The 144,179-nt window shown below is 43.9% G+C and overlaps 1 protein-coding gene across 2 annotated transcripts; it reads left to right on the forward strand.

The window, feature by feature from the left end:
* Positions 1-53,251: 53,251 nt before the first annotated feature.
* Rtkn2 (rhotekin 2) lies at positions 53,252-111,974 on the forward strand. 2 transcript variants are annotated; one of them, XM_038343198.1, is made up of 12 exons: positions 53,252-53,290; positions 58,579-58,787; positions 67,911-67,969; positions 71,955-72,008; positions 73,366-73,483; positions 76,566-76,760; positions 89,741-89,835; positions 95,139-95,245; positions 96,137-96,268; positions 105,681-105,843; positions 108,972-109,079; positions 110,358-111,974. In XM_038343198.1, the coding sequence occupies exons 1-12, from the start codon at positions 53,252-53,254 to the stop codon at positions 110,888-110,890; spliced, it is 1,812 nt and encodes a 603-aa protein (XP_038199126.1). In that variant the 3' UTR covers positions 110,891-111,974. The 2 variants fall into 2 exon arrangements, with proteins under 2 accessions (XP_038199126.1, XP_038199128.1); XM_038343200.1 differs by having other exon boundaries at positions 58,579-58,775.
* Positions 111,975-144,179: the final 32,205 nt, after the last annotated feature.

Genomic DNA, 144,179 nt, shown 5'->3' on the forward strand with positions numbered 1-144,179 from the left:
AGTTAAACAGAAGTGAAGCTAGGAAAAGTGCAGAAGTTAACAAACACTTATATTCAGCACTCTGAGGTCTGCATTCTAAGGGCAAACCTCAACTCCAGTCTCTCTGTGGAAGGGAGATTTAGCCTTCTGGGAAGTGTCATTTCTTAATTGAAGTCTCAGAGAGTGTGTGTGTGTGTGTGTGTGTGTGTGTGTGTGTGTGTGTGTGTGTGTGTGTGTAGGGGCTTTGAGGGACTGGAGAGATGGCTCAGCAGTTCAGAGCACATACTGGTCTTGCAGAGAACCTACACTGATGAAATCAGCTACTGTTGTCAATATTATTTCATTGATATTTACTAATAATTTCACAAGAGGAGCCTTTGTGCCTGGAAAATTCAGAAAAGCAGAACCAGGGAGTCACTCCCAAGAAATGGGTGTTAGCAGCTGAGCTGGGGCCTGTTCTCCTGGAAAATATTATTCTTCACTGAGGTTATTTATTGAGTATATTTATTGCAATGGTTTATTAAGCTAAAAAAAGAAAAAAGAAAAAAAAAAAAAACGAGTTCCAGTCTGAGGGTGCACCCAAGAGAGAGTGCATGGGTTACTTTAAGCAAGCAGGAAGCTCACCCAGGCTGCCTTTGGGGCGGGATGTGAAGTGTGATCTGGAGAGAGAGGGGACACAAAGGTCTAGGGCTCAATCCTTTCCATCATTGAGGCAACTTGTTCACATCTCCTGGTCCCGAAGTATCTCCACTTCAAGTGAAACCATTGAGATTTTCTGGGACCTTTTCTCCAATAATGTCATAAATAGTATCAAATTCTTCATTAAACCATAATTTACATATAACAATACGATTTCCATATTAAATAAATAACCCCATGGTTGAATGATTTGATATAGTTTTAAATAGGGAAAATCTTTACAATAAAAAAAATCCCCAGAACAATTTTTTTTAAAAAATCACCTCTAAGCCGGGCAATGGTGGCGCACGCCTTTAATCCCAGCACTCGGGAGGCAGAGGCAGGTGGATCTCTGTGAGTTCGAGGCTAGCCTGGTCTACAAGAGCTAGTTCCAGGACAGGCTTTTAAAAAGCTACAGAGAAACCCTGTCTCAAAAAACCAAAAAAAGAAAAAAGAAAAAAGAAAAAAAAATCACCTCTAAGTATGTCAATATGACAGGCATCAGTGACAGGCCATGGCTACTTCATGTTGTATTAAGGATCGGTGACATTAAAATAAAGCCAACTTCCATAACCCCCTGCCTCAAGATCCCCCTGCCGGATCTTTTGGAATGCATATACCATGCTTGCTACTTCAATACACAGAAAGTTGAATTTACAAATCCACAGTGGGGGGGGGGGGGAAACTATGACAGAGATAAAAACTTCAAAAACCATAAACAAAACAACTTCCTATCCGCTCTCATGACCTATGTCCTAATCGCCCAGTATTGCCCTCTCTTGGGCCCCTTCCTGAAAATTAGAGTAGACACCCCCCACTTATAATTGTACGTGTGTGTACATTATGGGCTGGGACTTGCTTATGAGGAAGAATACCTGGTTTATTTCTGAGTGTGGACCACTTTGCTTAAGATACTTTCCAGGTCCATCCATTTTCCTGCAAATGTCATGATCTTGTTTTCTTTACAGCTGAACAATAGCCCATACCATCTCTATGCTTCGCTGGTTAATAGACATCCGGGCTGGTTCCGTGTCCTTGCTGTCATGACAGGACGTGCAAATGTCTCTCTGGTGGGATGCAGAATGCTTTGGTGTATGCCTACATGTCGTATAGTTGGGCCATATGGTAGTTCTATTTGGCTGTACTAGTCTGCACTTTGGACTTTGATCAGCAGTGACCCAAGGCTCCTCTTTTTCCACATCCTCTCCGACATCTGTCAGGTATCTGGATGGTAGCCATTCTGACTGGGGCTGGCGTGGTGTCTCAAGGCAGTTTTAGTTTGCTTTTTCCTGAAGACTAGAGACGCTGAACGCTTCTTGCAATACTTAAAAATGAACACAGAGAGGTTGTGCACAGGCTTGAATTGAACATTACGGGAGACTTTGGTTCATAGGCAGAAAGGGCCTTACAGTTTAACCCAGTGGTTTCTGAAGTGTCCGTTGGAGCGCAGTGCTTTTCCCCTAGCAATTGGAGAATCTGACCTTTGTTAGAAACGTGTGTTGTTGGTGATGTGTCGTACACATAGAAAGCTGTGTTGCTAGTGGTGCAGGGATATGAAACTGTGAGTATGGGTCCCCAGCCATCTGCAAAGGTTTGACAAGCCTTCCTCGTAATTCCGATGATAAGTCATTTCCCATACAGCAAGACTTTAGTTAGGAAAATCCACTACTGTCATTTCTCAAGGAAGGAGCAAGGGAAGGTGGTCCACATGGCCTTAAACATTCATGTTAGTGGCTCAGATCTCGGCTGGTCTAGCTTCCACCTCAACGACGGGCCTGTATGTTTTCCTTCCACGGTGTCACAGTATGCCTACTGTGTGCCAGCACAACTGACTGATATTCTTTAAGCTTCAAAGTCATAACTGTAATCTGGCTTTAAAGCCTCCACCAGCGTAATCCTCTAGAAAACTCTATTTCCGTTACATTCTGTTGCCATGGCAACCACCAAGCAACACCCTGGAAAGTGTCTCAAATGTAGCAGCAGTCTGTTAACCTGGGTGAATTTTCAGGGAGTAGGCCATCCATAAAGGCTAGAAATAGACCTCTTTTAGCAAGCTGAACCTCCTCCCCCAAGTACCTAGGATGGGTATTATGAGGTACTTGTGCTTTTTGGTGGGGTCAAACACGAGCCGGACAAGAAGATGGGGTAATGCTTCATGTTGTAGGCCTCCATAGAACAGGGCTTGGGCTAAACAGATCTAATACCTGCTGTGCCCCTAGTTAGTGGTGGGAGTTTTGCTTTAATCTGGGCAACCTCCCTGGGCTTCCGTGTTCTCATTGGCAAAAGGCAAGAATTAGATGGACTGAAGTCTTTCCAGTGCCCTTCTCCTCGTAGATGGCTCTCGTTACTCATTTTTATCCCAGTGACAGCCAGGATGGGTGGCCAAGGCAGAGAACAAAGCCGGCGATAGTGTTAGTGTGGTGCTCTTTTGATAGACAAGTTGGCCAAACTCACCAAGACATTGCTTCTTAGGGCCATCGTTCCATGTGTTGAATCCTTCCCACATGCCAAAAACGACTCTCCGTGGTTTTCGCTTTCTGTACTGCTTGGCTCTCCTAACAAGGCTGGAAGAAAGGGATGGACCGCTATCCTTTGTTCAAAATGAGCCAATTTACTCAGAGACAAGGAAATAACACACTTTTACAAAGCTGCTTCCTTAGATAGCGAGGATTTGAATCCGGGTTCCTTAAATTAAGCATCTAATGTGGGACTGGAGAGATGGCTCATTGGCTAAGAGCACTCTTGCAAAGGTCAGAGTTCGGTTCCCAGCACCCTACTCTTGTTGGGCAGCTCACACCACCTGTAACTCCAGCTCCAGGGGATGCTACCCCCTCTTTCTAGCACCTGCAGGCACCTGCACACCCATCTTCCCCCACATTCACGCTCCCCACCCACACACCTAGCCATACTAGCACCCTCACACACTCTGCCCCCCCCACATATACATACACAGAGAGGGAGAGGGGGAGAGCCCACAGATTGTTCCATCAATTTTCCTACGCCTAGGTCCTCCTGCCCCAGCTTCCCAAGGACATTAGAAAAGCAACCACGGGGCATACAATATGTGGTTGATGCCCTAGAGAAGTCCCCGTGCTTTCAAAGATTTTAAAGCCCCTTCCTTTCTTGGCAGTTTGTAATCTGAAGACAAAACCTTTGAGACATACTCTCTAAGCAAAAGGGTTGTGGGAAAAGCTAGAGAGCTTGTTGCTATGGCATGAAGTATAGCAAAGAGGATACTGTTCAAACGTGGGGATTGTTAAATACTGAGCTTCAATTATGCAACGATGTGGAGCATGCATTATGGAACTGATGCCCTGTCAAAATAAAATCCGCTTTCTAGGACCTAAAACACATAGGCAATTTTATTTCTATGTTAAGTAAAAATTACCTGTGTTCTTAGACGCAGAGGATTTTGCCATAGGTAAGAGAGAATTGAATTTGAAAATAAATATATATAGACTTTGCCCTAACATGGAAATGAAGCAAGTGGAACATATTAAAATGTGATTAACTCATACCCCAGGAGTATTGTCTGAGATGAATTACTTTAACCTTAGATATATAACATGTATACATATATATTAACTTTTATTGTTATATTTATTCTCACTAAAGAGGCAAAAGAATCTCCTCTGGTACCCTCATCAGTGCCAACCTGGTTTCCTAGGTTGTACAAAGCAATGCATTTTACCAGGCATAATACACTGAAAATTAATTTAAGATATAATTTCTTTAAAATGTTGTTATTATGGTGTTCTTCAGTCTCTATTTTATAGTACAATTCTACCCTAAAATTAATTTTTCCACTACTTTAACCTTTATTGAAAACAAACATCTTGTGTCCTAATTGTAAGAACTAATGAGCTTTCACATCTAGACAGAGCCATGTAAGCAGCAAACAGATTCCAAAATACAGCCATTGTCTGGAGGTGCACACCACAGTGCCAGCTCTCAGGAGATTAAATTCATCATGAATTTGAGGACTGTCTGGGCTACATAGCAACTTACATGTCAGCCTTGCCTACAAAGCAAAACCAAGTCTGAGACACCACACAGATTTTGTGTTGCTGGGTATCAAACGCAGGGCATGATAGACAAGCAATCAACCAACTGCGCTACATCCCCAGCCCTTCAGAGCCATGTTTAAGACATCTTCTACATAGGTGTGTGTGTGTATGTGTGTATGTGTGCACAATCTCATGGCAACACATGTGAGGTCATGACACACCATTTGTGTGAAGGACAGAGGATAATTTTGGGGAGTCGATGGTCTCTGGATCACTAAGTCATCTAGCTGGCTCCTAAGACATCCTAGTCTGGGATCATCAGGTTAGTTTATGTGTCCTTTAGAAACTTGCTTCATTTTTAGATCTGCAATCCATCTGTTATTAAATAATGAGCAATAATGTTTGGAAATGGTATTTTTAAATTTTTATGGTCATTTTTTGTTATAATTAACTTATGCAGCATTTTTTATTGACAATACTTCTTTCCTCCAATACATCATAGGCTTTCTCAGAAGCCAGTGACTGTTTCTGTGTAGGCTTTCTGATTCATTGCTTAGTTCACCTAACTTTATGCTGATCCTGATGCTCTCTTTAGAATGGGTTATGTTCTCATCATGAATCTGCCAGCCTTGATTTTCCCCTCTAATTGCTTTGGATATTCTTGGCCCTTCGCGTTTCTATATGAATTTTAGAATCAGATGTTACTTATTGCCCTCCCCATTCCTTATGGAATTTTATTGGATTAATATTAAACTTATAGGTTAATTACTTAGCTAATTTGTAATTAATTAAAAATAATAGGTAATTTATAGTTAATTAAAAGTATTAACATCTTCATCCACCAGAACTGGATGGTGAGACTCTGCTGCTAAACATTCCAGACACCACACACTTTGGATGCAGGATACAGACAAACCAGACAGGAAGCTTCCTCCCTGCTCACTAACAAGCATAAAGCCAGAAGGGGCTTCACTGGTTATTTTGGGGAAGAAAGGCATCAACATCCTTGTTATAGTAGCTTGAATGAGAAATGCCCCTGTAGTCTCAGACATCTGAACATAATCCCCAGTTGATGGCGCTGTTTGAGGAGGTTTAGGTGGTAGAGGAAGAAGGTATGTCACTGAGGATGGATTTGGAGAATAAAATATCTAGCTTACTGCAAGATGTGCTCACTGGTGTTCTGATTTGTTCGGGAGCTAACCAACCCATTTCTGATTGGATTTGAGACCTTCACCCCTGGAAGGTAAACATTCTTGGTACTATAAACTAGCTCGAATGCCTCTGGTTGGAAAGATCAGTAGCAGAGTCGAATGTACTTCTGATGGTACTCTAAATGGACATGTATCCAAACTGCCCTCTGCCTTCTACATATTTATGCTTATACCCCTTGACTAATGCTCCTTTTAGCTTTGGCTAGAAAAGCTTTCTTTTGTAGTAGGAGGCAGTACATGCAGAGATTTGAAACTTCAAAGTTCTGAGAATATGTGACTATCAAATGCTCAGCTCTAACTGGAACATCTCTATCTTCCCCTCCAGGCCTTCAGAAACATCACAGAAGTAGGGATGGAGAGATCGTAAGAGCCAGATGATGGATGGGAGGGATGCTATAAAAAGCTGCCTTCTAGCTATAAACACACTGCAGATGTGGCTACCTCATAAGACCCCATATACTCAAAACCCTTGAAAGTTGAGGAGATACAAGTCGGGAAGAAGGGATCAGCAGGAGTGGAAGGGGCCAACAGAGGGGAATCTTGGGAGACTGCAATCACAATGTGTCATACACATACATGAAATTGTACAAAAATTAAACAAAAATATCTAAATCTTAATAATTTTTTAACTTTCCAAGAATTAAAATTGTATCTTCCATGTATGACATGATTGTGAATATTGTTAATTTGGGAATCAGAGGTAGGCAGATCTCTGAGACTGGGGCCAGCTTGGTCTATCTACGTAGTGAGTTTTAGGCCAGACAAGGCTACGTAGTGAGATCCGATCTCAAACAACAGGCAAACAAAAAATTTGCATTTCTTATTGCCAACATTGCAGTGAAGCCAGGTTTTGTAGAATTAACAAAATATAATTTTTACTTTGATATTGTAAGTTGTATTGTTCAAAAATCTAACTCTCAAGACTGGGACTGTACCCCAGTGGTAGAGTGCATGTAGTATGTGTGAGGACCTAATTTGGGTAGAAATCCCCAGTATGGGTAGAAAAATAAGTGGATAAAATAAAATGTTCTGTTTGCATCTGGATGGTATAGAAAGATGTAAATTAAGAGCTGGAGACATAACTTCCTAGTTAATTTCAGCTGTCAACTTGTCCCAGCTTAGAGTCATCTGAGGGAATGTCAGTTGAGGACATGTCCAAATCAGATTGGCCAGTGGACCTGTGAGCATGATTGACAGCCCTGTCCAGTGTGGCGGGTCCTGAACTGTGTAGGAAAGATAGCTGAACATGAACCCGTAAGCGAGCCAGTAGCTTTCAATTTCAGTCCATGTAGAAAGATCTTCAAAATTTCATTATTGGATGTGATATACCACCGGATTTTTGTAATATTATTTTTAAATGTTGAGGAATGGAGATGTAGCTCAGTAGAGTGTTTACCTAGCACGCACACATCCTTGGATTCCATCCCCAGCACCCACTGAACTCAGTGTGATAGCACATACTCAGAGTTCCAGCACAAAGAGGTGGCAGAAGTAGGACCCGAAGTTCATGGTCATCCTTGGCTCTACAGCCAGTTTGGGGCCAGCCCAGGATACATGAGAGAAAAATACTGTTATCTTTTATTTCTAGTTTCCAAAGAATTGAGGAAAGGGGGAGTGCAGGGAAGGGCAAATTTTGTCTATTTCCACCTACACTAAGATTTTCATACACAACCTGTCTCTCGGTCATGGTAGTAAGGTTGTCTTTGTTTTTAAATGTTAACCCAATCGTACATTCCTAGAATGCCCTCAGCTTATCTATCATTGTATCATTAGGTTCACTTGTCTAAGTGATGTCTAAGATGTCATTAAAGATTCTTACATCTGTGTTTAGGAGAGGTGATAAAGCTCTCTGTTTACTGAAGTTGCATTTGTCTCATAAAAGGCATAGGAGAAAAACAAATTTCTCTGTATTTTTTTCCTAACAAATGATCTTGCAGAAGTCTTAGGTTACTCCTTACATTTTTTTTTTTAAAGAACTTACAAGTAAACCCATCTGATCTTGGACTTTCTATACTGGCTGGTTTTGTGTGACAACTTGACACAAGCTGGAGTCATCAGAGAGGAAGGAGCCTCAGCTGAGGAAACACCTCCATGAGATCCAGCTGTAAGGTATTTTCTCAACTACTTATCAATGGGGGAGAGAATCCAGTCCATGGTGGGCAGTACCATCCCTTGGCTGGTGGTCCTGGGTTCTATAAGAAAGCAAACTGAACAAGTCAGGGGAACAAGTCAATAAACAGCTCCCCTCCATGGCCTCTGCATCAGCTCCTGCCTACAGGATCCTGCCCTGTTTGAGTTCCTGTCCTGACCTCCTTCAGAGAGTTCCCAGTGAAAGGCAAGTGCTTTTAATGCATAGAAAAGTATTCTTTTTCTATTTTTCATCCTTTGTTAACATGCATTTTTTTTTTTCAGTCAGGCGGTGGAGGTGCACACCTTTAATCCCAGCCCTCAGGAGGCAGAGGTAAATCTCTGTGAGTTCGAGGCTAGCCCGGTCTACAAGAGCTAGTTCCATGACAGGTTTCAAAGCTACAGAGAAACCCTGTCTCAAAAAAAAAAAAAAAAAAAAAAACAACTAACGAAAAACAAAACAACAAACTTTGCATTTTTTTCTAGGTATTTTTCCATTTCACCCTACCAGGCAAATTAATTCATGCTAAATGTTTCATATCTTTCTATCATCCTTAGGTTTCTTTGATTTATTATTTGTGTGTGTGTATGTGTGTGTATGTATGATGTGTGTGGGAGTGTACATCAAAGCAATGGCATAGTGACCACTCTACTGAGCATTTGGGAAACCTGAAGAGAAGTTAAGGAGGAGGTTATTGGTGAATGTAAGCGCTTTTGGGGACCATTAGTGGGGCCTGGGTTGTGGCAGCTGATGATATGGGGTAAAAAAAATTACAGTGGAGAAAATGTTATTGGGAGTTGAGGAAAGAAAAAGAAGACATCTGTTGCAGAGTGGTGGGAAGCCTAATGTATTGTTGTCCCGGGTAACATAGAAAAAATGTAAAACACAGCCATTAAATGGAGTAAGATTTCTAAGAGAAGTTTAAGCCAGGGAGTAAGATTTCTAAGAGAAGTTTAAGCCAGGGAGTGAAATGTGTTGCTTGGCTTCTAATTGCTGCTCATGGCGAAACAGACAAGTACAGAGAGAAACTAGAAGAACTGGAACGGATTCAAATCCAGGGTGTGCTAGCTTTGAAATCAAAATCAGTTCTGAGTCCAAGAGTTTACAGATGGCAAACAATGTTGAGATTAAGAAATAACTTTCAAGCACATATCAATCTAGGGCACTCAGGGAAAACATGATCTAACGATGAAGCAGATGGTGGAACTGTGAGACTCTTTGTCCATTGGGGAAAATGGGAAGCAATGCCTCGGGGAATTGTTCAGTGGGAGAAAAATAAAGTTGTGCAAGAATTCGAAAGTTATACCACCTCACCAAACTCAGAAGACAGCTCGGACTGAGACGATCTTCCAAGAAAGACACTGAGGAGTATAGCTTCAGTTCATAAAGGATAGGGAGGCTCAGGCAAAAATGTTAACAGAATTACACTTGCTGAAATTGTACTTGGGCAGGAAGGGATCCAGACAACAGGAAATGCAGAAGGTCTTTGATTTCAGAGAGTGATCCAAGACAGCATGGATCCAAGGATCTAGAGAGTGGACCAAAGACAGAACAATACCAATATGACATGGAGAAGACCAAAGAGCACGGAACCAGGAATCCAGAGGATGGTTCAAAGATGGCATAGAAACTTAAATCCAGAGAGTGGACCAAAGATGGTGTGGAATCAAGAGTCCAGAGAGTGGAGAAGAGCCAAAGAGAGCCATTTGCCGGGAGTGCTGGAGCTGAATCTTCACACATGACCTGGCAACGTGTTGTACTGTGGATTTCAGAATTCCCATGCACCTGTGGTCTCTGCCTTCCTCTCCTCTTTTTCCCTGGAAGGGTTTACAGCCGTTTGGATGTGCCTGCCTTGCTATTGCAGGTTGGGTGTTTAGGAAGTCTAAAGCCACCCCATTGTCCTATAGGCATTCTGATCAACAGAAATGGTTCTAAAAGCTGTATGAGAGGAATCAGGACCTCACAGCCAGGAACTCCATCTGCCCCTGCATCCTGTGATGTTTAAAAAGTCTGAGATGGGCTGGGTTTAAAATTAAAATTTCAGTTACAGACATACAATAGTATTACAGAACGACTCCTTAGTCATAGAAGACAATAACAGGGAATTAAGCTGCCTCCTACCAATCCTCACTAAGAAAATGCACTACAGCCTTGCCTACACAACAAGGTCATGAAGGTCTTTCCTCAGTTAACACCCCTGTCTCCCAGATGCTGCTTGCTTGTGTCAGGTTGACATGAAATTAGCCAGCACATTGGTGTTTACAGATGTTTACGGCGGGGTTGTACTGTGAGAAGGAGAGATGAAGAGGCTGATGATGTAATCCTTAACTGGTCTCCAGCTTCCAGTCTGGAGGCTCTTTCCAGAAAAAGAGAACCCTAAGTTAACTTTAACATTGGGTTAAGGAGATAGGATGTTGGGATTGGAGCAGGCTGAGGCCACTGTAATGCAAAGAACAAAGGTCCAGAAAGAAGCTGACAGAACACAAAGAGTTAACAATTATGCTGAGTGGCATGTGAGACTAGGTGGCCAAATTGTACAAAAAAAAAAAATGGAAAAATCTGGTTGTTAAAAATTTCAGAATCCTCAGAACTCATTTAAGACTAGATGATATTTTTCGCTTAAGACTTCCAGAATGGAGTTTTTAAAAATCCATTTAAATACTCAGGGACTTCATTACTAACATCAAAATTATCAAGTCTCAGGAGTGAGGTTAAGGCAACCTCAGAATACAGATTACTGCAAGCTACTCTATTAAAGTGTAGAGCTCAAACTAGCCAAGCTGACTAGCAAACAATTTAAACATGTGGTTGAACAAATTGAAACAAGTTTTAAACACAAGAAAGTGTATTAATTATTATTTGTTCATATGATAAAATGGCATAACCAAGGCAATTTAGGGAAAAGTTGATTTTGGTTTACAGTTCCAGAGGGAGAGTCTGTAACAGCAAAGGAGGAATGCCCACAGGCCGCTGAAGCCAGAGGCTGAGAGAGTACAGCTTCAACCACAGGAAGGAAGCAGTGGGAACAAACTGGAGGCAAGGTTTTAAAGCCTGCCCCCAGGAATGTACTTCCTCATTCAAGGCCACATCTTTTAAAGGTTCCATAACCTCCCTAAACATCACCACCTAGTAGGGCCACGTGTTCAAATACCTGAGCCAATGGGGGATGTTTTATTCAAACCGCTACCAAAAAAAAAAAAAAAAAAAACACCCAGATGCTTAAGAAATTAACCCCCATGGTATTCAGCATTCATTGAAAAACTTACTAGACATAAGAAGTGTGAGAAACATGTGATAACCAAGAGAAATAGCAGAATCAGATTTGGAAACATAAGAGAAGCTAGGGTTGGCGATTTAAAGACTACGAAGCCTTAAGACTAAACACTCAAGGACTTAATGCAGCTATAATGGGGGAAAATACAGACATTATAAAAATAAGCCAAATATAACCCTTATTCCTGAAATGTTCAATACATGAAATATAAACTCGCCGAATAAAGCTATTCTACAGTTAAACACTACAATAAAAAGAGATCAGTGAACATAAAGGCCCAGTTATGTAAAATACACAGATATAAAGCAGGAGCAAGAATGAAGAACTCTCCATGACTTCGGAGACCTGTGAGATGGATAGCACCAGTTATTGCATTGTTGGAGTCCCAGAAGAAAGTGGAAACAAAGAAAGAAGAAATATTAAGTCATGACTAAGCTTTTCAAATTCAGCAAAATCTTACAAACGCACATGTCTAGGTTACTTTTAATTTCTAGAGTGAAGTCTGAATCAGATCGCATAAAGACAAACCCATGTAGGATAAGCACAGCCCTGTACCATAAATGCATATTATTTCACAGCCAAATTCACCCTTCAATGTGCTCATGAGCCTTGGTAGAGTTCTTTATAAGCCTGTTCCACATGCAATAAACACAGTGTGAAGCTTCATCCACTGTGTGTGCTGGATAAAAATCCAGATGAAGTGGGTGGTTTGTCTGCTATTTTGGTGCTTTGGGCTGCAGCGTCTCTGTGTTTCAGGGAAGCACATGCAAAAGCATCCTGAGCTCTATGTCGCCTGCAAGTAGCAGCGCATGGTCCCTTAGGGACCTTGCAGTCCAGCTCCTGAGCAGGCTGGAATCCGCCTCTCTGACAGAGCTCCCTTAGCAAGTCTGTCTTTTATTGAGTGTGTCCACCCCCAGCCTTCCATGTTATTTCAAGTTCGCCTCATGAGATGACTCACCATCTCCTCGCTGCTTTTAAAACTCTCTGTGTCTTTTGACTGATTAACATTGACGGATTGGGTGTGGGATCTTTAAATGGATCCTCCTTGGGATTTGTTGAGCGTCACACTTTGCTGCTTAATGTTTTTTTGTCAACTTTGAGACATTTCTGTTCTTAGTTTCTTGACGACATGCGTTCTCCCCCACTCCTCAGCCCTGGGAATCCCACCACGTGCCCTTGATGGTAACTCACAGGTTTCTGAGACTACTCGCTTCTCTGTGTTATTTTTATCTTTGGGTCTGCCCAAACAGATAGACTTTGTTGGTTTCACGGTTCGCCAAGTCTTTATCTTCTTTTTTTAAAAATAAAGATTAATTTGCTTTTTAATTGTGTCTGTCCGGGGTGCCCCCAGAGGCCAGAAGAGGGCATCAGATCCTGTGGAGCTGGCGTTACAGGGAATTGTGGACGGCCCTATTTAGATGCTGAGAACTAAACGTGAATCCTCTGCAAGAGCAAGTACTCTTAGCTACTGAGCCGTCCCTCCAGCCCCTAACCAATGCCCTGCAAACTGCTATAATTTCAGAGTATCCGATCTTTGCTCTCCGATGCACTGAAAACATTGGCTTGACAAAAATCTCACCTGTGAAACATTCTTAATTAGTTTTTTCCTACTGTTCTCATCAAGTAAGTGATGGCATCGCTTCCACCGTGCGCTCAGTTTCCCCATCGTTGTCTCCTTTGGCTATATTAAATTTCATCTGTTTGTGCTACCCAGGGCTATCCAGAATAAGGGCTGCATTTTCAGCATCCTCCCAGCTGAGTGTGGCTATTTTGGTTCCCATCCAAATGGAGATGGAAAGTATATGAACACATCCTTGTTTCCTCTCTGAATGGAAGGGATGTGCGATCCTCTCCTTTCGCCTCTTCTTGCTGGTCAGAGTATACACACAGGTGTGAGCCATCCTCAGCCAGGTGCAGCCTGGATGAAGACAGGTAACTCCTTCAAGGAGGAGGAATACAGACTGGGAAATCAAAACAGGAACCAATCGCTACGTTTAAACATAGTTTGGCACACGAATAGCCTTTACCTACTGGTTTGTAACTTGTTGCTATGGGAACAAATCAAGCCCTTTTGCTCCCATGTTGTCTGTCTCTGCTGTAGCAAAGCTAAGCCCTCGCTAGTGAGTTCTCCTGGCTTCCTGTGAAGTCTCCTGTGGCTACCACAACAGATTGGCACAGACTGGGTGGCTGAAGTCACAGAAATGAATTTTTTCCTTACAGTTCTGGAAGCCAAAGTTAAGGTAGCCACAGGGCTCCAGGGCATCCTATGCCCTCTTTTGGCCCCCACAGACACCCACACACACATGGCCACACACACGTGCACTTCACTTAAATCTTGAAAACATCTTTGTACACGGAGCAAGGTAACGATTCACCCTCATTAACTAGTCCAGATGAAAGGGCTGCGGAGCGCCGTTCCTTACTATCATAGCATGGTGTGCTGACGACGACTCTCACACCGTGTCAGCCAACCATCATTTATTTCTTGTTTGTCTTCCTTCAAGAAACACTAATCAGTATTCAAATTACTCCTTCACGGTGAATAAGAGCAACACAGAGCTTCTCCGCATACTTCCTGGGTGGTGGAGGTCCAGGTTATCTGTGGAGCAGATTGGACAGAGAGGAAGTGACTAACGTGGGTAAGTGGCATGCTCATATAAGCAAGGCTAGCAGAAGTCACTGAGTGGGAAACTTTTAAGACAGCAAAAATACTTTCCCTCCGTTTCAGCGGTTCTCAACTTGTGGGTCGCGAACTCTCTGGGGGGTCAGATGACCCTTTCACAGGGAGACCTATCAGATATCCTGCCTATCAGATATTTACGTTATGGTTCATAACAGTAGCGAATTAAAGTTATGAAGTAGCAACAAAATAATTGTATGGTGGGGAGTCACTACAACATGAGGAACTATATTAAAGGGTCATGGCATTAGGAAAGTGAGAACCATCGGTCTATTTGAAAAGCACACTCAGATATCAAATAACTCTTTTATTACATTATCTATCTATCTATCTATCTATCTATCTATTTATATTGTGTGCATGTGGGGGTGCACCTGTCACAGGACTCGTGTGGAGGTTAAAAGACAACTTGCAGAGATTGGACCATTTTCTGTCAGTGGGCCCCAGGGACTGAATTTAGGTTGTCAGGGTTAGCGACAAATATCTTTACAGAATGAGACATCTCATTGACCTGATTTTCTAGTTTTCTATTTATATACTTTTTATTTTCCCTCTTGTTTACTCAAATTGATAGTCTATACCAGACTGGTCTCAAAACAAGAAAAACAAACACAAATTGTCAAGAGATGGAAATTCAGTATAAATGGATGGGGGAGACCCTAGACTAACAGGAAACTATACACCTCTCTCTCTCTCTCTCTCTCTCTCTCTCTCTGTCTTTCTCTCTCTCTCTCTCTCTCTCTCTGTCTTTCTCTCTCTCTGTCTTTCTCTCTCTCTGTCTTTCTCTCTCTCTGTCTTTCTCTCTCTCTTTTCATTGTTGAGAATCAAATTGAGAATCTCACCTCTGCTAGGCTATGCTAGGTAAATACTCTACCTCTGAGCTACAACCCCCAACTGAATATATCAACTTTCACCCTGAGAAGAGCAAAGACTAATAGTCCAGACTCCTAGTTCTGGAGTGTTCAGAAATGATGGAAACAGAGGGTACATAAATAGAACAGTTAATAGATGCCGTGGCAACCGGGCATTGGGAACATCACTATTTGGTCTATGGAGCTGGATTTTTACTTTTATTAGATTTCAATTGTTTACATGTAAATAAAGTTGACATTCAAATCTCACGTGGCTTATGGTTACAATGTTGGGTAATGCAGTCACTACATCACATTGGACTTTACCCTGATAAAGAGAACTCTCTGGAAATCTACCCTCATACTGTATCTTTCCCATGTGTATCTCCCTCAGAGTCCTGAAGACTTTGCCTACATGCTCAGAATTGTCATATATGCTGGGGAAGATTCCATGTGCAGACCCAAAAGAAGAAGAGCATCCTTACCCCACCCTACCCCACCTTACCCCACCCTACTCCATTGCGCCCCACCCTATCTCACCCTGCCTCACCCTAACCTTGCCTCACTGTACCCCACCCTACCCACCCCCATTGACCCTGTGTAAATGCAGGTGGTCTAGAAATCACAATTAGAATGTAATACCTTGATTGGACTGCAAATTCTCCAGGAGACCTTTGGGTGAGGGCATTCTCAGGGAGGTTTAGCTGAGGAGTAAAGACCCTGAACGTGGGCAGCGCCATACCATAGACTGGGATCTTGGACTAAATAAAAACAGAGAAAAAGAAGAAAGCAAGTTGAGTGCCCACGTTCATCTCTCTCGGTTTCTCAACTGTGTGTGCTTTAGTGACCGGCCACCTCCTGCTGCCATGACTTCCTGTCATGATGGGTTGCATCCCCTCTGCTTATGTCCTTCCTCCCAGAAGTATGTTCCAAAGTATGTCCTTCCTTCCAGAAGTTTCTTCTGTCCAGCATTTTGTCACAGCAACGAGAAAGATTAACTAATATACAAACAAACAATAACAAAAACCCTCTGCCTTGTCTTCCAAGTTTGCAAGTGAACTTGAGGTGAAACCTGTTACAACAGGAAATCCTAAGAGCTCGAATCTGGGTCGTATTTGAAGTTCAAACCCAAGCTTATCGGTGTGCATACTTTGTTCCCCAAGCACTTTTATATTACAGAAATGATTTATCCATGTGACTTTTTTTTAACCTCTTGGACCACATTTTGGGAATGCTGTTTTTAAAAAACAGCTGAAGGAATTTTTAATAAACTGGGGTAAATGTCACAGTAAAATATCAACTACTTCAACCATGAATACCGTGTGATAACTTTCCCAAATCAACTCCATTTCCTTAATTACAAAATTAATCATTTGATATTATTAAACAAATATGAGGCAAGATTAAAATGATGATGCTCATTTCCATATACATTCAGTTAAAAATATGTATTGAAAACAGCGCAATGCTGTTCTTGGGGAATGCAAAGTTGGAACTGAGCGCTGATTCAATTAGACAGCAACTAGCCTGCAAACCTTTCAAACACCTTCCTTGTCTTTGTTGTTGTTGCTGTTGTGAGCTTATCCTTTAACAGCAGGGCATCTCTCCAGCCCTAAAACATTAAAAAAAAATCATCTTTACCTCTTAGAAGACAGTATTGACATTTATGTGAGTTATATTTATGTGAACAAAGCCGTCAGTTCCTACTACTCTGGTGATGCGTCATGAGTTTTCCAGTGATCCTAGGACAAATGACTCTTTCAAGGACTCTTTGACTCGTGAGAAATTTTTGCTTTTCTAGGAGAAAGACGTTTGTTCTGTTTCACTGTCTAAGTTAACACCATTGCAAATGAAATTGTTTGTTATCGCCGCTCCCCAGGAAGCCCCGCCGGATTACCTCCAGAATCCATTTCAACTGGGTCAGCTGGTGGTTGTAAAGAGACTTTAAGATATCCAACCACTTAACAATCTGGCTCAAATGTGAGATGACATTCTTTCTCAACTTCCTGTTTGCAGAATTTGATTGCGAATGGTGGTCTCCTGGCGGATGTAAAATGGATTGGTGGGGTGGTAGAGAGGTAGCCTTTTTAAAACGTAGTGTCCTGGGTCCCCAGTCCAGAGGGTTTGCATCAGGGAAGAGGGGCAGAAAGTGAATGCAGAGATTGTGCGAAAGCTAGGGAAGCTCAGAATGACTGAGCCACCACTGAGGGGAGCCCTGTCCCTCGCCACACACAGGTGGGACGTGGAGACTAGCTGGCTAAGGAGGTGGTGGCCATTTCCATTGCTTCGAGGACCTTCAAGACGTGAATTTGAACACAGTGTTGTTTACAAGGTTTGTGTGAGGCTTGTAAAAGGGATGTCTCAGGGGCTACCTCAGACAAATGGAGGGGTACAGTGGAGGAGGGAGAGACTATCCTCTCTCCAGGATACCACTCCTTTCCGTCTGTATTGAAGTCCTTCTGGTTTGTTTGGAAGTAGGTTTGCTCAAGTATGCCAACACTGAGAGATTGGTCATCTAAAAGTGGGACCATAGTGTAAGCAATGTCCATATTTGAAATGTTTTTCACAGGACTTTCGGAGCCAGACATCACTTCTGTTGGTGAGATGTAAAAACACTTGAGAGATGAGTGTTTAATCTTTTTCTTCCAGTTCACAGGTGTTTGTTCTCCAGTCATGGAATTTTCAGGTGTTTTCATAAACTTGAAAGACAAACTGTGCTCAAGAACCTGCACCCCTGAGATACGGATGGGCAGATAAGAGTCTCCGCTCTCCCGTGTCCTATTGGTGCTGAGCTTATTACAGCTTAAGCCAGTAGGGCATGGCAGAAGGGATGCTCAACATAGCATCCCAGACTTGGCCACTGAAGGTCGCACATCCTCTTCCTAGTTTCCTGGACCATTTTCTTCTTGGAGCCCTGATTCACCATGTGAGACTCTGACCGCCTTTGAGTTTGCCTTGCTGTAAAAGCCTAGGAAGGCCCTCGGATTACCAATCACTGTGGATGCAAGGTTCTCAGTCAGCCATCCCAGCCAACCACACAGATAGAGTGAAGCCGACTGCAGTCTTCCAGACTAGCTTATTTTCCAGTAAATACCACCAGGCAAACAGAGAGAAGTGAGTAAAATAAATCCAGAGAAACCATGCTGAACTGTTAGCCCTCAAGCTGATGAAAGGCTCCAACACACAGCAAGTTAGAGAGCCATTACTCCACACGGCGTGAAGATACAAGAGAGCGGTATCAGACAGTTAAAAAGATGGAAGCAAAAGTCACAATGATTTGCTCTTTCATGACAGCAACATCTTTTCCTTTTGGTTGTGAAAATTCCAAACTAGGACCTGAAAAGAAAGAAAGGAGGGAGAGAAGAGGGAGGGAGGGAGAGAGAGAAGGAAAGAAGGGAGGGAGAAAGGGAGGGAGGGAGGAAAAGAGTCCTGGGCTGGTAGGATAACTCGTCAGAAAAAGACACTTTTCACAGACTAGCATGACCTGAGCTCAATCTCCCTGAGTTCAAGGCCAGGCCAGTCAGGGCTACACAGTGAGACCCTGACACAACCAGAGAAAGAAAAGCAGCATACTAGAATAACCCAGAAGCCGAGTCACCCCTCCCCCTCAGACATCCTGGGCCATGCACAGAAGAGCCCAGAACAACATGGGGTGTGTCAAGTTGCCAAGACACGTTTAACGAAGTACATGAACTTTGTCTTTCCTCAGCTTTGTCTAGGGGGAGCTCCAGAGACGCCCCAAAGTGTCATACATTCCGGGTAGCATCAAATCTAACTTTCCATCAGGATCTCAAACTGGACCCCAGTGGGACTGAGAGAGGAGTTTCCAAACAGCAATAGGCCTTTGAGGAGATTTGTGAAGATGGGTAACAACAAGCCAAGCCACCTCACCCCAAATCCAACCTCCCGGGCATGTCAGCGGCAGAGCCTGCACAAAGCCAAATTGCTGCCAATCACCCGCCGACACAGTGGAGTCTTCATTTTTGAAGGTGCAAAAGGTATATTTTAAACTTTCTATTTTCATGTTCGCTTAAATAGAGGAAGCGTCTGCTGCAAGTTTTGAGAATCCAAGCTGCAAGAACAATCTTTTCAGCTCACTCTCTTCTCTTAAACGACTCCAATTTTGGTAAATTCATCTGCAATTCATCCACGAGCATCACATTTCATGGCTCCTAATTTAAACTAAAAACGTGTTTTGTCTCCATTCAGTGGAGACAGCTCATTGTTAACATGGAGTCCGATAGCGAGCCGGAATTCTCGTGAGGATTCGTTTTTATTCTCTATGAATGGCTAGCTGTCCTATCCATGAGACGTAAACAAGAATATTTCGCAAAACATCTTCTGACGAGTTTAATCATGGTGGCTCCAGTGACACGGGCGGTGCTGTCACCGCACTTGCTCCCATTATCTCCAGAATGGAAATAAATGATGACGAGTATTGGATTACGCCTCTGCTATGCACTGAAAAAAAAAAAAAAAAAAAAAAAAAACCATAAAAGGCCCTTAAAATCAATCTGCTTTGTGAGTTTTTTTTCTTTCTAGTTTCTTTCCCCATAGAGCCTCCTTTAAAATGTTAGTATGAGGCCCATGAATGGCCCAGCCAATAAAGGCATTTGCTGCCAAACCTTACGATCTAATTTTAATCTCTGGAACTCACAAGATCGAAGCTCTGAGCTCTAGCCATACACCATGGTGTACACGCATATACACACATACACACACACACACGTACTCTGGACTTTGTTTGTGTGCGTGCAATTTTTTTTTAATTAATATGAAACTTAACATATACTTATGGATCTCCCCAAAAGAAAGATGACTTGCTTGTGGCTCTGGCTAGAAGCATTATATCATTGTGAGTCCTTGTGTGCATGTGTGCGTGTGTATCTAAGAGTGCTAGTCTGGGGCTAGAGAGATGGCTCAGTGGTTAAGAGCACTGACTGTTCTTCCAGAGGACCTGAATTCAGTTCCCAGCAACCACATGGTGGCTCACAGTCTGTAATGAAATCTGGTGCCTGATTCTGGCATGAAGGTATACATGCCAGCAGAAGACTGTATTCATAATAAATTAATTAAAAAACAAAAAAGATTTTTTTAAAAAGCGTGCTAGTCTGTGCATGTCAGTCCATGTCAACCTATGGAGGTAAACATGTCTACCTATTGCCTCCACAGGTAGACATGGAGCCAGTCCTGGACCTGGCTCTGTAGACTAGGCTGGTCTCGACCTCGCAGAGATCTGTCTGCCTTTGCCTCCCTAGTGCTGGGATTAAAAGTGTGAGCCACATCTTACCAAAAGCAATCTACAGATTCAATGCAATGCCCATAAAAATCCCAGCAAAATTCTTCACAGACCTCGAAAGAATGGTACTCAACTTCATATAGAAAAGCAAAAAACCCAGGATAGCCAAAACAATCCTGTACAATAAAAGAACTTCTGGAGGCATCACAATCCCTGACTTCAAACTCTACTACAGAGCTGCAGTATTGAAAACAGCCTGGTATTGGCATAAAAACAGACAGGAGGAACAACGGAACCAAATCGAAGACCTAGATATTAATCCACACATCTTTGAACACCTGATTTTTGACAAAGAAGCAAAAAATATCAAATGGAAAAAAGAAAGCATATTTAACATATGGTGCTGGCATAACTGGATATCAATATGTAGAAGAATGCAAATAGACCCATATCTATCACCATGCACAAAACTCAAGTCCAAATGGATCAAAGTCCTCAACGTAAAGCCAACCACACTGAACCTCAAAGAAGAGAAAGTAGGAAGTACACTTGAACATATTGGCACAGGAGACCATTTCCTAAATATAACCCCAGTAGCACAGACACTGAGAGAAACAGTTAATAAATGGGACTTCCTGAAACTGAAAAGCTTCTGTAAAGCAAAGGACATGGTCAACAAGACAAAATGATAGCCTACAGAATGGGAAAAGATCTTCACCAACCCCACATCAGACAGAGGACTGATCTCTAAAATATACAAAGAATTCAAGAAATTGGTCATCAAGAGAACAAATAATCCAATAAAAAAGTAGAGTACAGACCTAAACAGAGAACACTCAACAGAGAGGAATCTAAAGTGGCTGAAAGACACTTAAGGAAATGTTCAACATTCTTAACCATCAGAGAAATGCAAATCAAAACAACTCTGAGATTCCATCTTACACCTGTAAGAATGGCCAAGATCAAAAGCACTGATGACAACTTATGCTGGAGAGGTTGTGTGTTAAAGGGAACACTTCTGCATTGCTGATGGGAGTGCAAACTGGTACAGTCCCTTTGGCTATCAGTATGGCTATTTCTCAGAAAATTAGGAAACAACCTACCTCAAGACCCAGTAATATCCTTTGGTTATATATCCAAAGGATACTCAAGGGTACCACAAGGACATGTGTTCAACTATGTTTATACCAGCATTGTTTGTCATAGCCAGAACCTGGAAACAACCTAAATGCCCCTTGATCAAAGAATGGATAAAGAAAATGTACATTTACATAATGGAGTACTACACAGCAGAAAAAAAATAATGACATCTTGAAATTTTCAGGCAAATGGATGGATCTAGAAAACATCATATTGAGTGAGGTAACCCAGATCCAGAAAGACACATATTATATGTACTCACTCCTAAGTGGCTTTTAGACACAAAGCAAAGAAAAATCAGCCTACAATTCACAATCCCAGAGAACCTAGACAACAATGAGGGCCCTAAGAGAGACATACGTAGATCTAATCTACATGGGAAGTAGTAAATGACAAGATCTCCTTAGTAAATTGGGAGCATGGGGCCCATGGGAGAGGGTTGAAGGGGAGGGGAGAGGAAGGGAGAGGAGCAGAGAAAAATGTAGAGCTTACTAAAAAAAAGTGTGTGCCACCACCACCCATCTGCTTTATTTCTGAGATACAGCCACTGACTAAGCTAGAACTCCTTCTCTCATTTGGACTGGCTGGCCAGCCAGCTTTTTGGGGTCCCCCCCCCATCTCTTCCTCACACCTCTGAGATGCTGAGGGCACCACCACACCTGCCTTTTAGGTAGATACTGAGGATCAAAACTCAGGATCCCAGATTATAAATAGCAAGCTCTGTACCGACTGAGCCATGGCCCCAGCCTGCTTGCCTCTTGAAACAGTATTTGGACAATCTCCTGCACCAGAGACTAGGGGCGAGAAGCTGCTGATTTGGGTAAGCTTGGTTTGGTTTTGTTTTCCTGAGCACGCGGCTGGTGGGGGGAGGTCAGTTAGAAACTGAGGCGGAGGAAGTTTGTCCGTTTTACAGCCTCAGTATTGTGGGGGGAACTAGGACTCAACCCATTTACACAAGACTTTCGGGTTTTGTGCCTACTATATTGTGGGCAAAATAAATGGGCAGTGTAAGAGTGAAAGTCCGTCCGTCTGTCCGTCCGTCTGTCCGTCCGTCTGTCCGTCCGTCTGTCCGTCCATCCATCCATCCATCCACCCATCCCCTGGCATTGGATATCAAAATACCTATTATGATTGGTATTTCCATACATTTATTTCCATACATTACCTGTCTATTGTCTGTCTCTCCAACCTGGCTGCAGGTCCACAGCGCAGGGAGCAGATAAGTTGAATACAAGTATATTCAGTTCCCACTGAGTTCATCCTAGCACCTTCTGCAGATGGAAATTCAATGCATTATTTGCTGAGTATGGCAAACACTACAGAAATTCTTTGCCGATTCTGTCTCCTACCCTTAAGCTCCAGTAGTATCCAAAAGCCTGTTTACCCTCAGAAGGGGCTGGCATTGGGCAAATGGCACAGCCACTGCTGAAGTCAGGGAGCTGGGATCTGTCTCTAAAGACCTGATCCCTCTCAGGACCACCTAACTGACATTTGTTCTCAAATATTAGCTGTTTGTCTCATTCAGAAGCTGCTCCCAAGAGACTCTGACGTCTTCTACAGTTGACTTTTCACAGAGGAAAAATAACATTTAGAATTCTTTGTTTGCTAGATACTTTGTTCTAAACATGTTCTAATCCTTGTGTGTGTGTGTGTGTGTGTGTGTGTGTGTGTGTGTGTGTGTTGGGGGGTCCCCCCTATGTAATCCTGACTGACCTAAAACTTGTGTAGACTAGGCTGGTTTAAACTCACAGAGATCTACCTATCTGACTCTGCCTCTAAAGTGCTGAGATTAAAGGCATAAGGTACCACAACCAGTCCATGTATTTCTTTTAATTTAAAAAAACTAGCATATACTTGACACAAAATTCAAACAAATATAACTCTTCCACAAGTCTGGTTCTCTTTCTTTCTTTCTTCCTTCCTTCCTTCCTTCCTTCCTTCCTTCCTTCCTTCCTTTCTTTCTTTCTTTGTTTTGTTTAGTTTTTTCAAGATAAGGTTCATCTGTATAGCCCTGGATGCCATGTAGACTAGGCATCCAGCTGTTTGTCTCATTCAGAAGCTGCTCCCAATAGACTCTGACGTCTTCTACAGTTGACTTTTCACAGCTCCTCTCACAAACAAAAGAAAATTTTTCAAGGTTTTAAGATTAAAAAACCCTGGATTATTACTCGATGCCTTGTTTTGATTATCTCATGATTTCTTTAACCTTCATTTGGTTCTTTCCATCTCTCTTAAAAAATTAATTATTAGAGAATTTCATGCAATATATTTTGATCTTATTCACCTCCCTCCCCCAGCTATACCCCCTTTCCCCACCCACAAAACTTTGTGTCCTCATTTTTAATACAGTCAGTTTGTGCTGCTCATGTGCTATTGGATATGTGGCCGTCCACGGGAGCACGACCAACCTAGTGGGAGCCACACCCTTAAAGAAAACTGATTCTCCCTCTCCCAGCAGCTCTCAATCGCCAAACAAACAGAACAAAACAAAACAAAAAAAAAACAAACAAAAAATCCTTCATGCCTACCTTCCCTTGAAACGATGCAATTTTGTTTAAGTTGTGCGTGTTTAAGTCTTGTGCGTGCTGCTAGCGTAGCTATGAGTTCCTAAGTGCAGCTGTGGGAGGCAGCTAGGGCACCACTAATGTCCTGTTGTGTTCTGGTAACTCTATTTCCTCACCTTCATCTGGCTCTTTCAGTTGCTTTGCCTCCTCTTCCTCAACGATCCCTGAGCCTTGAGAGGATGGATGTCAGGAGAGTAACCAACCACTTTCTGATTAGAGTTAAGGCCACAAGGTGAGACCCATTGCTGGGGCCAAGAGCCTGTGACTAGAGAGGTCAGAGGCCCTGAGGGACAACCCAGCATTCCTCCTCTGCTCAACCAACACAGTCTCAAACCGACTCCTAATGACTTACCATTAAGCCGTAGATTCGGCGCCTCTCAGCCCTTTTTATCAAGCAGATGATAACTGACACAGAGATCTATAAATGACCAAAAGTATGGAGAAAGAGAGACTGCTTGACCCTAAGTGGTACATCGTATCACCTTCCCCCACCAATCTCCCAAACAAAACATTCTGCAAACCACTAAACCAGCATAAACATCCTGGAAGGTGTTAGAAAGAACAGTGAATGTCTAGATCCAGGAACTGATCTCAAACTGGGATTGGTTTTTTGAGACAGGGTTTCTCTATGTATCCCTGGCTATCCTGGAACTCACTCTGTAGACCAGGTTGGCCTCGAACTCACAGAGATCCACCTGCCTCTGCCTCCTGAGTGCTGGCATTAAAGGTGTGCGCCACCACGCCTGGTTGAGAAAGTTTAGATACTGAAGGCAATTGTAAGTGGTAGAAGACAAACTGCAAGCACATTTTTGGCTTGGAAGATGGTTCAGTTGGTAAAGTGCTTGCCTTGAAAGCATGGGTATCTGAGTTCAATCCCTAGAATCCATATTTGAAAATAGCCAGGTAGGGTAGCATACACTTTTAACCTCAGCAACCCGGGAAGCATGTAGATTGCTGGGCCTCACTGGTCAGCCGGCTTTTCTAATCAATCAATGAGATAGTGAGAGACTCTGTCTCGAAAAACAAGGTAGGTAGCACCCAAAAAACAACACAACGCCCAAGGTTGACTCTGACCTCCACAAACACGCACACAAGTATAGATATACCCAAATATATATATGTGCTCACACACATATACACACAAAAATAATAAATCAAATAAAAAGAACACATTTGCGAGTCTGATCTGTTTCCAATAATGAGTGCTGATCAAGGTCAGAACAGTTTTTCTAGGCAGACGATGGCAGAGTGACAGCTCACCTTCTAAGGGTTCTACTATAATAATTTTGAAATTATTCCACTCTTACATTTTTCTTGTTAGTGTCTTATTCTAACACAGTTGATATCAAGGCCCAGTGTGGTCATGAAGGGTTATTAGTGGGATGCCTCTTAGGAGTCTATTTTTTTTATTAATTAATTAATTAATTAATTAATTTGTTTTTTTTTTTAAGAACTATCCTCATTTTACATACCAATCCCAGTTCCCACTCCATCTTCTCCTCCCATTCTCTCCGCTTCCTTCCCCATTCACTCCTCGGAGAAGGTAAGGCTTCCCATGGGGAGTCAACAAAGTCAAGCACATTGCTTTGACGCAGGACCAAGGTCCTCCCCACTATATCTAGGCTGAGTAAGGTATCCCTCCAAAGAGAATGGGTTCCAAAAAGCCAGTAAAAGCAGTAGGGATAAACCCTGGTCTCACTGCCAGGGGCCCCATAGTCTGTCCTAGCCATACAACTGTCACCCACATGCAGAGGACCTAGTTTGGTCCTATGCTGGTTCCCCTGCTGTCAGGTCAGAGTTGGTGAGCTCCCATTAGCTCAGGTAAGCTGTTTCATTGGGTGTCCCCATCATGGTCTTGACCTCTTTGCTTGTATTCTCACTCCTCCCACTCTTCAACTGGACTTTGGGTGCTCAGCCCAGTGCTCCACTGAGGCTTTCTGCCTCTGCTTCCATCAGTTGCTGAATGAAGGTTCTATGGTGACATTTAAGATAGTCATCAATCTGACTATAGGTTTAAGACCAGTTCAGGCACTCTCTCCACTATTGCTTAGGGTCTTAGCTTGGGTCAGTCTTATAGATTCCTGGGAATTTCTCTAGTGCTAGGTTGCTTGCTGGCCCCATAATGGCTCCCTCAGTCAAGATATCTCTTTTTTTGCTCTCAGTCTCTGGTGTTACCACATCATGATCATCCTGTTCCTTCAAGTTCTCCACACCCTCTCCTTATTCCCTCCTTCTCCCATTCCACCCTCCCTTCTGCCCCACTCCCATGCTCTCAATGTTCTCAGAAGATCTTGTCTATTTCCCCTTCATATATAGATCCAAGTATATCTATATATGTTTCTCGTAGGGTTCTTTAGGAGTCTATTTTTAACACATATAGAATAGTCTTTTATTTCTCTGGGCCCCTTTTCCATAGCAGGGAGAGTAAGGTAGATAAGGAACTGCCCACAGCGTTGCCCTGGAAGGGAAAGGCTCTTGGGGAGTCAGTCAGAGAAAGTACACGGGGAGGCCTGTGGTAAGACATGCAGTCAGTCTATGGGCAACCAGAAGGAGAGGAGAATGGAAGAAGAGGAGGGGAGAAAGAGGAAGAGGAGGAGGAGGAAGAAGCAACCCACTTTAACAGTTCACTCCTCCAGTCTTACTGAAGCCTTGGGCTGGCCAACCCAAAAAGGAAGCAGAAGACAGCGTGTTCATTCTGTGTGTGTGTGTGTGTGTGTGTGTGTACATACATGTACACATGTGCCATGTGTGTGCAAGTCTGAGGAGGCCAGAGTGGTGGTAGACCCCTGAATTTCCAGGCAGTTGTGAGCGACCCAGTGTGGATGCTGAAAATTGAACTAGGGTCTTCTGCAGGAACAGCAAGCTCTCTTCACTACTCAGCCCTCACTCAGCCCAATATTTTAAAACCAAATGAGCATAAGACTTCCAACTCTGTTGTGAAATTCAGTGTTGGATGGTAGGAAGAAGGTATTTTGTCTCATACAAAATTCCTAACGACCTACTTTCCAAGACAAAAAAAAATTCTTTTCAGAGCATGCTATTCTTTTTTGAACCTTAACGACTCAATTACAGCTTAGAATTTGTTTTGCCGTGCTGCGGTGGGTCTGATTTTCCATTTAATGGAAGGAAACAGATGTTCCACACGAGCAGGGGGTGGGGCTCTGTCCTCCCATTGCTGTCTTTCACCCACAGCCCCATTTGTTTCTCCTAGATTGTAGAGAAGCAGTCAGGGTGTACTGGACTATGTGTGAGTATGTTTGTGGGTGTACTTGTGTACTAAAGCACACAAGCACACACATGTGCACATGTATACATTCATGGGTACACATATGCATGTGTATTCACAGAATTTTAGGTAAGTAATGACTTGTATCCCAAACACTAGTTCTTAACAGTCAAGGGGCAGGAGTAGGTAGAGGCTGAAAGAGAAAGCATCTGTGTGTGTGTATTGTATATATAGATATATGTGTCTGTATGTATATATATATATATATATATAGAGAGAGAGAGAGGTATGTTCCATAATTTAAACATTCAACAATAATCAAACATTTTGATTAGTTCTGATTTTCTTGCCATTATATAAGTAACCATGATAAAGATTGCCATTTGGATTCATATTTGTTTAAAAACATCTTCTCTTGTGGTGGTTTGAATAACAATATGGCCTCCATAGACTCATATATATGAGTGCTTGACTGTAAGAGAGTGGCACTACTTGAGAAGGATTAGGAGGTGTGGCCTTTTAGAGTAGGTGTGGCCTTGTTGGAGGAAGCGTGACACTGAGGGTAAACTTTGAGGTTCCAAAAGCCCACGCCAGGCCCAGAGGCTCTCTCCTCCTGCTGCCTGTGGATACAGATGTAGAACTCCCAGCTCCTTCTCCAGCACCACATCTGCTGCGTACTGCCATGCTTCCCACCATGCTGATACTGGACCTCTGAAACTGTAAGTAACCCCAGTTCAATGCTTTTCTTTATAAGAGTTGCCATGGCCATGATGTCCCTTCACAGCAACAAAACCCCACCTAAGACACTCCCCCACTGAGGTTTTGAACATGTTTGCATGGTGAAGTTTCTGAAAGCTTTGCTGAGAGCAAGTTTGAAGGTTTTTCATTCCTATGGACACCCCAGCTGCCCCTGTCCCATTTAGTGACATAGCCATCTTTCCTCCATTGCTTTCCCAAGCCGTCTCCCACCTGAGCTCAGTCTCCACGTGTGCAGACCTAGTCCCATGCTTTGATCTGTTCTGGGGGCCTCATTTATCCACCTCTTAGAACCAGACCAAATCATTCCAGAGCTACAGCCTTATAATAAGTCTTGAGCCTAGGAGAGGAAGCCAGGATATGCACAATTCTTGAGCGCCAATGCTTGCACACACTGTCCCTCTGTGGGAGCATCTTCAGGCACGCATCAAGACACCTCTACTGCTAGTGCCTCTTCCTTTGTGGCAAAGTCATCATAAATGGAAGTGCATAACATGCAGCCTTTTGAAATGCATTTCTTTTGCTTGGCACCATGCTTCTGACAGTCATCCAAGAGGTTGTGCGAATCAAGTACTTGCTCTTTTTATACATGCACTACACTCTGTTGGATGGTGGTAGTAGTTCTGTTCACACGTTCCCCACTTGGGTTGTTTCGAGTTTTTTTTTTTTTTTTTTTTTTTTTGCTATTACAGAGAACGGTTATGAACATTAGTGTGTGTTTTGCGGGTGTGGGAGGGTGAACATATCATTTCATTTTATTGGGATGCATGGGCTGAATATTAAGTAAATGTTTAATTTTTGGAAGACTCTTGTACAGTTTTCCAGAGCAGTTGTGTTGTGTAGTATACCACTCCAAACTTCGTTAGCAAAGTTGGAGGTGCTTTTGATTTTGGCAAAGCCCTTGATTTTGGCATTATGAACCTGACCATTGGTTTTCATGTGGTATCGAACAGTAGTTTGGGTTGGCGCCTCCATTGATATTGAAGCTTTTAGCATGAGCACATTTTACAAAGTATTTGTACAATCAGTCCTCTTTGGTGAAGTGAACATTCAAGTCTTTAACCTGCTTTTTTTTAGTTAGGGAACTTATTGTCTCATTATTGAGAATTTAAAATTTTAGTGTGTGCAAGCATGCCTCTGAGTGAGTGTGTATGTGTGTTTGTGTGAGGGGGGACTGGGGGGAATCAGTTTTCTCTCTGCTATATGGGGTTCAGGGATTGAAGCCTAGGCTGTTAGTCTTGATTGTGATTGTCTTTACCCACTGAATTATTGCACCAACTATTTCCATTGAGTTTTAAGAGTGCTTTCTGTACATAAAATATGAATATTTTCATAGGACAGGTAATTTCAAAATATGCTGCCCGATTACATAACTCCTCATTTTGTTAAGTTTTTTTTTCATAGAATAATTTTTAAAATCTGATTAAGTATAAATTATAGGACTTTTCTTGATGGATTAAGCCTTTGGCATGAAGTTTATACATCTTACCTAAACAGAGATTATTAAGACTTTCACCTACATTTTAGTCTGAAAGCTTTATAGTGTTGCTTTTATATTTAAGAGAAAATTAAGGAATGCATCTTAACTTAATTTTAAATTAGATATTTCCATTCAGCATCTTGGTTTGTGTGTTACCTATTGTTTTGGTTGGTCTTGCCCTTGTCTGTGGATGACCATTGCCAGTGTTTGAAAGACAACCTTTTACCAATGACTGTCCTTTGCCCCTTTGTCACAAGTTTGATCAGCCTTAATACTCATAAATAAGAGCTAAGCTAATTATGGCAGTACTGAGGGGTCAGTGAAAGAGTATGGGTAATAAGGGGGTACAGATAGGAGGAGGTGAGACAGGAAATATATAATACTAAATATTAAAATAGTTATGAAATATAAGTGGGAAGGATACATTTGTTTTGGCTTTTTTGTGTCTCTCTGTAACCCTGGGCTGTCCTGGAACTTGCACTGTAGACCCAGCTGGCCTGGAACTCCCAGAGATCTGCCCACCTCTGCCTTGTGGATGCTGGGATGTTCTGGGAGAATTGTTTGTACAATCAATCCACAGTGCCAATACAGCCACCTTAAATCAAAGGACAGAGTCAGTGGTTAGATGTCCAGGATTATCCAGAGAGTTTCTGAAAGATTTCGGGGGTTTGCTAGAGGGACAGGAAGAGGGGAGAGATGATTTCTGGGATTGCGGGATCCTGAAAAATGTAAGGAGAGGGTAGGTTAATCAACTCTCCGCTTTCCTTGTAGTTAACAAATCTTTATCTCAATTTATGACTCCTGAGTTTTTATTATACTGGAACAATTCAGGTAATTGCTATGCTGGGATTAAAGGTATGTGCCACCACTGTCCAGCAGGGAACAGTACATTTAGCAGCATAACTTTTGGTGCCTTCAGATCCACATCCATGCATTGTCTACTGAGGGATGTGGATATTTTTGACATGATCAGAGCCATGCTTCTCTGACAATTAGGGAAGCTTGTTCATGGTGCTTCTCCCTTCTTTAGCTTCCTTTCCATCAATAGCAGATAGCAACAGCAAGTGTATGACAATCACATTAGATCCTGTGTGTGTGTGTCCCCATACGTTCACAGGCACACAGGCACTCTGTGCACACGCATATGGGGGCCAGAAGTCGAACTCAAGTGTTGCTCCATATTCAACAAATGGTGCTGGCATAACTGGATATCAACACGTAGAAGAATGCAAATAGACCCATATCTATCACCATGCACAAAACTCAAGTCCAAATGGATCAAATTCCTTAACATAAAGCCAACCACACTGAACCTCATAGAAAAGAAAATAGGAAGTACACTTGAACACATTGGCACAGGAGACCACTTCCTAAATATAGCCCCAGTAGCACAGACACTGAGAGAAACAATTAATAAATGGGACCTCTTGAAACTGAAAAGCTTCTGTAAAGGACATGGTCAACAAGACAAAATGATAGCCTACAGAATGGGAAAAGATCTTCACCAACCCCACATCAGACAGAGGTCTTATCTCCAAAATATACAAAGAACTCAAGAAATTGGTCATCAAAAGAACACATAATCTAATAAAAAATTGGAGTTCAGACCTAAACAGAGAACACTCAACAGAGGAATCTAAAGTGGCTGAAAGACACTTAAGGGAATGCTCAACATCCTTAACCATCAGAGAAATGCAAATCAAAACAACTCTGAGATTCCATGTTACACCTGTAAGAATGGCCAAGATCAAAAACACTGATGACAACTTATGCTGGAGAGGTTGTGGGGTAAAGGGAACACTCCTGCATTGCTGGTGGGAGTGCAAGCTGGTACAGCTTCTTTGGATGTCAGTGTGGTGATTTCTCAGAAAATTAGGAAACAACCTACCTCAAGACCCAGCAATGCCATTTTTGGGTATATCCCAAATGATGCTCAATTGTGCCACAAGGACATGTGTTCAACTCTGTTCATAGCAGCATTGTTTGTCATAGCCAGAACCTGAAAACAACCTAAATGCCCCTCAGCTGAAGAATGGATAAGGAAAACGTGGTACATTTACACAACGGAGTACTACACAGCAGAAAAAATAATGACATCTTGAAATTTTCAGGCAAATGGATGGATCTAGAAAACATCATATTGAGTGAGGTAACCCAGACCCAGAAAGACAAATATATATACTCACTCACAAGTATATATATAAAACGAGAAATACCAAGTGCATAGAGTCCACTTCTCCCTCTCATTTTGCCTGGTGTATACTAACTACTGTCACCACTTCCTACCACTCGGTTGTCATCCTTCCTATTCTCAGAAGGTTTTGTACGAACTTTCTGTTACCCTAGATTGACTTTGATGCATCTATTACCATCTCCACAGTGAAAGTCAAGCTATTCAAGCAAGGGGGAAGTATCAGTAGATGGAGGAAGACCATTAACGGTTGGATCATTGGATTCTTATTTCATCATTATTTAATTTTCTTGGAGTTAAGTTTCTGGCCCTTGCATCCAATCATATGTAGTACGATACTTTATTTTTAAATGTATATTTTCATTACAAATTTAAAACTATTTGAAAAGCAATCTTTTACAAATTAGACACTGTCATCATATAAATACATAGTTGTACAAGTTCATTTTCACAGTCAGGGATGATTTTACATTCATATAGGTGGACCAAAGCATTAACGTGGGCTGAGTAGAGCCATTAACACATGTAGTGAGAAAATATTTGAGCTGCTTAACTCACAGCCAGAGCTTTGGTGTAATTTCAAAGTAGAATAATTTCATATTTCATAGGGTTCTTCACCTTATTCTGTTTCCAGTCTTGGAGTTTAAAATATGTTGAGTTTAAGAGCAGCATGTTCTTTTACCCACTACACATTCTCTAAGTGTATGCCATTCCATTGGCCACTTTTTCTCTCTGAAAACATAATTCTAAAGGCCAGAGAGATAGCTGAGTGGGTAAAGTGCTTACTACCAAGCCTGACGACCTGAGTTTGATCCCCAGGGTCAACACAGTAAAAGAAGAGAACTGACTCCCCTGAGTTGTCTTCTGACTTCCACATGCACACCATGTCATGTGTACACACACACACACACACACACACACACACGCACACACACATGCATACACACACATACACATACACTTGAATATATAACCACACATGCATATACACACATGCACATACACACCACACACATGCACACCATACACACATACATGCACACACATACATGCATATATACACCAACACATGCATACACATACCCATACACAGACACACTACACACACATACATGTGGCACACACACACATGAGAAAACTAGATGGTTTACAAAGAAAGCATTGAACTGAAAGCTGTTCTCTGAAGGCTGGAATACTAGGAATTAAGCATTTATTTTAAAAAAGTAATCTTGGCTGATCCTAGGAAAAAATGTATTTCTTTAGTGTATGTTAAGTGACTTGCTTTTAATGGCTTGAATCATTTTGAAATTAGATAACCTTTTCATTTTTCCTAAATAATGCTGTTTTGTTTTTCAAAAGACAGGACAGATGGCTGCTATTTTCCATTTTAATTATAGCTGTGTATGTGAGAGGCACATTTACTGCCTTTCACACCAATCTTATAAAAAAAATTGCAGATAATTTTATAAGTACCACATTTTCTCAATTTTCATAATGGTTTTACCAGGATATGTTTATGGGCTAGCTGAACTAATCTGGAATAAGCAGTATATAAAATGAGACTTACATTACCACAATATATATACCCCAATCTTAATTTCATTGAGAATATCAGCTTCTGACTATTTTAGTTTAGTCAAAACATAATTTGGTGGAAGAGGTAAGGTTAGTTCTAATTGCACTATGGGGCATAGTTTTTCCAACTCCTATGCTGAAATATAATTAAAAACTAGGGGCTGAAGGGATGAGTTGGCAGTTAATAACACACACTGACCTCATAAAAGATCTGAATTCAGTTCCCAGCACCCATAGTTAATAACTCACAACCACCTGTGACTCCAGTTTCAAGGCACCAAACCTTCTTCTGAACTCCATGAGGACCTGCAAGGCTTGCACATAACTCTCCACAGCACTACACACACACACACACACACACACACACACACACACAAATAAAAACAAAAGTGAAGTGTTTGTGAAATTATTAAAATTGATGTTAGTCAATTAGTGAAGAATAGCAAAATATGTCAACAAACTGAAAAGGTGGGGGCAGGGGAGGCTGGAGTGAGTCAAAGCTCAGGTTGACCATGCCTCAAGAGTTCTTTGACCTCAGGTCCACTGACACTTCAGTAAGGATGATTCCTAGTGGGACTTCGTCTAATGGTTTTTTGTGCAAGGTGTAAGGCTGATCCTTTGGGCTGGGAAATTCCTTAGGCCCTACGGCATTTCCTTAAGGCCTAACTCTTCGGGAGTTGTCTAGAGCACTGTGGGACCTTCGACAGCTAATTTGGTTTCCTCTCTACATGTCAATAACACCTCTCCCTTCTGTGACCACCAAAAACGCCTCGAGACACTGTCCTGAGGGACAAAAATGATTCCAATGGAAGACTATCACTTGCAATTTTAATACCAATATTTAAGAAATTCAGAGTATAGGTGGTTTGGAGACTTTCAAAGTTAGGGTTTCTATTGTTACAATGAAACACCATGACCAAAAAGCCAGCAGGGGAGTGTTGCGGAATATCTGTTTAACTATGCAAAGATGTGTTGCATTTGCTTAACTATATAAAGATGCTTTGCATTTGTTTATGTTGCAGAATATTTGTTTAACTATGTAAAGATGTGTTGCTGTTTACTTTGCCTGCCTAAGACACCTGATGGGTCTACCAAAAAGCTGAATGGCCAATAGCAAGAGAGGAAGTATAGGCAGGACTTCCAGGTAGGGAGAGTAAGTAGGAGGAAGAATTTGGGCTTGGAGGGAAAAAAGAAAAAGAGACACCAGGGGCATGCCAGGGGCCAGTCAGACAGACATGGAGGAAGCAGGAAAGTAGGACATGCAGAATGAAAGGTATAAAGTCCCTAGACAAGATGTAGTTTAATAGAAACAGGTTATTATAGTTAAAAAAGTTAGTGGAAAGAGCCTAAGCTAAAGCCAAGCATTCATAATTAATAAGAAGGCTCCATGTCATTATTCGAGAGATGGTTGGTGGACCAAAGAAAAGGCCATCTACAGGAGAGAAGAGGGCTTGTTTGGCTTACACTTCCAGATCATAGTCTATCATTGGAGGAAGTCAGAACAGGAACTCAAGCAGGGCTGGAACCTAGAGGCAAGAGCTGATGCAGAGGCCATGGAGAGGAGCTGTTTACTAGCTTGCTCATGCTGCTTTCTTCTAGAACCCAGGACCACCAGGCCAGGGACAGCACCACCCACAATGGCCTGGGCCCTCCCCATTGATCACTAGTTGAGAAAATGTCTTACAGCTGGATCTCATGGAAGCATTTCCTCAACTGAAGCTCCTTCTTCTGTCTCTACATTGTGTTGTGTCAAGCTGACACACAAACCAGCCAGTACAACAGACCTCTTGTCAACTTGACGCGAACACAGCACTATTAGGTCACAACCCCTCCTTTCTTCTTCATCCCCGAGACCCCACATTACAGATCACGATTTTAAAAGTCCCACGGGCTTTACAAATTCAAACACATTAAAATATCAGTCCTCAAAATAGCCAATCTCTTTTAAAAGAAGTTCAAGTCTTTCATCTGTGGGCTCCTTCAACAATAAAGATGAATTTCTTTTTCAAGAGGGAAGAACCACTGTCACAATCTGAACCAAGCAAAACCAAATTGCAACAGTATAAATAACTCAATGTTCTATTATCTGGGGCTCTCCCATGATTTTCTGGGTTCCTCCAAGGATCTTGGGTCACTTCTCCAGTTCTACCCTTTGTAGCACACACAGCTTTTCTTCTCTGCTCTGACTTGCTCCACTACACTGCTGCTGATCTTGGTGATCGTCCCATGGTACTGGCATCTCCAAAAATCTGGAGTCTTCTGTTGCAACTGGGCTGTACTTTCACCAATAGTCTCTCCGAGGCTCTCTTCATGGTACCAAGCCTCAATTTCTTTATATGACTCCTTCAGTCCTGGGCCTTCAACTGCAACCAAGGCTGCACCTTCACCAATGACCTCTCCTGGTCTCTCACAGTGCCAAGTCTCAGCTGCTCTCCACGACCCCTTCATGTCCTTAAAACCAGTACCACCTGGATGATGCTTACACATTACCAAGTCCGGCTGCCAGCATGAGGCATGACCTCGACCACCTCTGGAGCACAGCTTTTCTGTGCTCTCCGGAAACACTTCCCAGAAGATTTCACCTCAGCGATGATGGTCTCTCCTTAATCATCACTAATTTCTTAGCTCCAGTTGACCAGCAACAATTGTCTCAATAACTCAAAAGATTTCACTTCAGTAGTTCTGGTATCTTGTTCATCACAGCTGGTTCTTCAGCCCCAGCCCACCAGAACCACAGAATCTTAAACCAAACCAGCAAAAGGCCCTGACAGAGTCTTTAAACCTCCCTCTTAAACTTCACAAGCCAGGCCTCCATCCTCTGTCCCGCTCTCAATATTCCTATCTTCCAAGTTCCCACAGAACATCCCACAGAGAGCTCTTAGCACTCAATGGCTCCTCTAGCCCAACGTTCCAAAGTCCTTCCAAAAGCGTGGTCAGTTCTGTCACAAACAATACCCTACTACACTGGCACCAATTTTTCTTAATTAGGGTTTCTGTTGCTATGACAACACACTATAACCAAAAAAGCAAGTTGGGGAGGAAAGGATTTATTTGGTTTACACTTCTACATTGCTGTTCATCCCTGAAGAAGTCAGGCCGAAACTCAAACAAGGTAGGATCCTGGAGGCAGGAGCAGATGCAGAGGCTGTGGAGGGGAGCTGCTTACTGACTTCCTTCCCCTGACTGCCCAGTTTGCTTTCTTTTTTAAAAAAAATATTTATTTTTATTATGTATACAATATTCTGTCTGTGTGTATGCCTGCAGGCCAGAAGAGGGCATCATACCCCATTACAGATGGTTGTGAGCCACCATGTGGTTGCTGGGAATTGAACTCAGGACCTTTGGAAGAGCAGGCAATGCTCTTAACCTCAGAGCCATCTCTCCAGCCCCCCAGTTTGCTTTCTTACAGAACCCAGGACCAGTAGCCCAGGAATGCCACCACCCGCAACGAGCTAGGCCGGCCCCCTTGATCACTAATTGAGAAAACACCTTACAGCTGAATCTCGTGGAGGCAGTTCCTCAACTGGGGCCCTTTCTTCTATGAAGACTCTGGTGTGTGTCAAGCCGACACACAGAACCAGCCAGTACAGAGACACAATCAAAAAAACGTCTCGAACCAGAGCTGTACTACAGATCCGATTACCCGTTTGGTTTTATTTTCCTAGAAAGACGTTATCCCACTGAAATGTGTGAGTTGTACTTTCACCCTGAAACCCACGAAGGATAAAAAGACATTGCATGAGAAGTGTGCACTCCCTCACCAGGTAGCTGGTGGTAGGGTATTCTTGGGATTATGGGATTGAGGTCATGTCTTTTATAAAAACAACTGTCTATCTGAGAGCCCACTGAAGCACGTCAGCGGGAGGGATATGCTGTTCGGGATACACTGCGAGGGCTCGGGGAGGGAGGGAAAGAAGATTGGATGTGGGTGGATAGTGTTGAAATCGCAGGACAGGTGTGAGAATCCATTAAATTATTCTCTTTAGATCATTGTAGCTGTCACAATAGCACACGACAAAATACTTCTCCATGCCTTTCCAGCATGTTTAGGCTTTATCCCTTTTTAACAGCTTAGCTCTTAAAGAAAGAACGATTTAAGTTACTAATTACTGTTTTAAGTATACAGAGACAACCACAATGTGTTTTCCTATCCATTGAATGGATCTATTGATCAACTTACAACACTATTACCAAGCCCCTCTCTTCTTCTATTAAGGTGGCAGAGTGAGAGCTATTCCATCAACTCTAAATATTTCACTTAAATTTCACCTTTTAGATATTTTCCAAGTGATTTTAAAATTGTCATTTAAAAACCCAGTTTGGAGCCAAACATGGTTGTCTATCACTGTAATCCCACCTCTCAGAAGATAAAGACAGAAGGATTATAAATTCAAACAAACCAACCCAGGTTGGAGAATTATCTGCCTATTACTATATATATATATATATATATATATATATATATATATATATATATACTTTAAAGTCCCAAGATTAAGGAGTCAAGTTACCCCTACAATCATTATTGAATGAAATAAAGAACATTCTGGCATTGCAAGGTGTTTAGTTGAAAAAAAAAAACCAGTAGTTTCCTTTTCTAATTTGAATAAGTCTAAATTTTACTAACAATTTCTAATGTTGATTCAGAAAAGTGTACGTCTCAACTACTCTACAATTACTTTTACAACCATAACATATAAATATCTATTTAGTGTCCTTTATTTTTAATCAACGTAATCTCTGTAGTCTGAATGTTGATGGCCACCTTCCCCGCTCATGTCTAATAGTCAATGAGTTGAGTTGATTGTATTAAAGTGAGACCTTTGGGGAAGTGAGTGATGGCTCCATCGCTGTGGACAGAGTTAACATCCTTATAAAATAAATGAAAAGGAGATGCTGTCTGTTGTCAGCATCTGAGAACAGAGAGAAAGCACAGCTCGTAGGAAAGATCCTCAATAGACACCAAGTCTGCTTACAACTTGGCCATGGACCTCCAGGCTTCCAGCTCCAAAAGATTAACTCTGTGTAACTTTTAAATTCCTTAAGTTTTTCTTTATTGCAGACATACAGACTAATGTTGAAGCTGGTGTCAAGAGTGGCATGTTTCTATATTACCTTAAAAAAAATGTGACAGCCACTTTGCCACTGGGAAGAGGCAGGATGAATTTGCCTGTGTATGCTGACATGAATCCGTGTCACAGGAGAGGGGAGTTACAGAGGACATGTCCCCGCTCTTAGAGATTACCCACTCAAGAGACTGTGGTCAGAACGTGAATTTGACAGAGAAGTACAAATGAGGGCTGCCATTCTGGTGAGTTCTCAGACACGAAAGAAAGGCCATGTTTGTTGCAGAGTGGCAATGACCTTGCCTGAATACAGTGTGCTGGTACTCTGGGGAAGCCAGAGCTTGGGTGGCGAGACAGGCTCGTTGACAAATAGAGATCTGCTCCATGCCACCCCATTCAATTCTATTTGAAAATGCGACACAGCTGGCAATAGAATCAGATAGATCTGCTTGCAGCTCCAGGCAGGATATGTGAGTTCTAACTGGGTTATTTGGGCAAGTTTCCTTCTATTTCCCTGCTTTGTATTGCAAGGATTACATTAAATAAAACATACGAAGCACTAGCTGTTGTCCTCTGTTCCAAGTATATACTTCTTCTTTCATAGCATACCGCTATGGAAAAGATTATTATATTTGAAAACTATACTATTATAAAAGCAAAAATATTTCTTTTCTTAAATTTTTGGGTATGTGCATACGTGTGTATTTGAGTATATGTCTGTGTTCCACATGTGTGTGGTATCCAATGGAAGCCAGAAGAGGATGTTAGATCCCTTGGAAGTGGAGTTACAAATGGTTGTGAGCTGCTATGCGGGTGCTGGGAACTGAACTTGGGTCCTCTGAAAGAACAGTCAGTGTTCTTAAGCATTGAACAATATCTCCAGATGCCCCTGTCCAGAGACTTCAATTTTACTATTTTTGTTTTGTTTTGTTTGCGATGAGGTCTCATGTAGTCCAGGCTAGCTTCAGCTTCACCATGTAGCAAAGAATAACCGTAGTTACAGGACCTCTCACCGGTCTCCACCTCCCGAGGGCTGGGATTACAAACATGCAGGACCATCCCAGCACTGAGTTCCAATTTTCAATGCAGAGACTACTGAAAAAGTAAAGAAGACAATCAAAGAGAATGAGCCGCTTCTAGCTTGTTTGTGCTATTGTCAGAAAAAATAACTAAACTATGAGAGGTGTGAAAACTACCACGCTGAAACCATTGGGGAGAAATAAGACTGACTTTTTAGTAGCAGAAGTGAAGGAAGAATAAACCCCAATCAAGTTCAATAATAATCTGTACATTAAGAAAGTAACTGGATGGTGGAATTTTTAGAAACAAATTGTGTCTCTGGGATAATGATACTGCTTATCTTGGTTCTGCAGTTATTTTTGCCTTTTTTCTCCCACATTTTAACATCCACTTATAACTTAGCAATTGCTAAATGAAGTGGTAAATTACACGGATGCATGAACATGGCTTTCACAGGAGAGGTCTAGCCCTTTGTCACAGGCCCAGTAGCCCTTCAATATGCTGAGGTTTCAAAGGTCTTTCTCTTGTTCCAATACATCCCCCGCTGTAATGCACTAGATCACGAGACTCACTTGGATCCTGTGCTAAGGAAAAACACCAAAGAATTAGATTCTTAATCTCCCAGATTCTAGCTTAAATTAATGGGAGCTTTGTGTGCCAAATGTTGAGTCAAAACAAACAAGCAAACAAAGGGCCAAGATGATTAAGCAATCAAAGATTAATGTCCTCCATGTTATGCTTTTAATTAAACATTTTGAAAATTAGTTTCCCATAACCAGTAGTGCAACGAGGGGATGTTTGTACTATAAAGTCAAATACGATTAATTTTAGAATAAATCCATTTAAAAATATGTTAGAACTAATAAAATTACCCCAGAACTATCGGGTTAGTGTGCAGTAATTAAAGAGAAAATGAGTATGCAAAATCTATGGGATAAAAACATGATTTATAACATCCAAGAGGGTTAACAACTTGCAAGAGAATAACTAATTTCTTTAAAGAGTTTCAGTTTATTAGAAAATGGAAGTGTGAAATGACTTGGATTCATTTCATATTGATCTATTTTAGGGAAAAAAAGCAGACTGGTTATTAGGAAGTCAAATGAGAGAGAGCCAAGAGAAAGAATCTATCTAATTGATCATTAATTAATGTCTACTGTTTTTCTTGCTAGATATTTGTAATAAATTATTAATATTGAAATGGTTTTAATAATTTTCCCAAGTGTTTGACATAGGTTATCTTAATGATCCATGAACGACATCTTGCTACCATTCTGGAATGAATAACTTTATTCTTATAAGCATAAATATCTTGGCCATAACAACAGACTCAGACATGTCACCTCATTTTTTAAACAAATTACTCTGGTATCAGACATTGCTCCTAGAGCCTAGAGCAACGCAATCTTTTGATAGTCATCTCGTTAGCTTGAAGTCTACAGTGTAGCCATGGGAAGAAACGGTGGCTCTCAATATCATTTAGTTCAACATGTAGGAGTTCACACAGTTTATTGGAGAATGGAGTTGGGGGTAGGGGGACTGAAAGGCTTTTTTATTATACTTTACATCTGAAACATTAAAGTCTTGCAATTGAGCAGACGAAAGCCTGTCTGGTTATTCTTCGAACAATGCCCTTTTTCTACTCAAAGCTGAGGATGAATTCCGCAGTGCTGAGCCTGGCTGGCTTTGGAGAAACAGATGCGACTATTGTTCAAGATCCGTCTTAAAAGTGAATGCTTTGCTTGGGTCCCTAACGTTGTTGTCACTGTCAGGAAGGAATTAAAAAAAACAAAAAAACAAAAAAACAAAAAACATACTGTGTCAGAGGACAAGAGAATATATTTGTTCTCTGATGGGCGATGCTTTACCGTAGTAGTCACAGATGACGTCACCTGTGACCCCTGGGTGCTAGAAAATGTCAATATAAACTGAGAGGTATGTCAGGCCCAAGCACAAGTGACAGAGCAGTTTCCACACACGGGGCATCTTCTTTTTTACTCTTTCCTTCTCATTCAACCGCCTGACTTCCAAGAGGGAAAAGAAGACACAGCAAAAGCCTTCCAGCCTTCCAGCAGAGAGGAGAATGCAAGGCAACAGTCCCAGGGAGGTAATGCTCCTGGGGGGAGCAAATACCAATCCAGGCCCACCAGGCGACGCTGGCACCCAGGGGCCACTTCAGCACATGTCCTGCGCTGTTCTCTTATGAGATACAGTGATGGCACTAGAAGATGCCATAGGCCTCATCAGTACTCCTAATAGACAACAGAGCTACCAATGTATAGTATTTGTGAAGACCATTAGGAGACAGCCATGTGCCCCAGTAGCGTACTGAGCGCCTAATAACACTTTCAGACAGAAACTGGGGGGATGGTTACTACATACATACAATATTTTAAATTATGTGGGACATGCTTCTTATGTGTAGTTCTGCTTATTTTGAAATATTTTGTGTAGAGAAGCATGCATTACTGGCCAGAGACTCCGTAGGTAAGGCACTGGTCTCCAAGCCTTAGGATGTGCAGTGGATCCCTGAAACCCACAGAATGGAAATGCAGAACTGACTCCCAACTTATACAAGTTATTTCCTCCACATGCACATTGTAGGCTTCACACCACACACACACACGCACACACACAAAGTATGAAAAAAAATACTTTGAAAATTACCTTGAACTAAGATTACTGTACTTTGGGAAGGAAGTCTTTTAGCAGGGAAATCTCTTGACCTTTTTCATATACTATTTCTTTGATGTTTATCTGAGGGTATGGTAATGTTGTGAAAGCTTTGGCTCAACACTTTCAAATGTCCATCAAGGGTATGGTTACCATGGAATTTCCACATTAGGAAGGACCCCTTAAGCTTGCTGGGGGTGAGGGAGCTCTGCCAGTCTGCATGACAGCAAATGGAACTCTAATGCTGAGATATTGTCAGGACACGAAGCAATAAAGGGCACTATCTGATAACTACGTTCTTCAGTTTGCAGAGACATCATTTCCAAAGGTCAGAACCGGGGCCACAAGGGATGAAAATTCCATGTTGCTATTAGATGCTATTTTAGTCTTGGATTACTTCGCTCAACTGGAAATTTGAATGTGTCTGTTAGTAACGAATGGTCACCTTTCTCTATGTAACCAAGAAAGTCTTTGAAAAAAATGAAATCATCACGTTCATGGCAGAGTAAATTGGCAGAAAGGAATTAGAGCAGGGATCAGCTAAACGGCAGGTTTTCATTTGCATTAAAACATCACTTAAACAGCTAACCAGGGCCTAACTGCAGAGGGAAGTTTTAAGAGTTCAGGGTGTGTTTGCTACTTTCAGTTGTATGTCATCCCCCAATTCCTACCTCACCCCCAAATCCCCATCCCCCAACCCTCTTCCACACCACACACCACACACCCCTGCCTGTGGTAGATGAGTGGATTCAACTCTCTAGGTTTTGAAGTAGCAAGAACTATTCTGCAATTCAAAAGAATATGATTCCTTTGAGGCAGTGATTTTGAAAGCTGGACTTGCCTTTTGATTCCATTGGCCATTAAGACAATAGAAATTAGGCATGACGAGCCACTGAGTATGTCTGCTACAGTGACCCCAATGACACTAAAAAGAAAGAGAGATTTCTTTTGGTGGGAAGGTCTTTATAACCTGAAAATTTCTCGTTTTTATCTTTCTGTTAAAAACTGTATTAATTATTCTACAGTGTTATTTAATATATAAGTTGTACTGTTCTGAAAAAAATAAAGCACAACTTTCAGGATTTAAAAATAAATATAGATCATAAGTTTAAGAGAAATTACTTAACAGTGTATTTGAACATAACTGGCCAGTGAAGTTGATAGACAGCTTAAAACCACAATTTGAATCTTTTAGACTTCTGAATGCAAAACTAGAAAGGACAGAGATGGGTAATCCATTCCAGGTGTTTAATAAGAGGAGGCACATGTCTTCTGGTATGTAATTATCCATTATTCATGCTTATCCTTACTGTGGTGCCCATCAGCACACCACTTCCGAGTGCTACCATGGGGCCCTGCCTGACCTGTTTGGACATTCATATCACAGCAAATGGAGAGCCAAAAACAACAGAGCCACAAGGCCCAGTGTTTCCTCTTGCTGACAGTTGAAGTGATGGACTTATAGTTCTTGCCACCAAGGCAGAGCCTGCTAACCAGCCTCCCAAATTATTATAAAAAAAAATCATGGTATATTTGCCCATTCTTACGTTGGTCACAAAATAACCAAAAAGGCATGTTCCAAGACTCTGTTTTGCTTTTTCTAAATAGGTGGTCTCACTGAGAGACAAGGAGCAACCTTCCAGGGGCTCGGAAAGGAAAGGCAAGTGGAGCTTGAAGTGGTTTAGCAAGCTTGCCTGGAGAAATTGAGGTAGGTAAGCCAGATCCATGTTCACTTTGCCGTCATGAAGCGTAAGAAGCTAATATTTTCTACATTGAAATAAACTCTTATTTTCTAAAAAATAGTCTCTGGTTTATTTTTTATTGGTCAAATTGTTAACTTCTGTTAGGATTTTGAAGGCTTCGTGGCGTCTTTGGAGCAGTCGGGCTGTAAGAGCAGGCATGTATGGTCCTTGAGATGGTTTGGAGGGCGGCAGCTCCACTCGGTGCTGAAGATTTCAAGCCCGTCATTCCACACTTATCTCACAGATCATGAGGTTTGTAGCTTCTCTGGTGTTTTCTTTGTGAGGCTGGCATTAAACATATGAAGCCCACAATTCCAAGTGGCAGGAGACACTCTAGGCAAGTATTTGCCCATGCTCTACGCTTCTCAAACACTTCACCCAGACGGCACACCCAAAACAAGCCAGGAGAGCAGACAGGAGGGCTTTTAGTTCTACATTGTAGGTTAATAAACTGGTCTTTAGAGATGCGAAATGGTCCATCAAATGGCTGTTAGGCAGCTGAGCTAACACTACACTCAAATCCTTCTTCTCCCCCTTTGGGTTATCTGACTGTTAACTTTCAATTGTTAACGCAAGCAAAGATGTTGCTCTGGAAACCCGATGACTTGAGCCACATCCCCAGAAACCATTTCTTAAAGTGTATGTGTGTATGGGTGCCCATCTGTAATCACAGCATTCCCACAGTGAGAGAGAAGGCAGACCTGAGAATTACCCAGAAAGCACTCTGGTCAGCTAGCCTGGAGAGCCCAGCAGAGCAGAGACAGGAGAGACCCTGCATCAAAAGTAGTTGTCCTGTCTTTTTCACATGGACACTGTAATACTCACTTACCCGAGCACACACACATACACACGTGTGCGCATACAGAGAGCAATAATAATATAATAAAAACTAAAAAGACATTTTCACTGTCCTAAGCATCTAATTTCCCTCTAAATTTGTACAATGCTAACATAAGTTTGAATGAGTTTCTTTTTTTTATTACTTTTATGTATTGTGTGTGGTGAAGGCATGCATGCTTCAGCAGAGATCAGAGAACATCCTGTGGGTGTGAGTTCTCTGCGTCTATCACGTGGGTCCCTGGGGTTAAACTCAAGCCATTGTGTTTAAGGGCAAGTCCCCAAACCCCCTGAGCCATGTCACTGACTCTCCAATCGGTGTCTATTTTGCTCCTTCCAACCTGAGGAGCTGAGTCAAAGTCTTACATAAAAGAACACAGGGCCCAGAAGAGCTAAGACATTCCAGGGGAGTAAAGATGATGTGTATCTACAAAGAGACTATTTCTAGAAGCAGATGAGGAAGAGAGAGGATTTATCCTTTGCCTACTTCATAATAGCCATGCAGCTTAAGAACATGTTACCCAAACAAGGTGGTAAGGACGTCCTGGAAAGCTGGGGGGAGATTGCTGTGGGGAGCAGAATGGGAGAAGAATTTGAGGCAGCAGGTTTGGTTCTACAGCAGGGGGCCTCCTGCTACCCACAGATGTATCCAGCTGTAGTGGGAGGTTGTGATGCCTTGAAATCAGCAGTTTCTAAAACATTATGCAAATATTAATAAAAGAGGGGAAAAAAAACACTTTACCCTTACTAACTTTTAGGTATTGGCCATGTATTAAATATATGCCTTAGCGTTGACAAAGGATACCATTCCTGGAGCAGTGAAAATAAGTCCTATTAAAATTGTCAGCATTATTTTAATAAATGTAGTTAATGAAAGGTGGTACTATCATTCCTTCAGAAAACAAAAGCTTTATCTCTGTGCCCAATATTTTACATTCTCCTTTTCCTCCTAAAATATGTGCTTCACCCAACTCCCCCAAAATGTATGCTAATATAAAACACATTAAGAACAAGAGAATTTTATTGCTCACCTTGCTGTATTTTCCTGCAATGTATCTGTGTAAACTGAAACCTTACACACCTTCCCACTTTTATGGAATTGACAAATCCCTTCTCTTTTGATTATTTATGTCTCACTGAGTCTATATTACTTATGCTAGAATGCAGCGGGGTTCCACTTCAGTTCCACATCTGGGTTTCATTCTTATAAACATTAGCATTAAGCTCCTGGTTCATTGCTATAGCAACATCAGCACCAATGACCTTAATCATTCTTTCAGCTCCAGATGTCTTTTTATAGCCTGGAGCGATGCGATGAGATCTTCCTTTGGTTGGATGGGAAAAGGTGATTTTGAAAGTCCAAGATTAACAGAAGGTCCAGGGAGTACAGAGCTACTTTCAGGACAATGACTATGAGCTGACGAACTCGATAATAAGTCCCTTAACACTGTTAGGTCATCACATAAAGGAGGGAAGAGCACTGATTCAAAGGATACTCCTGTCTGTCTTGAGAGCTCCATGAAGAACACACTAGTTGTAATGTTCCTTGATGTCTCAGGAGGGTGTGTAAGGTGAGTCACGTCAGCAGTAATAACTTCAGGATGTTGTAGCTGCTTTTGTTTGTTTGTTTGTTTGTTTTACTCTTTGCTCTTTGGGGGCCTGCCACCGAGCTCCCAAATAAATACATGGAGACTTAGTTTTACTTATGAAAAGTAAGCCCGGCCTTAGTTTGGCTTGTTTCCAGTCAGCTTTTCTTATATTTTTGATGGCAAGCCTAGCCTTTAATGGCTAAGCAATCTCTCCAGCCCCTGTCAGCTTTTCTTAAATTTATTCCATACCTCTGGGTTCTGGGTTTTTATCTTTCTATATTCCTTTCTTTCCTTCTTACTCTAGGACTAATGTGGCCAGGCGACTGGCCCCTGGATTCCTCTCTCCTCCTCTTTTGCTCCTCCCTTTCTCCTTCTCCCTATTTATTCTCCTACCTGTTTCTCTATCCTGCCTAGCTAGTGCCTGTTCAGCTCTTTATTAAACCAATCAGGTGTTTTAGACAGGCAAAGGCAACACAGCTTCACAGAGTTAAACAAATACAACATAAAGGAATGCAGCAAATCTTTGCATTGTTAAATAAATATTCCACAGCATAAAAGAATGTAGCGTACCTTTAACTAATATTCTACAACAATATGTCTTAACTTTGCCCCCGGTTGGGGAGAACTCATCCTCTTGGGACTTCCTCTGAACAGTCACTTCCCCAGTGTACCAAAGCTGTGGCATATATAGCCAGCTGTTTTGCACCAAGTATTACTGCCCAGGCTTTCAGATTAAAAAGAAAGTATTGGAAACAGATCAAATGTCAGGACAAACTTTGGTAGTCCCCAAACTGCCTCATGATTTTGCCAAGTGAATACTTTGGCCAATTCCACTTGTTATCACTAAATTTCACACGGATACTTCATGAGGTAGGACAGAAGGGTAGGGAAATTTATGGGGATGAAAGAAAAAAGAACTCCCATCCTAGGGTCTGTGAAGCCTACCACAAGCAGAGGCAGGAATTCTGCACAATCAACATATTCCATGATGATTGCTAATATAGACATAATATTCCTTTCACATATAAACATGTGATATTAAAGTAACAGTGGGCCAGGCTTATGGCTTAAACATGTACAACCTTGGATAGCAATTCATTCATTTCTTTTCCGATGTGGCCTTCCAATCTCAGACAAAACTCTTTACTTACTGTTCAGACATCCTACCCTCCTGCACCCTGTGGGTAAGACTTCCATATTATCAACTGTGCTTCTACCACAGTGATTCATAACCTGTGGCTCCCGACTCCTTTGGGGGTTAAACAACCCTTTCACAGGGGTCACATAAGATCATCGGAAAACACAGATATTTATTTTATGATTCATAACAGTAACAAATTATAGTTGTGAAGCAGCAATGAGAATAATTCTATGGTTGGTGGTTACCACAACATGAGGAACTGTATTAAAGGGTCACAGCACTGGGAAGGTTGAGAACCACTAGGTGTCCCTTGAAAACTGTTCAGTAAGCACACTTAGGTTCTTAGCAAACCCTTAAAGATGGTAACTTTCAGGGCCTGGTGAGATCTTTCAACAGGTAAAGATTTTTCCCTTGCAAATCTGGGGCCTGAGTTTGGTCCCTGGAAACCACCCAAGGGTAGAAAGAAAGAACCAACTCCACACAGTAACCAACCATTATGTGATTGGAATTAAAACTCATTCATTAAAGCTGGGCGGTAGTGGCACACACTTTTAATCCCAGCACTCAGGAGGAAGAGGCAGGCAGATCTCTGTGAGTTCAAGGCCAGCCTGGTCTACAAGAGCTAGCTTAAGGACAGGCTTCAAAGCTACAAAGAAATCCTGTCCCAAAGATAAACAGCAACAACAACAACAAAGGACTCATTCATTAGATGGAACCCATGTCTGACACTGCTCAGGTGGTCAAGAATCTGAGACTCCAGACAATGGACCTAGGAGAAACCAAATACTACTATTCTACTAAAGGAACCTAGCAATACAATGACTTCTAATGACACTCTGCTGTACTTAAAGATCAGTGTCTCACTCAGCTTTCATCAGAGAAACGTCATCTTTCGGTAGACGTGAATACATACAGAGACCCACAGTTGGGACAATGTCACACAGTGAGAGAACTTGGAGCACTCAGTCCAAAATGGGATTTCTCCATTAAATCTCCCCCCACAGGGCTCAGGGAACTTTGCAAAAGAGAAGAGAGAAATATTGTAAGAGCCAGAGAGGATGGAGGACACCGAGGAAACAAGGCCTTCTAGACAGAACGGGGCCGATGCACACATGAACTCGCAGAGACTGTGACATGAGTAACTAGCTACCTGAGTTCCTGCCATGACTTATCCAAAAATGATGGACTATAATCGGGAGCTATAATCTGAATAAACTCCTTTCTCCCCAATGTTGCTCTTTTTTTTTTTTTGTTAGGGTATGTAGTTTCATTTGTGTCACCTCGTTCCATTTCTAGTTCACTCTCTCTGCTTCCTCTTTGCAGCTGAAGATGTCAACTCTCAGCTTCCCGCTCCAGCCATCTGCTGCCACGCATACCCCACCATTCTAGGCTTACCCTCTAGAACCATAGCCAACACACATTCCTCTGGAAGTCCTTTGGGTCACGGTGTTCTATCACAGCAGCAGGAGTAACTGAACGCACCAAGGTTATGCTCCAATTACCTATGTCCTCCAGCGAGGCCCCATCTCCTAATGATTTCACTGCCTTACGGTGAGACCTCAAATTAATCAATGGACTGGTACCTTAATGAGGAGAGAGCACCCCCAGTCTAATCCGAACACTGCTGCCAACCCCAGCCTTCAGCATTTGCGCCTTTGAGAGACGCTTCAGACACATACCCTCCAAAGCATCCTCTTCCGCGTGAAATGTAGACTTTTATCACGTGGGTTTCAACGAACAATACAGCTTCAGTTCTCTTGTGGCTGCAATGCAAAAATATTATGTCCAGTGCAATCTTCTGAAATTAGCTTCCTTCATTCTGAGAAAGACCAGCTTACCCAGATAGCACACGGCTATGGTACATTCCTTCCTAAAGATGTATGTCATCTGGGTAGAGTGCTGTAATTTATTCACACCCCTAAAATAAACACTTGTGTTATTTTGGTATCTTTCTATGACAAGCCTAATGTTGCCAGTACAGATTTGCAAGTACATTTTGAAAGGAAAGGATAGATACCTACGGGTGAAGAATTTATATATGGACACACATATGTGTGTACACACATACATTTTTGACTTTCTATTTTTACTCTCCCCCTCAAGTGATTAGGCACATTTACATAGTCTCTGACAATGTATCACATTGACAGATACCACCTTCCAAACCTTAGCATTATTGAATTAATATCGATCAACTTACTAAGCGTAAAATCTTATCCCCCTCAATCTTTCATCTGCAGTTGATAGACTAATAATAGACCTAAGTAATACTTATATTTTATTTTCTGTATGGATTCAATGCTATACAGTATGTCTGACACGCAATTTGGGTATTTTCCAGCTGTACTTTTGTGACTGTATTGATTTCCAGTACTGGGGATAGAACCAAGGGTCTTGTGTTTCTTAGGTTCTTTCTCACTGAGCTAATATCCCCATCCTCTTTCTTTTTATTTTGACCAGTTGACTAAATTATCCAAGTGGCCTGAGACTTTTAATCCTTCCTCAGCTTTCAGAACAGCTGACATGATAGGCAGGCACCAGCCTTCCCCATCCCCACCTCCTTCACACATAGTCTCAATATTGTCAGTGGTAGGTGATATATGTTGAATATTTCTAAATACATATTTTTTTTCCTAATCCACTCTTAGAGTTCTTTGGGTCTAAAATGGTTGACTTGAGGTACTGGTATGTCCTTCCTTTATGAGTCATGGCCTGTGTCTGTGGAATGAGAAAGTTACAGGGTACTTTCGAAACCTTATCTCAACTGGCTGTCACCATCTCAACTTTAAAGACAAGATAGCTATTAGCAGTTCTGTTTTACAGGTAAGGAAACTGAGCAGCCTTCCCAGAACTGCAGGGCTAAGTCCTCAGACTCAGCATCCTATATCCTTTGTAAGATTAGATGACGCTTCTGCTGTTTGTAGATTATGGTTTTTTCATTAAAAAAAATACTCTCTGTTTAGCATCACTATCTCTCTCTCCCATCATTTCTTCTCCTCTCTTCCTTCTTCTCTATCCTTCCTCCATTCCTTCTCTTTTGTACATAATACAAACACGCATCTCTCCTCTTTACATTTTATTTTAATTTTATTATTTGAATTATAGACAATTTTCTCCAAATCTAAAAAAAGTATTTTTTTATTTATTAGTTAGTTAGCTTGTTTATTGTGAAGATAAGGTGGACTTTTGCAAGCAGCAACCTGTGTGTGGTCAGAGGACAACTTATGGGAGTCAGATCTGTCCTCGTGTGGTGTAGGTCTTAGGGACAGGACTCAGGTTTTCAGGCGTGGCAACCAGCTCCTTTACTGTCAGGCTGTCTCACTGACTCTCCAAGATAATTTTCAAATTGGAATTTTTTAAAGGTCTTGAATGAAATAAAAATTACCGAGAGTTGCCTGTTCTGTAATAAACTCTCTCTCTCTCTCTCTCTCTCTCTCTCTATATATATATATATATATATATATATATATATATATGTATATATATATATATATATATATATATATATATATTTAAAGCAATGAGTCTGGGGGCAGGGGACGTGTTTGGATCCCAGCACTCTAGAGGCATAGGCAGAGTTGTGTCAGTGAGTTCCAGAGCAGTGAAAGTTAAGAAGACTAATACAAGAACATATACTTTTAACACCACTTATTGTAATATTTGGTCACTTTGTTTCTATTGCTTTCCATTTAATTATGAATTAACCTCCACTTGTTGTAGTTCATATAAATAACGTCCATATCATAATTAGTATTGAAATGATCCCATTATTCAACCTCCAGCTGAAGCAAACCTGGGAAGGTGGGTGGGTATCTAACATCTCTGGGAGAGCCAGAAGAAAGAGAGTTGAAGGATGCCTCAGTTTAGCTGTAAAATAGTAAAAAGGAGTACTTTTTTTCTTCTAGTTGTAAAATGAATACATTGCTAGATAAATAAATTCTCGAGTTAATACAACTACTTCTTGTGTACTCTTTATTTTATTTTTGACAGCATCTCTTGTAACCCACACTGGCTTCAACTTACTTTGTAGCCAATGATAACCTGAGACTTTTGATTGTCTTGCCCCTACCTCTGGAGTACAAGGATTACCCGCATGTATCACCATGCCCAGTTTACGGTGTGCTGGGGAATGAATTCAGGACCTTGTCCAGGCTAGGCAAGCATCTTGCCAACTAGGGCACATCCTCAGCCACCACTCTTTAACCTTCTGGTGTTTCGAAGGCTGGTTCTATTTTTGTACGCATTGCTGACATCAAAGCGAACTATGTTTGATGAAGCTAGCAGTAACAAGAAAGGACCTGAGGATAAATAAGGAAACAGAAATCCTATTCTAAGCTACTCTAATCACCAGCTAGAGGGTACGCCCTTAAACACTTCCGGGACACATCCCTTGATGACTAAGAAGGGGATAGGCCCACATCATCTCTTCTACAAAGAGAAAGGTCTTCAACAGCCACTATCCATAGTCTACAGTGAGTACTAAACATGGCCTTTTCTAGACTTCTCCCTAGGATTATCACACCTACAGTACCCATCCACTAACATTTGCACATCAGTGTTCAGTTTGAAACTGATCATCTTTTTGTTTTTCTCAAGGTGCTGCCCTTGGCACGTATTTTGATCCTTGTCTGAGAGTTGTATTGTTACACAGCAAACGCTGGCGTGTGCCTGAAGATGTTCTTTGTGTATGCTTCTTTTGTGAGTCAGGTATTATGCCTGGCTCTTGCAGCTCACGGTTGTTGGGGATAATTACACCCCAAAGTGGTGCCACCAGGGAGCTGTGCGCTAGGGCAAGGGGCACCTAATGACAGTGGAATTCAGGCCTGCGTTTGGAGGGAACTGGGTGAGTTGGGTGTTGGTAATTTTGAGTTTCACATACTTTACAACTGTGGGTCATTGCAGGCTGCAATATGAGAGCCACGCCTTCCTAACTGGGCAGCTTCTGGAATCACCTAGTCCTGAGGACCTCAACCAGGCAATTATCCACTTGAAAGGAAGGGGTGTGTGTGTGTGTGTGTGTGTGTGTGTGTGTGTGTGTGTGTATACCTTCCACTATATGAATCCTGGGGTTTCGAACTTAGGTCATGAGGTTTGGCATCAGGCATCTTTACTTGCTGAGCATCTCACTGGTCCACGCTTTATTTCTAAGCCGTGCATCTTTCAATTATTTGCTTTAACAAAGAGGCTTGTGAGTAAGATGACCATATAATTTAAAGTCCACAAAAGGTTAACATATGTGGAACACTAGGACAACAAACCCCATAGGGGAAGTTCTAGGTAAATATACAGGGTCAGGCTGTACACAGAGGTAAGAGTGCCCAAGGCCATTTATGAGGTGAGGTAGGAGGGTTGATTTGACAGAGTCTTCTCTCAGGAGAAAAATGCCCAAAGCCCTAAACATTTCCTGCACAAGATAAGCTAAGGGATGATTTTAAACCCTTTACAAGGGTGTATACATCCTTCAATTAAAAGTAGTGTTTGAGCTGGACAGTTCAGTAGTAGACCAGTTGCCTGCAATGCTTGGGGCCCCTAGTTCAATCCTTCAGCATCTCCCCGTCCTCTGTCTTAAGGAAAGACTGTGCCAACAACCAGGTTTCTGGATACAGCTGTTGGCTGCCACTTTCGAAGCAAAAAACCCCAAGGGCAGAGGTCACAAAATGTCTGTCTGCTGCACTGTCTGTCTCCACAGCCTTACCAAGAGCATATCTCTGCGTGAAGACATGTTTGAGAGGCAGACCATCGGACCTTATGTCCCTGTATGGTCTGTGGGGTTCAATCAGCCCATTTATTTAAAGATGCTGGAGAAAACTTACCTCAAACCTTCAGGGAAAGCGCCCGCAAGAACCCTCCACCCCGCCCACCAGTTGAACCCCGCCCCGCCCCCCTGCGCGCCTGTCCAGCCCACCCAGGCAGGTTCTCTTCCTTCAAGCCCCGCCCACCGAGGCCGGCACGCCGTTCAGGCCCCGCCCACCACCTTCCTAGGCCCCGCCCGCGCTTAAAGCCGGCTGTTGCCGAGGGTCTGTTCATAGTCCTCGGGTCTCCGTCGTCTTCTGGCGGCCCTGGCCTCAGCGCCGCTAGTGCGCTTGCGCGGCGTCGCGGGCTGGGTTTCCCCCGCAGCCTGGACTTGGTACGGCCGGGCGGTTGGTGCGGTCTGCAGCTGCAGCCCGCGGCGCGCTTTTCAAATCGTCCCCGACTCGCAGGGAGATGGAGGGGCGGCTGCTGAGGAGCCTCCCTGCGCAGCAGGTGAGCGAGGTCGGGGGACTGGCATACTGCAGCCTGGAGAGAGCTCAGGAGCCGAGCGCGCACCGTGGGTTTGCACGGCTGTAGGCTGTACCCAAGGAGGAGACAGGCCGGGGCTGGAGAAGGACACCGGGGCCTTTCTCACCTGCCGGTCCTCCCCATGCTTGCAAAGCCGAGGTGATAGCCCGAGAACGGGTGCCCGGGTTGCTATCAGCGCCCCCGCGTCCCGCACAACTGTGCATCTAATGCCAGCAAGGCTCTGCTCTCACAGGTGTGGGCGTGCATCAAATTGTGGAGGGCGGAGGGATGGACGCTCAAATGGCACGCTCTTAGCTTTACAGGAAGATAGAAATTTAAACGTGGATTCTTGCACTAATACTAGGGAAAAAGGAAGACACTGAGTTGCAAACAAATTCAGAGGGTTTTTTTGCCGTATAAAATGTGTTCAAATCTTTCTTAGTGTAGCCGAGAATATTTTTTTTATTTTTATTGAACTATATGTTTTTCTCCGTTCCCTTCCCTTCCTACCCCCTTACTTTGTACCCTCTCCCATGATCCCCATGCTCTCAATTTACTCAGGAGATCTTGTCTTTTTCTACTTCCCATGTAGATTAGATCCATGTATGTTTCTCTTAGGATCCTCTTTGTTTAGGTTCACAGGGATTGTAAACTGTAGGCTGGTTTTTCTTTGCTTTATGTCTAAAAGCCACTTATAAGTGAATACATATTTGTTTTTCTGGGTCTGGGTTACCTCACTCAATATGTTTTCTAGATCCACCCATTTGCCCTCAAATTTCAAGATGTCATTATTCTTTTCTGCTGTGTAGTACTTTATTGTGTACCACATTTTCTTTATCCATTCTTCAGTCAAGGGACATTTAGGTTGTTTCCAGGGTCTGGCTATGACAAACAATGCTGCTATGAACATAGTTGGGCACATGTCCTTGTGGCACAATTGAGCATCCTTTGGGTATATACCCAAAAGTGGTATTGTTGGGTCTTGAGGTAGGTGGTTTCCTAATTTTCTGAGAAATCACCATACTGATATCCAAAGAGGCGGTACCAACTTGCACTCCCACCAGCAATGTAGGAGTGTTCCCTTTACCCCACATCCTCTCCGGCATAATTTTCTTTACCTTCCCCTTGGTCTCTTTGCCAGCATGGCATAGTTACAAGGTAGTAGGTAGGCAGTGATTTCAGTCAGAATTACTTATGGATTGTTTCTCTCCTTTTACCAAGTGCCCCATCCCTGCTTTCAATAGTAAGGCCGTTCTCTGTCTCTGTGCTGTTCTGGCTCTTAAAGCCTTTCAGATGTCTCTCTTCTGTGATCTAGATCACCTGCTTTATAATTTTTCTGTGGTGTAGAGATCAAGCTCAGGGCCCTGTGCCTTCTGGAGAGGCAGCACACGGCTGCTCTAGCTCTGATTTCTGTGTGCACACGTGTGTCAAGTTAATGCTTGTCTGGGCACATACATGTGGAGGCCAGAGCCAGGATTGGTGCATTCCTTTATGGCTCTTCACTGTTTTATTTTTGTTGTTGTTTGTTTTTGAGACAAGTTTTCACCATGTAGGCCCTGATTGGCCTGAAATTCAGTATGTAGAGGAGGCTCGCCTGAAATCACAGATCTGCTTGCATCTGCCTCATTTGGACGGAGAGGAAAGGTGTGTGCTACTATGTCTGGTGCTCTCTCTCTCTCTCTCTCTCTCTCTCTCTCTCTCTCTCTCTCTCTCTCTCTCTCTCTCTCTCTCTCTCTTTCTCTCTCCCTTTCTCCCTTTTTCTCTCTCCCCTCTACCTCCCCCTTTCTCTCTCCCTTTCTCCCTCTCTCTCTTTCTCTCTCCATTTCTCCCTTTTTCTCTCTCCCCTCTATCTCCCCCTTTCTCTCTTCTCTTTGTTCCTCTCTCCCGCTCTCTCCTTTCCTCCCTCTCTCTCTCTCTCTCTCTCTCTCTCTCTCTCTCTCTCTCTCTCTCTCTCTCTCTCTCTCTCTCTCTCTCTCTGTGTGTGTGTGTAAGAGAGGGGGGGGAATCTTATTGAACCTAGAACTTTCCATTTTCTGCTAGACTGACTGCCAGTAAGCCTGGGATCTATGTCTTCCCCTCCCATCCCTGGGCTTGCAGGGACACAGCTTTCTGTGGGTGAACTCAGGCCCCCAATGCTTGCACAGTGAGTCAGCTCCCCATTTCTACTTTTATGCATCTTAAAGATTTATTTTTTTTGAGTGTGTGTGTGTGTGTATGCACATGTGTGAGGGGTTACCTGGGAGGCCAGGAGAAGGTTCTGGATTCCCCTGGAGCTGGAGTCATAGGTGGTTGTGAACGGCACGTTGTGGACTCTGGGAATTCGAGCTCATACCCTCTGAAGAACGGCAAGCATCCTAACGGCTCAGCCATCTTTCCAGACCTTATCTTCTACTTTTAAAGGGTCCAACTATCCCATGTTTTTGCTTTGCTCTGTCCATTCCGTCTTAGCGGCTAACTTTAACTACTTATCGTATCAGGACAGTGATGTGAGTGTCTGTCTGACCTGATTCCATGCAGGCCCTTATTCAGAAAGTAGAACCCTGAGGAAGAGGATGACTGACTCATTCTTCTTGGACCTGCTTCCCCACACTCCAGCAGGATGCACACAGAGCATCCTTTCTCATTGGCTACAGTCATCCTTTACTCTGCCTGGCTGTTCCCATTGGGCCCAGACAGTGATAGGTGATGGTTTTAGTTCTTCGGTCCTCTGGAGGACAGTCAGCATCTCTGTTTGCTCAGTGGATGGCCCTCCTTCCACAGTCTGTCTTCCCACTGGGTCGCCCCAGACATCAGTGTCTCTCCAGCGGTACCACGTGCACCTACTCAGTAAAGGCTGATCCCTTGGTGCTGTAAACCATGACTTGCCTACAGCGGTTAAGGGGTGTTGCTCAGAGGTTTCCTTGTAGACTGTGTGTGTGCTAACAAGTTGTGTGGGAAACACGAACTTGCTGCCGTCGTGGACACTGTTAACTGAGAGTATTCAAAGCCGACGTGGGCATACACTGAGCAGTGAGTTCACCCTGCGTGTCACCCCCTCTTCCGTCTGCTGGAGAAGCCCTGGTAAAGAAGGCGGGGTCTCTTCCGTCTGCTGGAGAAGCCCTGGTAAAGAAGGCGGGGTCCTCGTCTATAGGGTATCTCCACTGGAGTGGATCAAAGGCCACGTGGTAAATATTGCTCATTTTGCTGACTACACACTACGTTTCTCATCTCGGCCACTGTGGTTGGGAAGTAGCCACAGCCAGGTTGAGCTCGTATGATTCAGTACTTTATTCACAAAAACAGGCACCAACCATAGTTTGATAACTCCTGCTGTAAAAGATGAAATTCCAGTCATATCTGCCCCAGATGCCTCATATCCTTAGTGAACATTAGCTTAATCCCATGTATAAGCTGTTGTTTGGACTTTACAGCTCTTAATCTCTTTTTCTCAAGCCTCTAATTATTTGAGTCTTTTTCAACTGTTGACTACAGGACAGGAGGAAGGCTCTCCTCATACATCAGGCAGAGTCCAGGCTAGTAAGTAGTGTGGCTGTGGCCCCCTGCTGGTTCTTTCGGGTTGTTGCAATTTTTACGATGGCTGAATTTCAGGGTCCCATGATAGTTGTCCATCTGAGCCACCAAAGCACTAGGTCAGCGGTTCTCAACCTTCCTGATGCTGCAACCCTTTCCTCATGTGGTGACCCCCAGCCATAAAATTAAAATTATGTCATTGCTACTTCATAACTGATTTTGCTACTGTTAAGAATCTGAATGTAAATCTAATGCAGGATATCTGATATGTGACTTCCTCCCCCCAAAGGGGTCATGGCTCACAGGTTGAGAACCATGGGGTCAGGCGCTTTAATAGGCTCTTCCTCTGTGCCTCAGTTGATCCTCAGATGTAGCCAGCTTTCAGGACCTCTGTCAGCTCCGTCAGCTCTCTTGTTGCTGTGTTTAACAGGCAAACCTGAGTTTTGAGGCACCAACTGGCGTTTATTTACATTTGCACTGTGGCATAAAGCGGCTCATCCCAGCTTTAGGTGCTCCCAGCATGCACTTGCGAGCGCTAACCAGCCTGCCGCCCGTTGGTTACTGTAGACATAAAAGGTCACGGAGATGCTTCTTACAATTAACTGCTGAAGGCGTGGAAAGAGAGTAGTCATTGTGTCTGTCACCGTAGGGCCTTCCTTCTCTCTGTGTGTCTTCAGAAGACCAGCCCCGTGTGTGTGTCTTCTTGTCATGTCTCTGTATGTCTGTGATGTGCCCTCTCATGGGATGTGTTACTCCTTTGGCTTTTTGAGGAACTCATCACCCAGCTCCCAAATAAATCACACACGGAGGCTTATTACTTATGAATGCCCAGCCTTTGGTTGGCTTCTTTCTTGCCAGCTTTTTAACTTAAAGTATCCTGACTAGCTTTTACCTCTGAGCTTTTATCTTTCTCCGTCTTACTCCGTAACTGGCTGGGTGGCTGGCCCCTGACGTCTTCCTTCTATTTATACTCTGCCTGCCAGCCCTGCCCATCCTCGCTCCTGCCTCGCATTTGGCTGTTCATCTCTTTATTAGGACCATCAGGTGTTTTAGACAGGCACAGTAACACAGCTTCACAGAGTTAAACAAATGCAGCGTAAACAAAAGTCACACACCTGAAAATAATATTCCCCAAACAGCCTCTGTTTCTGTGTCTTTACATGGCTTTGGGGTGTGTGTGTGTGCATGTCTTTACGTGGCCTCTGTATCTGTATGTGGCTTCTCTGTCTGTATGTGGCTTCTGTGTGTCTGTATGTGGCTTCTGTGTGTCTGTATGTGGCTTCTGTGTCTGTCTTTATGTGGCTTTTTTGTGTCTGTGTCTTCCTAGCCTTCTTTCTAAATCTGTATCTTTACATGGCCTTATTAAGATTTGAGACCCATTCTAATCCACTGTGACCCTATTTTAATTAATAACATGTGCAAAATTTTGTGTCCAAATAAGAGCATATTCTAGGGTTCTGGGTAGACAAGAATGTTGAGAACTCTATTATGCTAATGGTGTTAATAGTAGCTTTGTTTTTCTCAGCGTTGTTTCTGTTTTGTTTAGCCAGTATGTTGGAAAGAATTCCTTATAATGAAAGAAATTTAAGAATCTGGCAAATAACTTCTTAAAGTCGCTGAATTTTTATAGTGTGACAAGTCAAAAATCTTGTTTCATTCTCGGAATGGTACGAAAATAAATGATGTCTAGAACATTCCCCATTGCCTATCTTAAATGCAGCTCTAGACGATCGCTACCTCATACAAACGATTCTCTATTTTAGGACTGCAGCATCCGAGAGAAAATAGACCTAGAAATCCGCATGCGAGAAGGAATATGGAAGCTGCTCTCCCTGAGTACAAAAAAAGACCAGGTTTTACGTGCAGTTAAGAACCTCATGGTGTGCCATGCTCGGATAGAGGCGTACACAGCGGAGCTCCAGAAGTCAGAAGAGCAGATTGCAAGCCAGACTGGAAAACGGTTAGTGCTGAAGCATACCTACACTTTACTGTAGTCTGGTATTTGAACAGCAGACACGGACGGTGTCATTTAAGTGGACGTAAAAAAAAAATGTCAGATCACCAAACCTTCTAAAGGCAAGCGTGGAAGTGCCAGCCGGCATAAGGTTTGTGTGAACGGGAGAAGCGCTCACTGAAAAGCCACTTCCGTGGAGCGGTTCCTGGTTCAGTGTGGGAAAGTGGCTTAGGGGCAAAGACTGGAGAAAGGGCAGAGATGGAGAGAGTGAAATCCATAGAAAATTGTCTTTAAGAGACTAATTGCTGGTGCTAGAGAGGTGGCTTTAGTGGTTAAGAGCACTGGCTGCCCACAGCCATCGGTCACTTGAGTGCTAGAGGATGCTGTGCCCTCTTCTGGCTTCCTTCGGGCTCCTGGCATGCCTGTAGTCCACATACATCTGCGCATACAAAACACCCATGCCTGAAAATAAAAATAACTCTTCTTTTCAAAAATTAATTGCTTAGAAACACTCAAAGAATAGCAGCAACTTAGGTACATTGAATAGACCCACAGATTACAAATACGCAAGTGGAAGGAACTCCAAACAGTCGAGCACAGCCCTTCCTATGGTGAGCAAGCTCCAGAGAAGGGAGGGGCGTCCCCCGAAGTGTTGCCAGCTAGTTCCCAGCAGGGCTTGCTGGTTAGTTTCTGGTCCTGAGGTCTCTGTCACTCCACATGGCCCCCGTGGAGCAGTTGGAGCATTTGTGTATCATATAGTCTCCAATCCCACAGACAGTGTCAGGTTTCCTGGACCTTGGGTGAACTCCCTGTTCGTAGAGGCTTGATTTCAGGGTCTCTCCGTAAGAATCTGTCGCAAACGTGTTCCCTTTAGATACCACATCTCTTCCTTAGTTTAGTCTCTGAGGGAGAGAAAATAGCTTTTAAAAATGTCTATACATACACCATTTTAATGAGAAGGACGCTGGTCCGACTCTTCTAAAATCCTACAATAAACTGTCAAAAATTATTACTTGGTTCCCAGCTTTCCCAATGCTGTGACCCTTTAATACAGTTCCTCATGTTGTGCTGACCCCTGACCATAGAATTATTTTCATTGCTGCTTCATAACTGTCATTTTGCTACTGTTACAAATTGTAAAGTTAAATATCTGCATTTTCTGCTGGTTTGGGGACTGTGACCCGCAGGTCGAGAACCACTGTTCTAGATTTTTTCAAAGCAGAATCGAATCAGAGGGCCGTGGTGCGTCTGAGGAACATCTGATGTGAACTGGATATTGTGGACTGAAGGAAAAACAGTCCCACCAGATGAGGAGGGAGGAACAAAGCCGCTCCCCCAAAAGAAATAGCAAATGCATGCTTAGAGCGAAGGACGAGCTTCAGAGGTCACAGAAGGGATGCACTTGGTTGATCTGTGGCCCTGGGCTGCCCATCTTCACTAAGAATCTGGAAACCAGGACTGTTAGCCTGTCCAGGGTGCATAGTGCTTCCAGAGCTAGACCAGGGACCGGAAGACTTCAAAGGCTCCATAGCCCCTGCACCCCATCCCCCACCTTCACCCTACTTCCACCTGAAACCAGCCTTGCTTCTTCCTACCTCTCAAAGCTGTCAAGTAATTGCAAGATTTAATGTGTATTTTTTTAAAAAAAGTTCCTCTTACTGTTTTAAGCAAAAAGAATCTGCCATGTTATAGTGTTTAGGGAGATTGCGTGGAACCAGAGGATTGAGTTAAATAACGAAAATTACCACATTTTAAGACAAATAGTTAAGACAGGGAGGCACAGAAACAGCGGTGATCTAGTATCTAATAATGAAATAGCTTCTGTGTGTGTTTTCTAAAGTCGGGAGCTTAGTGTGTAGATGACCTGCTGTGTAGACCAGACTAGCCCCGAGCATCCCGTCTGCCTCTGCCTCCCTAGTGCAGAGGGAGGTATGTGCCACCATGCCTGGCAGGAAATGACTTTTTTTAAGGTTTACTTTAATTTTGTGTATGTGTGTATATACATGAGTACACAGGTGCCCTTGATGCCTAGAAAACAGTACCAGGTCATCCTCTGGAGCTGGAATTACAGGCTGTTGTGAGGCACCCACCCATGGGTGCTGGAAACCAGATTCAGAGCCTCTGCAAGAACCACACCTGCTCTGAACTGAGCAGTGCCCCCAGCCCCTGAGATGACTGGAGCGAATGAGTTCCTCTGGAGCTTACCACTGGGTCTTCACTTCCCATGGTCTGGATCGTAAACCGCCACTGTTTACTGTGAGCTGGTGCAAACGACCAAGTTGCCGCACTTTGTTAAAGCTTTGACACTTGCACTGTCAAGTCTACCTGAGTGGTGTTTGGAAGAACTGAGAGCAGAGAGTCGTGGCTCTGCAGTTTGTGAGGAGGAAACCACTTGTCCGGTTCCCCTTCTGAGTTTACAGTGAAAATTAGGGTTCACAGGGACAGCAGTTAGCTGCGTGTGGCTTCCCCTTGTTTCCTTTCGTGTTCCAAGGCTCTCACTGCCTCCTGCTGCTCACAGGGTCCTGGTTTGCCTGCTTCTGCCTTTTGAAAAACCACTTCTTCATCTCGAACTCTTTTGCAGATAAACGCCTGCAAGTGTTCACTGAGTCGGCCGTTGATTCCGTGGCACGCACGTTTGCTCCTCCGCTGCCTTCTCTCCGTGTGCGTGTGAGCACAGTGTTCTGTTGAAGCATTTGGAAAGGAGTTTGCAAGTGGGGCATGCGCACCTCAACAGTCTGGCATGCGTCTGTCTTTAAGAACCTTCTTCCGCATAGTCAGAATATGATTGTATGCACATTGTTAATAATTTTTTATATTCACGTTTATCCAGTGGCTCAAGATCTTCTCATAGTCGGGGTTTTTCTTTGTTTTTTCTTTTTCCCACTAAAATTTAATTTAGTTTCATGCAGTGCACTTGGTTACATCCCTTTGGTTTCTATTAATTCCCCTTTTCTAAAATTTCCCCTTCATTAATGCTTTGAAGAGTCTAGACACTAACACTTATAAATACCCTACATTCTGCACTTGTCTGGTAGTTTCCTTAAGTGGTCCTGGAGCCTTCTCCATCTCTTCTTTACTATAGCTGGAAGTTGACTGTGGGATCCTCTGGGATTGAACCTATGGCCTTGCACTTGGTAGGCAAGCTCCCTACTACTAAGCCTCCTACTTAGCTCTTATTCTCTTTATTTTTATTTTGCGGTAGGGTCTCACTGAGTTGCCCAGGTGGACCTTGAACAGGGGATCCTGCCTCAGCCTTCCCAGCAGCTAGATTATAGGCCTGTGCCTGAAGGCCTCACGCAACCTCTTTCAAATGGAGCTGACGTCAGCTTCTTGTCTCCTTTCTCTCTCTTTGCCTTTTGTGAGTGACGTCTGAGTGCTGGGACTGAGTGAGTATATTATCCCCGCAAGCTTCGACGTCAGTGGCTTAATCATCCATCTCTACTCCTCGCTTAAATCGCTTATTGCAGAGAGGTTTGCAAACAGGGATTGTTTGATTCTTTCCCTTCAGTCCCCATTGGCTAAAATTCTTCTGTCAAGGACCTTCTGGGTTTGCCCGTTTTTACTAACCACCTGAGTCCCTTTTTTGCTGTCCTTGCCAACATGGGTGTGGTCATCTACAGTTGATCCACATGGCCACACCCTGAAAAAAAAAAACTGATTCTTTTCCCCTCAGAAGCATCATTTGCCAGCAGCTCCTCAGCTCGGGGCAGGTCTCACGAGCTCGCCCACTCTGCGCTGGACTGTTGACTGGCTTCATCTTATGCAAGCATTGTGCAGGCAACCACGACACCCAGCTACCGTGAGATCACGAGTGCAGGGCCCTGTCTTGTCCAGAGGACACTGTTTGGCTTTGGTCCTCCCTGACCCTAGTGGTCTTTCCTCCTTCCGTTTCTGGATGGTCCCTGAGCCTCGAGAGAGGGGTTGTGATATATGTGTCCTATGGTTGAGCACAATGCAGACACTTAATCTCTACACTTTAACTTGTGATTACTACATTCACCACCACCATCCACTGCAAAAAGAAACTTCTCTCAGATAGTATGTCCATTTAGTAAAGTAGAAGTTAGTAGGTTCACAACCGGGGCCCCGAGTCCCTGAACGATGCATTCTTGACCAGATTTACAGTCCCAGGCATGACTCTCTTCTTGCAAAGCAGACGTTAAATCCAGGAGAAAGCAATCGGTTACCCCCATAGCATTCGTCCCCATAACAGCCATGCCCCTGTGGCTCCCATGGGTGTAGCTTCTGACACTAGTCATAACTGTAGCTCACAAGTTCACAGCTGGTTAAGACTGCTAACAGCCCCGCCCCTCAGCAGCTTGTAGAGCTAGCCGGTGGTTAGGAAGCGTCTTGGTCAGGAACAAATTGACTCGTCCATGCCTGATGTCTCCAGAAATAGGATCTTACTGTCAGGTTCTGGTGGGCGAGCAAGAGCAGTGGCCATACCCTGTATCGTTGGGGGTTCTCAGGCTTTCTTTTTTCTGCTTTAAACAATTCTTTTTATTTATTATTTGTATCAAGATACTAAGTTGATCCTGTTTTCCCTTTGCGCTCTCTGTTATTTTTGTGTGTTTCCATGCGTGCCTGTGAGTGTGCAGCTGGAAGCCAGAGGTCAATCCCAGGTGTTGTTTCTTGGGCATCCTCCACCTTGGTTTTTTGAGACAGGGTCTCTCTCTCATTGGCCTTTCCCGATAGGCCAGAATGGGCTAGGCAGTGAGCCCCAGGGACCTACTCATGTTCACCTCCCCAGTGCCGGGGTTACAAGCTCAGGTCCTCAACGCTTGTTCGAGTGCTCTACCAACTTCTCTCAGCCCTCTTCACTGCATTTTGAATGGGTGTTATTTCTACTTTGGTAGAGTGGATAATAGTTGTATATCAAGACGGTCCTCTCTGCCTGAGCTCTAGACTTCAGTCGTCTCGTCTGTTACACAGTATAACATGCATTGCTTTTCATTGTGCTGGCCAATGACCTCGAACATTGTGCTGTCCAGTGCTGTCACGAGCTAGCAAATGCCACACATGAGTGGCTTTTCTTTCTCTTCTTCACATTCTTGCATAAATCAAGTGTTTTCCCTTAGAGTTGCTACTTATAAACGGGCAGCTTCCCTGATCACAAGCTTTCGGGCTGTAATTTCTTCCCTTGAGTCTTGAAAATCTTCCAAGTCTTGGTATTTTTTTTTTGACTAATATTTAATTGTTTTTCCTTTGTAAACAGCTTGGCCTTTTTTGCCTGGAGACTGAAAGTAGAGTTTATTTGGTTTTGTTTTGTTTTGTTTTTAATGTTGAAGCTGAATGTGTGTAAGGTGGACTCTTGGGCTCAGGTAGGGACACACACACACACACAATTCTTTACTGAAAAAATTTCATTTCAGGAAATAAACTGTTAATTTTATCTTACTTTTTTTCTTTAGAACTCTTGCCACTTACACACATGTTGGACCCTGGCCCTGTCTTTTGTGCCCATCCTTGCGATCTCGTAGCACTCAATTATTTTTTTTTTCCTTTTTTTTTTTTTTTTGGTTCTTTCTCTTGCCAGCTGCATCCCGAATTTGCTTTCCAACGCTGATCCCAGAACCGGCCTTACTCCTTCCGGTTCCGTTCTTCATCCTTCTTCACCGTGCATCTGCCTCTGCTTTATTCCATCTGAATGTTCGGCCTTTGGATTCTTGTGACCTCACCCACCTCCCCTGTCGCATGTGCCGTGACCTGTTTAACTGCATGTAAACAGGTTCAGGAGTATTGCATTCGAGCTTTGTTGTTTCTTTTTTCTCTTTTTTTTGAAGATGTGGTTGCTAGAATATCATCAGCTGACTCTTGACTTTGCAGTGACTGCGTATGGATGCAAGGGTCTCTTTTTGGCGATTGTTATTGTTCTTAATAATTTAGCAGTGTATTCCTGGGCCAGGACCCTGGTGGTTTAAGTGGGATGCTGGGATGCTGCTAAAAGGGCTTCCTTGGCTTTTTACTTACTCAGTAGTGATTTGTTTTTAGAATAGTGGACCATACCTTTAATGATGCTGCTTTGGGGACATTGGTTGGTTTTCTGGTTCTTGGACCTGACGATTTTTCTTGGAGTTCTTAAGGTTAACTGCATTCTTTTTATTTCCATGCCAAGCTTGCATAGGACCTGTCTCCCACTTTATGCCTCTCTCCTCCCATATACATATTGGTTTTCCAAGCCGGTGAAGGGGGTCCCACATCAAGCCGGGGCTTCTCTGTGTAGCTCTGGCTGTCGTGGAACTTGCTCTTGTAGACCAGGCTGGCCTCGAACTCACAGAGATCCACCTGCCTCTGCCTCCCCAGTGTTGGGATTAAAAGCGTGCACCACCACCGCCATCTGTCTCCTCCACAATATTCACAATGGTTGAAGCTACGTACATTTCAACCCCCTCCCCCCCCCCCACCCCCCAGGGTCTAGTACCGGTATTCTACAAGCTTTCTCGAGCCTTATATGCACATTCTCTTTCCTTCCAGGCTAGTGTAACATCAGCTAATGGTTACCTAGTCTGTGGGACGAGGTCTCCAAGAGCTGGCTTTCATGTCTTCCAAAGATAGTGACATCTGTGGCAGCCCATTTTCTGGTCGTGCTGCTGGTGGGTGGTGCAGGAGACCCTGTTTTTCTTGTTGACATGAAGACTCTGGTGGGCTGTGTAGAGAGTCTCAGATGACTGTCACAGGAACTGTCTGTTAGACTCTGATCTGTGAGCAAATGACTCAGTGTGTCTTCTCCCTAAGCCTCGGCTCAACCCTGGAGCCCAAACGTGTATTCACAAAGCAGGCACCTGTTTGTGTGACACCTTAAAGAATTCCACAGACACATTAGAATTGTCAGTTGGTTCAGCAGCTGCAGAAGCTAACTAGATAAGGCCCTTCTCTCTCTGTGGGAGCTGTCAGCCACTCAGCCACTCACTGAGGGAAGTGGTGGTGAAGCCCAAAGCTTGACGCCAGATCTGCTCCCGGGATGCCCATGCTTCCTGCCCTTCTCAGCAGCAGGCCCAGATGCCCAGGGCCAGGTGGGGCGCTGTGCTGGGTGGGGCGCTCATCCCACAGCCGCCGCCTCCACGCTCACAGAGCTCACATTTTAACACTGTCCTCCCTCAGCCTCCATCCCCCGCCCCGGCCATCCCATCTCTTCTCGACTTAAAAATCTGAAATGCTTTATTTGGCTTTGTAAGAAAAAAAAATAATAATGCTAATTAGAGTCATTTATAGGATTTAATTATGTGTGTCATTCAACATAATTGTGAGTTTTTAATAGTGCCGAAATAACCCTGTGAGTTGGCTGTGATTGCCAGTCTTCACACTCCAGTCTCTGACTTTATTGCTTACGTACTGTAAGTTAAAAGAAGAAAAAGCCTAGATGGGAAGAAAAAAAATCTGTGCTTGTAGTAGTTCTGCAAAGAAACATGTATTTAAAGACTGTTGAATTTATTTCTTAAATTTTACACAGCTTGGGGGTCTATGGAAAGGGGCTGATTGTATCACACTCGGAGTATAATCTAGGGCGTCATTGAATCTATCACCGTCATACATTGTAGTTTTAGGATTTAAATTCTGCTGTGTATTTATTTGCATAAAAGGTGGAGGTTTTTATAAAATACCTTCAAGTACCACTTAGAATCCTGTAACTGTTTCATTAAGAAAATGTAAAATATTGTTGTCTAATATTATGCCATTGTTGCAAAGCACCAATTTTGGCACAGAAATGTTTAAAGCCCCCATATGTAACAACATAAAACAGGCCGAGCTGTGTTTACTCAGAGCATTTTTTTTCTTACTGATTTTTGAGCGACAGAGTGGCAGATTGGCGCCCTCTGTTGCTCAGTTTCTGGACCTACACTATAAAAAATGTCGAGTTTGTCTTTTATGTGTTTATCTCTTAAATTAGCATTTAGGGGTTGGGAAGTGACTCAGCGGTAGAGCAGTGGTCCCTAAGTTTGGTCCTCGGCTCTGGAAAGCAAACTAACGTGTGCAGGTTTACCCAACATAGCGCTGTGCCCTGGTGGGCTTGGAGGAGGCTCACTGTTTGTACCCGTGCTCTTTGCTCAGGTTGACTCTTAACTGCAGCTTTCAGAGTCGATGTGACCGTGGCAGCTTTTCAGGCACATATATCTTTAACTAAATCAAACATCCTTACTTAGCAGTTTCATGGTTAATTTGGACGAGTTGGGAAAGCATCCCACTTTTGCACCCAAAATAACATTTTTGAGAGTATTTAAACTGAAAATGACTGAGGCTTCAGAAAATCGAGGTTTGAGTTTTCCCCTTTTTTAGAGACAGACTTAATTCTGCAAATTTTTATGGTTAATTGGATTCATATTACAGTTTGAGAATATTTTTATATCATAACGTGGCAGGCATCTGTTCTTTCTTTGCATCACGTGGGTTCTGGGGATCAGCCTCAGGCCCCAGGTTTGCCTGCAAACGCCTTTATCCACTGAGCCATCTTGCCTTCCCTTGCTTTGTGTGAGACAGGGTCTTCATAGGTAGCACAGGCTGGCCCTGAATGCACCATCTTCAGCTTCAATGGCGTCTCATTTTGTTTTGAGTGCTAGGAAGTCCTGACTTTGGGAGAGAGGTTGTCTTACATCTCAGAATGTCCTTGAAAGAGGTTTTCTGTTTTCCTCTCTGCTTCCTGTTCTCTCATACTAATCTGCTGTGTGCTTGTTCATTGGAACTTACAAGAAATGAGATGATATGTGAGATATTTTGCCACAACTGCACATAAATTATAGCAAAAGGTGAGATGGGGTTTGCTTCAGCTTCAGGGATAGCAGCCCACAGCTTGACTTGGGCAACACCTGACTCCTTCGGGCCAGTGCAGCCAACAGACTCGAAATGTAGGTTTTGTGATTGCAGTCCCAGGGACAGGAACAATACTGTCCATTATGTTGAGTTGGTCAGCAAAGCCACCACCAGAGTGTCACCAAGTACACATTATTGGGAAGTTGAACGGTTTATATAAACTCCCTGAAAGCTAGCTAGCTGTCGACTAAACATCTTTTGAGGCAAATATTTCACATTAATTATTAGTATTCATAGGTATATATTTATTAAGTTCAGCTGTTTGCGAAAGACTTGAAATCGTTGCTTCTTTTAAAAAAGGCCTTTGTTGGTGCTGATGTGTGTTTCTCTTGGCAGTGATGGGAACTGTGAGAGCAAAGAACGGAGACCCTGCAGAGGGAGGCTCGCCCTCTCAGGTAGGCTATGGGCGCTCGTGGTGCTGCTGGATGTGTCCGTAGAGTGGCTGGCGTTGCCGGCTTCGTGTATTCGGTATTTCCGGTCTCTCCGTTTCATTGTTCACACCTCCATCAGAATATTTATTCTAAATACTTAATCATTATGAAGTTGCATGGAACATTGCGGTGTGGGGCAGCTACGCTGTGCGTTACAGGACATGGTGCAGGTTTGTCCTTTGTCGGTTGTGGAGTGTGTGGAGGGCGTGTGGAGGGACCTGCTTGCTGTGGGTGCCCAAGCTGGGCTGCAAACCCACAAGCTCTCTCTCCCGACCTTTTCTGTTTAAGGATCCTCTAAGAATCAGGTTTCATGGGGGTTGGGCCCGTGTTTGTTCACCACATTATGTCAAAGCCACTGTCACTGGGCTTGGCTCTCGTGATTGCTCGGTGAATGCTGGGGAGATGACTGACCACTTTCAGCTAGTAGAAACCAAACTGCCCCAGCCCCGCCAAGTTTTCCATTCTGGCCCAGTTCTTTCTCTGGCTCTGTGTTCCATTACACAAGTCACGTGCTTTAGGCAGATTTATTTTTCCTTCCTTTGTCAACACACGCCTTGGTTGAGACACCTAATTGGGTTTTGAAATTGTGGCATTTTCTCCAGGATCTGTTTGCTCATCTCTAAACCCTCCCACTATTACTGAGGCTGGAAGGATGGTTCCTGTCCGCAGTGTTGGAAGGCGCTTTGCCACTAGATGGCGCTTAGGCTGTGTAGTCTCAGTTTCTCCAAAATGGCAGGGCCATCCAAGACAATGGCATAGAGATGCCGCAGGATTAGCATGGCAGGCTGGCAGGTATCTCATCAGCGCACCCTAAAAAAGCTGCCTCCAGAAATGGCTGGCTTGTTCCGTTGGCCTAAGGTAGAGTGCCCAGCCGCTATGCCACTGGGCTTGCCGCTCAAGGGACCGTTCTCCACCTCCGTCTCTCACAATCATGGCTGGACACAAGTTACCGTGCCGGGAGAACAGACGTTTTATTTAGGACCTTATTGGAGAAATTGCCCTCAGCTGAGCAAAAAGCGCTCCAGAGAATTAGATGAGCCGCACCAAAGCCTGTCACCTGTTCTGTGGTTATTTGCGTTCATGCTTGGTCTCCAGTGTGCGGCCGACACAAGGCCCGCGACATTGCCTATGTCCTTTTGCTGCCAAACATGGGACATCTTCTGTCTAAATACAGTTTAACATGCGTAGATTAACTATTGTAGATCTTTAGAGGAGATGTTTCCACCATCATTTAAATATTGTTCTCCTTCCCTTGCTTCTAGTAAGGTTCTACTCTGTAGGCAAATGAGGTAAGTGGCCTGTCCTGTGAGCTCTGTGATTGCCCTGATCTGTTGTCTTTTTGTGAGCACTTATTTACCACATTTAGAAGGGATCCTTAAAAAAAGAATGGTGTGTGTTGGGGGGAGGGATGTTTTCATGATTGTAGATAACTTTGTGCAAAACCCAAGGTCATCTTCCCCAAAACATGGTCTTTCTTCCCAAAACATTTTTTAAATGAAATTCAGAAAATGAAACCCAGAGGATGGGGTGCACGCGCCATTACCATGGTCTTGGCTCGCTGGGCACTGGCAGCCAAGTGTCAGAATGTTTCTAAGACTGCACTGTAAACAAGACAGACCTTGAGTTTCTTGTGCCTGCTTCCGCTGGCCAGAGCTTCATAACTATAAAAATAACGATAAAAAAAACCCGCATGCTTTGTACAGCAAGCAGTGGCACTGTGGCCCTTGCCTTCTGTTTGCACCAGCTCCCAGCTCAGCGACTAAGCCAGATCAGTCAACCGTGCAGTGGGGCTTCACTCTTTCATTTTCATATGTGTGGAGGCATGTTTGCATGTATGCAGACGTGGACGAATGCATGCACGCATCTGTAAGGTTCTAAGGTGGCGTCATCCTCAGTCATTCTTCCACTTTATTAATTTCGAGGCAGGGTCTGTCAGTCAAACTCACAGGTCCCTGGCAATGACAATCTCTAGAGCCAACTTTCTTTGGGAGCCCCTCCCCCGCCCCCAAGGCTGGAATTACAGGTAGCTGCCAAAGCCATCCTGCATGTAGTGGGTTCTGGGGATCCAAACTGTGGTCGTACACCAAGTGCCCAACCACTGAGCCTTCACCCCAGTCCCTAGTTCTCGCTTTACCAAATTACAGGCTGGGACCTGGTGGTTGAGGTCCGCTAGCCTGTGTAGGCAGTCTGTTTGCCGTAAACTGTCAGTGAAGACACCGGGAAAAGCAAAGGTGGACCACGATGAGCTAAACCCAGGTGGTTGGTTGTTTCTGTCGGTCAAAGCTGGACCCTCTGCTATCTGAGGAATCCATGGCCAACTGGGATACGGGTGGGAAATTGTCTCTCTCCCTGGATTTGTGTGGAGCTGGGATGAGGCGTGGGGAGGAGCAGGACTGACCCCGGTTGTGGGGAAGCACCTGAGGAAGCATGGTCAGGGTCCCTCCATGACAGTGGGAATAGTTAAGGCCGCCCTACCGCAGCCAGGGCAGCTGCAGTGAGAAACGGTTGGCCATCGTGGAAGGAAAGGAGGCAGCCATTGTGGTCAAGCAAGAGGCGAGCCCTGACAGGCCATCAGCCGAGTTAGAGTTATAAGACAAAGACATTCCTATTAAAATCAAGAACAAAATAACAAAGTCTGTTATGTCAGCATAATTTAACACTGGTCTGGAACTGTAGCTAAAATAATGACTGAAAGATGAAGCTATTGAGAATGAATAGGCAGACTGGATACTTTTCGAGGCTAATGGACGGCAGATGGATGTGACCTAAGGGGAGTTACTGAGACACTTGAATTAAAGCATTCAATAAAATGTGACTGGATTTAGGATAAATAAATAAAAAGTGGTAGTTTTTCTTAAAACCAGCAATAACTTGCTACAGAATATAATGGAAAAAAAAGTGTAATTTACAACAAGGCAGCAACTACCCTCAAGCAGTAAATATACAAGAATAACCTTAATTAAAATGTAAGGGTGGGAGCTGCAGGCATGGCTAGCGCAGTGGGAGGTTCTTCTGAGCCTCTGGACCCGAGCTCCAGCCCTCAAACCAAAAGCCAAAGTTAGAGAAAATGTCAAAAGTAAATATGTAAAGATAAAATATCGAAGATGTTATTAGTTCCCTGGGCCAATGAGAGGGCTCAACAGAGAAAGGTGCTTGCCACCAACCCTGATGATCTGAGTTCAATTCCAGGGGCCCACATGGTAGGAGAGAACCAACTTCCATAAGTTGTCTCTACCCCCCCACACACTCACACAGAGTGGGGGGGGTGGTAAAAAAGTTTTGAGCTCCTAAGTTAATTGAGAGGGATTTTGATCAAATGGTAAAGAACCACTGACAATCAGATGCCTCCAAAAGACAGCGACTCTAGCACGTTTGGCACTGGGATGTATAATTGCTGATTAATGATTTGGTTCCATCCGTGAAGTGTTTGGACCGGGAACAGACGTGGACTCAGAATGGCACAGCTGCGGAGGGAGGCATCATAAAGCTGGGGAGGTGGGAAGGAAAAGGCATAGACGTGGAGCTAAAATTATAAATTAAAAGAATGAATTTTCATTTCAAATACCCCAAATTTTACATAGATTTAATGACTTCTAAAATTATCCCCTATGGAGCTAGAGAGGTGGCTCCGTGGCTAAGAGTGTATATTACTCTTGCAGAGGACCTGAGTTGGGGCCCAGCACCCACGTGATGGCTCACCACCACCTGCATCCTCAGATCTCATGCCCTCTTCTGCCCTCCGTGGGCATCAGACACGCCACGCAAGTGATGCAGACAAAACATACAAGAACAAAATGTTTTGTAAATCAGCTGCGAACAACTAGAAAATGTGTATATTACATCTTTGATAGGCATTGTTTATTATGGAATTCAGAGGTTCACATCATGGTGAAATAAAAATTATCAAAATAATTGTCCTTTTTTTTTTTTTTTTCTGCCGCCTTTGCAGATATCCGAATCCCACTCATGTGGAAAGACTCCGATCACTTCAGTAATAAAGAATGTACGTATGGGTTCCATTTGTAGTCGGAAGCGTTTCCTTTAGCGCGCAGGACCCCAATTTGCGATTTCTGAGGACAGACTCCTTCGGCACTGAGAGATGGCGCTGCCATTTGGCAGTAAGCGCAGTGCTGGTGAAGGGTTGTTTTCCGATTTGGGGTCTGCGTCAGTTCCCTGATTCCGAGTAGATGGCACATACCACGTACACTTCCCCTCATTGATGGGAACCTGAGTGATGGGCTCAAGGTGGCGTGGTGGGGAGGAAGGTAGGACTCCACACCACACACACACACACACACACACACACACACACACACACACACACACACACACCGCACTCTAAACGGCTGTCTGGAGTGAGGTCTCGGCTTTGCTTTGTTAGGTTATTTAACAGGATGTAATGAGAGGTTGTTAACTAGATGTGATCTTTTTTCCCCCCTTCTATTTTATTGACTGTGTGCAGTCTTCACAAGTCTGTGTATTGCTTGGATGATGGTCATTAACCTCAAATGTTTCCTAGCTGGGTGAGGCAAAGCCGAATGATCTGATAGTCCTTTATCTTCCTTGTCTATTGTGGCTTTATTCTTCATATTATAAAAAGATGAATGGTATCGGACATAATTAATTTAATATGAAGAATTTAAATCAAGTTAGTGTTTGTTTTTCAATTAGGCCATATAATTTATTTCACCAAGGAAGGCATGTGGGAATTAAGTCAGTCTTCCTGCTTGCTGCAGAGAATAAACTTCTCCTAAAGAGCTACATTCTCTCTCAATAATGAAGAAATCATGGCTAGCCTTTAATAAACTAGCTCTTTAATCCCCTGGCATTTGTTAGAGCATCAACAAATTGGAAGGCCTAGCAGCTCTGTTTTTGTGTCCCCTGTTTTAGTCCCGCTTCATGTGTCCCCTGTCTCTTTTCATTGCTTTGCCTGCCTTTTGGTTGTCGGGGCTTTTCGGGTGGTTTCTTCCCTTGCTTTCAGTGTGGTGGAAGACATTTGGCTGCTGCTGGTGTTCCCGCCTTTAAAAGTCGCTTTCTCCTAAGACTTGGACCTCAAGTAACAAAGGGGCGTCCTTACGTGTGGAATCCTTACGTGTGGTGCTTAGTTTCCTGATAGGGCGCATTGGTTAGTGATCAGATTGGTTTCTGGGGATCTCTTCGGGGAGCTGCGGGGCTGATGTTCATTTTTGGTCCTTGGTTTGAGGTTGGGTTTGAGTTGGGTGAGGGACCATTGCATACACAGGAAGCCGCGGGCAGAGCTATGACAGGCAACTCAGTGCTCAGCATGCGTGTGGGGCCAGCATCTCGGGCCTGATTTGTCCGGCTTGTGATGGCCTCCGCTACCATCGTCTCTCCTTTAGGTACACAGCGCTACGCCATCTTCTGCTTACTCAGGATGGGAGCCGAAGTGTTTGACACCGACATGGTGATCGTGGATCAGTCAGTCACAGATATATGTTTTGACAACGTCACCATATTGTAAGTATCTTTCATCTTTAAAGAATGAACTCGGAAGTCTGCCTCTTATCGGTAAAGGAGGGCTGACCGCCGTCTTTGGTTTCTGATGGCCCACGTCCTGATGATCCTTGGATCCTTTTCAAAGCATTAACAGCTTTAAATGTTTAAAAGATACATTTTTTTTTTTGGATTCAGAGTAAAATAGAAATCTTCTAATTAATATAAGCAGCAAATAGTTGGCTTGTTGGCGCTGATAAACTCTTTATAAATATTTATATTCCTATCATTAACCAGGCTATAAATATAATTGAATTTCGCTTTATGTTTGCTGTACAGTGAATTTAGCCATAAAGTTGATTTTTTTTTTTTAAACGTCATAGAAGTTTAGTGACAAGAGAATTAGAGTAGCAAAGCAGGTTTGCTTCCAAGCCGTTCTCTAAGTGCCTAGCATGGTGCTGGGCCGGTCTTTTCCTTACAGTGGACTCCTTATGGACTCAAAACAGTGAACAGCCTGGTCATCTTAAAGCGCTGTTTTGTGGCCCTGCTCTGTGCAGGCTCATTTTATTATGGTCATCACACAGAGAGGCAGAAACAGCCCCTCGGGTAGCCGCGGAGATCATTTTTAACCACCATGAGTTTCTTCCTGGCCTCTCCTTCAAAGACTCTGTCGTCGTCGCCTCGTGGGATTTGTTTCTTGGGCGCTTCCAAGATGCCATTCCCCCTATCGAGTGGGAATAGCTGCCGAGCGGCTCACGTGGAGCCAGCAGCCCGGCCCTTGCTGTGTCCACTGACACTTGAGACTTCAGAGGCCCGCCTTTGCCCTGACGGGACCGCCGCAGACAGCATCTGTGGCCTCCGTGCTGGTGTCCCGGCGTGAATGTATAGGACAAAACAACATGTCACCCTGGGCCATTAGCAGCAACACGGGCCATTTTACAAGCTGCGTTGAAGCCAAAGGAATTCAGTGATGCCTCGCCTCAGGAAGCGTCCCAAGTTCTTGTAGAGTTTAGGCTAAAGTGTATTTCCTTCATTATCTGTCTATCTTTATTTCTATTTTCAGACGTTGCTAATGACTTTTTGTTTCTTGCCAAAATTATCCCACTCACTAGCTAATTGGCTCTTTTCTTCACATCACCCGGCCATTGTTTGCTGTTTGCCACAAAGACAAAAGTTAGATGGACGACACCCCCTCCCCTCCCCCCCGCAGGAAGAACAATACAAATGACTTGGTAGACAGCATATGATTTATTGGTATTTTTGGTGTAAATATTTCAAATTGGTCTAAAAATAACTGCTGACAAATGTTCTCAATGTTAAAAAAATGTGCTTTTTGTTATGATGCTTGTTTTTAATAAGTCTTCAATATTTATGAATCTCTGGTTTTCTTCTAAATATTGACATTTGTTACACATTACCAGGAATACTGTATGTTTGGAAGTTGCCAAGTAAGAAACTGTAAAAATATCCGGAAGCTGGTCCTTGGATTTATTCAAACCCTAGATTGGCCATTTGAATTTTAAGGCCCCATGACTGACTCCCTTTGTGTCTTCCGGTCACTTCTGCAGATGGGTGCAGTCCTAAGTGTGTTTTGCTCTTAGTAACAACACGATGGGTTTCTGTGCTAACGGTAGTTGACGGTGCCTAGAAAGAGTAAAGCCCGGCATATCGTGCTTGCTAAACTTGTTGATTTACCTGTTTGTTTTCTCTGTGCGCGTGTTCGTGCGGGAGAGCATGAGGGCAGTTGTGAAACAGCAGGTGTGGAGGTCAGAGGGCAACCTCCAGGGTAGACCTGAGCCTTTCACCTAGTGTGAGCCAGGATCTGCTTTATTCTGGTCACTGTTGCCTATGCCAAACAAGCTGGCCCGCGGGCTCCTGGGTGTCTGCCTCCAGTCTTGCTGAAGAAGTGATGGGGATTACAGACACAGGCTACCACCTCTGATTTATGGGTGGGGGAACCCAAACTAAGGCCCTTATGCCTGGTAAGCAAGCATCTACCAACCGAAGCGTCTCCAAACTGGAGACTTTCTGAATAGGGTGTTTTGTTTTTGTGTTTGTGTTTGTGCGTTTGTTTGTTTGTTTTGGTTTGGTTTTTTTAGACAGGGTTTCTCTGTAGCTTTGGAGCCTCTCCTGGAACTAGCTCCTATAGACCAGGTTGGCCTCGAACTCACAGAGTTCCACCTGCCTCTGCCTCCTGAGTGCTGGGATTAAAGGTGTGCGCCACCACCGGCCTGGCCCTGAGTAGGTTTTAATAAAAGCCTATCCGATGATCCCTTCTCCTTTCTGGCATGGTTTGTGAAGATACCGCCTTCCTCAAGGCTGTGCCTGCCCTCTGGGAGCCCTGAGCTGTGAAGTCTATCCCTTTATCTTGGTTTTGTGGGCCTTTCTCTTTCTCTAACCAAACAGTGGAATGCTGATGGCTGTTGGCCGCAGTGAGGTGGTGGACTAACTGGGTATGAGGACAAATGGGAACTGGAGTTTCCATGGACTCTGTTCAGGAGAGACAGATGTTTCAGGAAATTCCAGATATAATATAAATAGATGCTTTCACATTTTGGTGGTGAAGGACTGCGAGGGAAAAACAGCAAAGCCAGCGTGTTTTATTCCTCATGCTTTTTAAGTACTATGCCTGTGTGTGTTGGCTCAAGTGGAGTCAAGTGCTCGCTTGCGTGTGTTGTGTATGTGTGCACACACACATGTTCTTGTGTGTGCTGTGAATGTCTGTGGGGTGTTCATGCTTTTATGTGCATAAGCATCCAGAGACCAGGGGACAACAGTGGACCCTCTCTGCTGTATTTTTCAAGACGGTCTTTTGCTGGCCTACAGCTCACTGGTTAGGTCATGCCTGACCAGGTATGCGTGCGTGCTTGGCAAGTGTTTCACTCCCCAAATCTCCAAGACTCTAGAAGCTAACAGCTCTAAAAGTTACAGCGAACCTCTAAAGCTCTTCAGAAACTAAGTAACTGTGGAAATCTCATCTTCTTATATATGGTTTAAATGCTGATTTTTTTTTTTTTTTTTTGGCTATCGTAAAAACATCCAAGGTTGTGTTAGTTTTAGCGTCTACTAATTCGACTCCCAGCATTCTAACTGCTCTTGTGCTTAGCCACGAAGCGGGCCCGGACTTCCGGATAAAGATGGAAGTGTACAGCTGTGGAGCCGAGGACTCCTCCATAACCAACACCCCCAGAAAGCTGGCTAAAAAGTTGAAGACGTCCATCAGTAAAGCTGCAGGAAGGAAGATAAGTTCCATGCTCCAGGAAGAGAACCAAGAGGCGTGCCTGCTTGCCAGCTCTGTCGCGTAAGCTTTCTGATAGAGTGTGTGCGCTGTTGCAGAGTATAGTCTTTAGACGCCTGTTTGCATTTTCAATGGGACAGCATCCGGAAACAGAAGGAAGCCTTGGCTGCGTGGTATTTACCTAGCTGAGACGGCCTTAGCCCCTTCTTCTGATGAAAGTCAGGTGACCTGCTTTGTAGGTGTTTGGAATTCCACATCTACCAGAAAGGCGAAATGTTTTTCTCAGAAGGGGCTGATATATGTCCACTTCCTGACGTTCTGCTAATTGGATTCCTTATGTGTGCTATGCTTTCTTTTTTTTTAAAAAAAAGTTTTATCCCTTTAAGAAACCAATACGATATTATATCACATCTAACAATTTAAGAATAAGTCCTTATGTAACGTGGTAGTCTATATTCAAATTGTACAATCCTGAAAAAGTCCCTTTGAGGTGTGATTGTACAAATCAGGATCAAACAAAGTTGGCAATGACACATTTGAGTGAGTCTAAGTTCTAGGCTTATTTTAGTCTCATCCAATTCCATCCACTGGTTTTTCTTGGCCTTACTCATTGAGGAAACCAGGTTTTGTAGGGTGCCTGTATTTGTAATCTAGCTGATTGTATCTCTGCACTCCTGTATTTCCTGTCCTCTCATAATGGATCTGGGGGACTGGTTGGCTCATTCTCCTTAGGGCTCTGATGCTCTGTCTCGTTAGAAGTATTTTCACTGCATTTTCCCTTTAGGAGACCCTGCTCCACTTCTGAGTTTGGGAGTTTCCAGCCTGATGTGTCTATTATAAAGCCGATTGCCTGTCTCCTAGCTGAGGCTTTTAGCAGCCGTTACCCACAATTCATTGTTTCGGTCGAGACTATAACGCAATGGCTCCCTAGATTTGTTCTGCATATCTTCCTCTTGATTACTTCTTTGAGCGTCTCATACAATGTTTTGATGAGATTGGTCCTCTGCCCTCTTCTTCAGCTCTCCCCCGACCCGTCCCCCACTTCTTACCCATCCAATCCGTGTTCCCCTAACCCTCCAAATCGTTCAAGACCAATTTGTGCTGCCCCAGTATTCCTGGATGTGTGGATCCTGTTTGGTTAATCAGGGGACACAGTCTCAGAGAACACCGTCTTTCTCTTCAGCAGCAGCTAGCAATCTCCAGTCGCTCCATGGCTAGCGGCTAGCAGTGGGCCGTGTGTCCCACTTCCGCTCCGTGCTGGGATTTGGTCTGACTTGGGCTTGCACAGGTCTGATTGCTGTCACAGCCACCCCAAGTCCCTGTGAGCAGCAGCCCTGCCGTGTCCTTACTGATTTCCTTGTGTTCATCTACTGCCTCAGCTCTTGGTCGCCTCTCACCCTGGCTTCTACAATGATTTCTGAGCCTTGGGAGGTGGGGTACGGTATAGATGTCCGGTTCAGTTGCTCTGTGTTTCTCCCCAAGACAGCACTCTTGCAGAGAAGGCAATGCTACCACCGCAAGAGAGTTAGTAAAGAGGAGAGAAACCCAACGACTTTTATACGACTTTTACACTTTATCAAGTTTTAGACTTACTTGCGGGTTGGCCACAAGCATGGAAGTGGACCGTGATTTATTTGAACTCCTGAGTTTGTACACGTTTGTGTTTTCTCGTGATGGTTCTCTTTCTCCCTCCGCTATTGGAGAAAGCCTTCAGAATGATGCACACGTCCTTCCTGCATGCTGACCTTTGGAGGTATCCTTGCTGCTGCAGGCTGCAGTTGGCTGTTCCTTGTTCATTGTGTTGTTTCCTGCTGGGCCGGGCATCAGCCTTTCTGCCCAGAGCCCTGACTTCCTTTGTGCGCTTTCTTGAAACATTGTGTTTTTCTCTACAGTCTTGTATCTGTGTTTCATTGGGAAAGCATTGACCTGGCCTCCTTCCTGGAATTTCTTTGTATGGCTAATCAAGCTGGCTCTTCAGCATGTCAAGACGGTTCTGTAATTATAGACATGAGATATTCTAAGTGTTGATCCCAGTAACCTCAGTCATCAAGATAGAGCTAAGGATGCTTCCCATGCCAGGTGTCCTGGTAGCCTTCCCACTGTGGTGTTTGGATGTTTTTTTGTTGGTTGGTTGGTTTCTTTTTTTTTCAAGACAGGTTTGCCTGTGTATCCCTGACTGTCCCGGCCGGAACTTGCTCTGCAGACCAGGCTGGCCTGAAACTCAGATCCACCTGCCTCTGCCCCCTGAATGCTGGGATTACAGGCATGTGCCGCCACTGCTCAGCTTTTTTTTTCTTGATGGTTTTGATAGAGATGGGAACAAGAACTGTACTGCATGCCATGACTGACTGCATGCATAGCCTAAAGGGTAGCGCTGTTAACACGAGGTATTTGCAATATAGTATTAGGTATATTTTTTATTATAGTTCATTTGGATTTACCAAAATGCCATCTATATATGAGGCATTAACTTGCTTTTATGATCCATGAGTAAATCTCAATTTGAGGTCTGAAAAACAGTTCCCCTACCAAAAAAAAAAAAAAAAAAAAAAAAAATTTTCTCCAAGACAGATGTTAAAACCGAGGCAGGGGGGGCCTTTGTTTTTCTTCCTTGAGAGATTTATACCGGAATCCTGTTGGGCGTTTGTTGGACTGGGTCTCAACTCTGTCACAAGGTATTTGTATTGGTCACTTCTCAGTCGCTGTGATGACACACCATGACTGAGGTGATTTGTAGGAGGAAGAGTTTGTTTGGGCTTACAGTCCCATGGAGTCAGAGGTCATGATGGCCGAGCAGAGGCACGCAGGCGGGGTCAGGAAGCCAAGAGCTGACATCTCAGAGTGCATCCGGAACTGCGCAAGGCTTTAAAACCTCAACGCCCACCCTCAGTGACATGACACACTTCAACACAGCCACACCAACTGGGGACAAGTCATTCAAATGCTAGAGACTGGGGGACATCTCCCATCCCGGTGCTAACCCAGCTGACCCTGCTTAGCTTCTGAGATGAGCTGAGACCAGGCGCATGCAGGGTGGTATGGCCGTAGACATGGGGGGTGGGCATCTCATTCAGACCGCCACGGTAGTAGAAGCCTTTCTTCTTTACAGAGATTACCTAATTCCACATTCAGATTAGACACTTTAGAATGGAAAGAGACCATGGGGGTAGCTGCCCAGCACCGTGGCGGCGTGTCTTAAGAGCAGCATCATCTAGGAACTGGAAGAATCACTCGGGTCTCTTCCAGCTGCACCTGCCTGCGACTTTACCCTTGGGCCTTTGTCTCCTCTGCTGGAAGGTAGAGGTGCGTAGACCCAGCCCTTGTTCTCAGGGACATTTGGGGGCTTTCAGACATCCTGAAATCGAGTGACAATAAACAGGGTTCTAAGCACTTGAAAACTTTGTTGCTTGGCCATGAGAATTTAATTTTTTTAAATTTTCTATCACCTACTGCTTGTGTGACCCGAGGCAGATTAATATACTCTTTTCCCTGCCCCACACAAAGAGACTAATACTAGTGCAATAATATCTAATTTTATAGAATCATCATTATATAAAGTTCAATAGTTAATTCTTGGACTTTGTATACGATAGGTATTTAATAATTGCACTTTTCCGTTATTGTTACTGTTTTTTTTTTTTTCCAGGTTTTTTTTTTTTTTCTGAATTCTTTCAGGAGCACTCCGGTTAGAACCTTGACATGACACCATACAACGTAGATGTGCTTTCATGGCCAGCCCCCTTTGTAATTTCACAGAAGATGATGTAGGTGAGGCTAGACCCTTTGTCAGGCCTGCATTTCTCTGAGAAGCCTGGTGGTTTTCTTGGCCGTCTCGTGTTGTTTGTTACATTATCACTCAGAGGGACAAAGCATCTTCATCTTGATTCTTCCATTCACGTCTGGCCTCCACGCTTTGCCCCCGAATTCAGAGGCTTAGCTTCTCTATAGGCATGTCCCAGGAAACCTTGGTTATTTTAGACTCCTCAGACCTGTCAGAAGATGCGATAACACCCTTGACGGCATTTTACACAGTCCCCTTCTCTGAGTACCAGCGTTTTCTCAGCCTTCAGGCTTGAGTGAAGAGTAGCTGGCTCACACACAACCCACAGCCCCTCAAACATTCACTTCGGCACTTGGGAGGAGCGGCGAATTGGTATTCAGAGCATTGGTATTCGGAGAGCACAAGAAGATACAGTTTTGCTTGTCTAATACAGATCAAGTTCAGTGTTGAGGCCCCTACTGCGGGTCTTATTTAGTCTCTAACCAAAATGAGTGCATATAAAATAGTGTGTCTAAGAGATGGTATGTGACCAAATATAGCTATTTTTTTTCTTGACAAGAATGCATTCCCCCTCCCCACTACCATCTAAGTAGTCATTATTTTTCATATTGCTTGACCTCCCCCCACCCCAGTATTGTAGCAATTGGCCTACTCGATAGAAGACATGTTGGTTAAACTTTTGGGAACTCGGTGTTAGGGTTGGCACAAGGGAATGAGTGCAGTGTTTTAGAAACAAAATGTTATCCTGACCAGCATGCTTGAAAAGTGAAGTCATTGTTGGTTTGGAAGATGCCCATGTAATTAGTCATGGGCTAAAAATGAAGCAACTTCAAATACCATCATAAAATGGTATTGTTGGGCTAAAGAAGACAGTGAACATTTTTGGTATTTTTTTTTTTTTTTAGTATGTCCCCGATGTGACTCATTTTTTCTTTTTATCTGTGGGATTTAGGCTTACTGAAATCTCTTTAGATCTTGCCAGTTCCTCTAACAGCTGAATTAACTGGTTTTTTTTTTTTTTTTTTGCTTCTCAGTGGCTGGGATAATGTTCTTTGTCATTTAAACATGCTTTAGAAAAAATTCCTGTCAAAGTGTGTAGTATCATTTGTGATAATTTAATTGACTAAAAGACAAACTAACTTTATAAAAACAAGTTACTCAAGTGGAAACCTGGTTTCATAGTTAGGAGCACTAGTAGCCTTTAGCCCCTACACTTGTCTTTGACTCGTTCCCGGGCACCTGACGCCCTCTTCTGGCCTCTGGGAGTACTGCACACACACATCACGCAGATGTACCTGCAGGCGAAACATGCACATATAAACTGAAAAGAAATACCCCAAGAAGCCACCGTGCTGCATTTTAAATTAAATCAGAATGCAGGTATACAACAACGTTTCTAAACACATCTCCAGCACAAATAGGGCATCTGTGGTTTGGAACAGTACTGTTAAAAGGTTTGAGGGAGTGAAAGCTAAGATAGATTCTGAATTTCACTGAGGAACTGGCCTTGGAGAAGACCATGCAGCAGGTCAGTCCTAAAGGTCCTTGGGCTTCAGAGCTTGCTCATCACTCAGGATTCTTGCATCTCGTAAAACGTGGCTACTACATTTTGTTTTCTTTGAGAAGAGCCCTTTAATTGTAAGCTAATTGTAAGACATAAAGACAGCATGGCATAGCAGACCCCATCTTAGCCACCAGCAAGTCAGCTACATTCTCTGAACATCATGCGCTCATCTGCACAGGTGCGCCAAGAGTATCCACCCTGCTCACCCCGACCTCAGAGATGCTGTCTCGCAGGTCTTTAAGGAAAGGAAGTGGTCACAGTTCTGCCGTTCTCAAGCAGACACCGTACCGAGACCTCTGCCAGCAATTGATACGCAGCCGTGGTTTTCAGCTACTTCTGCTTAACCACACCAACCACTCGTTAGGAAAGTGGCACGAGTTTAAGGACTGGGATCTAGAAAAGCCAAACAAACAACAAAAATAATAATTAAGTTTAGTGTTCCGGCTGCTCCGGAGAGGATGCTGTGTGCTTCTCAGCGGTATCGTCCTCCCACGCTCTTAAGCTCCTCCCTGTGCTGTGTTCCTGTTCCTACTTAGGCTGCACCCCGGCTTTGCTCTGAAATCACATGGGGTTTAGCCGATGATCGTCCCTGGCCATATCGTCTGTTGGCTGGATTCAAGCACACCCATTTTAGAAGGGATTATTGGTTATTACTTTTCCTTTTCATGTTGTTATTTTTAGATGTGCCCTTCCCAGAACCTGGAGGTTAATGATCTATGCATTTACCTTTTAGTACTTGGAGAAAGGCCTTCTGGGCACGATCATGGTTTAAAGCCTGTGCTGGTTAGTTTTGTTGTTTTGGTTTGGTTTTTTGGTTTTTCTTGTCAGCTTCACCCACGCCAGGGTCATCTAAGAAGAGTGAACAGCAGTTGAGGAAATACCTTCATCATATTGGCTTGGAAGCAAGTCTTTGGGGCGTTTACTTGACTAATGATTAACGTAGGAGGACCCAGCCCAGTGTGGGTGGCGCTGCCCCTAGGCATGTGGTCCTGGCTTCTATAAGAAAACAGGCTGAGCAAGCAATGTGAATTAAGTCAATAAGTTGCCCCCTTTCCAGAGCCTCTCCTTCCATTCCTGCATCCAGGCTCCTACCATGACTTCCTTTCCTGACTGACTATAAGCTATGAAATGGAATAATCCCTTTCCCAAGTTCCTTTTTCTTGTGTGTGTCACAGCATCAGAGAACAGCTTAATACAAAGCCCAAGAAAAAAATTAAGTCTGTAATTCAGTCTTGGTATAATTTTTGCCTATTCTACCATCTCCCCTGTGCCCCAAGTGAGCACGGACGCATGGGTGCACTTGGTACAGCTGGACAGATCTTTAGTTGCTGTGGTCTCTCCCTTTACCTTCTAAAGGATTTTGCATAATTGCTTTCTTCCCTACCCCAAAAGGTGTCTCCATTTCTCGCTCAGAGCTGATCCTTGTGTTTCGAATGCTGTTGATATTCTTGACTGTCGGTGGATTCATGCGTCCTCGCCCCATAGGACCCACCAGCCTCTCTTGCCTCTCTCTGTCCAGGGCTCATCTGCTTGAGCACCGGATCCCTCTGGTCTGTCTTCTCAGTGACTGAGATGGATCCCTTCTCCCTTCTGCTTCCCCCTAACCATCAGCTTTTCTTTCCTTTTATCTCCCAAATATACCGACCTGCTGCAGGTCCTCCACAGCTCTTGGCTGAGGAAACAGTCTTCATAGACCCGTCTCACCTTCCTCTCCTCCCATTCTCCTGGATCATTTTAGCCGACATACATCCTATCTCCTCCATCCCAGCCCACAGGAAGTCCTGTTGAGGTCATCCAGGCAACCACACTCTGCCACAGCTGCTGTTGGCTCATCGGTGTAAGCCTGTGAAGTAAGGCTTTGACTGTCTTCTCAGGTCCCGCTGTCATGGTTCATCTTCTACCTTTGGGGGGGGGGGCCTTGTCTGTCTCCTTTGATCGCTGCATTTCAACTCAATCCAAAGGGTTGTATTTGATCATCAACATTTACTTGGTCTTCTCACTTTCATTAAATTTCATCTCAGTATCGAAAACTCCCAAATTTCAGTGTTCGGTGTCTTCTGCCTCTAGACGCAACACCTGCCCACCCGCCCGCCCAATAACGGGCAATTAAATTGAATTGCTCCAAACTCAACTCCATACCTAACCCCCTTCAGCCCGCCCCATCTCAACTAGTGACTCCCTTTTTTCTGGTGGCTTGAACACAAAGCCTTGGCGCTTTTCCTGGTGTGCTTTCCTGAGCTGTGTTCACACTGGGTCAGCTTCGAGAGGGCGTGAAGAAGGTCACCTCCTTCCTCACTGTCCCCAGCCTGCATCCACCCTAGTTGAAGGTTCTGCTTTCACATCAGTCCCCAAGGTCTGTCCTCCACACAACAGCCGCAGGGCACGCTTCATTCTGGTAGAGCTCAGACCATAGCAGCTGCCTCTCCCTGTGTCACTCAGAACAGTTTGGGGTCTTTATCCCGCACTCCAGCTAGTGCTATGTGTAGCTTCTGCCCCTTGCTGGCCCGCTGGACATCTGGTGCCATCGCTGTGCTCCCTCACGACAGCCCAGCCACAGTCCTGGGTGTTTGAACCATGCCTGGCCTGTGCTCCCATGGCCTTGCCGTCTCTGCCTATGGCTCATTGCTTCCACCCAGCTCTCTGCACAAGCCTGACTGTGCACGAGGGGCTTCCTCTCCCCTGCTCACCTTAATCCTCCTCCTGTGCCTCCCTTAGCCTCACCGACCTAATACAATTACATATTTTTCTGTTTCCCTTTGCTTGTGAGAGCGCTCGCCTTCACCCTTGGTTCCTGACTGTTGCAGCCATGGTGACAAACGCAGACAGCTCTACCTCATTGTCAGCGAGCCATCTTTCTCCGAAAGACGGCACGTTCTGCATTCAATCACCGATAGGCAGCCTGTTTCTTTTTCTTTCTCGCAAGGAAAACGATATTGCTTTATCAATTTAAAGCACTTACAGTATTCAACAATGTACTTCCATAAAACAGATGAGCATCTCGGGAGAGCGCATCATATATTACACCTTGTTACCACACAGCTGGCGTCGGATTAGCAGGCAGCTTTGTGTGCTGTTAGTGCTCGCTCTCCTTGTAACTGTGGCCTTTGGTTCCTTGGATTCACTCTCCAGTGTTCTCCAGTGCTTCCTTAATTTTGCAGGGGTAGGGGGAACTCATGAAGATGCTAGAGGAAAATGAAAGCTAATTATGAAAGGCTCCATGGAAACGTGCGTAGTGTGAGGCAGTGCTAGCAGGGGCTAGCCCACACAGAGCAGGCAGTGCTAGCAGAGGCTAGCCCACATGGAGCAGGCAGTGCTAGCAGAGGCTAGCCCACACGGAGCAGGCAGTGCTAGCAGAGGCTAGCCCACATGGAGCAGGCAGTGCTAGCAGAGGCTAGCCCACACGGAGTAGGCAGTGCTAGCAGAGTGACTCACACAGAGCATGAGGTTAGTGGCTTCAGTAGTGGCGATATGATTCTCAGTGACCTTGTGCAAATGTGTGTAGATCTGATGTCCTGTTCAGCCCAGCTGGAACTGCACTCACGCCTCATGCTGATGACGTTGTCAGGTTGAAATATGGAGATAAAAATAACAAGTTTTTCTATATAAACCTTAACCTGGAACACTGTGTGCTAAAAATTAGTCTGTAAGGATTATACAAAATGAAAAACCAAGGGAGGGACTGGAGCAAAGGCTCAATGGTTTAGAGCACCGGCTGCTCTTCCAGAGGACCCTGGTTCAATGCCTGACACCCACATGGCAGCTCACAGCCATCTGCACAGGAGATCTGACGCCCCCTTCTGGCCTCTGTGGGAACCAGGCATGCACATGGTGCACAGACATACATGCAGGCAAAACGCTCACACACACAAAACTTAAAACATAATTTTTTTAAAAAGAGATTTTGTTGGAAAACCTTCTCTGGAACCTCCTTTTGTTTTAGAGGACATGCATGCGTCCCTGTACACTTGCTGTGTGCTCTTTTTTTTTTTTATTGTAGAGATTCCAGTAAAGAATGCTATGTGCTTGCCAAACGTGTGCATATTATTATAGAGATCCCATCAAAGATTTAGTGGGAGCTAAGTTTGTGAACGTTACCTGGCACAGTGAAAGATTCTCATCAGACCTGTCTTTCCCCCAGAGTTAGCCAGTGTGCACACATGTACCTTTAACATACACCTCAGCGCTTGGAGAGAAAAACAATAAAACCATGAAAACTCATAAAATTGAGGTTACTGGCATAGAAAATACAGTTGTTATTTATGTGGATTTTTTTTTCTTTTGGTCTTGTTCTGGGCATTGAATACACTCAGCAAACAACTTTACCACTGAGCCACACGACCCCAGTCCCAAATTCAGTTTCTATAACCATTTACTACCAAGATACAAACTTCATTGCCAGATTGCCTAAGAATTCCGGCAAGTGTGCTAGTAGTGAGACCTGACAGCCTCTGCTCCCCACGCTGTGGATAGAAACGTCAGACCTTTCAAGTCCACAGCCGGAAGGAAGGAGATTGCACTTGTCAGACAAACCTGGCAGGAAATAAAGTGGTCAAGGCAGATGCTAACAGTTTACTTTTGCTCAGGGAGCTGAAGCCAGCAAGAATGGTTCTCCACTCTAATTTGTATTGAGAGGTTTGAAAGGGGGCAGGAAGGGGAGGGGGATGACGAGCTAGGGCTCAGAGTCGTGGAAGTGGAAATGCCACACAGCCCCAAGGGGAGTCCCGAGTGGGTCTGGGTGCAGCTTACCTGGTTTTACCAGCTGGGACATCAGCAAGTGAAGCTGTCCAAACAGACTGGGAGACAGGGACCCACCTGTCTTTAGAGGTGAGCTGGGACCAGTGTGCAGTTCTTCACGCAGCCTATGTAGGCCCAGGTTGAGACCCAGTTCAACAGAAGGCTCGGAGAAGCCTGGCTAGGGTTTGGTCAAAGGGGGTCTTTGCCCTGGAAAGTCCAGTTAGTTCTAGGTTTCATTATCCACCTCTCAACTTGCGGTGACTTCCCCTTCCTCATAGACTTCAACCCACCCTCCTCCAAGGCCTCACGAAGCCCAGTGCCTTCTGACCTCTGCCTGCATTTCCAGCCACACTTCTGCTTTCCTTTTGTCGTTGAAGTTGCTTTCCCAGCTGTCCCTGCGCAGGCCATGTCTCCTCAGTTTCTGGAATCATTTGCTCATCCAGGTCTGGAATATGTATGCATGCACTCCATGCATTTCTCACAGCCAAAGTCTGGATCACTCTTCACCTCATTTTTGGGGTCCGTCACTCAACCTAGAGCTCACCCATCCCAGTGGCTCCCCATTCAGGTAGCATGACTGGCCAGTGACCTGCAGGGATATGCACCCTTCTCTCCCACCCAGTGCAGAGAGTGCAGAGGTATAAACGGAGGTTCTTCTGTCTCTCCTGTTCCCACTGCTGCGTCGGAATAATCGCTCAGAGGCTTAATATTAATTAGAAAATATTTGGCCTATAGCTTAGGCATATTACTAACTAGCTCTTACATTTAAATTAACTCGTTTCTACCAATCTGTGTATGGCCCATGTGGCTGTGACGTCACCAGTCTTCTGGCATCTTGTTTATTGGGCACCTGGCTCGTATTCTTCCCCCTCCCCCGCCCCACTTGGTCCTTCTTTCTCCCTATATTCAGTTTAGTTCCCCCACCTAGCTATATTCTGCCTTGGCATAGGCCCGAGCAGCTTTTATTATCAGCCAATGAGAACAACATATATTCACAGTGTACAGAAGGGTGATCCCCACTGTACAGACATGTGCTGCTTGATTTTTCACATGGGTCCTGATGCTGGCACGCCAAGTCGTTTACCTACCCAGCCATCTCTCCAGCCCTTGAGACCTCTTTGTGATGGCGTAAGGGCTGCTTCCTCGGAGACGCGGAGACGCTTTCTCTACTTTACTGTCTTAGCATGGCACTTCTCACCTCGTTCCTGTCATAGCAAAGGTTTTAGCACCACTGGAAGATGCTGGTATGTTATATATTTGTGTTTGTTGCTGTCTGCTCCCCCTTTTCCACTCCTGCCTACACCAGAATATAACACTGGATCTTACTGACAACTGAAAGCCCATCACCTAGCACAAGACTTAGCACATGATAGGGATTGAGTAAATGTGCTTAGAGCAAATGGAGACCCTTCATCGAGACATCTGTGTTATAAAAAGCTTACATATTTTTTTCTAATTGCCAAAATATAAGGTGATAAGGATGCTAAATTGGGTAATAACGTGTGCTGGATATAAATCTGTCATCATGATAATATAAATGTTAGGATGGGGAGACCCTGAGATAGGGTCTACTATGGAGTTCAGGATCACAGTCTTTTGACTCTGCGTCCAATGTGCTGAGAGCATAGGGTGTGCCGTCATGTGTGTCATGTATATAGCTGAGCTTTTTTATTTTATTACGTCAGATTGTATGTGACTTAAATTGGCTGTCTTAGCAGTTTTTGAGAACACAGTTGAGGGGTATGAGGTAGATTTACTTTGCTGATCTGGGTGGCCATCCCCATCAACTGTCTCTACTACTTCCTCATCTTCCTGAGCTGAAATTCCCTACCCCTTCAGCACTAACACCCCTGCCCCCTGCTTTTCCCTACTCGGCCTCTTACGGCCATTGTTCAGCTACCCAAGGATCTGACTGTTTCTGACGCTTGGGGTGAGTGAAATCATATGACATGTTTCCTTCTGTGACAGGAAGAGTTCATCTAGCATGGTGTTTTCATGGGTCATCCATGTTGTATGTATGTAGAATGTGTCAGAATTTGCTTCCTTTTGAAGGTTGGATAATTCTTTGGATAGATGGTTGGTAGATTGATAGGTAGGTAAGTAGGTAGGTAGATGCCATTTATCCATCCCTAGGTGGAAACTGGCCATAGAGAAGCCAACAATTTGGATAGAGAAGATGCACAGGAAGGAAAGGGCGGGGCTTGAGTTTGAGTTCTCTTGGTTCTAGGCCGAGGCAAGAGATGTGTCTCATGGTGTGTTGTGGCCAAAAAGCAAGGCCAGCTAGCTGCTCCTCAGCCTCTGAGCTAGTAGGTTTTCACCCCAGCCTTTGAACCCCAAGTCTTATTGATAACTAGAATAAGAGAGACTTAATAAACCTATATATTGTGACCATGGCAGAGCCGAGCCATGGGACCCCACCAGGTCTGCGGCCTGAGTAGACCATGGGGTGGCAGATGATAATTAAAATATCAGTAGATTTATGTGCGGCCACTAAGCCATTCAACCTTTCAGGTCTTATAAAGTAGTGCCTCTGTGAACATAGTGCTCACATGTTTATTCCCGTCCTTCTTTTCCATCCTTGTGGGTGTGTGTCCAGAAGCCCAACTGCTGGATCTGCTCCGCTTGGCAGTTGTGCAAGGTTCTATATCCTCCTCGCCCCAGGCAGTGTTCCTTCTGTTCCGTACCCACAACCCCAGGTTTGTTTTCATGGTGGTCAGTTCGCCTAGCAGTAGACGTTAGATGGTACCTTTTTGTGGTCTCTTTACCCTGGGAAAGTCCAACATGGCTTTGCTATTGGTTGGGGCCTCTTGTGGTGTGTGTTTAAAGAAATGTTGTCTGAGTCATTTGCCCTATTTTCTAAGATCGGGTTGGTTGTTGTTTTCATTTTGCTGGACACTTGAATGGCTGACCTTATAGATAACAGCATGTAAGAATATTTAAGGATGCCTTCCATCTCGTTCTCAGGGGTGCGAAGTACCATCTGCTAGCTCATGCCACCCTGACCTTGGAAAGTGCGGGGGACTGCTTCAAGACCCATAATCTGTCTGTTCATGGCAATGGTGAGTACTCTGTGCGTGATTTAATCATGTGTGTTGGGTGTGTGCCTGTGGTGACGGTGTCTTCTAATTTTAGCATGCTCCCCTGGAGGGGATATTGGCTTTACAAATATACACATGGACGAGTCTGGGTTTTCTCCACCATGTGTCTCTCTTCCCCAGAGGAGAAAGATAAAGGGTTCTTGTTGCTGTTGTGGCTAACCCTGATTCCCAATAGAAAGAATTGAAGTGTTCCATGCCCTTCTCCGTGACTCAGGGTTGATGATTCTCTGTTCTGCTGGCTGACAGTCAGATATGTCTGGGTTTAAAGTAAACGATCAGGACAAGCCACGCCTTCTGCTGATAGAAAATGAGGACACGCAGGAAGCAGGCTTATGTCCATTTTAACTCCCACCTGAATAATAACACTACATTCATTGGTTTTTTTTTTTTTCTGAAAGGAATCTGTGGGAATGTGTCTAAGAAGCTCAGGTGGTAGGGAAGGTCTGTGAGCGCGTTACCAGCTGTACCCAGGGTGGGAAATACAGAGCAGTTGTGGGGCAAGGAGCTGAGTTCCACACTCATTCATTTCCTAGGGGAAAGGGTATGGAAGCGTGTGTATGGCTACTTCGTGCTTTTCTGCTGCAAAGGCCAGATGCCCCGGTGCTCCTGGGATAGGTGATTTCATGGTGACTTTGGAAAGTTATAATAAAATTTACTAAAAATGGAGGGGAGGTGATAGGCTGTGAAACATGTAATCTAACCTTTTTAAGGGGGATCTCTACACAGATTCTCACTGGTACCACGTGCCCTAGGAACTCTGGGTGTGGAAGTCCCAATATGGGTCGCATTTGCTTCCATGCTGGTCTCTTATGGCTCTGCCGTCTGTACGTCCTTCTCCAGATGCTAGGATTTGGACCGTGTGTGGACAGAGGTGTTGTTAAGCCCTCTTGGTGGCAGAGCATTTGCTCCGCCCCCACATTGTGTGCTGCCACACCCCTACAACAGAGTTGTCTTCAGGTAGCTGCAGGCTCTGCTTTCCTGTGTCTTGGGTCATTTCCAGAAAGTATTTTCACAGATCCATGTGGACTCGGCCTGGATATGAGTTTTATGCACATGGAATCTCCTTCAATACTTTATATCACACGGCTCCTGCAGTTCTGTCTGCCCCCAATCTATTTCTCATATTGACGTCTTCTTATCTTCTCTATTTTAATGCTCATTCTCGAAATAGGCCCTTCTGCCTTATTTACTAGCATGCTAATAATTTGTTATTAATGGTAAGTGTGCATAGTCCGTGTGGCAGGAGGTATGGACGAATCAAGTTCTGCATTCCAGTCTTCTTGGCTATTCGATTTTGCTTTGTCTAATTTGAGCCTTTGTTATTGTACATAATTTTTAAACTGTGTTTTTATTTTTACTTCAAAATGTGCATTTTTTCATGTTATAGGCCTGCCTCTTCAAACAAGGGGTAATTACTTTTATCATTCAAATTTTCCTCTGTTGGTAAAATTATACATTATATTGTAATGTCGTAGAAATTACCCTTAAATTTGTAATCACCAAAGTAAACAGTAGGAGCTTGTTTTCTCTTTTTCCCAGACAGTGTAAAAGCTTTAGAATAGTTGGACTCCATTCCCGTAATCAGTGTGTTCTTGTTGTAGAACATAATTCTGTTTGTTTTTAAATTTCACAGGATACTTTGGGCTTCATCTCTTGACCTGGTCTTACCCCATGTTCCATGTGTCCGTAGGGACTACTCGACTTTCATGTCTTGAATTTGGGATTACTTCCTTTCTTAAAACTCAGTCCTTAGAGTTGCTTTTAGGAAGTTTTTTGGGGGGCTGGCAGTTTTGACTTCACTTTTGAAAGCCATTTTTATGAGCCATAGTTGGCACTTTGATTTCCTGTCCATCCTGTCCTCGTGTGCCCTTTGGTTAGAAAGGAATGATTGAGTATTTTGACAAATGTTTTGGGTACGAGGATTGAGAGTAGCCTTGACACGTGGACAGAGCGGACTATGGGAGTGAGACTGCCCTGGGATATAATCAGAGGCAGTTGGCATGTGCCAGGCTCATGGTTGATGCCATGCACGTATTTCACACATGACAACTCTTCTTGAGAGAGGTGGTGTTTTTAAGTGTAGAATTAGCGTTCAGATGTTGAGTGGGTGTCCTGGAGGTCCTCTTCTTTGCAAGAGGCACAGAGAAGCTGTGACTCTTCTGTTCCTCAGTAATCTGGAGTTATCAAAGCCTTGGTAAGAAATCACAGGTGATGGTTGAGTATGTGGAGCTGGGAACCAAACATCTGCATCCTCGGATGCTACAGGATGGGATTCTGCATCCAGCAGCCCCTCTCAAGGCTGCTGCAGGAAGGGATTCTACATCTGCATCCCCTTTCCAGGATGTGACAGGGATTCTTTATCCAGCATCCCCTCTCAAGGCTGCTGCAGGAAGGGATTCTACATCTGCATCCCCTTTCCAGGATGTGACAGGGATTCTTTATCCAGCATCCCCTCTCAAGGATGCTACAGGAAGGGATTCTGTGTCTGGCATCCCCCTCAAGAATACTGCAGGAAGGAAGGATTTTTCCCTCCCTTGTGTGAAATCTGAACTCATCTTATGAGATGCACATGATTATATGTGGTGTGTCACATTCAAATACATTATTGATTGCACAAACTTTATGGACTTGTCTGAGAACCTAATCATTTATGATTCTGTGTCTTGAGGAATTACATTCTAACTTAAAAGTAAGCAACTTACAGATATTTACAACATCAGCCATTCATAAATTTGAAATTCCTGTATACAAAATTTATGTGTTACTGAGACACTTGGCTGTGTTCAGTTTTTATTTTGTTGACTGCTTGTTTTAGAAAAGGTGACTCCTACTTGTTTCTTTTTCTGTGCACTGTGGAATCACTGTGTTTTGTGTAGCTGTGTGTATTCTCCCAGGTCGCCTTGACTAAGGTCTTAACAAAAAGATGGGATTAGTCCCGGAAGTAGTCTAAAGTAGGCTGACTCATAGGCAAGTTTTGAATCCATTTTAGTTTTCGTTTCCGTTCTTTATTTAGGCTGGTTTTCCCCCTTGACTGATTACTGAACTTAGTATATCCTCAGTGTCCTGGTTAGGTTCTGCTATCATCTTTACAGACCCAGGAAGAGAGAGAGAGAACCTCACTAAAGAGTTGCCGCCCTCAGATTAGCCTGTGGGCGTGTTGGTTGAGCATCTTCTTGATTGCTAATTAATAAAGGAAGGCTTGGCCCACTGTGGGTAGTGTCATCCCTAGGCAGGTAGGTGGGTCTGGGCTGTATAAGAAACCTAACTGAGCAGAAACCAGAGAGCACGCTGGTAAGCGGCATTCCTCCGGGTTCCTGCTCTGAGTTCCCTCAATGATGGACCAGCACCGGGAAGTATAAGCTGCAGTGAGCCTTTCTGCTCTGAATTGCTTTTGGTCGTGGTGTTTATCACAGCAACAGAAAGCCAACTAGAACACTAAGTAACTGTATTTTTATCCAAACCAGTATTTTTTTCAGTGTTCCTAAGGCTCTGAGTAAATAATGATTGCAGCCAACAGCTAGTTATCAGGGTGTAGTGAGCATTCTAAAATCCTTGTCGACGTGAGCCAGCCTGACGTGACAGCATGTCCCGGATATTTGTTTACACCCCGATGCACAGAGTAAATTACCCAGTGCTTTCCTTCTGTATGGGTGGAAGGGATATGCCTACTGCTGTACTGCATCCCGCATCGAAGGAATGCTATCTTGCAGGTTTCTGTTCCTTTTTGAAAGAACTTTTAAAAATAATCTCAAACTAACAAGAAACTCACAGGTTCCTTGTCAAGATCTTCCTCCTGCACACAAACACATGATACCAAGTTGCTTACCGCATGCTTTACAAATCCCAAAAATCGTAACGGGTATTAAGTACTGTTGAGCTGTTTGGCTGCGTCATCGCCACCAGCCGCCTCAGCACGTGAGACCCTTCCTAAAGTGCAGACTCCATGCCTCTTGCCCTGCTCTGGTGGTGTTCTGTCCAAAGGCTGCAGTGCCTCTGCTCTGTTCCTAAGTCTCCCTCTTGACTCTCACCAACTTGACATTTGTAGAAAGAACCGCTGGTGAAGTAGGAGTGCCCTCCTCTGTTTGCCGGGTGTTTGTGACTCAGAGTGTGTCTTTCTGGCTCTGCTCTCTGCCTGTTGTCAGTCAGAGCATCGCAATGTGCCAACATCCTTGTTCACTTAGATGTTGCATTTGTAGCTGTTCAAGAGCCTTCGTGTTGTTTTAAGGCCTTTCTTGGAGCACTTTTTTGCTCCCTGGAATACCCTGGAATATTCCAGCCCACCGTGCACTTTCCAGCCCGCTCCATCCCTGATGGGGGGGATCCTTGGTTTCTCCTCCCTTTAGCTTAGTGCTCCCACGCTGGTCAGCCACTGCCTCACGGTGTCTTCTCACTGCTCCCGGTGGCTGGGCCGCCCGTGGAACATGGTCACTCTTTGTTTGGCTTGGTTGTGTCTCCTGACACCTAGCCACCCTTCATGGCTTCACTTCAGGGATGTGCACCTCTCTCTTTCTGCTCTTTCTAGGCTAGACAGACCTGCATCTAAGCTCTGCCTTGGTGTGAACACCTCTGAGCCAGCTCGCTGAAGCTCTGATGCCTGATGCTGGTGGTCCTCTTCCCTCTCCTCCTCCCCCATTCCTCCTTTCCCTTTCCTCCTTCCCCCTCCCTCCTCCCTCCCCATGCATCCTGTCCCTCTTCATCCTGTTGATGCCATCACTGGGTGCAGACCTCACAGTTCCTTCCCTACCCGCACATACAGGCTCACATTGGAGGCTGCTTCTCATGGCTCATGATTATTCGTTCAATAAGGGAAGGCTAAGAAGTTGGGCTGAAGTGTTTAAATGTCTTTAATTCGGGTGAAATAATGTTCCACTTAAAGGCACACCTTGCTAATTATAATAAAAATTAAAGCAAAAAGTGAAATTTGGTGACCACAAGTCACTTTTATTATACTATTTTCTATTAAATTGTGAAGAATTCCCTTAACGATTACTTCTGAAGTCAGGAGACGAAAGGTCACTATTCTGCCACCGTTCCTCCAGTTGACCACACTGTTGGTCTGGGCCTGCCCTGGCTTTTCCACATGCTCCTGTATCCTTTAGTATTACATCAGAATTCAGGTAGATGAGCCATGATGTAAAAATTTTTAAATGTTATTGTATAAAGGGGGAAAAAAACATAGAAAGGAAAACTCTGGAATGTGTAACAACCTTAAATGTATATTTATCACTTGCTTTTTTTTTTCCCTCCCTCTCTTCTTTAACCAGAGGACTGTTCCTTTTGGCTCCCCTTGTATGGCAACGTGTGCTGCCGGTTAGTGGCCCAGCCTGCTTGTATGGCCGAAGATGCATTTGCGGGATTCCTTAATGAGCAGGTAGGGGACTTCACATCTCTCCTTCAGCTGTGGAGTGCCAGTCAGACACCCACTACACAGGCACTTGCCCCAGTGGCCTTTCTGGAAGTGTTAGCCTTTTTACCGTTACTGGACATGAGCTGCTTGGAAGGTGTGGGGTGGGAAGAGCGGCTACCGAAGAGGGCCTCCTGAAGTCAGTTCCCTCGGGTCGCCCGTCCCACAGGCAAAGGACCCTGGCAACGGTTGTCGTGTGGAAACCAACTCCGGCTGCCCAGCACCTTTCCCATAAAGGCCCCCTCTGGCAGACAGTGTTTGGCGCAGTTTGGGCCTCTGGGCTTCCAGAGCTGCCTCTGTGCCACTTACTCCTGATTTATTTATAGCCAGAGTTATTTATATTCAGTAAATAATTAATCGTGGGCTTCGATGAATCAATAGCTTTTTTTTTTTTTTCTAAAAGATTCCATTAGGAGGAAGAAAATTTGCATTCTTAGCAGCTAGTCACCGTTTTCTAGTGTTCTGAAAGAAGTGAAGGGGAATTATTTTCAGTACAGAGAGAGTTATTTTTATAATTTCCCCGGGCCCTTTGATGAATCGCTGTGTAATTCTAAGCACTAGATTTTAATAGGCTAGCTTTCCCAAACCTGTGTTGATTTATGATTTTGTATGTGTAAAATTGTGTGGTAATAATTACCTTCATTTTGCCTAATGCTTCTGAGAATTCTAGACTTCCCCGCTCTTGGATTTGGGGTGCTCAGCCTTACTGTCAAGCCAATGAATGGCTAATTCCGTCACATTTTAAAAGTTCTGAAGCCTTAACTGATTATGTAAAGACCGAGCTGAGTTTAGAGTTGGGGTGGTAGTGACTTAGATTGATGGTTTCTTGACTTTTTTTTTTTTTTTTTTTATTTCCAGCAAACAGTAAAAGGTCTGGTTGGCTGGAGAAGGCTGTACTGTGCTCTGAGAGGGGGTAAACTCCACTGTTTTTACGGACCAGAAGAAATTGAAGCTAAGGTGGAGCCCACTCTGGTGGTTTCTATTGACAAGGTGAGCGTGAGGGGCCTGCTCTTCTATGATAAGCACCACACCGCTGAGCCACAGCCCAGACGTTTTAGATGCTGCATTCCCAAGGGCACGGAGGTTCATGGCGTTTGTGTTGACGTATGTTCTTGACATCCTGGAGTCATAGGGAAGGGAGGAAAGGACTGTGGAGACAGATGGGTTATTAACTGAGCGGTCTTTCTTTGCGTGGTAGAGGTTATTGATGGGACAGAACACCATCTATTCCCTAAGAACACATCATGGTGGAAGTGCATACTAGCAGACAGCTTTTACAGCCCAGGCCCCACATTGGTATTTGTGGGAGCTGGAGACTTGGATGATTGGTTGGGACGGCTTTCTGCCCCTGTAGAGGGTCTGAGTTCAATTCCCAGCAGCCACATCACGCAGCTCACCAACCGCCTGTCACTCCAACTCCAGGGGATCCAATACCCTCTTCTGACCTCTTAAAGGTACAAGCATACACGTGATGTACACACAGACAAATGAATAAAAATAGGCTTTGAAAGTCTTCTTTTTAAAGGTATGTTTTTTATGAATTTAAGGAATGATAATGTAAATGTATTATCATCAGCCTGTGTTATGGCGTTATGCTTTCTAGTTAATATTCAAACAAGTTCATAGAAAGACCTTTGCATTTCTTGTTTCCCGTGGGATGAACGGACAGTTGTCTAAACTCTGCCAGCACAGGAAAGACGGCAGTGCCTTTTGAGCAGGTGAGGGTGTTTGCTGTACTTCCACCTTTCCACCCAAAGCTCTACCACGGGGCTTTATCCAGGTCCGTGGCAACAAAGCAGTGTTGTGACCCAGTTACACGTCCTTGGCATAAATTGTGCAGGGACCACAGTGAGCACAGGATAGACCGTTCTTCAGGCAGTCTGAACTTCATCTCTTGCCAAGGGTCGTGTTTCCTGTGCCCCACCCTCTCCTGACAGCACCCTTCCCTAGAATTCGTTCAGCGATGTTTCTGTAGCGAAGTTCCAGTTGTTTTTCTCTGTTTCCATCCTTCCTCGTAGAGAGTGGGAGCTGGACCATGTGGTCAGATGGGAGCCGCCACATCTGTCCAGCTGTCCATGCCCTGCCCTGGAGAGGAGCATGAAGTCACCTGTGATTTCCCACAACAGCCCATTTCTTGAAGGCGTGGCTTTCATGTTTTTCTTCTGATATGTGTGGACTTGAATTTCGTTCTGTCATCTTTTCCAGCAGTATTGTTGTCTATCCCATCTTGATAAATTTTTGGTTTTTACCCAAAGGGAATTCTGTAGCAAGACATTTTATTGGGTAGTTAAGTCCACTTAATTTAATGTTTTTATTTGCAAGCTCTTCATTATAAAGTTTTAATTAAAAAAGTAAAGTTTAGGGCTATTCTTTAAGAATATAAATAAGTAATGCCTCAATATTAAAACATAATGAATTTATCTTGGTTTAGAAAATTGGGTTTATGGAATATATAATTTCATTAATGAAGACTTCATATAGTTCTTCGTTATTTGCCAACTTTGTATTTTCTTTTGCTCATATGGTGTTTGTTCTCTTTAGCCTCTCAGTACTTGGGAAAATTCCCACAAAGGTTGAGACAGCATGCTAGCCACCTCTACCCTTGGCCAGGCTAACCTCCCTTCCGTCTGCACCTGGAGTGTTCCGCTGTTATTGTGCTCTCTCCTGATTATTGTTTTACGTTCTGCATCATTTGAAGATCAGTTGCAAACAGCATCTTTCTCCTAACATCAAGGGTACTTTTGTGTATAACCATAACGACATCAGTTGCAGGAAGTTCGTTTCTGACACTGTACTGCTGTATACACGGCAGGTTGCCCCAGTGTGCCCCAGTGTCCCCGACACATCTAATTTTCATTGATTTACTTCTTTGGGCCAAGCCCCTTAGGCACCGAGTCCTTTATCATGTTCTATCTTGCCTTTGTTTTTCTTTTGTGACACTGGCATGTTTTTTTTTTTTTTCTTAGTTCAGGCCGTGTTTGGGAGGGAGGTGTAAGTGTCTAATTGGTTTGTTACATTCAGATTAAGTAATTTTGACTAGAGATACAGTGCAGATGATTAGGTGTTTAAGTTGGTTTGCATTCAATAGCTCTGTGGTTTAAAAAAAAAAAAGTGGAATTCTGCCAAGATTTCCTTTTGTGTTGTCCCATAGAATGTGGAGTCATAAACCAAGATAAAATGTAGTCTAAACGAATGGTAGGTTTTAGGTTTTATTTACTGCGCGCGTGTGTGTGGGGGAATGCACGCGTGCGTGCTCACTTTTGAGCTTGTGTACCCATGTTTGTGCTTGTGTGCAGTCATGATGTCTGGAAGGCATCCGATCCTTTGGGGCTAGAGTTCCAGGCGCTTACGGGACACTCAGCTTGCACTGGGCGCTGGGTTCTTATCCTCATGACTACCTGGTTAGCACCGTCCTAATGCTAACCCATCCCCTCTCCCCACAAATGACATTTTAGAACTCATTTGCTTGATTCCAGAAAGAGCTTTTGTATCGGTCAGCTCACCTTATCTCGGCTCTGTGGTAGGGCCGGCAGTCTCCTTTTGCAGGTGTTTTACTTCTGTTTGATGAGCAAAGATGTGGACTTCACCATTGGGTTAAACTTGCCAAACTGGTAAGGAATACTAGGCGACTTACCCTTTTCTGAGAAGGTAGGAAACTATGAAACCAGTGAGCTGGATTTATTTAATCTCTCGATAGATAACCCTGCCCGATAGGCTTGGAAAGCAGAACTAGATGTTTCTTGTCCTGTACCTGTTCTGGGCGGGATTTCAAAGTTAGAATTTCTAAGCAGGCCGGGGTTCGAACTGGAAGCAGCAGGTGACCATATGCCTGAGGCCAGTCTTTAGGGAGGCTTTGTGCAGAAGCTTGGATTACCACAATCAGTGCTCATACACTTCCTGTCCGACTGTGAAGATGTCCTTCCGGAAGAGGGGCAGCGGTGTTTGTATCCTGACTGAGCTTCCCTCTTCCCAGCTGATGGGTCAGACAGCCCAGGTGGCCGATGATGCCATCACCAGGTTAGAGCGGTGCCGGGAATCTTCATGCCTGGCAGGGTCCATGGTTTTGCACAGTTCGCCGTGGTATGTTCTCAGGGAAATTATTTATCCGAGAATTTGTGCAGGTTTGGCCTTAGACCTGGAGGCAATGCAGATGACATTTGACCTCTCCGTGCTTGAAAGCTCTTGATTAGCCAAACCTTTATTCGTTGTTTCCCCTGGAGTGGGAAAGAAGTTTGAGGTTTTGAGATCAGCAGCCTGTTTTGGATTTCAGCACATCAGCCATTTCAGTACGTTCACCCCGGAGCTTAGTCTCAGGAGCGTTCTCTGGAGACGCTTACCCTTGCGGCCGCCTCCCTCTGCCGACCCCTCCCATTCGCCTCAGAACTTCCCAGTCAGGGCCACCGATCTAGGTCTTCAGGTCTGTCATGCTGTCCCTGGCATATCGTCACTCCCTGAAACACGATAGTTCCACGATAGTTTGTGCAGTCTTTCTCAGTTCAGAAAGTGGTTCAAGTGTGCAGAGGAGTCGAAAGAAACACACAGTGGCCAGCCTTACACCCAGCGCCTAGACCTGGCAGAACCCGTTGGTACTGTCCCTTCATTGGTGTCGTACCTTTGCTGATGTGTTTAAACCCAAGGCTGACACTCCTGCCTGAGGGACGCGCAGCTTCTAAGACTACTCTTTCATGCCTGTGTCATTCATTGTGCTGCTGCTGGGACAGCTGAGAAATGTGGGAGTGTGGCCCAACATGTAGTCCATCATTAAATGTCCCTGGTGTTGCCTAAAACGACCACTTGTGTTTTTCAAGGCAGGACTGTATCGTTTTTGTTGTTGTTGTTGTTGTTTTTTTTTTTTTTTTGAGACAGGGTTTCCCTGTAGTTTCTAGAGCCTGTCCTGGAACTAGCTCTTGTAGACCAGGCTGGCCTCAAACTCAGAGGTCCGCCTGCCTCTGCCTCCTGAGTGCTGGGATTAAAGGCATGCACCACCACCGCCCGGCTGCGCTGGTGCCGTGCTGGCCCCAGCATGTTGTCGTTCATATGAACAGTCTTCTCCAGCCCCTGCCTCATTCCCTCTGTTTGGTAAACTCATACATCTTTGTATCTGTTTAAGTTCTTAGCTTTAGAAGACATGGTAGGTTTCTTCTTTCCATTACCTTTTCTCGAGATGTTCAAAAAACAGTTTCGTTTACCGCCACTGTCAAGGCGACGTGAGCCGCTTAGTTGGGTAGCCACAGCCATAACAGTTCTCCGCTTGGATGGTAGGGTCTGCTCTCTGACTGTAATTCTTGTCCTTCTAAATAGCATATAGGCCAAGCCAGTCCATTAATTTTCGTAGGGAGCCACCTGTGGAAATAGTCACAGTAAGGGGAGAAAAGCCTAAAAGCTATTTCCCACCTCCTTTCAGTCCAAATCTGAAAGGGTGATTTACTTCAAAGTGATTGCTTCAACTTCAGAAACTTCACTCTGAATGTTGTTGAGCAAGACACTCAATGACGGGTACTTCACAGTCCCCTGTACACGGCAGAAAGTGCTTTATTAGCTGAGGCTTTATCTGTGGCTGATGGGGTGGGAAAGAAACAAGAGCCTTGGAGATCAGCAGTCTGTGCTGATTTGAATGATATACATCAGTCGTCTCAATAATGTGTCTGCTGAACCAATCAATACCTCTAGTTGGTGTGGTATGATAGATTATATTGAATTGTCCTGAAAATGCTTTTAACTATTGTATTTATCAGGAATTTTAGAAAGCCCAGTTACCACAGATTGTGTGACATGTTTTCCAAACTCTGCAAAGTGAAACACATCCATTTCCCAAATTTCATTTCTTTGAGCACCCTTTGGGTGACTTCTTGCAGCTAGTGGAGCTTGTTATTCAAAGAACAAGTAGGACATTGGGCCTTATAATTTCCTTGGCTTGTTGCCAAGTAATAAAAATCTTTCTTCAAGCCTTTGCTATTAACATGGTATTTCTTAGGAAATTCTGAGGCTTCCAGTATATTTCCTACCAATAGCTGATCAGTTTTGTCTTTACCTTGTACTAGAGGGCCTAGTAGACACATATGGGATCTGAAATGTGGTATAAACAAGGGATGATTTCTATGTCTGATTATTTCTTGTAAACTGAATAAGTAGCAAAGTTAATTCTGAATAATCTGGAATATGTTTAGTGGTTTCAATATGTAAAACAACTTTCTGCACATTGAAAGTAACTATATTAAGAGGTTCTGGAAAATCTAGTACCACGAGAATAGCATATAGTTCTAATATATGAACAGAATCATGAAGGCTTTGAGCCACTTTACTGACTTATAACCTGCCTTTCCTGATTTATTTGCATTAATATAAAATGTAGGAGCTCCAGAAATTGGTATTCCTCATACAATGTGAAAAATTCAATTAATTTTTTTTTAATAAACTGAAATCTCTTTTAGGATATTTGTTAATCTCTCCCAAGAAATTATTACAAGCTCTTTCCCAATATTCATTTTCTGCTCATAATGATGGAATTTCAGCATTAGTGAAAGGTACCACGATTTCTGTTCCTGATAACTCACAAAGTCTCAATTTTCCTTTCAGAATCAATTCAGAAACCTTTTCTACATAGATCTTTAATATTTTAATCTGTTTGGGTGGCAAAAATATCCATTCAAGATATTTTATCCCTTCATAAAAATTCCTGTAGGAGATGCATAGAAGGTAGTATGACCAGCGTACAAGCAAGCTCTGGGTACAAGCGATCCACGTGCGCTCCTGTACTTCCTCTTCTACCAAAGCCAATTGTGTCTCAGCCTCAGCTGATAATTTTCTGGACTATTTAAGTTCTTATCACCTTATAAGGTTTGAAATAAGTTACTTGGTGTTTTGTGATGGCAAAGGGTTACCTTGCCTGTCTCATGTTGATCTACATTCATTACTCTCCAGTGCCAGCCTTTGCCACACCCACATACACCAGAAAGCTGGGGCCTTCTTTTTGGATTAGCTCTAGAAAAAAAACATTCTTAGAAATGGCTTGCCTAGAGTCCCTTTTCAGATGACTTGGTTTACCACAGTTCAAACATCTAACCTTTTGATTTTTATTAAAATTTTTAGAAATCACTCCTCCTATCCACGTATCATAAGTATGAGATCCAATATTGACTGTATTGACTATTTCGTATCCATTCATCTATTGGTGCTGATCTTGCCTTCAAAGGCCTAGTCACTCTTTGACATTCTGAATTAGCATTTTCAAAAGCCAAAGACTCAATTAGTATTTTTCAAACTTCTGGATCTGGTTATCATTTAAGTTACAGCTGAAATAATCTTTTTTTTTCGCACAAAATCAGTGAAGGCTTCTTTTGGGCCTTGCATAATTTTAGTAAATGACTCAGTCCTCTTCTGATTCTTCAACCCTGTTCCAAGCATTCAGAGCTGCTAAACGGCATAGAGCCAAGGTATGATCACCCTGCTAGGAATAATTGACTGCCTGTCCTTGCAGTGTTTAGGATATAAGTTCTGAAATCTATCCTGCTGTTTTCTTATGATTTCATCTTTGGAGGAGGACAGGGCTCAGCCTGCTTTGATATTACCAGTATAACAAGCAGCTTGAGTGGACTTTAACACTTGACAGGCCTCACTTGTTCAAATCCTTCTTTCTTTGACACACAGTCTTTAATTATAAATATTTCCAATCAGATAATCTGGGTGATAAAATTAATTTAATCTCAACTCGGCATTTTATTTTCACTTGTTAAAAAGCAAACAAAATCTTTGACATACCCCAATGTTTTTGAGGCAGAAGCAGGCAGATCTCTAAGTTCATAGCCAGCCTGGTCTACATAATGAGTTCAGGTCAAGTCTAAGTAGTGAGATCCTGTCTCAAAACAAATAAAAGCCCTTCCTTGGGATATTTAAAAACAATAGGAATGTTTAATGGCTATCGGAGTTAATGAAGGGCATAGTATTTATCTGTATATTGTTGACTTGAATTTTCTTAGGATATAAATGGTCTGTTTCATCGTTCTCTGCTTAGTGGCTTCATTAGAAACAATACTTTGTTGAAAGCAAAACACTTATATACCAAGAATCACATTTTCTTTATTTAGAAGTTGAAATCTGTTTAATCTCTGTACAAGAGTAATCAGAAACATGTTGAAGTGAAATTGATTGGGGACAGTCAGAGTCTCAGCAACAAAAATATTTTTTTACCCCTCTCCCCAACTTGAATTCAAGCTTCAGTTAGGCTGATAGAAGCATCCTGAAGATTCTTCTAGAGCTTCAGTCACCCTCTGCTGCTGATAACAAATTTTATTTTTAAAGAGATCAGTTGGTTGTTGTTTGGTTGGTTGGGTAGTTGATTGCATGGTTGGTTGTTGTTGGTTAATTGGTTGTTGGTTGTTGATGGTTGATTGGGTGGTGGTTGGGTTGGGGGGTTGGGTGGGTTGAATGATTGGCTATTATTGGTTGGTAGCTTTGGCTTTAAAGGATTCCACTTAGTAAGCAGTATTTTAAAATTTTTTTATGTTGTATAAATGATTACTTAACTGAGCTGTAATGGAACTTTCTTATGAAAGCTTGGCCTTAATCTAGGCTTGTCCCCAACCAGCTCTTAAAACTTAACCATCTATATTCATTTACATTCTGCCACATGGCTCATTCCCTCTCCTCATTACTGTATGCCCTACGTCCTCTGTATCTGCCCACCGAATCCCTCACCTCAGATTCTTCCCACAGTTCCCTATCTCTGCCCTGAAGTCCTGCCTGTTCTCTCCTGCCTAGTTATTGGCTGTGCAGCTCTTTATTAAACCAGTCAGGAGGTGCCTGAGGCAGGTGAGGAAGGACAGAGACACATCTTCGCACAATTTGTTATCTAGAGATGGGAACGTGCAAAGACATTGTCACTTTAAAATCATTGTGTTGACTCTGTGTCCGGTTGCCATCTGGTGACCATCTGCATTCCCTGATTTCCCAGTGACCACCAGTCAGACCCATCCCAAGATAGCTGCTGGTTCTTGTATCTTGTGATATTCTAAAGTTTGAAAGACACATGGCTGTTTTCTGCAGCAGACATGTTCCAGGGAATTCTAGAAGAATGAAGTCCTCTGGAAATAAATTCCCTGTCTGGTACCGATGGCATTCAGCTGCCAGGGTTCACCCATCCTTCAGGGAATAGTTTTCCTTCCAACCCCATTCCTTCCCCGATGCTCGCATTATGGTCATTGCATGTGCGTCTCCATGCGGGCTGTTATTTTCTCCCCTCTCGTAAGTGGTGTGTGTAGCTGCAGACCAGCACATCCTGCACACATTGTAGAAAGCTTTGCTGCCTCCTCTAGATGGGACTGTATTCACACGAGCCTTCAGGAGCTGTGGGTGCTTAAGTGAGACAGCTAGAGTTGAGTCGTGGTCTTAAATATAAACTACAGACCGGACTTGGAAGAATGAAAATGAAAAAAATAACAATATATTTTTTTATCAAATTTGTGACTAAAATTAACTTCACCCATTTTTATTTTTTAAATACGTTTGTAAAAATTTCTGAATTGCCTCTGTGGCTCCCATCATGTCTCTACTGGACAGTGCTGGCCTCAGATGATGGAGAATGAATCTTTTGTCCCAGACTTCATTCCTCTAATATTCTTCCATCTAAACTGCACAGGGTTGCTGTTACTACTTGCCTGATTGGAACCTGGGGCCTGGCCTCTGAACCATTTTCTAGCACCGTGAATGTCATGGCAACGTCCTACCTGATACTGCTCAGAAAAAGATTTGAGTTTCCCAACAGGAAGGAGACCTTTGCCCTTATGGCAGAATATTGTAATTCAACATTGAAGGAATAACTTGAGCATTGGGATGTCCGTAAACCTTATAGGCCTTGAGCTGTCAGCATTAACAGTGAGCTCCATGAAATGCATGTTCATGAAGAAAACCTGTTGTTGTTTTTTAAACTGTTACATTTTTCCTACTTTGACAAATAACACTATAATACGTTTGACTATCAGAATAAGGAAGAAACAGACTTGACTGGCTGAATTTTATGACTGCTGGAAATGTAACTGATATATAATCCACATTAAAGCCATGGCACGTTACACTTGCTTTACAGTTATTTCAAGATATATATATATAAAAGGCAGGAAGCTGAGGTCCTAGTGGAAGTATGTTCTAAGAACATGTAATGTAGAACATACCATATAGATATATGTGTACAGCATATCCAAAGGTCTTTTAATAAAAAAAAATGTCTTTTAAAAACATTCTACTTTGAGCTTGAACCCTGAAAAATTCTTGAAATGACATATTTTAAATTTCAGACCAGCAGCCGTAACAGTATACAATTTGCATAAATGTGGTGCCTAAGCAATAAAATATTTGACCACCTCAGAACTGTTCCCTGATAAACCACCAATTTTATCTGAATTTTTAGGAAACCACAATTCAGGCCGTAGAAAAGGATGCGAGGAAAATGCATCACTTCTCCGTCGTCAACTCTGTGGCTGGGCGAGCCGTGACTCACGTCTTTGCTGCTGACAGCCTAGCAGACCTTCAGGAGTGGATGGGCGTCTTCCGGCAGCATTTCTTTGACCTCAGTAAGGAGATATTCGTGTTTTCTAGTGGTGTGTTCACGAGGCTCGGGGGGGCTGGACGCAGTGGTCCAGATCTTAAAATGAATTTTTGTGCCAGGGATGTTCCCCCCCCCCCCCCCCTGAAAACCTTGGTCATGTACCACAAACCTTTGTCAGATAACGATCATCCATCCTGAGATCATAATGTTCAAAAGAGTCTCATTTTTAGTCACCGGCTAACTGCAGATCTTTGGTGATGGCTTCTCATGCTTCATCCAGAGACGAGTTTTAGCCCCCACGAAGGTCCTTTTCCATCTCAGTAGCACAGTCCAGTGCGGTGCATAAAGTACGTGAGAGTCTCGGGGTTCACTCCCCATTCATGGGAGTCTTGCTCACAGGTAGATTCTTGGCCTTAGTGAAAAACCAAGCAGCCTACGTGTTATCTGTGATTTTATTTTGAAAATGGAGTCTGTTGACTGTGGCTGCTTCTGATCCACGTAAGCCTCCTGTTGGAGTCAGGCAGTCTTCCACGTCTACAGAATGCTACAGATCTGTGCCACAGGGTGATTTCTGGATGGCTGTAAAGGGGGGGACACCTGCTGTCATCTAGCAGTTCCCAGGCCTGCTCTGCTGTGCAGGTGGGGGGCGGGGTGGGAAGGAGACAAACAGGCCATGAGTGTGAATATAGCTCAGGGCTCCACAGCCCTGCATGCTTCTCACAGATCCTCATGCTGTAAGTTGCTTGGCTTTACTCTCAAGATAAGAAAAGTGAGACCCAGAGAAGCCTGTGGTTGCCACATTGAACTAGGGGGGCCCTTCAAGGCATCTTCCTTAAGCACCATCCTGAGGCATGTCGTAAAGGCCTAAGCTCTCCTCCGGGTTTGCGGCTGTCCTGAGTTTCTTTTGCTGAAGTCACTGCAGACCGTGTGTGCATGCGTGACTTCGGTAACGGCGTATATTCTGAGTAAAATTTCAGTTCCGTAGCCTAATTTAAGAGTGGAAGACTAAGAGACCGAGCTAATCAGGATTCATGAAGAAGCGATGATGGATGTGGATATGCTTAGCTGGACTAGCCATGGTATGGAGGTGAGGGGCAAAGGGGATATAATTGCTGTTTTAGTATTTGAGAGTTTAAAAAAGAGGCATGACCCTTGTTCTACATAGTCAGTAGCTAGGAATGGTGGACCAAAGAGGGAATATTTAAACAGACAGGGGTTTTTCCCCCCCCCCCAAACATTTACTATAAATACTGAGTTACAGGAACAGCTCAGCACAATAGATCATTGTACAAGAGAACATGAACAATAAATAGTGTGACGGAGACAGCCAGGCGGCCAACAGGTAGCGACAGTCACCATCCGGCCTGACAACCTCAGTTCCATTCCCAGGATCCCCGTGGTAGGACAGAACCAACTCCTCCGGGCTGTCTCCCTGACCCCCCACAGATGCCATGGCATGCACACGCTTACATACACGTGTGTGCCCGTGTACATGCTTACACACACACTGAATATGTGTAATAAGGTAACATAGCATTGTGGGAAACCCCCTTCTCCCTAGAGATATTTACCCCGTGTTAACAAGCGGCTATCATGTATTTTACGTACAGACTTAGTCATGGCAGAATGCTTCCCGTGTGAAACCACCTCTGACATCAGGAGCATGTTGGGTGGTTCAGGGTTGTGTGTCCATCTTCAGCGTGGCTAGTGCTGTTTCTAGTACAGCTCCCTATGCCGAAATCATGGTACATCTAAGAACGTGGAAAGAGAAATGCTGGCCCGTTTCAAATGAATCATTATTTTTCATTAAATACGATGTTTCTCCCACTGCCACAAAGAAGAAAAAAAATGAGTCTCATAATTTATCTAGGAAGGAAGGAAGTGTGTAAGAGTTCAGCTCCAGCTGATTCTGGATTTTCAGCTCCAGCTGATTCTGGATTCCGACCCTGGGGAGAAACCTTTGCAGCCCTGTCCTGGGGGAGCGGGGGTCTGCTTCCTGTTGGTTTGCTGTGTGGTAATCAGCATCATAGTAAACACCCCCCCCCAAGTCTTTCGATGTTTCTTAACTAGTTATGGTAATGGATTAAAAATGTAGGCGTTTATCACAGTGTGCCATGTCAACAGAATGAATGTGTAATTAAGTAAACCTAAAATGTCATTAACATTTTCAGCCATAGGAAACTGCCATGTTGGATGGATTGAATAATATCCACGTTGAAACTATTCAAAAAGGAAAAGAAATAAGTCACCCCGTAGAAGGCATACGGTGTGTCTTCCCTAACTTTCTAGTGATGCGAGATACTGGGTTGTGAGCCCGTGACTTCTGTGATGTCACTGGATGCTCATGGTATGCAGGAATGCAAGTCAGAAAATACCAGTTTTTTTTTTTTTATCCTTAAGGTTTTAAATAGCGAAGCAATGAAAATAAACATTGATAATGCCCACACTTTGGTACTTTAACTTAATAGTTGAGCTATTAAATAGTTCTTATTTATTAATTAAAATTCCCAAATTAAAGGTCTATGAGGACACGAATTCTATTTCTTTTTTTTGTCTGACTCCTGGATTGCAATGGGATCTGTCTTTCAAATGTCGTGAATCCTGGATGTTTCCGTCTAAAACGCAGAGCCGAAGTTATGTGCGCTTTGACAGTGAATACGACATTTAACGTAATAACTGATGGTTGTGCATGGTGCTGCACTAACTGACGGCCTGGGGCTCTTACTCTCCACCCAGAACTGTGTTTTTCTTAAGGAATCACCCATGAAGAATCAACTTCGGAAACTGGATTGTACCAGGTTTTTATTCAAGCTTCTAGAAAGCTCGACTTTATTGATGCATTTCCAACACACACCACACACACACCACACACACACACCACACACACACCACACACACACACACACACACACACACACACACCACACACACCACACACACACCACACACACACCACACACACACCACACACACACCACACACACACACACACACACACCACACACACACACACCACACACACACCACACACACACACACACACACACACACACACACACACACACACACAGTGTGCAGGCGATATTGGCGGAAAATGAAATACATGGCTTCACGTTTATATTTCAAACTAGCCTACTTCATTCTTTCTCTTAGGCCAATGGAAGCATTGTTGTGAAGAATTTATGAAAATTGAGATTATGTCACCACGGAAACCACCTTTGTTCCTGACAAAGGAGGCGACCTCCGTGTACCACGATATGAGTAAGTAGGGCTTGCCTCTTCTGAGCCGCAGGGCGACAGAACCAGCATTGTCCACACACCAGCCGCTTATTCTATTGACATTAAAATGCTAAAATTTTCAGGGCACAATCAAATTGAATAATAAAAAAAGGACTATGATTGTAGACGGAGGAGCTCATGTTTAATAGATGAATTAATACAAAATTAATGAACGCATATTTTTCATAGTTCAAATGCTCACGATCAAGCAGAAAACTTCAGGCTTAAAAGAATAAAGTACTTAGCTTTATGAGGTTCAGAAAATGTGAACAAATAGATCTAAGATGTGGTCATGTTCAATCGTTTTCTTGGTTTGTTCTTTGTTCGCTGTTTGTATTACTGATGAGGACATATTTATGGATGGAAGTGTTCATTCCTGATCAAAAACAACTATTTAGACCTAGTTCTTAAGAAATTTGTCTGTCTTAAATTTTTCTATTTCACCTCCAGCACTTTGGTGTTTGATCCTGTAGGGTGGCCTACAGGATGATTGCTAGCACACTTATCTGGACTATAGTGTCCCTTTATCCCACTGCTAATGCCCTTGCAAGGACTGTGTGTGTGTGTGTGTGTGTGTGTGTGTGTGTGTGTGTGTGTGTGTGTGTGTGTGTGGTTTACAATCTTAGGTTCCAAATGGTGACTTTAAAATATCACATCACAGACATTTATCTCAGTTTCTTTATTTTTCCCAAGGAAAATTTTACCCAGCATCCTTATCACCAAAATAATGTGAGGATTTCCAACTTGCCCTAGGGCTTTGGTTTGGTGTGGGGGTGTGTGTGCAAGGATTGTCATGTTTTCTTTGTCTTTGTCTTTGACCGTGAGCAGAGACTTCAGAGGTCTACAGATAAAACTACTGACTCATCACCTCCATCCCTCTTTATATAACCAACTTCCTAGTGGGCAAAATAAGGTTTATTATACAGAAAAGCTACTGTATAATAAATATTTAAGCTAAAGAATTCAAGAAGCACTTATATGTGTCCATCTGTGTTGTATATGTGGGAACTTATGTATTTCTCATATACTGTGGGTGTTGTATATATATTTAGTGTATAATACAGTACATGATAGCCTTGTTTGGGGGCCCTCTTCACAAGGTTAGTTTTACATGTTTTTTATTATTTAAGCACCCAAGTGTTTGATAGTCATTGTAAGCAGCATACTGATTTTGGAAGATAATAATAACTTACTTGGATAAAGTACATGTGACTGTTGGATTTTTTTTTCCTATGAAGTTTCTTCTTAAAATTCTTGTAGGCATCGATTCACCTGTGAAACTTGAAAGTTTAACTGACATAATACAAAAAAAAATTGGAGAGACGAACGGACAGTTCCTCATTGGTCAGGAAGAAGAATCCGCACCACCCCTGTGGGCCGCAGTCTTTGATGGCAACCACGAAATGGTCATCCAGAAGAAAGTGGTGTCCCCCGCGGGCCAACCGGCCCCTGATGGGAAAAGGAAAAAGAGACGAGCACCACTTCCTCCTACTGACCAGCCTCCCTTCAGCATAAAGACCCAGGGCAGCACAGATCAGCCCAAGGACAGCAGGACCCAGGCCAGCATCTCCGGAGCTTCGCCTTCAGATCCCAGGCTGTCATCAAAAATGCATCACTTCCAGAAACCAGTGGCTGCTCCTCGCAAACTTCTCCCTGCCAGGAAAAACAGTTCAGCTGATGGTGAGCACACAGACACAAAAGCCAGTTTAGAAGACAAGCCAGTGCCGGCTCCAAGGCAGAAATCCATCAGAGACATTCTGGACCCTCGATCGTGGCTGCAAACACAAGTATAGGCAGTCTGTACTGTCTAAATCGAGCTGTAAAGCTCGGGTCAGAGGCATTATGCGTGTAATGTTATAAAATTGTGTAGGTAAAGACCATAGCAATTTCCATAAACCATTAATAAGCTATTAGATACAAAAAGGCACCTTTTAATAGAGAATCGAATTTCTTTTTTTACTTCTCATTTCCAGAATATAAATGATCCCCCCCCACCCCCAGCAAAGGCGCAGTTTCTAGACAGTATCCTAATTGTTGGGAGGGCTAATTTATTCCTAAGTTAGTAGCAGGCAGTGAATAAGCAGTAGGCAGAAGAAAGCACCGATGTTTCTTTTGGAGAAAGATTGTCTAGTAATGTAGAATGTGTTAAAGACAAGCCATATTCTCATTGTGAGAATTTTAATACTTAATGGAATGTTTCAAAGGTTTTATTCAAACCACAAATTACAGAATCCACCCAAGAAAACTTCCCCTTCAGCTCTCTGGGATCCTCATCTAACCATCCACTGCCTCCTCTCCATTGCTTCACTTGGCGGTTTATAGGCTTGACCTTTTAAATTCCCGGGATAAATTTTAGAATATTAAATTCTTTGTCTTTAAAGGGAATTTGTAACCTGCTCTTCAGCGTCATTTCCGTGATGAGCCCTGAAATCCTGTTGACTCTGCCGCTCATCAGCGAGGCGCGCACTTGTGAGTGAGGAAAGTGGCTATGAAATGGCCCCCTCTGCCCCGCTGGCTGTGCAGTGATAATCCCCACCGTGCCCTCTAGAATTCGGGGAGGCAAGTAGCTCATGTCGTAAATTTTCTTTGTACTTATTTTAAAAAGCAGATGACAGATTCAAAAATCATCGGAAATGTTGGCCGTAGTCATTTTCAGAAATTAATCCTTTTTCAATCTTTTGATTAGAGTTCCCTCTTTGAGGAAGGGTTGATGTCTGTTATTGATGTTATTCGTGAAAAGTCATATTGAGTAATCACGTTGGCATCACTTCCATAGGAGGTAATTTCCATAGCAACTAATCATAGTGACCTAAACAGGATTATGAGTCGAATGGGGGATAAATAGTGAGAGGATGAATATCTTAAATGGACAAAAAGAAAAATCCACTTTTAATAATCACTTTTTGGGTTTTTTGTTTGTTTGGTTTTGGTTTTGGTTTTTTTTTTTTTTTTTAAGTAGCAACTTTATTTTTATTTGGGAAAAAAAAATCCTCATCTGGAAAAAGGAGCCCCAAACAAGTAGTAACCCAGAGTTCTACTCAGGAGGACCCTCCCAAGAAGGAGGATGAGCAGAAGCCGCTGCTCACCGGAGCTGTCATGTCCTGGTCTCTCCAGCAGCAAAGTGAGCATCTCCAGACACAGAACCTTATGTGCCACCTTTTGGCTAATAGGACGTGCCATAGATTTTGAAGCAGTCAGGCAGAGTTGCTTCCCGTTCCTTCGCTATCCTTCCCAGAACTTTAGAAGTAGTCTCTTGAGGATTAGTTCTCCAATCTGTGGGAGTTTCGAGTCGATTGCAGTCACCAAAGCTGGATAAACACGAGTGAAGGCTGGAGAAGCACTCAGCGCCTACAGGTCGGACCTGGCCAGCAGGCCTCTGCCTGTTTTTCTTGAAGGAGCTCTTGGTCTTGGATAATCACACTTAACATTGGAGATGTTGATCTCGTTAATGAGACCATTGATTGATCCCTTCAGGGCCTCCCAGCTCATCCTCCGATAGGCTAGGCTGTTTTCATCTGTGATCTGCTCCAGCATCACTCTGAGTTTTGCGGGAGGAATAGACGCTCCCCCACTTCAGGTGAGCAGCGAATCCCTCTTCCTCCTCCTCCTCCTCCTCCTCCTCCTCCTCCGTGAAGGTCTTCTTGAGTAGAACACTGGGTTAAGGCTTTCTCTGGGCTCCTTTTTCCAAGAGACGAGGATTTCCGGGATTAATGCGATCTGCGTCTCTTTCTCTGCATTTTTCTTGGTCCCTACTTTTGACTACTCGCTATCATCATAAGAACACCCTCTTCTTGAATGCTCACAGGCAGATTGTAATCAGAGTAATCTATTGGGGGGGGGGGAACCTTGCTTATCGTGCGTATCTGTCTTCTGGGGAGGAGTTCCGGGGGTGTGAACTGTGGCTCTCCCTTCTGTCGCGAACAGAGGAGTGTTTCATGGGTGCCATACAACTTTTCATTTTTTTTAGTGTCAGTTGACCAAACAAACTGGATTCTTCAAGTTGGTTCCACTAACAAGTCTTCCATGGTCCGAGTTCCTTGAGATTTTTCTTTTTCTGTCTCCACGCACCACCTCTGCCGAATCCTCAGACCAAAGGGACGATCCTGTCCCAATGGATCCTCTGACAGAATGCTGTCTCTTCGAAACCTCAGATTGGATGTCCAGTAATCCTTTTTGTAAATGAGTACGGCAAACAATTTTAAGATGCCATCGGCATTTCCAAGCAAAACTTGTCAGAAGGTGTCAAGCCTCGGTCCTGAGGCTCTAGGGACCTCCCACGCCTTAACTGTCCCCGTGCACCATCAGGCTGTTGGGAGTAAACCTCAGCTAGAGCAGGACCACAACTCCATCAGCGTGCAATGAACGCTGGACCAACAGAAGCATTAATGGAAACTTTCATCATTTTTAAGTAGCCTCGGAGGGGGGATATTTTCTTGTTTTTTTTTTTTTTTTGCTGTTGTTGTTTGTTGTTTTGTTTTGTTTGTTTTTCTCTACACTGTGCTGTGACTGCCAGGCAATAAATACACTATTACTTGACCAGGACACCCAGGAACAACAACTCATTAAGTCTCTCTCTGGGGTCGGTGACACCAGAGCAGACAGCCCCCTTGGTAGGCAGCACGCTGGGTAAAGACTCCTACACCCGTGGAAGCCAGTAAATTGATGTGGGTTTTGTTTTTCTCTTGTTTTTGTTTCACTGAAAGGTTCTCAAATAAGTTTCGGTGGTGATTGCCATTCCAATAAATCAAACTCTTAAGTTATATTCTTGTTCAGAATGCCTTTTTCAAGTCCACACTGCTGTCTCCAACAGTGTCTATGAACTACCGCCTCTCTTATTGGTTTGTTTGCCTTTTTTGTTCAGAGATGCTGCTGGCAATATTACTTCTGGTCACTGGCACCCAGGTGCCCCCGCCCCCATCCCCCAGTGCCCTTCACCTGCTGTGTTCCTTTATTACAAGCCAGGACTTCAATATACACCTCACCTTCCAATTTCTCGTACAAGCTGCAACCGGAAGAGTTTGGGTTGCGCAGGAGAGAGGGACGTTCCTGGAGATCCTAGAGGAGTCGTTGTCCTCGGAGGGAGGGGGAGCTTTGAACCAGGTCTGAAATCAGGCTCCTGCCCAGAGCCCCGTGAGTGACGCCCTCCCCAGCCTCCACCTGTTTCCAGAGGTTCAGCTCTGTGCCACTGCTTCTTAGATGCTAGTTCACCTGCGCCCACCCCGCATAACAGAAGTTAGGACAGAGTCGTTCTTGTCTTTCTTCCTCCTCTCCTAACTCTTCCCACCTTCCCTCCCCCCTCTTCTCTCTTTCCCTCACAACCTAAACATATCTGAAGATGCTGGCTTAAGAACTGCCGAGGAATTTTTTGCAGAAGGACTTTCTCATTTACTGAACTAGACAGACCAGCGACGGAGGGATGTACCACGTGACGTGAAAGGTGCTACCGCTTTAGGGGAGCTGGTCCTTACATGTCCTTCCAGTTCACTTCACATCTTGATAAAACTGTAATTGGAGACACTTTATAGAAAATAGATATTTTAAATTACGGTACTTCCGATGATGGGGAGCTAACGTCTTGGGCAATTGCATCTACATCTCAAGGTCTAGGGTATAAATTACAACAGCATTTGTGGTGGTATCATTTTTAATTGCTGCAGAAAAATAGTAATTTTCTCATTTTAACATCTTTCAGAGAGAAAGAACACTTTTTTATATATAATGTAAATACACTCTTCTCAAGCTAAAACCTCTCGAAAAATACCAAGCACGGCAGCTCTTGCTGACTTCACGACATCTTAACTATACCCCGCCATACACTGCTCCTTTCAGACAGATACGCTGCATGCAGAAAACTCCGCCCATTCCTTATCAATACCTGCCCCTGCCCTTTAGGATAAAATATCTCTCACTTGGTACTGTTTGTTAAAAATGAATCGGAGCTGTCTTGGCTTGGAGACAACCTGTGGTAGGTAGGTAGGTAGGTAGGTAGGTGGCGATATCCAGTCTTTTAGGTACCTCAGCCCCCTACTGTGAAGTTAATGAATTCAGTCCAAAATGAAATTATAGGGGCGTTTGGTGTAGTTTATGTTAAATGCCATCCAAAAGCAGTCGTCTGTGCAGCCACAGCAGGGACAGCCATGTTGGAGAGGCAGCAGATGCTAGGAGCAAGGGGGGATGGGGAGAGAAAGACTCGGGCTCTGCAGTGAGATGCATTGCCGGGTCAGAACTTCCCAGAACTCATTGGTAAGTGATGGACAGCAGTTAGGCTGTTATTAATGACCATGTGCATCCTGACAGTTGTCTGTTAAGTTTCAAAAGCATTTCTATTTTTAAATTTGTGTGTGTGTGTATATGTATGTATGTATATGTGTGCCAGTGCCATTGTGCCAATGGAGGCCAGAGGGGGTCATCAGACTCTCCTAGAACTGGATCACAGATGAGCCTCCCAGTGCGAGTGACAAAGAACCGAACCTGGGTCCTCTGCAGGAGCAGCAAATGCTCTTAGCCACTGAGCCATCCATCCAGCCTGGAAGATGTGTTAACTGCTCCGTCGGTAATAATAGTTCCATGACCCTGTTGTTCAGGATTCTGAGTTTTCCTAGCTAGCCCTGGGGAAAATACCACTTTTGAGGTTCTTGAATGATTTGTTTGTTTTTAAAAATGGTATTCATTTGTTTATTTTGTAAAGGCGCGTGTGCCACCACCTACATATGGAATCACTTGACAGCGTGGCAGTCACCTCTCTCCTTCCACTAAGTGGGTCCTTTGAATTGAGCTCAGATCCTTGAGTTTAGCGGCAAGCACCTTTATCCATCGAGCCCTCTAGCCAGCCCCACCTTTGAGTTTTTTTTAAAGGCAAGATTTCATTTGAAAGTGGATTGCATTATTTCCTAATATGTGTTTTTTTAATATTAGCAGTGTTTATTTAATTATATGTGGATCCAGTGTCTGGATTCAAATAGTATTAACTGTATCATATGTTTTCTTAAGGTCAACAAGGAAGCCTAAGTCGCATGATTAACACTTGAGTGATAATTAAAGAACGTGATTGATGAAGACATTTTCTGAGGTTCTCCCTCCGGGCTGAACTAATAGAGAAGGATGGACAGTTAACTGCTTAGGGAAAGCCAGCTTCAGGTATTAGGAAAGTCACCATCAGGCCTTTTGAGGTCCTTAATAGTTAAGTATTTGCATGGAATTGCTAGCAAAGTGTGTACTCCAAAAAGTCTTTTGTACCTGCTTTTAATTGATCAAGCCGGGCTTTCCCCCATCTAGGTCACTAGCCACTAGGAAATACCTTGTTTTAATTAGCCTCCTTCCTACATAATGTCTTCTCTTGGAGCACTTCAGGTGGAGAGGAGAGGCCTCTCCTGCTCCAAATTTCCTATTTCACTATTTTATTTCTAAGTGTGTTGTAGGATCAGAAGTCCTCTACATTTCTTTCTAAAAATAAAACAAAAACAAATTTCCATTTCTCCCAGAGGCTAACCAATCAGGGAGCGTAGATAGAAACAGAGGTCCTTGAGGTTGAACAAATCAAAAGGAAAAAATAATGAAGTTACAGAAATGTCTGAAAGTGTTTTTTCCTTCTGTGAGTATAGGAAAGGACCTGATTCCGGCATGTTTAACAATTAACCAATACCATGCAGAAAATTATGTTTTCAATGGGTAGCAATTTGCTTTGGGGAAACATGGTGCTCTCTTACCTTGACTACTACAGGGGAGGTCAGTTGTAAAGGAGTCTGTCTGTGTAATTATAGCCTGTCACAAACCACAGACTTGTGTCAAGACACTAAAATAAATCCTGGTAAAAGTGGGAGAGTTGTTTCTTATATCAAAATACCTACAGGAAAGAAAGCCAGTAGGGCTGGGGAGATGGCTCAGTGGGCATGAGGTCCTGAATTCAGTCCTCAGTGTTCACATAAACAGCATGGCAGAGCCACGTGTGCCTGTAACCCCAACATTTGGGATCAAAGACAAGAAGATCCTGAGAGCTCACTGGCATAAACCATAAGCTTCTGGTCCCGTAGAGACCCTAACTCAAGGCGGTAAGGCAGGCAGGAAGCAGTAGAGGAAGATTCTTGACGTCCTCCTCTGGCCTCCTAATGAGCAAATGTGGGTGTATGTAACACACACACACACACACAGTTTCCTTTTGGTGTTTGTGAATGGGTACATTTTTGTAGGGCTTACTTATCTGAATACATGTTTTAACTTAGCCTGGGATCTTTACCATTTTTCATTGAAAAAAGTATTGAGAATGACCAGCCTAACCTCATGTATTAAAACCAGTAGATTGTATATGTGAAACAGACCTGCATGCTAAGACCTGTGATGGATTTTCTGTCCTTAAGTCGGTTTTTTTTTTAAACTGTGTTTGTGTGTGTATGTGTGTGTATGCCTACATGGGTTCATGCACATACATGAGTGAATACCCAAGAAGTCCAGAAGAGGGTGTGGGAACTCCTGGGGCTGGAGTTACAGGTGGTTGTGAGCTACTGTGTGGGTTGCTGGAAGCTGAACTCGGGTCCTCTGCAACAGCAGTGTTGTGGTCAAGTTCCCAGTCCAACGTCAACAATATGTTCTTGAAAACTGGGAACAGATTTTACACTTTCAGTGAGAGTTGCCTGGTCTGAGCTTAGTGAAGGCATTCTTTGATCCTCTGGGAGAATGCAATAGGTTTTCAATAAATTATCCCACTTAGTTTTCCTCTGACTTCAGTTCCGTACATGGGTTTCTACCTGAAGAAAGGAAGGCCACCGGAAACACCATGATGAAGACCAAATCACACTCCAACGGGCCAGTCTAAACGCTACTTCTTCCCATCCGTCTTCCCATCCACAAATAGGAGATAGAGTGGATTCCTTCCCATCACCTAGCTAGCGATGTTTTCGGCAGCCTTGTGATCCAGTCAGTTTTGGGTCTACCCAGATCCTCCCTCTGCCCACACCAGTCGTCATCACATCTGCGACAGCACTGGGCAGAGCTTCCTGTGCCAAGACGGATTTTTAGATCCGGCTTTATTTAGATGGCTCATTACTGTGAGGAGGAGTTTGGAGGAGTCGGGATGTGTATGTCGCTGTCATGTATACCCTAGGTGTTAGTATCTGGGAAAAAGTGAAAACATTTGTTCTAAATACTGATGGATGATGCTCAAATCCTGTGCTGGTTGCGGCTTCCTCTGTAAAGGTAGTGATAGCTGTACCAACACCCTATGGAGGTAATACATAATAGAGATGTACCTGGGCTGTTTAGCTGCGTCAGAGACTAGCAGAGGCTCATTCGCCAGGCCCTGTCCCAAGAACATCAAGCTGGGTGCTATAGGTTTTCCAGACCAGAGAAATTGGCAGCCGTTCCTGGTCTCTTACTGATTAGGAAGTTGAAAAGGTGAATAAATAGCTTGTCCAAAGGGCTGTGACTTAATGATAAACTAGAATCCAGTTTCCATTGTTTGTAAGCAGACGGCTCTTTCCACCCGCTCGGCCGTACTGGTGTGTCAGCTTTTCCTATAGCTAGCCTTATTTTCTAGCACTGACATCCAAGGTTCGCTGTGTAGTCCAGCATACCCTACTTTCCTTCTACCATGTGGATCCTGTGGCTTGAACTGAGTTCATCAGACTTGGTTGCAAGTGTCTTACCCTCTGAGAAGTCTCACCAGCCCTGTGCCAATGCCAGCTTTTTTTTTTCTTTTTAAACTAAAGAGTGAGACATTAAGTTGTATCCATAACGGATACCTCAGCAGGACCGAGTTGACCACTCCTCTTCTTTGTAGGGAAGGTGAAGGAGAGGCCTGAAAGCTTGTAGAAGGTAGGGCTTAGGAATGAGCAGATCGAAGAGAGCAAAGGGCAGGGACCTAGGGCAAAGCTCAGATGCATGCATGTCCAACAGTGTAGAATGGACTTTGTTTCTCTCTGAGGGAAACCAATCTCTCTCCCTCTCTTTCCCTATCCCCCATACCAACGTCTTTCTTAAGTAGTCTATTATAAGAAGAAAAAACAGTACAAGCTTTTTGGGGAGAGTAGACATAATTGTGGGATATCCTTCATCTACACTGAACCATCACACAGAAAGCAGCCCAAGAATTAACATTCCATAAAACCATGATGATAGAATTCCCCTTTTGACTGATTTCAGCCCAAAACAGCCACTAAAATAGTAATAAGCATCAGAAGATGTTGGGCCAATTGTATCACAATTGTTTTTACCAACATCAATGGAAAGACTTTAAGTTCGCTGCCACGGATTTTCTGAAACTCATTCAGCACACACTACAAGAACCAGTGTGAGTAGGCTGTCCTCCGACTGCACCGCCTTCATCCCTGTTGCCTGTGGGTCTCTGCTAGCTGCCAGGGTGTTTGAAGATGGAGGATGGAGACCAATCTCTAACCTCGTGGGATTACAAATTAGTTATATTCTCGGAGTTCAGTTCTAGGGTCAGGAGGAAACAAGCTGTTTTTATGATCAATCACCAGCAGTAAAATGATTATTTTAATATGTGCTTTTGCCCCTCCCTGGCTGTGTTCCCAAATAACTTTATTTAGACCTTCCCTAAATAAGATCACATCAGAGGAGGAAGTGAGGAGCGTTTGTCCAGCCATGATCCATGGTGCTTCTCCCACCCCCTCCCCAGACTCTCAGCAGTTTCTTTTGGGGACTTTTACATCTCCCAGAATAGGTTGAAGAACACTGGTTTAATGTTAACTTGATCAGTCTCCCCCACCCCCGACAGGGTTTCTCTCTCTAGCCCTGGCTGACCTGAAACTCACTATATAGACCAGGCTGGCCCTAAACTCATAAATCTGTGTCTGCTTCTTAAGTGCTGGGACTAAAGGCATGCACCACCACTGCTCAATCAGTCCTAATGAAGTATTTTCACTAGTTGCTCAGTAGAGAAGCTGATGAGCTATATAGTGTGACTAACTCCACTCTTCCTGGTTGCAAAGAACCTTCTAGAGCCCCACATTTTGACTACTTAGTACTAAACTATTCAGTTGAAAACCCTAAGCAATGCTTGTTTCAATAAAACACACTGTACATACACAGGAAAAAAAACATTTTTCATTTTTAAAAATTATGGGTTTTTCTTTTTTGAGACAGAATCTCATGTAGCCCAGGCTAGCCTGGAATTTACCATCCTTTTGCCTCAAGCTCCCCAGTACTGTAAAGACAGGTACCACCACACTGGCAAGCATAGATTTTTCAATAAGGACAAGCAATCTTGAGACTGGGGAGACCGTTTGATGTATAAGAGGAGTTCTTGCTAACCAAGCATGAGGACCTGTGTTGGGTTCCCCTAGCCCATGTCAAAAGTTGAATGCATCCAAACATATCTGTAACCTCAGCACTGGCTGGCAGTGGTGGCGGGATTGCCACCGCTTGCTGGCCTCCAGGCTGGCCATTCTGCCCTGTCTTTCACATGCGTGTGCACACACCTGTACTCAAATAAATATACCACACACATATACACACAAAGAATAATTTAACACAAAATCCTAAAGTCATTTCATTTCAGCACACAGATGTGGTTTGTATGATTTTAAATTGGGGATCCCAGGGGAAGGTGCCAGTGTTAAGAGCATCCTAATGGTTTAGTCCCCCTGCAACTCCGTGGAAGGCAGAGTGGCTCTCTGCTGCCACTACATTCGCTCCTTCCTCCCATCAAGGGTTTCCCTTTGTCCATCTCACTTAAAGCTGATGCTTCGCTTACCCATAGCAAGAGAGAACAAGTGCGAGCTGCAGATGTGCAGTTGCTATAACGACCCTTAACTGGAGTATGGAGAAAGGAGCCTTTCTTTCAACCCCACATTGTCCAGCCGGCCCCACATTCGGTGAAAACTTGAACTGAATTGTAGAAGATTCCCAAATGCAAAACAGTAAGCATATGTGTTAAGAGCATCAGAGAGCCAGAGAGCCAGAGTGTGTGTTTTGGGAGGAGGGTCCCAGAAGGAAGCCAAGCACAGAAAGATAACTGACAGTCACGTTTTTAGAAATGACTGACTTTTCTCATGTTGGGCACATCTTACAGTCTTATAGCAAGAGTCTAGCAGCCTCTACAAGCTGGCCTTCAGCTGGCCAATTTAAGCATGTTAAGGCCTAAACCTTATAAAGTGGTACCAAAGAGGCCTTACCCAGCATGTTATCAACTATTTGAAGTCCCAAGGGGACAGTAAGTTGTTGTAAGGAGGCCGCTTGTTCATTTCCTGGCTGCCCAGCAGCTCTCACCCGAAATAACCACACAGAAACTACATTATTTTAAACCACTGCTTGGTCCATTAGCTCTAGCTTCTTATTGGCTAACGCTTATATCTTAATTTAATCCATTTCTAGTAGTCTCTGTATTGACACGTGGCTGTGGTTTACTGGGTAAAGTTCCAGCATCTGTCTCAGGCGGGGCTACACAGCTTCTCCTGACTCTGCCTCCTTTCTCCCAGCATTCAGTTTAGTTCCCTCCCACACACACCTAAGTTCTGCCCTATCAACAGGCCAAGGCAGTTTCTTTATTCAGCAATGGTATTCACAACATGCAGAGGGGAAGCCCACATCAGTAAGTACTCAATTGCTCAATAAATGTTATTTTAACTATGATTGTTACCCCAACCCTAGTTGTCACACGCACAAGACAGCAGATAGGCTGTGTAGGAAACTTTCAACTTTAAGGTTGGTGGGGAATCAGGGGTCAAGTTTAACAGTACCATCAGTTCGGATGTTCTCTTATCCAGGTCTCTCCCTAATGGATCAAAACCAAAAGGATCCCTGTATGATGTCACTCTCTTAACTAGGAAGCGAGTCTCAATATCTTTGTCAATGGCTTTGAAACATTTGGGGAAACAGATGTGTTAACTATTAAAAGATAAGATGAAAGTAATTGGTACCCAGGACTGACACAAGGAACATGAGTGTCAGATCGGGGAATCAAAGGCAGTGAGGAAGATCTTAGCAAGAGCGCCTGTGAGTGGTGGAGGGGTGACCACCTAGCAGCTAATGGTTGGTTTCCTTTGAAGTCAGACACGTGGTTTGCCAGCGAGTGGTGAAGATTACTTTCTATTGATTTTTACTTGCGTATGTGTGTATATTTGTATGCATGTGTGTGTGTGTGTGTGTGTGTGTGTGCATGCGTGTACAGTGCTCACAGGGATCAGAAGAGGGCTTCAGATACCCATGTAACTGTAGTCATCCCTTGTGGATGCTGGGAACAGAATTTGGGTCCCCTGCAAAAGCAGCAAATGCTTCTAATTGTTGAGCGAGCCATCTCCACAGCCCTGGAGTGGTAAGCTTCTTAAATGAGCATTAGCCAAAAGAAATCTCCAGAAAGCAAGACTTCCATTTTCTGTTCAGTCATCCAAATGCCTGTTTGCTCTCCTAACTCATCTCTTGTTTGAGATCATTGCAAACTAATTATAAAATGTGAGCAGAATATTAGCATCTCGGTACACTTGCTTATTGAGGCGTCTTTCTCCGGTGTAAATGTAATTCCTTAATCGTACTACTTAGGAGCTCCTTGAGCCAAGAATAGACCTCGAAGGCAACCCGGTTTCTCTCAGAGGCAGAAGCCTTGTCCCAGCCTGGGATTAGCTAGCCTCTGACTGATATGCTCTTTGTTCTGGTTTTATGTGTGTTGTATATGTGTCCATGCATGTGTGTGAGGTGTGTGCATGAGTGTGGTCAGAGGTTGACCTCAGCTGTCATCCTCAGTTGCTTCAAGCTTAGGTTTTGAAACAAGGTCTCTTGCTGAACCTGGAGCTCACCAATTTGGGTAGCGTGACTAGCCAGTGGGCTCCAGGATCCTCCCGTCGCTCACCCATATGTGCTAGGCTAGGATTACAGGTGCAGACAGTCATGTGGTTTTTATATGGGTCCTGGGCATTCAAACTCTGACCCTTATGCTTCAGTGACAGGCAGTTAACCAGCCCAGCCATCTTCTCAAAACCAGCAACACTTTATACAAACAGCCTGTATACCTCTTGACTGGCCAATTTCTGTGTTTTTCCTCGGTTGACTTTCTCAAAAGAGTACTTGTCTTACGGTTACTATTGCTATGATGAAGCATCATGACCGAAGGCAAGAAGTGAAGTGAAGAGAAGGTTTATTTTACTCACAGTTTCATATAGCTGTTCATCATCAACAGCAGTGAGGGTAGAAACTCAGGCAGGGCAGGAACCTGGAGGCAGGAACCTGGAGGCAGGAGCTGATTCAGAGAGCATGGAGGGGTGCTGCTAATTGGCTTGCTCCCCGTGGCTTGCTCAGCCTGCTTTCTTATAGAACCCAGGACTGTGAACCCCCAGACCCTGAATTTCCTGTGACCCCCCTGCCTTCCGGAGTAAACAATTTGTTTTCCTATACTTCCATCTGCTCTGAGCAAACAACTTGTTTTGCAGCTGCTCTGAGCACGAGACCCTCAGGAGTTCCTGATGGCAGGGGAGTGGTTTCTGGTGGGCTTGCAGCTGAGAGTTAGGGCGTGGCCATTAGTCAAGGAGGCCCTGTATAAGCTGCCCTGGAACACAATAAAGAGAGCATTCTTGGCATCACCCGTGTCTCCGTGTGTCTGTGTGTGTTTCAATCTCCAGCCCCTTGCCCAACTCATGAACCCTATCTTAGTGCATAGCGCATAAAGCAGATGTTGTGCTACACACCAGCCCACAGATGACCCCACCCACATTGGGGAGGGCTCTCGTCCATGAATCACTAATTAAGAAATGCGCTACAGACTTGTCCACAGTCCAATCTTATGGAGGCATTTTCTCAGTGGAGGTCGTCTCCTCTCTGATACTCTAGCTTCTGTCAAGTTAATATAAAACTAGCCAGTACAACAGTAAAATATATAATATCCAGAAACTGGTATCTCCAGCCACCTCCTAAGTCCTCTGTACATAGTACCTCAGATGTCATGTGAAGCTTTCTATACTGAAGTTCATGAAACGGCATCAGATGAATGCATGGCAGAGCTGTTGTCATGTATTTCCCATTCAGTGTTTGCCAGAGACTCTCTCTTGAAGTTACGTGTTATTTGGACAGTCCCTTCGTTGCTCATTAGCCAGTAGCCCTGGAGAGAGAGATTATAGGAACCATTATGGCATTCAGCACTGATATTTCAGTTACTCAACTAATCCACCCACTATTAGAGTGAACTTTGAATTGAACGCTTTGAAGATTGAAGTCAAATAAATCTTGATACAAATGAAAGACTACAGAAATCTTGTTTGACAAGAGGCATGGGCAGGAATGCTAAAATTAAGGCTGTTTGGGGAGAAATTCTCATTCCACGGCATACTTAGCAAAGAGTCTCACTGGAATGCCTCCCGGTGAGAAGGCAGAAACAGGTCTCTGTTGCTGCACCTTTTACTACTGCAGTGCACCCTTGCAGCATTCCGCTCTCAGGAACACACGTTTTTTTGTGGTGATTTAGATTATTTGATGAGCTTATCTCGAGCCCCACCCCAAACTTCCCATGTGCAGGGCTAGGTACTGAGAACTCGCGGTGTTGTTTTCAACATGAGTCACGAGAGTGAGAGACCCTTCACACACTCCACGTTTCCCAGAAGCCTCCAGGGAAGTGGAGGTAAGAACAGCAGAGCACACCGACTTTCATCAAGTAGAGCTGCAGCGTGGAGGTGGCACATACCCTTAATCCCAGCACTGGGAGGCAGAGGTAGGTGGATGTCTGTGAGTTCGAGGCCAGCCTGGTTTATGGAATGAGTTCCAGGACAGCAAGAGTTGTATAAGGAAACCCTGTCTCAAAAGACAACAGAAAGGTAGGGCTGTGAGCGGTGGCACACCTGTTGTAACCCCAGCACTCAGGAGACTGAGGCAGGAAGATTGCTGCATGTCAAGGCCAGCCTGAACTTTAGTCTTTTCCAGGTCAGTCTGGGTACAGAATGAGAGTCTGATAAGAGGAAGCAGTGGATCTGCCCATCATGGAGTTCATGAGGCTCGTTTGTGTTCCCTTGACCCATTTCATAACACAAATTCTAAAGGTTGCATATGCATGCATAATGTATATAAATGGGACAGAAGACAGTGAAATTCAGAATTGAAGTGTATACCTTGAGAGCAGGAGAGATGACTCCCAATAGTAAGCCTGTCCTGAAAACACAAAGACCTGATCACCCGAACCCACAAAAAAAGTTAGATGTGGCAATGCATGGGTGGTCTCAGCACTGGGGAGGCAGAGACATGCTGATGGATGCCCAGAGCCTCTCTGGCCTACAGGGAAAGTTCCAGGCCAGTCAAAGATCCTATTCAAAACTAAATAAATAAATAAACATACACACAAAGCAATAACACATGAGGAATGACCTTTGGGTGCTACATGCATGCACACACATGCACACATACATGGCATGTATACATTGCCTGCTCCGATTCACAGGACCACTCTTTAGAGATTTCAAGCACTGTTAAGATTTTAGTGTCTGCCTCCAACCTTCGTTTCTGTGTGTTTAAAAGTGTGTTCCAATCAAACATGAAGTTGTACGTGCGAGCACCTACTTAGTCACTACCCTTGTATATTGGTAGGTCATGTTCACAGTTTTCTTGCCTAATAAAATGCTAACGCCACCCTTCCAATCGCTTGTATCAAAAGAACACATCTTTGGCTCCTCCTTTCCTGGATTTCTATGCACAGCTTATCAGCAAACCCTGACGGGCAAACAAATGCAGGGCCCAGCCACATATTACATCTCTATTGCTTTTCCCTCCATTCAAGCCCTGGGCATCTCTCCCCTGAGTTACTCCTGTAGACCCATTGGGTCTCCCTGCTTCTCCTTTTGCTCACTGTCTTCTATGCCCAGGGTGGTACCCAGAGGGCTCCTGTGAACACAGTCCACACTGGGTACCGTCTGTGCTTATTCTGCAGCATGCTAAAATCAGTTCAGAATGCAAACTGAGGTCATCACAATGACCGTACCACATGACCTGCTGACCTCTGTATGGCTGTGCATCATAGGTGGTGTTCGCTCAGTATATTTTCAGTCTTTTCATTCTCTGGATTCAAGTCTTCTGTCAGATTTGTGGCTGGCAATGACTTTTGTCCCAAATGGTGACTGCCTTTTCTCTAAATGTTATCCTCAGTTTTGATGAAATTCAATTCCCCTCTTTTATTTTGTATTTTTTCAATTTTCACAGAACATGGTTGTGGGCGTCATATTAAAGAAGGTTACATCGAACCCACAATTTAGATGTTTTCTAAAAGTTTTAGAGTTGGGGTTATATATTTGTCCTGTGATAAATTAAGTACAATAATTACCATGGGTTTGTTTGCTTTGATTTTTTGTCAATTATATTAGTTCTTTGACACTTCCATACATGTATATAATGTTTTCTGGCTACTCGCCCTTCACCTCTCTCCTCCCGTTCCCATCCCTGTTGACTCCTCCCTACAAATCCTGTTGTGACACTTATGACTTTCTATTTATTTTATGATCCACCAAATTATACCAGGGTCATCCACTTGACTATGGCTTTGGAAGTATCCTTTGGACCTGGTGGACTCAACAATAGGCCCACAGCTGAAGACACCAACTCCCCTTCTCTCAAAATCTGTCTGGACTAGCTCAGTGAATTTGTTTATCTTCCTGCAATTCTATCAGTTTTCAAGTGATATATTTTGAAGGTCATAAATATTTAGGGATTTTTGGATTCTGGATGAATTGATCTTTTTCTTATTCTGAAATGACTTTCCTTTTTCCTTGGTTCTATTTTTTTTGTGTGGGGTGGAGAGGGGAGTGGTTCAAGACAGGGTTTCTCTGTCCTGGAACTAGCTCTGTAGACCAGGCTGGCCTCGAACTCACAGAGATCCATCTGCCTCTGCCTCCCGGGTGCTGGGATTAAAGGTGTGCACCACCATTGCCTGGCTTGCTTGGTCCTGTTCTTTGCCTTGAGTTTCTCTTCGTCTGCTGTTCTTACAGTTCGTCCACTTTCTTTGGGTTAGTGATAGTATGGTGTGTCTTGTTTCTTTCTTTTCTATTAACGCCATCTCTTCTTTACATTTAAAACAAGGTTCTTGTGCGTTCTGCAGCAGGCGTGTGCTTTCTGCTTGTCCGGTCTGCTTGTCACACACCCATCTTACTTTTATTCTCCTGCAGGTGTGCACATCTGTATGTGCATGTGCACATATGTGGGTGCCCACAGAGGCCAGGAGAGGGTGTCCGCTTTCCTGGAGCTGGTGTAATAAGCGGTTGCAGGCCATCCTGGTGAGTGCTGGAAACCAAACTCAAGTCCTCTGCAAGAGCAGTGTCCCCGGTTCCTCTGGATACTTTCACTGCCTTAGCTCGTGGGATACAGTTGTGTGTCTTGGACAAAGCTTGGGATGGACCTCCCTCTAAAGCCAGGGAGTCTGAAGTTCACACGGGTGATCTGAAGTCAACATTACATGTTGTCATTACCTTGTTTGAGAATTTAAGTTCTCGGGGTTGCTTTGATTGTTTTACTTGGAAACGTGTTTGCAGTAGCTTCAGCCTTGAGGATTTCCTTGCATTTTTTTTAATTCTCCATGCCTTGGAGAGTTGCTCTACCTCACAGATTCACAGAGTGGCTCTCGATTCCTGCAAATCCATTGACCAATCAAGAAGCTTGGTGTTTATTGTTCTAAATGTCCTTTCTTCCCCCAGATGTTATATTTAATGCTATCATCTTTCAGATTCTCTGGGTTTTACATCCCTACCCCCAAACTATTATTAGCAAGATGTAATTTATTCATAATTTACCAATCTGCTATATTTATTTAATATAATGCTTTGTTTGTTTGTTTGTTTTGTCAAGAAGCTATCAGGCTAAACCATCCGACTTGGGTTTTGGATGGTTTCAGTTTGTGTGAATATATGTCTACCAGGCTGGCATACCAGTGCCTATCAAGGTCCCCTCAGCTCTTGGTGGTGCTGGTAGTGGGTGTGACCCTTGACGATATATGTAGGCAAAATGATTATGACAGCAACACTAAAAAGATACCCTGTTTGTCACAATGTCGGTATGCGTCCTCCTGGAAGAAGGTGTGCAACCACAACTCTTGGTGGCCTGTCACTCCAGGCTACCCTGCTGTCACTATATACCTTGGTACGTAGTGTCTGAAGAAGAGACAAGGTGTTAGGGGAGGGGCAAGAGAAGGGAGAGAGAGAGGAAAAGGAAGGGAAGGGGAGGGGAGGGAAGGGAGAGGAGGGAAGGAGAGAGGAAAAAGAAGGGAGAAGAGGAGGGAGAGGAGAGAGAGTTTTGCCTCATTTAATGTCCTGAGGGAGCAGGTAGCAATTACCAATTTTATTAAGCATTGGCCCTTGATTACTATAATGTCCCATAATGTTCTGTGCGATAAAAGAGAAGGCACACAGAGCCCTGCAGAAAGCAAAGCTCGGTACCTGTGGTAAGGAAAAAGTGGTTCTATGGTCGTTTGAGCTGTGAGTTCCACCAGCCTCCTGCTTTTGTTTTATGTGAATAAACAGCCCGTATGTTTAACGTGCATATTTCTCAAAAACGAACTGGGTCAGCCTGTCACCGCGAGACATACAGCTGCGAGTATCCGTTGCTAGTGTGAGAACGTAAGCCTGCCAGGGAAAGGGAGAACTTTGAGAAACCCCCTCTGTCACCTACCGCGAGAGGCTTCCTGGTGTCTGAGGCCCTTCCAATGAGCGGCAGTGATGCTGCAGAACGTGATTCTTTGCAAAACCCGTGTCAGCCAATCATATGCTCCAGATTTCTGGTGCAAAAAGTTACAAAAATCCTACGCGCTGTGAAAGTTCAAGAGGGAGTCTTGGATGCGATTGGGACAGCACGAACTATTCGTGGCCGTGACTGCAACGGCAACGACTGTCCCTTGCCAGCTTTTGGAATGTGACCAAGAGCGACAGCCATGGCACAGGAGAAGGCTACTTCCTAAACACAGCTCTGGATGAGTCCTCCGCTCATCCGCTCAACACGCACTTCATCCAAACCAGCTTACCACGACAGATTAAGCACAAAGGCAGACGCTGAGAATCCGGTAGTTGTTGATTTTTAATCATGCCAGACGTTAAAGAGATTTGTAAAATGCAGACAGACATAAAATGATGTTGCTCTTCTCACATATTTCTAATTTGTCATTTTTGAATTTCATTTTAATTTTAAAAATATTATCAGCATTAACATAGTATTGCTTTTTAAAAATTTATTTTTTAATTAAATTTATTTTATTTTTCAGTACGTACTTGTGTATGGGTTATATGCACATGGGTGCAGTACCCATGGAGGCCAGAGGAGGGCATCAGATTTCTTCTGGAGTTACAGGAGGTTGTGAGCTGCTTAGTGTGAGTGCTGGGAACTAAATTCTGATTCTTTGCAAGGACAGCATGAGCTCCTAACTGCGAGCCATCCCTCCAGCCCCAATGGGGAATTATTATCATTAATTGAACTAAAAAAATTCTAGCTCTTTTTGTTTCAGTTTAAAATATAGTAAACGTTGACAGCCATACACCAAGTACACAAATGGTACTTGACGTCCTCAAAGAGATCTTGAGAACACTGCATTAGGGAGCTGTTGGCTCCCATCTCCCAGATACACCGAGGCTGCCTCCCTGATTACAGTCAGCCTTTCTGTCCAAGGTGGCTGTTATTTTCCTAGGCCCTGTCCTCTACCTCTTAGTTGTGGGTGTTGAGGGGCAGCTGAGGGTTGATGGAGTTTGGGAAGTGGATTTCGACTCCCTTGAGCCCTACCTGTTTTCCTCTTTCCATTCAGGTAGGGCCCGTGCATGAGGACTGGCACCCCATATGTGTTATCAGAAAGGGCCCAACATGGCACCTATCAGAAAGAGCAAGGAGTAAAGGTAGGCTCACTGTTGACAAGAGAAGAAAGCAGAAGTTCGAGGCCAGCCTGGTCTACAAGAGCTAGTTCCAGGACAGGCTCTAGAAACTACAGGGAAACCCTGTCTCGAAAAAACAAAAAACAAAAAAACAAAAAACAAAAAACAAAAAAAAAAAGAGAAGAAAGCAGATATGCGAAGGGGAGGGAGCCCTGAGAGGCAGAGAGGACACATACTCCTCCAGGATTCCCAGAGCTCAGCTCCCTGACTCGAGCGTGTGCCCACCGCAGATGTAAGTTCTCAGAGAGGGCCCAGGGCCATCAGCAACACCCAACCTTTCAGCTCCTGAGTGGGTTTCCATCACCTGCAACCACTTAGAATCATCGCTAGACACTAAAGTGGCGCAAATGTGGCCCACTAGCAAACTTGATAGAGTTTGTGTTTGCGATACCCATGACGGTCGGATTAAATTAAAAACACAAAACCTAGGTTTCCTGGAAATGCGGGATATGGTATCTATATTGAAGCTGAAATGGAAGAATGGTAACGTGCTGCCCACAGATTAGTTACTATCTCCAAAGAATTAGAACGCTCCCAAACATTCCTGCCCCAAAATTACGCAGAACAAAATTTAATCTTTCTGTAACTGTTCAGAAGAATTTAGAATCTTGTAATGCTCTAGGGACATTACCATTTTATAAATTGTACCAAAAAAAAATCTCATTATTTCTGCTCTCTGGTAGTTAGGATTCAGAAGAAATGGGAATTTCCTGTAATACTTTGAATTATTGAGTTCTGGGAGCTCAAAGTACTTTAAATATACATGCATTATATCAGTTATCTTGCTCATGAAATTTACAAATGGAAACAGTTAGCAATGGGTGGATTTTTGGACACAGAGTGTATTTCTTGAAGGTCTGATGAATAATTCTTCCATTTGGCATTTCCAAACTGATACTGGCTTACTTTTCTATTTCAGTATGTCGTATAATATAATATACACATCAGCTGAAGATCAAGTAGGGCTAGGTCTTGCAGCAAAGACATTTGAGCTATAATTTTATTGTATTTTTAAAGTAAATAGTAATCTGATTCCAAACTTCAGCTCACAAATGTTCTGATGAACCTGGACGGTGCAATTTCTGTTCATATAAACGAAAACTCCACTGTGGTGCCATAAAAGCCGGTACATTTGCATGCCCGCCTGGTTCTCATCAAACTAAAAATATTATTCAAACTGTACAGGAAAAAATTGTCTTAATTTATAAGATGTTTTGTTCTCGTCTTCATTCTCCGACTCAGTGTAATTGTGCTTTCTATTTATGGCTTAACTATGGCCAAATATAATATATTTAATATATAAATGACTTTCTTGCCACGCTTGCAAATCTCTCTCTCTCTCCCTTAAAATGTAATTAGTTTCTTTCTGCTGCTAAAAAAAAAAATTAATGCACTCAGAAGCCAGGATTTATTTCTGCATCTCCTGCTGTTTGGTGGGGGGGGGGGGCCTCCCACTGCTGAGCACGGATATTCAACAGCAAACCAAGAGGGGAAAATCTCCGCCGAGGAAGCAAGAATCGGTACTAAGTCTGATCTAACCAATTAATACAGAGCATGTGGTACATTCCGTAGGAAAATGGCATTTAAATATTAATACTAGATAAATACACTCTTGCTGCTATCCTAGACAATTTCGAAGTCCTACGCTTCTGGGAGGAAGTAAATCACTCTCCGTTTATGCTGTTGCTGGGAAACAAGCAGAAACATGGAAGCAAGGCGATGCTTCCCTGGTTAGCTCTAACAGGGTCCAGTTTCAACCTCATTCTCTTGCTGCCTTGATTTGTGTTCTGATTGGTGTTTGATCCTAATATGGTTTCCCATATTAAATGTATATTTCCCCCAACCAATATCCGAAGTGGTAATGTTCCAACAGTCCAAATGTCAATGACGAAAACAAACATTTGTTTCTCGAGCAAGTGTTTTCACACAAGAGCATTTGATTCTGCGTTACTGAAGCAAACAAACATTTGCTCTAGGCGTTGAAGGCAGCCAAAAGTTCCCGCAGAAACATTTTGCAGGCTGGCTGGCTTTCCCTCCCTGGAGCAGGGCTTGCTGATGTCCAAGGATGCCTGCGAGCCCAGTTGCTGGCCTTTGGGACCTGCCCCGGCACACAGAGCCCAGGAAGAAGCTTATGCAGTCTTAAAACACATCTTGGAAGACAACATGCGTCTAGTTGTGATGTCTCCATTAGAATATGTCTTCGTGTCTTAAGAATACTTCGCTTGCTAGAACGACTTCAGCCTTGGATGCGATTCCAGGACCGAATTCTTTGGAAAATTCACAAAGCTGGTTCTCACATAAAAACACTCCCACAATTTGGCAAACATTATTTATGCGGCAGCCCGTGAGAGCTCACTACATGAATAGGCCTCTCGCTGCATTAAGCTTATTTTCTCTCTTGAACACGGTCGAGATTATCCTTGTAAATATATTTTATTGAAGTGCACACCCGCTCTACTGTTGAGATGCAGGCTTCGCAGAAAAGTCCTCTTGTTTCTGTATTATTTAATGCTTTTTGAAATGAATCAATATTTCTAGGGAAGTAATTTACTTAAATACATGTTCTTTAAAGCAGAGGGAAATTGATTCTTTACTTCTGCTCCAAAGACATAGTATCCTAGCAACTGAGTCAAGATTGATTCTCCAGCTAGCTCTAAACTGAAAATAGTTCCCAGCTCATTTCAAAACCAAACCACAAAAGTCATCTGAGTGAATGAATGAATGAGTGAGTGAGTGAATGAGTGAATGAGTGAACAGACAGACGGAAAATCATTTCAGGAGTATTCAGTAGAACACATGACAATTTTGGATCTCTACCTTGTCAACGTTGAGGCGTCTGCTGAATCTGAGGCTAGCCTGGGCTACACTGTGAGTTCTAAGATCAGTCTGGGTGGAAGGGGTGAGCCCCTGCCTCAAGAAACAAACAAGCACAAACCAAGAAAGCAGGCCTTTGCTGAACTGTGCTTGTTGGTTTTTTGTCAGTTTGACACAAGCTAGAGTTATCGGAGGAGGAAGAACTCAGAAACGGTCCCTATCAGATGGCCTGTCGGCAAACCTGCGGGGTACCTCCTTGATGATTAATGGGAGAGGGCTCAGCCCACGGCAGGCAGTGCCATTCCTGGACAGGTGGTCCCAGGATGCAGAAGAAAGCCAAATGAAGAAGCCACGAGGAGCAAAGCAGGAAGCAGTATTCCTCCGCAGCCTCTGCGTGACTTCCTGTCTGACTGCTTTTCATAACAGCAACTTGTGAGATGAGCTAAACCCTTCCCTCCCCAAGCTGTTTTGGTCATGGTGTCTACGGCAGCGGCGGAAACCCTGAAAAGGACAAACACCTAACATTGGTTGCCTTATGTCTGGACACGGGATAAGTTGGTTCAAGCGCATTAAATGAGCAACCATTTAATAATATAAATGGTGGTGGCCATTCTAGTGACAGCAGATTTGACCTGTACTGTGGCTAGTGTCTTCCAGCGAATTAACTTGAAACAGAAATGAAACAGCCAGGGCCTCTGTGATGTTGGTCTCCTAGCTAGTACGCGTTGTCTTTACAAAACTTCCAACTAGGAGCAGAGAACATGTACCTGAGGGAAGCAGGGAGTCACTGGGGAGCGTGGACATGGGTGTTATTGAGGGCTGGTAATGTTTGAGAGGCCAACGCTTCTGTTGTTTATGGAGTTGGTGGGGAAGGAGCTTAGCCTGGGCTATGAGCAGGTGGGGAAAGGGCGAGCAAGGAGCTCGTTAAATCATTTGAATCAATCTCTCACTCCGTTATTCATCCGTGGGCCAGTCTTGCAGGAGCTACAGAAGGAATTGGAAGAAAACTGTTCATTTCTCTGTTTCAGCCTTGTACTTAGAGATCTAGGGGAACCAACACTTCCGAGACCTCCCTTTGGAGGATGGCGGTATCCACAGCTGCCACGAGGCAGCACACAGCACACACTGCACAGGAAACCGTGACATTTAAAAATAGAGATGGCTCAGCGTTTAAGAGTCCCAGCGGGTCTTCCAGACAACCCAGGTTCCATTTCCAGGAGACCTGAAGTCTTCTTCTGGCCTGTGGTGTGCCATGTATATTCAGGCAAACACCCCTATACATAAGATTAAAAATAACAAAAGTTAAGCCCAGAGCAATTTTGTATTACGTCAATCATTCAAATATAGATATATAGAAACAAATTTGTAGTCAGCACCCCATAACTTAAATTATTTTTCTTTGTGATCTCATAATTTACTTTCTCTTATCCCACTAAATTTTATTTTGAAATAATACACACGATTTTGCATTTTTTTAGAATGGCTCTAGTGGAACTTCCTGTTTATATAAATAAAAACAGAAACCGGAATTTTATTTCCTGTGTCCAATAAAGCTGTAGGTACTTAGAAAACTTTCCTTCTGGAAAAAAAATTAAGACATCTCAAATATACTGCTAACATTTTTATGAATAACAGAATAAAGTTTGAATTTCATTAAAAGCGCGTACGTGTGTGAGATGGAAGGGGCTTTGTGGATATCTCATGGGTGAGTCCAGAATCAGAATGCATAATTATATCCCCAAGCTTAGCCTGTGCCAACCATAGGTCAGACAGAGTGGCCCACACCACTATATTTTCCCATTTTCCAAGCATGGCTGTGATTTAGCCATTCCTGCTCATTTCCATTTTCAGTCTAAGCACAGACCATTGGGGCATTCTAGACGATAAGGGGAGGTCAGACTGTGATCTTGGCCAGACCCGAGAGGGGTGGTGTCCCTGTGTGACTCTGGGAGTTCCATGGGCAGCAATTATTTTTTTCTTTTCCCAAAAGTCTTCTGTGATAAAGTTCCAGTGTCCATTTCCAGCAGAGTCTTGGTGTTTGACTGTTCAATGATTTAAGAATGTTCGATTCTTTAATATGAATGCTGATTTTGCTAGGGAGAGCAAGGACAGGCACGTGATCTGTCCGCAAGGTTGAGCTGATGGCGGAAATTCTAGACCCGAGCAATCTCTCTGTCCGTTTCTCTCCCTAATTAAAATTAACCCAGCTAACTAACTAAATAAATAAGTTTTTAAAAGTGAGGCAAGGGGAGATGAACTCAATTTGGCAGTAGCACGGAGAATACTGTTTCTTTAGGCAGCGAAGTAGAAAATCAAGCTTCCCAGTACCACACGTCCTCCCAAATAACAGCACAGGAAAAACAATTGAGCAAATTCTATTTATTTTTCACAGCCGAAGTCACGATTCTCTTCCCACAGAATGGAGGCCGAGAGTCCTGATATCAAATTTAATAAAACCAAATTCTTTTTTTCCAGAATAAATAGATTTGGGGACCGCGGCCAGTGGAATTTTCCACTTCAATTAGCCACAGTGGGGAGTTTGCATTGTTACACAATTGTAATGAAGTTTAGTAATGAGCATCACAACGGAAAATTAATAAAAGCTCAGTGTAGCCCAACCCATTCAAGTAATTGTCAATTAAGGCTACAATCAATACGGAGGTAATAGCTGATGAACGCGGATTCTTGGGTATTTTCTTCATTAGCGTCGCAAATTGGTGTGGCTATTTGGTGTAAGCGCAAAGGAATGATGTTGTAGATTGGAGGTAGTCATAGTTGGAAAACCTGCAGTCTGAAGCAACCCAGGGATCCAAGTTGCCTGGATGCAGAAGTCAGGGAAGAGCCCCTTCCCATTCTGAGAAGACTGATTACTGCAAGGCAAACTTTTGTTCCAATCTGGAGCTGGGATCCTCGGAGGGTGCCTTGGTCTCTTTTTCTACATTTAGGACACAGATCAGTTTATGTTTATTTCCATTGTCCCGTTTGCCTTGAGTCCTCCATAGATATTTGCATTTTTGTTCCTGCTGTTAAGACAGAGCTTTAGGACCAGGAAGTTGGCTCAGTGTGTAAAAGCACTTGCAGCAGAAGTCTGACCCCTTGAGTTCAATCACCGGAACTCAAATAAAGGTGGAGAGAACTAATTCCATGAAGTTGTCCTCTGATCTACACACACACACACACACACACACACACACACACACACACACACACATGAGATGGGGAGGGAGGAAGGGAGGGAGGGAGGGAGGGAGGGAGGGAGGGAGAGAGAGAGAGAGAGAGAGAGAGAGAGAGAGAGAGAGAGAGAAAGAAAGAACAGAGAACAGAGAGAGAGGACAGACAGAAAGACAAAGACTGAGAGACAGGGAGAGACAGGATACATAGTCTATAGATATATAGACAAGCATACAGATACACACAGTCAGTAGATAGGTAGGTAGGTAGGTAGATAGATGATAGATAGATAGATAGATAGATAGATAGATAGATAGATAGACAGACAGACAAACAGACAGGTAGAAAACACTGCTGTAAATATTTTTTCTAGACTCCTTGGTAGCACCAGGCACCGCCCCTACTGCTTGAGTCCTCTGTGAGAGCAGCAAGTGCTCTTAACTGCTGAGCCATCTGTCCAGCCCCTCACTGAGTATTTTTAACCAACAACTTGAACCCCGGGCTTATCATATTTTTCTGTTGTCTTGAATTGAATTTCATTTATTTTATTTTTTTTTAAACAAGGCAGGTAGTTTTGCACACAGCAATGTCCAGACATCTTGGAGACAGTTGGAGCATGGGTCACTAAAGAGCAGACCATCTATTCCAACCTTCGCTAGGTGTTGACCCAGACTCTCTGCCAGGGTACAAGTCGGCACTGAGGTTCTTTAGACAAACCCAACACAGAAGGTGTCCCTGGGCCGTCAACAACCCGGGGATGCTGCTGCAACCTGTGCACCTCCCAGATGCAAACACCGCCAGGAACATTCCACATCTGGCAATGTAGAAGCCAGAATTCCCAACAAGGCAGGGCCAGCGGCTGTGTGGCATAGGGGCCATCCATGCTCCTCTCTCCGTCTTTTCGGTAATGCGTGGGGCTTCTTTTTGTCCACGTTGGACCTCCAGCTGCAGTGGTGACCCACCAATGGCCAGGCAAGAAAGAGCATGAAGAACATATGAAGAAGGACAGACAGGGAGAGAACTAGTGATCCTCTGCGGATCATTGGATTGTAAATTACACTACGCATGAACTCTCAAGCTCTTGTGTGGGTCAACAGTGAACTGAACCTTCTGGGACCCTCACCCCTACCTCCCTGGTTCTCTTGGCCTTGTTTTCTGTCTTCTATCTCTTATCCCAAGTCTGGAAATCAGGTTTAAAAATTTAAAAATTAGACTTATTTATTTGTTTGTGTTTGTGTTGAGGAACCACAAAATAGCTGGCAGGAGTCAGTTCTCTCCTGCTGCCACGTGGGCTCCAGGCTGCAAGCACTTTTACCCAATGAGTCATCTCACTAGAGCCTTACCTAAACATTTTTGTTCCCACAATGCCGAAAAAAAAATCAGTTTTAGGTCTTTATTCAGCTCAAATTTTATCACTTTTTCCCAACTTTAATTCCAGCACTTGAGAAGCAGAGGCTGGTGGATCTCTGTGAGTTCGAGGCCAGCCTGGTCTACATAGTGAACTCAGAAAGGAATTCCCCCAAGGGTTATATAGTGAGACCCTCCCTCAGAAACATAGGAAGTCCTTAAGAAGAAAAGAACATATGAAGACACCATCATAGATGTTTGAAAGTGTGCATTTTTCTAATACACAGAAAATATGTTTTAAAAGCTGGGCAGTGGTGGTGCCACCCAGCACTCAGGAGGCAGAGATAGGAGGATCTCTGTGAGTTCGAGGCCAGCCTGGTCTATAAGAGCTAGTTTCAGGACAGGCTCCAAAGCTACAGCGAAACCCTGTCTTGAAAAAAAGAAAAGAAAATATGTTTTAAAGATTTATTGTATGCGTGCAGTTGTTCCACCTGCACGTATCTAAGTGTACCCCATAAATGCTTGATGTCCATAGAAGTAAGAGGAGGGTGACAGATACCGTGGGAGTGGAGTTAGGGCCTGTTGTGAACTGTCATGTAGGTGGTGGGAATCGAACCCAGGTCCTCTGCAGAAGAAGTAAGTTCTCTAAACCACCGAATCATCAATTCAGCCCTAGAACACATTTTCTTTTTTTTAAAAAAATTTTATTGATATTTATTGAGCTCTACGTTTTTCTCTGCTCCCCTCCCTGCCTCTCCCCTACCCCCCTCAACCCTCCCCCAACATCCCCATGCTCCCAATTTACTTGGGAGATCTTGTCTTTTTCTACTTTCTACTTCCCATGCAGATTAGATCTATGTAAGTCTCTCTTACTGTCCTCATTGTTGTCTACGTTCTCTGGGATTGTGGTTTGCAGGCTGGTTTTCTTTGCTTTATGTTTAAAAACCATCTATGAGTAAGTACTTGTGATAGTTGTCTTTCTGTGTCTGGGTTGCCTCACCCAAAATAATGTTTAGAACACATTTTCTTAAACATATGATGTTACAGATGAAAATATAATATAAAGTCATATGTGTGCTACAGTGTAAGTTTTATGAGCATATGATGCTTATTAAAACAGAGAGAGAGAGGAGAGAGAGAGAGAGAGAGAGAGAGAGAGAGAGAGAGAGAGAATGACTAGCTTGGATCAGAAGATGTTAAGACTTGTTAATTTTGTGGGGGGGCAAAATCATCGCTGGGTATATTTTTGTTTGCGTACCTCCTCCACATTTTTTGATACTGAATGCATGTTTTTTAGAATGATATTTCCAAATGTCACTTTCTTGTCTGAGAGTAGGAAGGGTGGAAGAGTGCCAGATAAATACATGATGCCTAGTTAACGTTGAATTTCAGATAAATAACATCTTTAAAATAGGTACACTCCCAAGATCCCATAACCAATTCTGACAAGTACATATTGTTATCTGAAATTTGGACTTTGCCGGCTGTTCTGGGTTTTGTTTTGGATTTGTTAAATCTAGCCACCCTAAGTCTTGATTCCCTGTGGGCTGGGGCAGCTCCTCATGTCACTGGAGAATTTTCCCATCGTTATGTCCTGTCCCCACCTTCAATATATCCTCCCAAAGTTACCTTTGCTTGTGGAGACCAAGGGTTTCGTTGCAGAAGAGTACCAGCGATCATGGCATGCTAGGGGATGCCTAGGTCCCTAGAGTACTTATCATGACTCTCCTGCCCATAGGCGAGACCAACTCCATTTGGCACCACGAGGACAGCTCTTCTGGGAACTGTCAAACCCACCTCATCACTGACTGGCCTCTTTCCTGAGCTCTGTCCCTCCTCAGTGATGCTATAGGGCAGAAACAGGCTTGCTGTCAAGATGGAGGCTTTCTAGAATGCCTGAGGCCTCAGGATCAGGACTTCTTACTCTGGATCTCTGGGTTTGGGGCAGAAATCCTGGGTGCAGACAGGAAGGTCTCTGTCCATAGATAACCATGGGGCTGAGAAAGCCTTCTGCAAACGGCCAGGAAGTTGAACGAGTTGTCCTTGTTTCTGAGTGACTCTCCTTTGGCCTCATGTTTCTACAAGAACACATGTGCATCCAGAGTGGTCCTCTTTGAGGAATGAAGTATCTAGAACCCATGACCAGTGGCCAAGGACCAGCATGACCCCGTAGAGGGTAAAGGATCTTGGCTGCCTCACTACCTTGCCCTCTGGAGTAGCCCCGAGATGACCCCACGTGGAGACAACTGGGAGGAAACACTGGAGGTGTCCTGGGTGAACCATTAGCTGGAATGTGTGAACACAGACTCCAAAGGGGCCCTGACTAACTGGGCGTGGCACATTGGACTTTGGACACGCCTCCTCAACACTTTAGGCCTCTGTTCGACAGGCAGCTTCAACCAGTGCCAAGAAGAGGGTCTTTTAATGTAAACGTCTCATGATGTGAACTTTAGAGGTTTATTGGTTGGGGGTTCCATTTCCTGAGCCAGAGAAGCATAGCAGAGACTCAGGGCAGTAGCCTTGACTGATCCTCATAGGCTGAGGGGAGTAGTTGGATCCGCCCTTCTCAAACAGCTGGTGCGGCTCTTATACACGCTGCTGCTGCTGCTGCTGTTCTTACCTTTAGACACCACTCTCTAAGTGCAGGAAAATGGAGTTACCAAGAGGTTAAGTGATTGTTTTTTGTCTTTTTTTTTTTAAGGTCATTCAGGTTAGCAAGTGTAGAGCCAGAATTTGAACAGGAATTGTAATCTAGTGAACTTGGCTGCAATATCATGACATTCTCCATGGTTAGCTCTCAGCTGGAACAGGTGAGGACAGGAATGTGAGGGGGGGCGGGGTCTCTGCTCTTTCTGCTGTGACTGCTCTACAGGCTGTGAAAGGAAGGAAAAAGCCTTCACCCAACTTCCACGTATCAGACACCGATACCAAAGCCTCTCTCTCCAGGTCCTGTGCTCCAACAGGTTCCTCACCCCCAGGTTCTGGTTCCTGAAATACCTTCCAGGGCACTCCCTCTGCTGCCGAGGGAAGAAAAGCCAAAGTGGAGCGCTTCAGCTACTCGCCAACTTAATCATTTCCCAAGAACAGGATTTAACAGGACGGTGGGGAGGGCAAGACAGAGGTGCCATGTTTACCTCAATGAAACCATTAAGAGGTAAAGAGATGCTGGGAAAGGAAGAAGCAGGAAGTGTGACTCAAGTCTGGGATGGAGTGAGCAATCAAATAAATGAATCTCCTGGCTTTTGCCATGTTTGAACCTCTGAAGAACAGTCAAAAGAAAATATTAAGTAAATATATTGGAAAAAACAATAGCATTGAGTTTTGTTGGGTAAGCATATGTATGTGTGTGTGTGATGTGTTCATACAAATAGAAATATATATGTGTGTGTATATATATATATATATATATACTAGAAATATATTTGTGTGGTTTTTTTATATTTCTATTTGTATGAGCATCTGCCCTTTAAGTGGTATTAGTTGCTCTGCGTGAAGAAACCAAATAACTTTGAAGTCCAGACTTGTCCATAAAGTGTAGACATAGAAGGCATTCACCGTCTTGACCTGAGTTGAGTCCCCAGGAGGGCTGAGATGAGAGTCATGATAAATGGCTTGGTTACGGAAGTGCCCCTGAAGAGGATGGGTAAGGGTGTGGGGAAAAGTAGAACATAATCTTAAATATCCATATAAAGGGAGGGAGATGTTCTGGTTCCACAGAAGAGATGCAGAATGACCAGCCTTCCACAGAAGAGATACAGAATGACCAGCCTTCCACAGAAGAGATACAGAATGACCAGCCTTCCACAGAAGAGATACAGAATGACCAGCCTTCCACAGAAGAGATGCAGAATGTCCAGCCTTCCACAGAAGAGATGCAGAATGACCAGCCTTCCACAGAAGAGATGCAGAATGACCAGCCTTCCACAGAAGAGATGCAGAATGTCCAGCCTTCCACAGAAGAGATGCAGAATGACCAGCCTTCCACAGAAGAGATGCAGAATGACCAGCCTTCCACAGAAGAGATGCAGAATGACCAGCCTTCCACAGAAGAGATGCAGAATGTCCAGCCGGAGGCAAGGGACCTTGGTGATGATCTTCGTGAGGGAGACTGATGGACATTTGAAATGGCTTCCAGCTTTGTCCAAATGCGAACAAAGTGGCTGCCGCTTCAGGTTAGCTCCCGAGAGGTCCATCAGTGCTTCCACAGCATTGCCTCTCTTGTCAATCCCTTGGAACACAGAGCAGGCTCTCTCTGCAGAGAAAGTGGATGAGCCCGGTCGGTCTCATTTTGTTCTCTTCAGTTCTTAAGATGTGATGAGCAGCAGAAGTGAAGCCCGAGACCCAGCTTGAAAGAGGATTCTCTCTGAAGATGGAATGGGGGTTTACAGATGTTCCGTGCGCTTATCTGCCCTGGGCAGTGGAACTGTCTCACTCCAAGAAGCAGTCACTCCCAGGAGCCTGAAGGATATGGATGCTGAGACAATAGCACCTCCCTCCACACAGAGACACTAAAGTCTGACCTAGGGGTGATTCCAGGCAGTGGTGGGCAAAGATACCTGGAGCTTATGAGGCGTGGCTTTGCAGCTGAAGCTTGGTCTAAAGTAGTCATTGCAATAATGGGAACACTAAGTAGCGAAGACTGAATGGAGGGAGCTCAGTGGAAGTGGGGTACTTGCTCATCCTACCCTGGCTTCTGTCTCACTACACACACACACACACACCACCACCACCACCACCGACAACAACAAAAACAACAATAAATGGAGAAGCAATGTGGGGTGAAAAGGTAAATCTGTTAGAGGGGAACATTGGGGCGTTCAGTTCACAAACTGATTAACTGAGAGCTTCCCCATAGCATAGTGGGAGGTTCTACACAGCCACACTACTTTCTGCTAAGCAAATATACAAATATACTGTGACTCAGAGAGAGAGAGAGAGAGAGAGAGAGAGAGAGAGAGAGAGAGAGAGAGAGAGAGAGGGAGAGAGGGAGGGAGAGAGGGAGAGGGAGGGAGAGAGGGAGAGAGGGGGAGAGCATGCGCTGCGCTCTGGACATGAGATCTCCTGATGATGTTGCCCAGACTGACCCCCAAATCCTAGACTGAAGCATTCCTCCCTTCAACCTTCTGGGTAACTGGGATTATAGATGTGTTCCTAGTTATTAAGCATATTTGTAAGTATGGTTAACAGGCAAGATGGGAGAAAATGGAATAATATGCAATGCTCAATTAAAACCAGAGACGGTAGAAAAAGAGAATGGAAAACAAAACAGATAAATCAGTAGAATAAGGGCAGTAAGAGAACACAGTCAGAAATATGGTAGCTATTAATCCAACTGTGTCAATAGCCACTTTAAATGTCATTAGTCTAAATGCAAAATAAAGAGCTAGAGATTCACATAGTGAATAAAAAATAAGACCCAAATAGCTATATGTTGTCAGCAAGCAGCTCACTTTCAAATTAAAAAAAAACACACACACACAGGTGCTCCTTAAAATACCAAAAGAGGGGTTAGAGAGGTGACTGATGGTTAAGAACACTGCTGTTCTTGGAGATGACTTGGGTTCAGTCCCAGCACCCATGTGGGGGCGTGTAACCCTCGATCACCCCCTCTTTCAGAGGACTCATTGCCCTATTCTGGTCTTTGAGGACACCTAACATAGGTGGTGCCTGTACAATGTGCAGGCAAACACTCATATACCTACTTGTTTTTTTAATAAAAGAGCCAAGGAATGGAGAAAGATAGACAAGGGGCAAGCTCTCCAGGAAGACCGGTGAGCTTTCACGCGGATGCACCTGCGGTGTCTTGCTGAAATCGATTACCCAAGACTGGCACAGACCCTAGGTTAGACTCCCCTTTCCCAGATACTAACTGCAGACAGCAGCCTTCTCAGGCTCCTCCCACTTCAGGCCAAAGGGGACACATCCAGGGCTGTCCCTTCCAGTTGAAGTTTCCTAGAATGACCTGTGGACATTTGCCCTATCCCTCCTCTGCTCTGCATATAAAGAAATCAGTCTTCTTGAACTAGCTTACCCCTAAACGGTGACTTTAAAGCTAAAGCCCCATCGCATCTTATTTCAGAATCCTTGACCTCTAGCCCCCTGCAGAGGGTCCTATGAGCTGACACCAGTTTGCAGGGGGCTCCTCTTTGGGGCTTTCCATCTCCATGGGAGTCAGACCCTACCCCCCCCCACAACATCCCCACCCCACAACAGCCCCCCCCCCCACACACACACCCTGCTTCCAACTCCTAGCATTGGCCTCTGGCTAGTAGCGTACCTCCTGTTTGTGGAGTAGCTAACTGAATTAATAGAAATAAGGGGAGGAGCCGGGCTATGAACTGACCGGCTTCTGGGTGAGGGACTGAGAGCCCCTCTGAAGAGCTTTTTTCCCTGGCTCCAGATGGCTTCAGCTCCAGTACCCACAATGAAGCTTCCTTGGTGATGAGCGCTGGGTAGGATGCCTGCCTTCCTCTGACTCCCGTGTTCCCAGGCTGGTACTTCCTTCACCTCCCAAAGGACTCATTTGCACTTCAGTCTATCCTAGGGTCTGTGTTTGGAGGCATACTAAGACACTTGTGTTCCCTGGAAAAAATCATTTGTGTTCCCTGGAAAAGGCTTTCCTTGAGTTTCCTAATACTTAATACTCATGGGATGGTTATTTTTTTGTCCTACATGGCATAGACTTCAAACAGAGAAAAAAGAAACACTACTCTATTTCTTTTTTATTTTATTTTTAAGATGTATTTTACTTTTTAAAACAATTGATACATGCATGTGTGTGTATTTGTGTGTGTGTGTGTGTGTGTGCTGAGTGCATACACTGAGAACAATGTCCCAAAAGGCCAGAAGAAGACTTCAGATTTTCTGGAACTATAGTTCCAGGTTATGAGCTGCTCAATGTGGGCTCTGGGAACCCAGGTCCTCTGGAAGA

The sequence above is a fragment of the Arvicola amphibius genome, chromosome 9, assembly GCF_903992535.2.
Source record: "Arvicola amphibius chromosome 9, mArvAmp1.2, whole genome shotgun sequence".
Classification (NCBI taxonomy): Eukaryota; Metazoa; Chordata; class Mammalia; order Rodentia; family Cricetidae; genus Arvicola; species Arvicola amphibius.

Coding starts and splice junctions, on each gene's coding strand:
- Rtkn2 (XM_038343198.1), top strand. CDS start 53,252: ATGGAGGGGCGGCTGCTGAGGAGCCTCCCTGCGCAGCAG. Junction 53,291..58,578: donor GGAGCCTCCCTGCGCAGCAG/GTGAGCGAGGTC, acceptor TCTCTATTTTAG/GACTGCAGCATCCGAGAGAA. Junction 96,269..105,680: donor TGGTGGTTTCTATTGACAAG/GTGAGCGTGAGG, acceptor CTGAATTTTTAG/GAAACCACAATTCAGGCCGT.